This window comes from Chiloscyllium plagiosum, unplaced genomic scaffold (assembly GCF_037043375.1).
Source record: "Chiloscyllium plagiosum isolate Xiang-an unplaced genomic scaffold, Cpla_swu_hap1 HiC_scaffold_31, whole genome shotgun sequence".
NCBI lineage: Eukaryota > Metazoa > Chordata > Chondrichthyes > Orectolobiformes > Hemiscylliidae > Chiloscyllium > Chiloscyllium plagiosum.
In genome coordinates this window covers 39719226-39863404 of record NW_028270169.1, presented here as the reverse complement: position 1 = coordinate 39863404, position 144179 = coordinate 39719226, and the positions used below count along the sequence as shown (strand labels likewise).

General features: G+C 41.1%; 2 protein-coding genes across 7 annotated transcripts; one reads left to right on the top strand and one right to left on the bottom strand.

The window, feature by feature from the left end:
• Positions 1-25345: 25345 nt before the first annotated feature.
• Positions 25346-125863, bottom strand: LOC148141898 (phosphatidylinositol-3,5-bisphosphate 3-phosphatase MTMR4-like). Of its 5 annotated transcripts, XR_015752373.1 has the most exons (18): positions 125787-125863; positions 122044-122210; positions 121662-121758; positions 114017-114130; positions 110025-110206; positions 107512-107640; positions 105694-105805; positions 100946-101141; positions 99097-99282; positions 97875-98045; positions 97353-97504; positions 91964-93392; positions 88575-88685; positions 77994-78082; positions 75315-75560; positions 67553-67647; positions 63863-63919; positions 25346-25623 (listed from the first exon to the last, which is right to left on the bottom strand). XR_015752373.1 is itself a non-coding variant. In XM_087977457.1 (15 exons), the coding sequence occupies exons 1-15, from the start codon at positions 125828-125830 to the stop codon at positions 75383-75385; spliced, it is 3357 nt and encodes a 1118-aa protein (XP_087833583.1). In that variant the 5' UTR covers positions 125831-125863; the 3' UTR covers positions 75032-75382. The 5 variants fall into 5 exon arrangements, 1 of the variants encoding a protein (XP_087833583.1); XR_015752375.1 differs by lacking the exon at positions 67553-67647 and having other exon boundaries at positions 25348-25623; XR_015752372.1 differs by lacking the exon at positions 25346-25623 and having other exon boundaries at positions 62432-63919.
• LOC148141899 (fibrinogen-like protein 1-like protein) lies at positions 31889-37320 on the top strand. Of its 2 annotated transcripts, none has more exons than XM_087977459.1 (3): positions 31889-31919; positions 35178-35306; positions 36183-37318. In XM_087977459.1, exons 1-3 carry the CDS (start codon positions 31904-31906, stop codon positions 36818-36820), a joined length of 783 nt encoding a protein of 260 aa, XP_087833585.1. In that variant the 5' UTR covers positions 31889-31903; the 3' UTR covers positions 36821-37318. The 2 variants fall into 2 exon arrangements, with proteins under 2 accessions (XP_087833585.1, XP_087833584.1); XM_087977458.1 differs by lacking the exon at positions 31889-31919 and adding an exon at positions 32206-32287 and having other exon boundaries at positions 36183-37320.
• Positions 125864-144179: the final 18316 nt, after the last annotated feature.

The following is a 144179-nucleotide window of genomic DNA, read 5'->3' as shown; positions in this document are numbered from 1 at the left end:
GAGGCAGCAGCAGCGGGATTGTCCTCCCGGTGTTCGGGGACAGTGCCAGCAGCAGCGGGATTGTCCTCCCGGTGTTCGGGGACTGAGGTAGCAGCAGCAGCGGGATTGTCCTCCCGGTGTTCGGGGACAGAGGCAGCAGCAGCAGCGGGAATGTCCTCCCGGTGTTCGGGGACAGTGCCAGCAGCAGTGGGATTGTCCTCCCGGTGTTCGGGGACAGTGCCAACAGCAGCAGGATTGTCCTCCCGGTGTTCGGGGACAGTGCCAACAGCAGCAGGATTGTCCTCCCGGTGTTCGGGGACAGTGCCAACAGCAGCAGGATTGTCCTCCCGGTGTTCGGGGACAGTGCCAACAGCAGCAGGATTGTCCTCCCGGTGTTCGGGGACAGTGCCAGCAGCAGCAGGATTGTCCTCCCGGTGTTCGGGGACAGTGCCAGCAGCAGCAGGATTGTCCTCCCGGTGTTCGGGGACAGTGCCAACAGCAGCGGGATTGTCCTCCTGGTGTTCGGGGACTGTGCCAGCAGCAGCGGGATTGTCCTCCCGGTGTTCGGGGACTGTGCCAGCAGCAGCGGGATTGTCCTGCCAGTGTTCGGGGACAGTGGCAGCAGCAGCGGGATTGTCCTCCCGGTGTTCGGGGACAGAGGCAGCAGCAGCGGGATTGTCCACCCGGTGTTCGGGGACAGTGCCAGCAGCAGCAGCGGGATTGTCCTCCCGGTGTTCGTGGACAGTGCCAGCAGCAGCAGCGGGATTGTCCTCCCGGTGTTCGGGGACAGTGCCAACAGCAGCGGGATTGTCCTCCTGGTGTTCGGGGACTGTGCCAGCAGCAGCGGGATTGTCCTCCCGGTGTTCGGGGACAGAGGCAGCAGCAGCAGTGGGATTGTCCTCCCGGTGTTCGGGGACAGTGCCAGCAGCAGCAGAATTGTCCTCCCGGTGTTCGGGGACAGTGCCAGCAGCAGCAGAATTGTCCTCCTGGTGTTCGGGGACAGAGGCAGCAGCAGCAGTGGGATTGTCCTCCTGGTATTCGGGGACAGTGCCAGCAGCAGCGGGATAGTCCTCCCGGTGTTCGGGGACAGAGGCAGCAGCAGTGGGATTGTCCTCCCGGTGTTCGGGGACAGAGGCAGCAGCAGCGGGATTGTCCTCCCGGTGTTCGGGGACAGTGCCAGCAGCAGCGGGATTGTCCTCCCGGTGTTCGGGGACTGAGGTAGCAGCAGCAGCGGGATTGTCCTCCCGGTGTTCGGGGACAGAGGCAGCAGCAGCAGCGGGAATGTCCTCCCGGTGTTCGGGGACAGTGCCAACAGCAGCAGGATTGTCCTCCCGGTGTTCGGGGACAGTGCCAACAGCAGCAGGATTGTCCTCCCGGTGTTCGGGGACAGTGCCAACAGCAGCAGGATTGTCCTCCCGGTGTTCGGGGACAGTGCCAACAGCAGCAGGATTGTCCTCCCGGTGTTCGGGGACAGTGCCAGCAGCAGCAGGATTGTCCTCCCGGTGTTCGGGGACAGAGGCAGCAGCAGCAGTGGGATTGTCCCCCCGGTGTTCGGGGACAGTGCTAGCAGCAGCGGGATTGTCCTCCTGGTGTTCGGGGACAGAGGCAGCAGCAGCGGGATTGTCCTCCCGGTGTTCGGGGACAGTGCCAGCAGCAGCAGGATTGTCCTCCTGGTGTTCGGGGACAGTGCCAGCAGCAGTGGGATTGTCCTCCTATTGTTCGGGGACTGTGCCAGCAGCAGCGGGATTGTCTTCCCGGTGTTCGGGGACTGTGCCAGCAGCAGCGGGATTGTCCTGCCAGTGTTCGGGGACAGTGGCAGCAGCAGCGGGATTGTCCTCCCGGTGTTCGGGGACAGTGCCAGCAGCAGTGGGATTGTTCTCCCCGTGTTCGGGGACAGAGGCAGCAGCAGCGGGATTGTCCTCCCGGTGTTCGGGAACAGAGGCAGCAGCAGCGGGATTGTCCTCCCGGTGTTCGGGGACAGTGCCAGCAGCAGTGGGATTGTCCTCCCGGTGTTCGGGGACAGTGCCAACAGCAGTGGGATTGTCCTCTCCGTGTTCGGGGACAGAGGCAGCAGCAGTGGGATTGTCCTCCCGGTGTTCGGGAACAGAGGCAGCAGCAGCAGTGGGATTGTCCTCCCGGTGTTCGGGGACAGAGGCAGCAGCAGCAGTGGGATTGTCCTCCCGGTGTTCGGGGACAGTGCCAGCAGCAGTGGGATTGTCCTCCCGGTGTTCGGGGACAGTGCCAACAGCAGTGGGATTGTCCTCCCGGTGTTCGGGAACAGAGGCAGCAGCAGCAGTGATTGTCCTCCCGGTGTTCGGGACAGTGCCAGCAGCAGCGGGATTGTCCTCTCCGTGTTCGGGGACAGAGGCAGCAGCAGCGGGATTGTCCTCCCGGTGTTCGGGGACAGAGGCAGCAGCAGTGGGATTGTCCTCCCAGTGTTCGGGGACAGAGGCAGCAGCAGTGGGATTGTCCTCCCGGTGTTCGGGGACAGAGGCAGCAGCAGTGGGATTGTCCTCCCGGTGTTCGGGGACAGAGGCAGCAGCAGCAGCGGGATTGTCCTCCCGGTGTTCGGGGACAGTGCTAGCAGCAGCGGGATTGTCCTCCCGGTGTTCAGGGACAGTGCTAGCAGCAGCGGGATTGTCCTCCCGGTGTTCGGGGACAGTGCCAGCAGCAGCAGTGGATTGTCCTCCCGGTGTTCGGGGACAGAGGCAGCAGCAGCAGTGGGATTGTCCCCCCGGTGTTCGGGGACAGTGCTAGCAGCAGCGGGATTGTCCTCCCGGTGTTCGGGGACAGTGCCAGCAGCAGCAGTGGGATTGTCCTCCTGGTGTTTGGGGACAGAGGCAGCAGCAGCGGGATAGTCCTCCCGTTGTTCGGAAACAAAGGCAGCAGCAGTGGGATTGTCCTCCTGGTGTTCGGGGACAGAGGCAGCAGCAGCGGGATTGTCCTCCTGGTGTTCGGGGACAATGCCAGCAGCAATGGGATTGTCCTCCCGGTGTTCGGGTACAATGCCAGCAGCAGCGGGATTGTCCTACTGGTGTTCGGGGATAGAGGCAGCAGCAGCAGCGGGATTGTCCTCTCGTTGTTCGGGCATAGAGCAGAAACTATCCTCCTGCAAATAGGGACGGCAGCACCGGCGGCAGTGGACTCTTCAAGATCTCAGCACTGGTTAAGCAACATTTGCAGCCAGTACGGGACATGTGGCCTGGCAGCGGTTTAGCCTGGCACCAGAGCCAGAGATGCTTGGCTGTGATATGAGTGTGCGTCCAGCAGCAACACAAAGTGAGCCCAACAGCAAAAAGATGCTGCGTAAAGTGGGGCAACTCCTATGTTGGTGTGGTTGGCTTAAGCGGTGGCAAGGCAGTGGAGGTCTCCCTTGATGCTATGTGCTAGCATTGATGGGGTCAGAAAGACTGGTATTCTGAACTTGTTATTTATTTTTAAAATTTATTCCTTTGACTTTGGATGCTAGACTATTTATTCCTTTCCTAAGAATTTGTTTCCTAAGGATTTGATCATGAGTATCTGTTTCTAGGTAACTTTATGCCTAAGATAATGCTGTAATGCAGTGACTGTAAATTTTTGGCTTTACTCATTTGAATACATGTGACAATAAAGATAATTCAATACTCGATGGATTTTAGAAGGATGTGGGGAATCTCTTTGAAACTTATAGAATACTGTGTGGTTGGACAGCGTGGAATGGATAAAGTGTTTCTATTGGTAGGGGAGGCTAGGATTTGAGGGCACAGCCTCAGAATGGAGTGACATTTAGAATTGAGATGAGGAGGAATTTCTCCAGGCAAAGGGTGGTTAATCTGTCAAACTCATTGCCACAGCAAGCTGTGGAGGACAAATCATTGAGTGTCTTTAAGACAAATATATATCGGTTCTTGATTTGTAAGGGGATCATTGGTGTCAGGGAGAAGGTAGGAGAAAGGTATGATCAAGTGGTAGAGCAGATTAGATGGGCTGAATGGCCTGATTCTGCTCCTTCTTATGATTTTATGTACTGCATATCCAAAAGGAGTGTAGGCAAAGCACACGTTCCTCCAGAGGCTGTGGATTGGCCATAAGAGCAATTCAAAAGGGCTAAATCTAGTAGATTCATTCGAGCATCTCTATGACAAAGGCAAAACAAAAATTCATCCCATTCCTGTGTGACTACTCATGATAATAGATCTTAATCATTATTCTGGAGGTCCAAATTTCCTGTCCAAAGCTTCCTGTATTTGCAGATGATAGACAGTAATCTTCAACTGTTTATACCCAGAATTCTGTTTATATCCTGAAAATGTTAAGACATAACCTGATGAATTTCAGGTCATGATCCATTCAAACAGAGACATTGGAGGTGGACATTCAAATGTTAGCAAGTTCGTCCTGAATGATTTGTGGCATTGTCATAAAAATACAAAGTGATGGACCTGATTAAAAAAAACTCAGTGGCACATTCCTTTGAAAGGCAGAATGGAAAGATATGATTTATTGTTTGGTCTTGTGGCTTTTCAGTGGCTCCAGTAAGGAATGTTTAAAATAACATGTTTCATTCAATACTTATCACTTCTACTAATATGAGGAAGAAAACTCAAAAGAATTTCAAAGAAGGAAATATTTAATGTTACCAGCATTGAATTGGAATCTAGTGGAACTTCATTTTACTTTTTGGGTGGGGTTAAAATGGTAATAATCTTCGAGAGAAAGTGAGAGCTGCAGATGCTGGAGATCAGAGCTGAAAATGTGTTGCTGGAAAAGCGCAGCAGGTCAGACAGCATCCAAGGAACAGGAGAATCGACGTTTCTCCTGTTCCTTGGATGCTGCCTGACCTGCTGCGCTTTTCCAGCAACACATTTTCAGCTTAAAATGGTAATAGTTGATTGGCAGTCTATTTCACAACTCTCCATTCATTATCATCGATAATGGTGAGCACAGTGGTTAGCACTGCTGCCTCACAGCGCCAGAGACCCGGGTTCAATTCCTGCCTCAGGCAATTGTCTGTGTGCAGTTTGCACATTCTCCCCGTGTCTGCATGGGTTTCCTCCGGGTGCTCTGGTTTCCTCCCACAATCCAAAGGTGTGCAGGTTAGGTGAATTGGCCATGCTAAATTGCCCGTAGTGTTAGGTGAAGGGGTAAATGTAGAGGAATGGGTCTGGATGGGTTGCTCTTCGGAGGGTCGGTGTGGACTTGTTGGGCCAAAGGGCCTGTTTCTACATTGTAAGTAATCTAATCTAATCTGATTCTACAATACTGCACAAAGTCAAATGTCTCCAGTTCCATATCCAGGTGACAGCTGATCCATGCAATGTATGAATGGCACAAAACAATGGTCTTTACCAGTCACCCTGCCCAATAGGGAAAACAACAAAGAATAATAACAGAAAGTTCCAATGCAAATAATATTTTAGTCACTTTAGCACTGGGAAAACTACTAAATGAACAAGATTACTAAGTTTACATGTTTGGAGAATTTGTGCTCTGTTGCATTATGGTTTGGAAGATGGGAAATTTAGGCTTACAAAGCAAGAAAATGTTACTGAATTAAAGGGCAGCTACTTGCATAATAATTAGCAGAGTATGATAGGAAGGGACAGAGTGTGCAAATATAGAAAAACACCAGTAAATAGGGTCTAAAGGGAAATAATGGTAAAAGGGCAAAATTAATATCCGTTTACTTGAATGTGCATAGTGTGTGGAACAAAATAGATTAATTCACCACACAGAGAAAGGTTAACGGGTATAATCTTATCGCCATCTCACAAACATGGTTACAAGGAGATCAAGGCTGGTAAGTAAATATTCAGAAATGTGACTTTTTGAAAGGACAGGCAGGAAGGAAACAGTAGTGGGACAGCATGACAGGGCAGAATAGGAATGCTAGCAAGAACTGGTGTTAAAGTGGAAGTTGTAGAATTCATATGGGTGAAAGTTAAGAAACAAAAAGTAGAAGAATATTCTGGTAAGAGTGGTCTATAGGTCTCCTAAGAGCAGCTCTATGGCAGGACAGACAATAAATCAGGATATAATGAGGGCATGTTAAAAAAAGTCAGTATATTAATCATGGGTGACTTTCATCTTCATGTAGTTTGGAATAGTCAGATTGTCAGAGAATTCATAGTGTGTATTCAGGACAGTTTCCTAGAACAATATGTTGTGAATCCAACCAGGGATCTGTTGATGTATAATGGATCTATGTTGGATCTATTGATGTATAATGAGGCACGTTCAATAAATGAGGACAAGGTAAAAGATCCCATTGAAAATGGTGACCATAACATGGTAGAATTTAGCATTCAGTTTGAGAGTGATAAACCTGGGGCAGAAACAACTGTGCAAAGATTAATTATGAAGAAATTTACATAGTTGATTGCTGTGGACTGTGGAAGGGGTTTAGCAGCAAAGACAGTTGAGGAACAATGGCAGCCTTTTAAGAAAAGATTGATGGCTCACAGTGAGTTCATATTCCAATAAGGAAGAAGAATTCTACAAAAGGAATTAGCAAACCATGGTCAACCGAGGCAGTTAAAGTTACCACCCGATTGAAAGAAAAAAGATGTAATGTAAACCAGAAAATTGGGAGAGTTCTGAAAACAAACAAAAGACAACCAAAACAAAAGAGGAAGAAAATAAACTTCAAGTGTAAACTTCTAAGGAATATCAAGACAGTTAGTAGGAGCTTCTAGAAGTATATAACAAGGAAAAGAGAAGCCAAGGTGAACATAGATCCCTTCAAGAACGAAGCGGAGGAAAAAGAATGTGGAACAAGAAAGTGACAGAGAGATTGAATATACACTTTGCTTCAGTCCTCACAGTAGAAGACGCAAATAGCATCCCAAAATTATTAAAAATTCAAAGAACAAAAGGAGGGGAGAAAATGAGTTCATTAACTGTCACTGGAGAAAACAAGCTAAGGAAACCAATGTGGCTAAAGACTGATAAAACCTCTGTATCTGATATTGTGCATTCTAGGATATTAAAGGAAGTAGCTACAGTTAGTGGGTGCATTGGTAGTAATCTTTCAGGAACTCTTTGATTCTGGAAAAGCCCCAGAGGTTTGGGGTTGGGGGGTGTGGGGGGGAGGGGAGGTAAATCTGCCAATGTAAGAGTTTTGTTTAAGAAAGGAAGGAGACAGCAAGTTACTATAGGCCAGTTGGCTTCATGTTTGTTGTTGGGAAAAATTAGAGTCTATTATAAAGGCCGAGCATTTAGAAATACACAACATGATCAAGTAGTCAACATGCCTTCATGAGTGGAGTCATGCTTGACAAATTTACTGGAATTCTTTGAAGAGGTAGCAAGCAGGAAAGAAGTGGATATATTTAGATGTTCAAAAGGTATTTGAGAAGGTATTGCACATCAGGCAATTTAAGAAGTTCCCATGGTATTGGTGGTAGCCTGTCAGCATGGATAGAGGATTGGCTAATGAATAGAAGAAAGAGAGTTGGGATAAGGTGGGAGGGGTATCATTTTAGGAATGACAATGATATGTCACATGGATCAGTGCTGGGGTAACAATTATTTACAACATATACGAATTAGTTGAATGGAGAAAGTGACTATACCATAGCCAAAACTATCTGAGAAGGCAATTGGTTCGGATAACACAAAGAGCTGACGGAGAGCTGTAGACTGTTTAAGTGAGTGGGCAAAAACTTGTCAGGTTGAATATAATGTGAGTAAGTATGAAGTTATGCACTTTCGCAGGAATAGATGAGCTAAGTATTATTTATATAAAGAAAGACAGTAAAAAGCTATGGAACAGAGGGATTTGGGAGTTCTCGTTCATGCATCACAAAAAACTCACTTCCAAGTTCAGTGAGTAATAGAAAAGGCAAATGAATTGTTGGCCTTTATGTTAAAGGGAATGGAATATAAAAGAAGGATGGTTTTGCTGAAACATATTCAAGGCATGAGTCAGATCATGACTGGAATGCTGTGAAACATTCTGGTCCCATATCTAAGGAAAGATATTCCGGCATTGGAGGCAGTTCTGAGAATGTTGACTTGGCTGATACCAGGTATGGAGGGATTATTTTATGAGGAGAGCTTGAGTAGGTTGGGCCTGTGCTCGCTGGAATATACAAGGATGAGAGGTGACCTTACTGAAACCTACAAGACTCTTTGGGGAACTGACCGGATAGGTAGGAAAAGGTTGGTTCCCCTTATGGGAGAATCTAGTACCAGACAGCGTAATCTTAGCATAAGGGATTAAGATAGAGCTGAGGAGGAATTTCTTCTCTGCAAGAACAATGAATCTGTGGAATTCTTTATTCCAGAAGACTGTTGACTGTTGAATCATTAAGTATATTCAAGGCTGAGATAGATTTTAATCTGTAAGAGAATCAAAGGTTATGGGGAAATTGCAGCAAAGTGGACTTGAGGATTGTCAGATTAGCCATGATCACGATGAATAGTGGAGCATGTAAGATGGACTGAATGCCCTGTTTTTGCAACTATGTTTGATGGTCTGATAGATAAGCAATGCTTGATAACTGGAAATTCTCAGGATATCTTAAGAGGCTGATAATCTCTCACATGGTTGTGATTTAAGCAATCTGACAGTAAAAACTGTACAACAGCAGACATGGATATCTCCCTGGACTTCAAGAAGGCCTTTGGCAAGGTGTTGCACAGGAGGCTATTGACTATGATAAGGGCTCATGGTGTTAGAGGCAACATGTTAGCATGGATACAAGCTTAGCTGTCTGGCAGAAAGCAGAGAGTGGGGATAAAAGAGTCCTTCTCAGGATGGCAGCCTGTTACAAGTGATGTTGGGACCACAACTTTTCACTTTATACATTAACAAACTAGATAAAGGAACTGAGGGCATTCTGGCTAAGTTTGCAGATGATACAAATAGTTGGAGAGACAGGGAGCATTGGGAGGCAGGGAGGCTGCAGAAGGATTTGGACTGGTTAGAAGAGTGGGCAAGGAAGTGGCAGATGGAGTACAACGTGGGAAGGTGTGAGGGCATGCACTTTGGTAGGAAGAATAGAGGCATGGACTGTTTTCTAAATGGGGAGAAAATTCAGAAGTCTGAAGTGCAGAGAGACTTGAGAGTTCTAGTGCAGAATTCTCTCATGGTTAACTGGCAGGTTGAGTCAGTACTGAGGAAGGCCATTGCAATGATGGCATTTATTTCAAGACGACTTGAATATAAAAGCACAGATGTACTTCTGAGGCTCTATAAGGCTCTAGTCAGACCACATTTGGAGTATTGTTTGCAATTTTGGGCCCCATATCTCAGGAAGGATGTACTTGCCCTGGAGCGTATTCAGAGGAGATTCACAAGAATGGACCCAGGAAGGAAAAGCTTAACATATGAGGAAATATTTAAGGCCTTTGAGTGTATACTCGATGGAGTTTAGAAGGATAAGGAGGGATCTAATTGAAACATACATAATTCTGAATGGCCTGGACAGAGTAGATGTTGGGAAAATGTTTCCATTTGTAGGAGAGACTAGGATCCAAGGCACAGCCTTAGAGTAAAGGGAAGACAAAGTTAAAAATCACACAACACCAGGTTATAATCCAATAGGTTTATTTGGAAGCACTAGCCTTTGAAGCGCTGCTTCTTCTTCAGGTGATTATGGAGTATAAGATTGTAAAACAGAATTTATAGCAAAATAAATAATGTAATGAAATTGAAATTATATATTGAAAAAGACCTGGATTGTTTGTTAAGTCTCTCATCTTTTAGAAGGGACATGTTGGTTTCAGTTCTTTCATATGTAAATCACAACACATTTAAAACTTACATTCTCAAGTGAACTTTAACAATTGGTGTCATGTCGGCCCAGATAAGGTATTGAAGGTGCGAGCTGCCCTGTGTGAGGCTGTTTGTGCCACAATGGTCAGACTGATTCTCATCTAAAAAATGGATTTACACAATCTTACATGGATTCATGCAGTTTTGGAGCAAAGTAAAATGTAATTCTGCAAGTACAAATTCACCGCACAAACTTACATGTGTATGCGTGCATGTGGGTATGTGTGTGGGGCATTGGGGGTTATGAGTGTATGTGTATGAGTGAGAGTGTGAAGGGGTAAAAGTCTGTGAGAGGGTTCATGTCTGAATGTACGTGTGAGCGTATGAGAGAGGGTCTGCGTGAATGTATGGGTCTGTAGGAGTGTGTGTAGGAGTGTGTGTGTGTATAGTGCAAGTACAATCAGGTCACCTGTAGTGTGACATGAACCCAAGGTTCTTGTTGAACGCCTGGGAATTTCTGTCTTAACCAGCTGTGGAGATGTGGTAGTGATGTGTTCACCAAACTGTGCTTCTAAGTCTAAATTAGATAAGAAACCCATGTAGGTGGAAGAGTCTAAGCCGGTGGAGGTGAAAGCCTTGCTGGTGCATCCTCTGACAGCTGATTGACCTCTTCCTCAGAGGTGGAGGTGGGGCTGAAAATTTCTGGCATTGCCCACTTTGAAAAGGCACGCCTTTAAATTGCGCTGTAGCCCTCCAATACTCCCCCTCCGGCATCATGCTTGCAACCATTAGACATCATGGGTAGCGTGGGTGCATCCAATAATCTTTGAAATGAATTTTCCGTGCTGACTGTGTAGTTCGTAAGTGCAGCAGGTTAATTGTTTATCAAAATGTCCGTGCTACACAACTCTTGTGTATATTTATCGTGCTCTCCATTTCTGGACTGTTAACTGGTCTCTAATCTATTCTTCACCATTTGTAATGCCTTACTGTCCAAAATAGTATCTAAGTTTGTTTTTGAAACAAGATGGTTGAGAGCAACTTCCCCTCATTGATATGCAGAAATGTCACCTAACAACCAGATGTGTTTGATATAGACAAAATAAGCAATCAGCTATGGCGATGGACTTGATTAAAAATCATATCCTGCTACATTCCTGAACTCACCATTGTGTATAGAACAATTTATATTTACCTTCTGGCTGTTCACCTTTTTTTAAATTACATTACTTTTAGATTACATTACAGTGTGGAAACAGGCCCTTCGGCCCAACAAGTCCACACCGACCCGCCGAAGCGCAACCCACACATACCCCTAACCTAACACTACGGGCAATTTAGTATGGCCAATTCACCTAACCTGCACATCTTTGGACTGTGGGAGGAAACCGGAGCACCTGGAGGAAACCCAAGCAGACACGAGGAGAATGTGCAAACTCCACACAGTCAGTCGCCTGAGGCGGGAATTGAACCCCAGACTCTGGCGCTGTGAGGCAGCAGTGCTAACCACTGGGCCACCGTGCCGCCCACACGTGCTTATCCAGTAAGAATTGTCAACTAACCTGTCAGGTTCCAAAAACACTATCAATTTCAGTACTTATCGTCATGTAAGGAAGAAAAATTTACAGAATTACCTCGAAGAAACATTTTAACTTTGTGGACAATTTGAAATTTGTGTGCTAGTTTATGATAGTGAATTAACTGAAATCTCTCCCAATTTGAATTTCTATTTTCATGCTCTGCCAATGCAATACAGTCATTGCCCATTCCGCATTAAAAGTTAAAATGTGTTTCGGTCACGATGCCTGATTAGTACAGAACTTGAAGTCTTCACCAGTCACCACCATATTCTGTGTGGAATATAGTGAAGAATAATAACAGAATGCTTCACAGCAATTAATCTTCTGATAAATTTTATATTTGAAAATTGCTGTGAAAATAAACAAGAATGTTAAATGTGTGTGTTCAGAGAATTTTGTGTTCAGCTGAAGGAAGCTAAGAAATGAAAACTTCTTTCTACTTTACACACCCACTGTCAGCCACAAACACAAACATTCAAGTCACCCTCAGATGGCTGTGATTGCAACCAAACCCTCAATGTGCAGTACCAAATTCAATTTCCCAATCCAAATGACACCATAGAAACGTTATCCTTTCCCCGCCAGCCAAATTGAAAGTTGTCCGTGAACTTTTATCATTGCTTTTATAGATTTATACTGTATGTCCAGAGGAATTGTGTTGAGAAATTTGAAATACTTCTTAACAGGGGCTTTTGCAGCTGAATTGCAGAAATGTAAGTGAACGTTCCTTAAGTACAACAGATTGGAAAACCCACCTTTATCATACCACACTGCATGTGAAGAGAAAGTATTGGAATTAGCCAGAGAGCGTGACTACTGATATAGGGTCAAGGAGTCCTCAATGATAAACCAATTGAATAAGCCTTACTGTGCTGTGCTGCACTGCTCTCCCATTAACACCACTGCAAATGTATTCTTAATGTCCACAGCTTTTATTCCTCTTAGACAATTGATTTCCTCTCATACGGAGGCAGTAGTTGCACTCAGCGAGCCTTTTCAAAGTGGGCAATGCCAGAGATTTTCAGTCCTACCTCCACCTCTGAGGAAGAGGTCAATCAGCTCTCAGAGGATGCACCAGCAAGGCCTTTACATACACTCTCCACCGGCTTCGACTCTTCCACCTACATTGGTTCCTTATTTAGTTTAGACTTAGAAGCACAGTTTGGTGAACACATCACTACCATATCTTCACAGAGAGAAACTCCCCAGACGTTTGGCACTTCGAAGACTGCCAGAGATCTGGTGCCTGCTCAGCCCTAGGCAGAAGACACACCCAAGCACAGGAAGGCACAGCAACACCAGGCACTTTTGTGAGAGGCACTCAGTAAACTGGGCCAAAGAACATTGGACAGGAAGAAGATTGCCTTACAGAATCAGTTCCAGCACACTCGGTGTCTTCTAGATTTATGCATGGACCTATACTTCATTTCACCAGCCATAATTGCTCAGCATCAATGACAATGTATGTGGGAGACAAAGGACCTCAAGCCTACTCCAGTTGCCTCTTCCTCAAGAGGCACCAACAGGGAGGAGGAGGAACATCAGACAGTGTCTCCAGAAGCTTCCTCTCAAGATACTTTAAAGGAATGTTCAGCCCTTTGCCTTCTCCACTGCCTGTGATCCTTAAGATTTCAGAAATTCAAATGAAGGAGAGCGAGTGTGTGTCTGAGCTGGAGACTCTCAGCCAACTGGGGATAACCCCTAAGTTTTCCAGCCAACAGGAAAAATCACAAAGGAGATTCCATCCACCTTTGCTGCTGAAGTCAGGACTACACTTAGATGTAGAGGGAGTTGAGACATGATTGTAAATAAACTTTCACTTTTGTAACTATTGGCACTGATTAAATGTCCACCCTAATGTAATTTTTACTGTCAGACCTGTTTGAGATGCTCTCATCTTCAAATGATAAGTGAAAGATGGGCAGTCTCTTTATAGATCCTCAGGATGAAAGAAGTTGAAATGACCAAGCATTGCTTCTCTGTGACAAGCTATTGACTCCTTAACTGCAGATAGCCTCAGACATTAAGAACTATAACAGGCTAAATCTGTATCCTCTGAGTTTCGAAGAGGCAGAATTGACTTAATTCAAACATATAAGATACTGAGTGGATGTGTGGAAAGGATGATTCCTCTTGTTCAAGGGTCTAGAACTAGAGGTCATAGGATAAAAATGAAGCTGAATTTACATCAGTGATGATGCCATTTTTTGGAATGGTGGAGCAGGATTGAAAGGCCAAATCTTGTTCCTTGTTCATAATGTTAAGGACAGCAGCTAAGGTGTTGCATGTTAACATGGACACCATTGAGACTAGTCACAATGTTCAGGGATTTTGCAAGATTTCCCACATCATTGCACACTTACACTTTTTTGACAAGTGAAACTAGAAAGCGATGTTTTCACAAATCATTGTAGGGGATGGTTCACTTTATCTGTCAGATTTTCAAGGATACACACTACTGGACAGTTCATATGTCCACTCTCTCTCACAGCATATCGGTCTGTTGAGATAAGCTCTAAATCTGTCAAGTTCAACTCTACTCCAGAGGATGCTGAAACATTTCAGAGCAACTTAGCAGTCCATGTGCACTCTGAAACATGGAGTTACTCGTACGGTCATAAATCATATAGTACCCTTCGGTCCAACCAGTCCATGCCGACCATAATCCCAAACTAAACTATTCCCACTTACCTGCACTTGGTCCATTTCCCTCTAAACACTTTTTTATTCATGCATTTATTCAAATATTTTTTAACCATTGTAACTGTACCCACATCTACCACTTGCTCTGGAAGTTCATTCCACACATAAACCACTCCCTATGTAAAATAGTTGCCCGTCCTTTTAAAATATTTCTCTTTCACCTGAAAAGAAGTATCAAAAGGAGATTCTTCAGGATTCCTAAGAAGCTGTTGGCTATCATGAGACACAGCACAGCACCCAGATATGGTATGCTGGCTGAAGCCTCAACAGATACCTAATCTTAGCACCATACAATGTCAGTTTGTTAGGTGAAAGTGAGGACTGCAGATGCTGGAGGTTAGAGTCAAGATTGGAGTGGTGCTGGAATTGTCTCACTGTTGCTTTTATCCCCATGGTCAGTTTGACATGTAATCTGTCTATATTTGATATCCTTGAATGATTTCACAATCAACCATTCAATCAGGTGGATAATGAAACATTGAGTCAGCCACACACAAAAGGTCCAGGACATACTGCAATTGATAAGAAAGACAAAGGGGAGCAGTCCTGGGAGAAGAGGGCTAAGGTCAGTCACGGGGTAGTACCAATGCCAGCCAAGAGGCTCATCAAATTCTGTCCAGGAGGTGACCATGATCAGTCAGGGAATGCAAATATAACAAGATCCACTTGTCCTCTGCACCAACTAGGGGCTGTTCTCAAGATTACCAACAGAATGTTAAACAATTAACCATTCCCTCAGCAAGCCAATATGATGAAGCCCATCTCCAGACCTCAGCTGGCCATATTTCCCAGGGTTCCATAGACTGCCTCCAGAACAGTAGTGACTAAACGACCAGCGCTGACCATGGTCTAGCAGATAGTCCTGACTAGCCTTGCCCAGCCCTAGCATGGATGGTTCCACACTACCATGAACCAACTATCTGTAATCTCTGAAATAATTGTACTTGATCTGAAGGACTGATGATGATCCAAGCTGTAGACTGCAAAGAGATGGATACCTGGACTCTGATGGGACCAAACAACAGACTGACTGCCAAATCCTGTAGTGGAATCAAACAAGCCCCTTGCCCAGCTGTGGTGATACTCCTGATTGCAAAGTCCTTCACTTCACTAGTACTGCTTTCCTTGACTCTCACACATGGACATTTGCTTGTTGTATATGCAGTGTGTTTGAGGTATGAACTGCCAGCACATGCAGATGTGCCATCAAATTGGCACAGCACTGCACAGTGACATGTCCATTGCCATCACTCTGTTCCCCACTGTAGCAAACTGCTTGCCTCTAACTTTGTATTAAAAATCGATGTAAGCTACTGAGACTGGCAGCCTCTGAATCAGTGCTGAAATCAGTGAGTGTGCAGTAAAAAAGTAATGTGAAGTGACTAGAGGCTGGCAGTCTGTAAGTCAGCACAAAGTAAGTAAGACTAAGAAAGCAAGCTATGAACCATAAAATGCATCCCGTGCTGAGCTCATTCCCGATGAAGGGCTTATCCCTGAAACTTGATTCTCCTGCTCCTCGGATGCTGCCTGATCTGCTCTGCTTTTCCAGCACCACACTCTCGACTCTGATCTCCCGCATCTGCAGTCCTCACTTTCTCCCAGTCTTGCAGAACATACAAGTTACCAATGTCCTGAGCTCCATCGTAATGTGTTGAAGAGTTGAGGTGTGAGAGTAGGTATGGTGACATGATGAGGCTGGTGGTTTGCCAAAAGTTTGAGGAGGATGATATCCCTGCAAAATGCAGACATTGGGATGAAGAAGCATGATGGTTAGGCTAAGCATTCAATAGCCTAAACCTACCAGGTACCCACCATGAATCATACGGTGGGAATTTGCACTGTTTAATTTCTTGGTGAAGGAGACAATAATTGGAAGTGGTGTTGAAATAAGATGAGTTGGGGTACTGATGAAGTGCAAATGCTTGGAAATAATGTTGTTGTTACTCAATAGCAAGACTCTTAAGTCACTGTAGGCTTGAGGGAATACCTCAAAAATATTTTTCAACATTGAGATTCTGATTTGTATTTCATCCTGTCCATAGTTTCCAACTTCCTCACTGCTGCTCACATCTCACTGACTGGAAAATTCCACACTCAGAGTTTTTTTAGAATTTCAATATCTCTGAACTAATGCCTGTCATCATTGAAATAATGCAACCTTTTTGGTATGTTCTTGAGATGCAGTAGCTCTAAGATAACATAAACATTTAATTGCTTACAGTCTCAGGATCTTTATATAAATATTCCATTCGAGAGAGATTTGGCTGGACTATTTTCGATAAAGGCTTATCAGCTTGTAAACCAATGAGGGTAAAGTAAGGAATTCCCAACATTTCACATTCCTTGCTTAACATGTTTAGTTAGTTCAACACTATTTTAATTGTGTTAATCATCACAGCTGCCATACGGACATTTTTCTTTTCCCTGTACTGAATAAGTTTACTTTTCTAGTAGTGAATCACCCGTTCATTTGACACCTCTGGCATCTTTTAGAATTTCAGTTGACAGCGATATCGAGCTCACAGTTGGCACCATGAAATACATGGCTCGATAATAATGACAAAATTCCATCACAGATTTGGAGGAAGTGCTGAGGAAATAAATGAGACTGTAGAATTTGAGAGCTTGGATAATTTTGTGCTCATTTCTGTAACACCAACATTGAGGAATAAAGCACTTTTCTAATTTTCATACCCAGTGTCAGCCACAAACATTTTTTAACAAAAACATGGGTCTGATTTGGACTAAAGCTTTTCCAAGCAGCACCAATACTATGCATCTTTGTCCCAATGTCAGAAAAGCACATCCAGGGCACCCGCAATGTAAGGTAGAGTCACCATAGTCTGACCAGATTGTAGGGCTGCTCTCTCATGAGAGAGAGAGATGACTGGTGGTGATTTAACTTGAGGGTCACCATGTCTCATGCAGAGGGAGAGTTTGAGGGAGAGACCTTGATAGTAATCTCAGCTGGTGCAGGAATTGAACCCACACAGTTGGGATCAGTCTGTATTACAAATCAGCCAGCTAAGCTATAACCAACCTGCAAAAATCAAAAATCCTACAGGCCACAGGGCTGCTCTCTCATTGTATTGAAATGACCAGTGGTGGTTTAACCTGAGGGTCACCATATCTTAGACAATGGGAGAGGTTGAGAATGAGGGTTCCTTATGGTATGTTCAGCCAGTGTGGGAGTTGAACCCACACTGCTGTCATCATGCTGCATTGCAAACCAGCCATCCAGCCAACTGAACTTCAGCACCTTGTACTAAGAAGTATCAGTGCTCAGTTTTTAGTTCAGTCATTCTGAGCATCTCATTGCCGGCTGACCACTTACAAAGAGTGTTTCTGTAGAAAGACATTGACACCATTTTCATCATTCTCTCCATTATGCTGTGAGATTCAAACCATTTAAAAATGATATTCTGAGCAAGTCTTAGAGGCTCACATTAAACCATTACTAAAGTCCCAAAGGTAATAAAGTCCAACAGTGGCATTCCAAACATTCAACTATCCTCCAAGTATTTCTGATTCAGGTGATCACCACAATGGTCATATACTGTAGAGAAGTTGTCTTCAGTCTGCTACACCAAAAAGTTCTTACTTACTGGTCTAGTCAGATTTGGTAGATGGCTGTTATTCCTTATGTACAGATCCTCATTGTTTATAGACAATGGTCACCATATGCTCAACAGTGTGAGGAGATTTGGCCAATGTCTGCACAATGCAACTGTTGTGAAAAAAACAGAAATTATTAAAAATGTTCAGCAGGTCTGGCAGCATCTGTGGAGAAAAGCCAGAGTTTATGTTTCAGATCCATTGACCCTTCCTCAGAACTGCTGGTAGCTGGAAAAATGTTGGTTTATATGCAGAAGATAGAATGGAGGAAGAGGGTAAGGAGTAAACAATAGGGAGGGATAGAGTCCAAACAGAGAGAAGAACAGTTGGATAGACAAAGGATTGGTTAACGATCTGGCTAGGAGGGTGAATAGGTATTAATGGGGACAGTTAGTGGCTAACAATGGGTTGTGTGTAGTAGCTGACTGTGTCTTAATAAGTCCTGATGTGTGGGGATTTAGGGGAAGGACATGGCTCAAGCCCTAAAATTATTGAACTCGATATTGAGTCCAGAGGGATACAGGGTCCCCCACGCAGAAAATAAAGTGCTGTTCTTCCAGCTTGGGTTGGGCTTCCCTACAGGACTGCAGCAAGCCTGAGACTGAAATGTTGGCCAGGGACCTGAGTATTGTGCTGAGATGGCAGGCAACTGGAAGCTCAGGATCTTTTCTGCAGACAGAATGTATGTGTTCTGCAAAGTGATTACCCAGTCTACGTTTCGATTTATAAGTGTAGAGAAGACCACATTGTGAGCAGCAAATGTGTTAGACTTGAGTTTGTGAAGTGCACGTAAAGCACTGCTTTGGCCATTGGCTACTGAGGAGGGAGAAAGAGAATGGACAGGCACCTTTTGCGGTTGCAGGGAAAGGTGCCATGAGGCTGTGGGTGGGGGTTGTTCAGAGTGATTGAAAAGTGGATGTCCCGGAGGGATGTCCAGAAGGCTGGCAAGGGAGGGGAGTATGTGCCTGGTGGTAGCATCTCACTGAAGGTGGTGGAAATGGCAACTGATGATCCTCTGGATGTAGATGCCGGAGGGATAGTAGCTAATGTCAAGGGGAACCTTTCGCTGTTGTGGGAGGGAAGAGGTGAGGGCCGAAGCACGGGTGATAGGTCGAACCCGGCTGAGGGCACCAACAACAATGGTGCTAGGGAATCATCGGTTGAGGAAGAAGGTGAACATTTCAAGGCTCTTGTGTACATTTATCATGCTAATTATTTCTGAACTATTAACTGGTCTCTAATCATTTCTTCACAATTTGTTATACCTTACTGTCCAAATGGTTTTCATGTTTGCATTGAGAGCAAATTCCCCTCATTAAAATGCAGAAATGTCTCATATCTACAAGGTGTGTTTGATATAGACAAAAATCTTAGCATGTTACATTCCTTAATTCAACATTGTGTTTGGAATAATTTATATTTACTTTCTGGGTGTTCACCTTATTATCCAGTAAGAATGTATCAACTAATCTGTCAGGTTCCAAGAAAACTCTATTGGTTGAATTAATTATAATTTCATAAGGAAGAAAAATGTACAGAATTACCCAGAAGGTAATTTGTATATTTAGCATTTTAACTTTGTGGACAATTTTAACTTGACAGTAGGCTTGTCAGTAAATCAATGAGGATAAAGTAACGATCTCCCAACATGCCACATTCTTTAACTGAAAATTGTGAATATAAGGAAGGATTTATTTTTAGCGAGTTGCATTTTCAGAATATTTCCTGTAAAGGGTGGCTTCAAATTGCCAAACATGATGAGTTAATTCAACATTACTTCATTAATTGTCTTAATTTTAACCATATGGGGAAGAAAGTCACAGACATGATATCACAGCTGACTGTATGAAGTACATGGCTGGAGAATAATGACAAAATTTCATCACAGGCAATCTTTTATTCATTCTTACATTTGGAGAAGTGTTGAGGAATTAAACTTGTGCACTTGGATAATTTTGTGCTCAATTCTGTAAAACCAACATTGAGGAATAAAGCACTTTTCTATTTTCCATACCCAGTGTCAGAAACAAGCACTTCTAAGCAAAAACATGGATTAGCTTTGAACTAAACCTTTTCCAAGCAGCACCAATACAATGCTTCTTCATCCCAATGTCAGAAAAGCAGAGTCAGAGCACTCGCAATGTAAGGTACAGTCACCATAGTCTGACCAGATTGTAGGGCTGCTCTCTCATGAGAGAGAGATGACTGATGGTGATTTAACTTGAGGATCATCATGTCTCATGCAGAGGGAGAGTCCTCCATATTAACCTCAGCTGGTGCAGGAATTGAACCCACACATTTGGAATCAGTCTGTATCACAAATCAGCCAGCTAAGCTATAACCAACCTGCCCAGATAAAATCAAAAAATCCCACCAGGCCACAGGGCTGCTCTCTCATCATATTGAAATGACCAGTGGTGGTTTAACCGGAGGGTCATCATATCTCAGGCAATGGCAAAGATTGAGAAGGAGGGTTCTTCGTGGTATGTTCAGCCAGTGTTGGAATTGAACCCACACTGCTGGCATCATGGTGCATTGCAAACCAGCCATCCACCAACTGAACTTAAGCACCTTGTACTAAGAGGTATCAGTGCTCAGTTTTTAGTTCAGTCATTCTGAGCATCTCATTGCCTGCTGACCACTTACAAAGAGTGCTCCTGCAGAAAGCCATTGACACCATTTTCATCATTCTCTCCATTATGCTGTGGAGATTCAAACCATTTAAAAATGATATTCTGAGCAAAACGTCTTAGAGGCTCACATTAAACCATTATAAAAGTTCCAAAGGTAATAAAGTCAAACAGTGGCATTCCAAATCCTCCAAGTATTTCATATTCAGGTGATCACCCCAATGGTCGTATTCTTTAGAGAAGTTTTCTTCAGTCTGCTACACCAACAAAGTTCTTACTTACTGGTCTAGTCACAGATGGTAGATAGCTGTTGTTCCTTATGTACAGAGCCTCATTGTTTATAGACAATGGTCTCCATACGCTCAACAGCGTGAGGAGGTTTGGCCAATGTCTGCTCCAATTCAGCTGCTGCCAGAGCAATCTGGCAGAGCTAGCCTGGAGATGCCACTGTGGGTATTAGTTTGGAGGGGCAGAAGTGCAGAAATGTTCTGTTATGTCACTCTCACCCACAGAGCTGAAAGTTTTTCCACTTGAGTAATCTGTGGAAGGCAATATTGTAGAAGATGATTGTTCCCACCAAAGAGTCTTTTCTATTCAATCAGACATTCTGTTCATTGTATATCCCAGAGACTGCTCAAATGCTTGAGCTTCCACCAAACCTGCAAAGGATGCTCACATGAATGCCTGATGTGAGGTGCCATTGGCATGTTCCTGATGGTTCTCACATCCTCCATGGGAGATTATAGAGTGGCCCTCCCATGTTAAGAGACACCATGAGTGGCTCCTTATAGGATTAAGGTTAGGCAGGGATCTGTGTAACATGAGCTATGGTAGGATTTGTAGGAGAATCAGATGAGAAGTTAAGGGAGACCTATCTCGATGTCAGGAACATTTCACTCCATCTTTTATACAATAATGTGGCATGTTTCTCAATTGAGAGCGATTATTGCTTGTTATTAATTAATATGCCTTATTAGCAGTCTAACTTGCCTCTATAATATTCTTTTAGCACTCACTTAATTCGTGCCTACCTGTATGCTCACAACATCTGTGCCTTGCCTTGTGGTGCCAATTAGCACAGGTATAGCACCAGGCAATTTGCCTTGTTGGCAGGAGTCCTCAATCAAGGGGGCATATATCTTGCTGTGTGGCAATATGCAATGTCAATCTTACAACCGCACCATGTGCCAGCAGCTTATACAGCGAACACACCACACAGTAGCCATGTCTCAAATAGGGTAATAGTCTCATCGAAGTCCAAGGTAGTGCCCATCAATCGGGGATCTTGGCATAGTAATTAAGGGCAGTGCCCTATACCAGTCCTGGAAATGGACCATGGTCAGGGGGATCTCAATCACGGGGTCTGTAGCTTTGCAGTCCAGGCAGTGGCTCATAACCACTTCTGTATCTCCACAATGGAGCAGGGCTTAAGTTGGCACAGAGGTTCCCAGGCAGTAGATGCCTGGTCTATTCTTATCAGGGCTGTGTGGTTAGGTTGCTGAAACAGATGGGCCATGGTCAGTCATTCAGTTCCAACCACAGAAGCAAAAGAAAATGGGGGTGCCAGGGATATGGTAAAGATGCCACAGCCACCGGAAGGAGACTTGGAGAGTTATTGCTGGGGATTGTGGCTGCAATCTGGGGTGTGGGATGATAACAATAATGAAGTGGGAACTACTGAATTTGCAAGGGTGGGGGATATGGTGTGGGTGGAAAGGGGAAGGGTCATGTAGGAGGGAAGCCCATCCACAGTAAGGACTACCCTGGCTTCAATAAGGAAGGGGGTCAGTGAATGACCATACCTGGCATGGTTACACCATATGGAAAAGATGGGCAGGTGCAGGCTGATCTAGACGGGTTGGTGGGGGGGGGGGGGGGGGGGGGGTGCTCTGGGCCATGGGAGTTGTGAAAACTAGGTGTTTACAAATAGAGCTATTAGGAAGAGGATCTCGACGTTTGCAGACTCACCAACAGGTACAGGTGGATGCTGGAAGTCACTGAGTGAGGAGAGCTCACTGTGGACTTCCATTGGGCTGGAAATCGAAAGTGTGCGATAGGGAAGAAACTGGCTGCGATCAAACTCCGTCCGGGAGGGGCAAGTGTCTCAAACTGTCAGGGAGGAGTCTGCAAGACAAACCAATGTCAGGCCATTTAAAGGAAAAGGTTACTCTTATAGTCGTGCTCTTAGAGGACACAGACCTGTGGGGTATCTAATCCCTGGGATTTGAATGGATTGGCTTCCTGTGTGCTCCCTGCCTCACACATTGCTGACCACATCATTCACACCAACATCAATACAGAAGCCAAGGGAAGGAAGAATGATATTGAAGGATAAGGGGTAGTATGCCCACTTCCTCTTGCTTCCAGATGCTGTAGCTGTCCCTCAACAGTCACTTCAATCAATGATCCATCCTGTAAGGCCATAAGTTATGCCTCATGCTGGACAGTTAGGTTCAGGACTACACAGATAACCAAGCAACCAAATGCAAGGTCAGAGCAGTACCATTTATAAAATCTGTGTCAAATAATACACAGTGCACCATCATCTGTACCATCAAAGTGCCTCAACACGTTTTCTGCTTCCTTTCTCCTCCACTACATCCTCGGGTAGTTTGTTATTTCACAGCCTGGGTGGAGGGACTCTTCTCAGCAGTGGCCCTGGAGGTCTGTTCAGTCGATCCTGGGGACAGCTTGTGTCTGGACAGGCCAGACATGCCAAGGGTTTTCTTGTCAGAGATAAGCTGACCCTCCTTGGGTCAGGGTCAGAAGGGGGCAGGCAGAGTGAAGGTGGAGGGGCCAGTTACCTTTGGAGTGTCCTGAATGGAGACTTCTGAGGAGGGCTATGTGTGGTTCCTCCTCTGGATGTGAAGAAGGGCAGAGTGCTTGCCAGATACTCTGCCCCCTGCCAGCATACCTTCAGTCCTTTCGATTTATGTGTTCCTCTCCAGCTGTCCCTGGGTGTGGGCCTGGCTCTGCATGGCAGCTGCAAACCTGTCCATGGATGCAGCCAGACAGCATATGATTCACTGCACTGCTGCAGCGCCTGGACAATGAGGCCCTGTCTGTCATTCCTTGTGCGTGAGGACAAGGCCTCTGATTGCTGAGGGCCCTCTCCTGCCTGGGGCTGAACAGGTAACTGGTCTCTAGCAGACCTCTGAATGCCAGTCATCTGATGCATTTCTTCCTTGGGCAACTATGGGGAGCTGTTTCTGTGAGGAGCTCGCCAGATTGTGCTCACACTCTATAAAGCTAACATTCCCATGAGATCTCAGTATCTGAGCTGGTGGGGTGCATGAGGCAGCCTTATCAATGTTTCCTCTAAAACCTCTTTAGTCCTGAAAGGTCAAGGAGTTGGTTGGCTGGTGGAGCTGGCTGTTTTCTGTGGAGATAGTGGAAATGCTGGTGTGATGTCACAAGTAAGTGAGTAAGCTGTTCAGAGGCCGTGCAGCCTGTAGGGGATTTTGGAGGAGCAGTGTTGAGATTGACCACAGGAAGATGTTGCAGGGAACAGTGAGAGTGGTAGCCTTGGTGAGAATTGGGTGCAGTGGCAGAGACTGGGTGAGTCTGCTGTACTGGAGAGAAAAATGTAGCTCCTCCCCTAGCACAGCAGAAAAGGTCACTGACATTCCTAAGACACTGCTAGCCATTCCTCTGCACTGTGGGGATGGCAGTGACCCAGGTGGCAACTTCAGACCAGGCTGCCATTCTCTAGTGTCGTGGCCTACTCTATTCATCCTCTGAGAAAAAGGTACTATCTCCCCCTTCTCAGACATTGTTGTAAATGTCCTTGACCAAGCAGGGCAGCTTCAAAATCTCAGTGCTTGCCGAGTTACATCGCTGCATTTTAAAGGTGGCACAGGGATGCTGGTCTTTAAGCTGATCTCTGCAAGTTGTTCCAGGTACAGCATGTGGTAAGATGGGGATAGAATTGGACATGAGAGACACCATGGGTGAGGTAGGTAGACAATGAGGCATATTTGGTAAGGAACAGTGACCTAATCAGACCTAATCTGATTAGGTCTCCCAGTGGAAATGCATCCAAAGAACTCAATGTACCCCAACTTAGCCATGAAGAGCAATATTCAGGCCAAATTGTTAACATTCACAATCGTAGTGGTCAGATCTCTGAATTGTTTTCTACACATTGTATAACTGCATGGGCGGCATGGTGGCTCAGTGGTTAGCACTGCTGCCTCACAGCACCAAAGACCCAGGTTCGATTCCAGCCTCGGGTGACTATCTGTGTGAAGTTTGCACATTTTCCCTGTGTTTGTGTAGGTTTCCTCTGGGTGCTCCAGTTTCCTCTCACAGTCCAAAGATGTGTAAGTCAGGTGAATTGGCTCTGCTAAATTGCCCATAGTGTTAGGTGCATTAGTCAGAGGGAAATGGATCTGGGTGGGTTACTCTTCGGAGGGTCGAAGGTTGGGCTGAAGGGCTTGTTTCCACACTGTGGGGAATCTAATATAGAAGCATCACTGGCTGTTGTTGTTGCCAACCAGTGCTGGATATTCTCCTACAGCTACCAAGATGGAAGCAGAATAGCAGGGCTCCTTGGGGCTCCTGTGCCTGGGATTCGTCTACTCCTATCTGCTTTTTTTTGTTCTTTTGCTCTTTTTCTGTTTCTTTTATTTGAAGTCTTTTGTGGCAGGGTCATTGGCATCGGCACAGCAACGAGAGCAGGCTGTGCACGGAATGGCTGCAGCCTCTTGGCGGTCTGAGGCAGCAATGGAAGTGGCAGCAAGGTCACGACTACTTCAGCGATCAGGGTCAGCAGTGGTGGCGGCAAAGCTCCTCCCAGTGATCGCAGTACATGGCAGCAGCAGTAGAATACGACTCCTGCCAGTGATCGATATGAAACTTACAGGCTGGTCGAACATTCCATACACCCTTTTTGTGATGGAACTTGAAGATGTGGGCTGTTTTCTTTCATTTAAGTTCTGTTTTATTTTTCCTGTTTTTTTAATGTTGGTTTTGTGACCAAGATGGTGCTGGAGAATGGTGACTTTGTACGCTTTTCACTGTACTCTTCAGGACTGAACTGTACAAAGAAACCAATTGACACCTTTTAAAAAGCCCACATCGCTGAAGGAAATGATTCACTGGGTTTTTCAATTTTTATTAAACATAGATCAACAGATGGCATAGAGTCGCTAATCATTCATATTCTGGCTCTATGTCTTGCTGAAATAACAGACCGTAATTAAACAGCTCAATTAATGCTTATGTCATGCTTCACAGTTTGGTTTGCCTCTTGGTTTCTGGAAAAGTTGAAGCCAGTTTCCGGGTGACTTGTGTTTTTAATTTTAATCCAAGCCATTTCAATTCCAGGATGGATGATTTTGTGACAGTTTATATTTCTGCAGTGCAACAATGGTTTTGAGGAAGGGTCTAGCACCAGTTTCCTGTACTGCGCCTAAGAAAATATAAAAAGGAATAATATTAAAAATATTTGTTTTGAAAGTAATTACTTGAGCTCATTCAAAACATCCATATAGAATTTCCACTTGCAAGGCATGGTATGAATGTGGCAATTTGGTAGTAACATTGGCCCTAACTTAGCTCACAGCCTGCATGGAACCCAACAGCCCACACCCCAGGAGCCAATGACCCCCAGGACCATGATATCCACATCTCAATCTGCACCCAATCCTCCTTTCCACTGGACACAATCTCCCTTCCCCAACTCCGCATCTGACCCCACTGCCTTGCTGCCAGTCCTGATTCCAACACCAGCCCATGGTGAACACCTTCTCAAATAGTAGTAACAAAACAGAAAGCAATGAGGTTGAACACATTGAAATGTTCAAATAGAAATCTCATTAGAAAGAAGAGCAGAACTGTCAAGGCTGGAATACTTGGAAGAGAACTGGCTTAAGTAAAAGCAAAATGCTACAGTGCTGCAGATCTGAAATGAAAACAGAAAATGCTGGAGAAACTCAGCAGATTTGGCACCATCTAAGGAGAAAGACAGACAGAGTTAATGTTTTGAGTTCAAAAAGACCCTTGAAAATTATATCAGACTTGAAATATTAACTTTGTTTCTCCCTCCACAGATACTGTAAGACTGACTGAATTTCCTGAGCACTTTCTATTGTTATTTCTGATCTCTAGCATCAGCAGTACATTGTTTTTATTCTAAAAATTTCTGCTGGGAGACAAGCTATCTCGATAGTCAATGTTTTTTCTGTCTTTTGTGGGGAATCAGAAGATAATTACTCACTGCAGTATTCTTAACTTATGACCTGCTCCTGTGGCCACTGTATTTATATGGCTACCCCAGTCTGTGTCTTGAGCAACATTAAGTTCTAAGAGCAATATCTCACTCTGCTTGGACCAGCATAGCAATTATTCTTTTCCTGAAGATGTGGAGGTTCCTACTAGTGAACCAACTTCAGCAATTGATCAAAATGATCATAGTTGATTGGGTGTGTAAATATTCTCTGGATTGTGAGCTCAGCAACACGAGGGAAGATTGGCTACAAAGTCACATGAAAGCTACATCTTGGCTTCAGAACCAAAATGACTACATACAAGGTGTTGGGACAGAGGTGTAGTGGTTAAAGTTCTTAAGGATCTTCTGACAACAGGTCACTGTCACCATGGAGTATTCCTTACAGCACTGGCTAGAGAAAAGGATGCTGAATATTTTGGCATTGTAACTGAGTTGGACATCGGCGTTGTACAGCACTGTCTTCTAGTTGCTTACCTCACAGTCTACGTTTTGAGAGTTTTGTATGTAGTGGTAGCTGTTGAGATCACTGAAATTCTTGACTGGGTGGTTGAACTATAGTCAGATAATAATTCACCATATTTTCTCTATTTAGGAGAAGGGGTCTGAAACCAAGGCTCAGTCAGAACACTGGAACTAGACCTTTCTGAAGAGGATTCATAGAGTCATACAGCACAGTCCAACCAGTCCATGCCAAATTAAACTGGTCCCACACACCTGCTCTGCTCCTGGCCCATATCCTTCCAAACCTTTTCCTAATCATGTACTTATCCAAATGTCTTTTAAACATTGTAACTATACCCACATCCACCACTTCCCCTGGAAGTTCATTCCACACATGGGCTACCTTCTGTGTGGGGGAAAATAAAATGCTCTTTGTGTTCTTTTTAAATCTTTCTCCTCTGACCTTAAAAATATGCCTCCTAGTCTTGAACACCACCACCTTAGAGAAAAGACACCTGCCATTACCACTATCCTTGCCCAATCATGATTCTATAAACCTCTATAAGGTCACCCTCGAGTCATGTTGGACATAATGCTGTTTCTCTCAACGTAGGTTCTGCCTGACTTGCTGAGTTTCTCCAGCAATTTCTAATTATCTTTCAGGGGTGAAATTGGGACAGGAAATATGCTACGTTTTTCTTATTACTGTAATGCATAGACCAATAGATTTGTACATTATTTCCCTGAAATGACACGAGAAAAAAAATTCAAACCAGTATGCAAACCTCTTTGCCTGAAGGCAAATTAATTATATCGTAACTTCTTCCTTGACAGATCAGAAAACCACAAAATAATTATCTTTCCAGTAAGTGGAATGTGCTTTTACCAAATAATTTATGGCAAACAATCTATATCAGTGCCATGTCGATCATGTGATGAAAATATATCCATTATTCATGGTTGATCGAATTGAGAGATGTTCCTGAAAGGTGTCCCACCCTATTATTAACTTTATGATTTATGATGGTGACATGAACACAAATGTAATTTCTCTATTGCCAATATAAACAATCTCCCAGATTTCAATACGAAAGGTTTTCTAGCAGCACTAAGCAGACTTTTGTCAATTCCCAGGTATAGAAACATAGAAATTAGGAATGGGAGTAGATCATTTGGCGCTTTGATACTGCTCTGCCACTCAGTATGATCATGGGCATTCAGCACCATCACAGACATTGTTGCCATCTCCAATCACTTGGCTTTCTCATTGACTTCTTTGATGAATGCCACATGAGTTGTCTGGGCAAGGGCCCACCACTGCCTGGCCCTGGTTAACTGACAGTGAACTGGATGTGAATGTAGGAGGTATGGTTAGTAAGTTTGCAGATGACACCAAAATTGGAGATGTAATCAACAGTGAAGAAGGTTTAATTTAGAAAAATGTGAGATGCTGCATTTTGGAAAGGCAAATCAGGGCAGGACTTACACACATAATGGTAACGTCCTCCGGAGTGTTGCTGAACAAAGAGACTTTGGGGTACAGGTTCATTGTTCCTTGAAAGTGGACAGAATAGTGATGAAGACATTTAGTATGCTTCCCTTTATTGGTCAGAGCATTGAGTATAGAGGTTGGAAGGGAATGTTGAGGCTGTACGGGACATTGGTTAGACCACCCTTGGAATACTGTGTTCAATTCTGGTCTCCCTGCTATAGGAAGGACGTTATGAAACTTGAAAGGGTTCAGAAAAGATTTACAAGGATGTTGCCAGGTTTGGAAGGCTTGAACTATAGGGAGAGGCTGAATAGGCTGGGGTTGTTTTCCCTGGAGCATTGGGAGCTGAGTGGGGACCTTATAAGTTTATAAAATCATGAGGGACATGGATAGGGTAAATAGTCAAGGTCTTTTCCCCAAGTTTGGGGAGCCCAAAACTAGAGGAGATAGATTTAAGCTGAGAGGGAAAAGATTTAAAAGGGAACTAAGGGGCAGCGTTTCCACACAAAGGTGCTAGGTGTATGGAATGAGCTGCCAAAGGAAGTGATGGAGGCTGGTACAATTACAATATTTAAAAGGCATCTGGATGGGTATATAAATAGGGAGGAATTAGAGGGGTATGGGCTAAATGCTGGCAAATGGCACTAGATTAATTTAGGATATCCAATTTGCATGGACGAGTTGGACTGAAGGGTCGGCTTCCATGCTGTACAGCTCTGTGACTGTATGACATTGTCTGCATAGCACCATTTCTACACAAATATTTCCCTCAGTGTAAGTTATGCTCTTTTAGCATTGAGCAGCAAAACTAGCATTTTCCACATTATCTTCAAGGAGTATAGATCCCAATATTGCCATTTAGTAATATAGTAATCAGTAGATGGATTAAGAGTTAATTTTGAGCTATTGAGATTACAGTTATTTACTTTTCACAGCATTTTCGTATAGAGTAAGACAAAGAAGACAAACCACAGTCTTTGCTTTTATCCTCCATGCTTCTATTCTCAACCCAAGGATCCCATTAGCTTTTTTATCAACTGTTTCAACTTGCCTGGTCACCAAGAATTATGTACTTGGTCCCTCTGTTCTTAGACTCCCCTCCAAGTTGTACCATCTATGTCTGTATTGTGTCTCGACATTTCTTCTTTTTTGTGTAACATTTTACATTTCTCTGCATTGAAATTCATTTGCCAGGTGTTTGCCCATTTAGCCAACTTGCCAGTGTCCCTCTGAAGTCACTCAGCATCATCCTCATAATTCACTATTCTCTGTAACTTGGTATAATCTTCAAATTTAGAGATTTTGCCCTCAATATTCATCTGCAAATAATTCTTGTAAGTCAGAAAAAGTAAGGCCCCATCACCGATTCCTGGGAACATTTTCAACCTGTCTCTAACCCATCAATACTGCTCTATGCTTCCTATCTTTCACCCAATTTCTAACCCATGTTGCCAAGGACCCACCAATCCCAAACATTTCTAATTTGCAAACCAACCCCTGCTTTGTGACATCATATCAAATGCTTTCTGAACGTCCAAATAAACAATATCCACAGTACTATCCTCATCCACTGCCTGTGTTACCTCATTAAAGACCTCAATTACATTTTTCAGACATGATCTGTCCTTGACAAAGCCCTGTAAACTGTCCAGTATTAACTTTTTTTTCTCTAAGCGCATATTTGCCTTATCCCATATTATGATCTCCATCAGTTCTCCCACTATTGATGTCAAGCTGACAGGTCTGTCGTTTCCTGGGTTATCCTTTGTCCCTTTCTTAAACAATGGTGCCACATTTACAATCTTGCAGTCCTCTATGAATAAAACTGTGTTCAGAGAGGCTTAGAACATTTCTGTCAAGGCTCTGCAATTTGCTTCCTAAACTCTGTCAGCAATCTAGTTGCATCTAGATGTAACTACATCACTAACTGAAATGCTGTTAGCCTTTTTAGCACTTTTTCTTTATCACTATACCACTCAGTTGCTCAATACTCACATTTTCAACTGGGCCATTGTCACCATTTTCTAATTTGTAAAGGCAGAAACAAAATACTTATTTAGTACCTCTACCATACCCTTTGCTTCAGTGAACAGTTTACCTGCTTGTTCCTGATGTGCCCCACTCCATCCTTCACTAATTTTTTTACTATTAATACATGTGAAGAACATTTTACTATTTGTTTTAGTGCTGCCTGCCATCCTTTCCTCATGCTTCCCTTTAGCCTTCCTTATTCCAGTCTTAGCCTCTCTCCTGCATTTAAGATACTCTTCCTGATTTATATTGCAATTATTATTCCGATTTGCATCAAATGTTTCCTTTTTTTTTCATTATTTTCTCATCAACATACTTAGTCATATACCTTTGGATACCCTGCATTTATTTCTCATGAATATGTACGTGGGTTGTACCTTATTCATCTCTCTTTTGAAAGTCTTCCATTTTTCAAACACTATTTCATCCATCAAATTGTGTTTATAATCAACCAGCTCCAGTTCAACTTTTAGAACCCTAAGATTTGCCCTTTTCCAGCTTGGGATCTTAATCCTTGGCTGATCTTTAACCTTTCCAGTTTCATATTGAACCTTATTACATGGTTTATTTCCAAATGCTCCCCCACTCTATCACGTTCTCCGCTTGGCCTGCCTCATTTCCTAGGAACAGATTCAGTATAGCTTCCTCCCTGATGGGACTGGAAATGTACTGTTCCCGATAGTTCTTATGCACAAAATGCTGGAATTCTTTCCCTTCTGTATCCCACTCTCCACCTTTCTCCCAATCTACCCTAGGTAAATTAAAATTTCCAACTTTCACAACCCTGCTTGTCCTACGGGTTTCCATAATCTGCCAACAAAATGCTCGTTTCTACTTCTTCCCTATTATTTGGAGGTCTATAATAAAAACTCAACAAGGTCACTACCTCCTACCTGTTCCTCAGCTTCAACCATATTCAATTCAGAAACTGCATCTTAGTCAAGGACAATGATATTACCTTTGACCAATTCCTCCCCTTTTACTCACCCTGTTTCTACTATAACCATTATAATCCAGGATATTAAGTATCCAGCCCTGTTCTGGCTTTAGCTATGTTTCTATGTCATATCTCCCAAGAACAATTCCTGCTTCCAGTTCTCTAATTTTGCTCACTATACTCTGCACATTTACACATATGCAATTCAACCCTGCCATCATCTCTTTAACCCTTGCCTATTGGAAGGTGACCATTTCTTTGTTCATTGTCATATTCTGGCTTCCATCAATTCGTTTTACTCATTCCTAATCATCTCTCTTTTGCCCTCATTGGTAGCAATCATCATTGCAGAGCTTAAGCAGTGAAGAGGAATTCTAAAAATAAAATGTTTAGTCAGTTGTCTTGGCACCAATATCAAATTACCAAGAATCTCAAGCATGAGCACTGACCAGGGCTGCTGAAACTCCTGTGTAGGCGTGTCTATGTAAATACATTGATTTCAGTCAGTATAAAATGTAGAGGTTGCAACGCTGAGTTTACTCTGCGCAGTTTGAGCCAGGATGGCGACCAAAGCAGGTGAGTCCAAATTTCAATGCTTTCTGCAAAACAAAAACATGCTCAAAACAGAATTTATTTTGTTTCCAGCTTTCTCTTCTCCCAAAATTCTGGTTTTTGTAGGGTTCATCTCTGCAAATTGAGTGCTCCTCAGTACTTAACTCAAAGGGTCATTTCTTCCATGTCAGTTGATGAATTAATTGGTACCTCAGTCTATTTGATTGTACGTGTCATCAGTCGATAATCATCCCAACATCGCTGAATGTAACCATTTTGAAGAACAACAACAAGCAGGAGACGTAGCTGGCAAGTGGAGCTGTAAATGGATCTAAATGTTATTAAGATTATTAATGTCACAATCAGTTGCCCCTGCACATGTGATCCAACTGGTAAGTTCAAATGTCATCAAGGATGGAAATGGAAAGGACTTAGGTTTCCACACTAACTGACCTGTTGGACCCTTTCCTCCAGGCTCGGATAAGATGACCAGTTGAGTTAGATGATAAGCTTGAAAGGCACCTGTGAGTGATACATTTTCACGAGAGCAGAAAGGGAAGGAAGCAGTGTAAACGTAAAGGACACCGTATTGGTATTTCAAATCTCACAAAGTGTAAAAAGATGTGAACTGGGAAATTGCTATCACTGTATCACAGAATGAAACTGCCTATGACCAAAGAAAGTTCTTCTAATCATCTGTGTTTAGAATGTAAAGATTGTTTAAGTTAAAAACATTGGCTAAACAATGTGAAATTTAACATATAATTCTATGAACCTATTATTTAAACTGCAATTCTCTCAGGTTGCCTTATGTCTACCTTCATTGCTTTGCTCATTGCTCCTTTCTTATTCCATTCTTTCTGCCTGCCTTGCTTTCTCTCTTTCAGATATACAGTATTTCCTTCACTTTCACATTTAGGGCTTTTCGCACCCAGGCACAAGTTTGAATCTGTGAGAGGAGTTATGTTTCGGAAACCTGGAAGACCAGGTTTCTGAAAAGCCATGAAAGCTTGGCTCCGGGTCCTGTTTTAATTTGTTTCTTCAGATTTTGTCACAGCAGCCTGATTGGCTGCTGAATTCCTCCTTCCAGTCAAACGGGTAAGTGTATCAGTAGTATGTAGGTAGAGATTGAAGGGAATGGAGATAGAACAAGATCGAAGGTGGTTGTGGGGGAAGGAAATGTTGGGGAAGACATCATTGGATGTACACGGGGATCATAGGCAGAAGAGATCACAGAGAGATGGAAGGTCTTGGAGGAGATCACAATTGGGCAGATTGTGGGGTGGGGGTTGGGTTGGAGTTTACAGGGCAGCCTAGGATCGCAACAAAAATAGGGGTAGCTGATAGGGTCTCTTCAAACTACTGTACCAATAAATATGAACATAATCTCAAATTCACTCTCCTATGTGCACCCCTTAGCTTTAGACTCCTTTCTAATTTACGATTCTGTCCGACTAGGATATATACTGAATATATTCAATAATTCATCCCTCAGAGCTGTCCAGATAGAAACTTCTAGGATTCACAATATCCTGAGAAGAAATTGCTCAACATTTCTGCTTTAAAGGAACAATGAGCAACTTTGAAATTAGGCCGTCCAGTTCTAGATTTGACCAACAGAGGATATATCTTTTCAGCATCAATTCTATCAAGCTTCCTCAGAATCTGAAATGCAAATGAGTTCTTTCATAAAAAAAAATAAAAAATACTTTCATAAGTACTCTAGGTGCTGTCTTACAATCATGACCATCATATTCCACTTCTATATTTCACCCCATTTGGAATGAAGGGCAACATTAATTTAGTTTCCTAATTATTTACTGAACCTGCATAAATAACTTATGTTACAAATACATAGTCATCCAGATCACTTAGCACTGCAGCATTCTGTGATAATTGTCTATTTAAATAAAATTTTCATCTCCCATTCTTCCCACTTGTCATTTTTCCTATATTCTGCTCCACTTACCAAATTGTTGGCGCTTGCTTCACATAACCATATCACTTTGGAAACTCTTTGAGCTGAATGTTCTGATACCAACTCAGCTGTTGCATTTAATGAACTTATGCATATGTGGCAAATACTTAAAGTGTCAAAAACTTGAGCCTGTTGTATAATATTTACTCATCTACCAATAAGCAAGGACAGAAAACAACAGGACCCTAATGATCTAACAATTGATGGATGCAGATTTTTTTAACTGGAAATCCAGGTTACACCAGACACGACTAAGTATGGTATTCACTACGTGAATATTCTTTTGAAAGGATTTTAAGTTGGCAAATCAGTCTGATTGATGGGCTAGTATGAACATAGCAGTTAAGATTAGAATTAGGACATTCAACCCAAAAGCCTTCTCTGCCATTTGATAAGATCATTGCTGATCTGAATATAGCCTCAAATTAGCTGTCTACTCGAGAACACTTTTACTCACTTGTCAACCCTGAATATATCTCACTCAGTCTTAAGATGAATGTTCTAATACAGAAACCCTACAGAGCAAGCCACAGTTGGGGGAATGTAGCCTATAGCTGCTCAAGAGACCTTTAGGGGAGTCAATCTCCAATCTAAGTGAGTCTGACATCCAAACCTGCAGACACGTTTTGGAAGCCCTATTGGGGTGAGTGGAGTTTGTTCTAGATACAAAAATATTGCAGGCCAATGTGGAGCACTCCTCCTGGGCCATAAGCCAGTGCTGGAAAGGCATTCCCCCAGAGCTGTCTTTCCCTCCTATGAACTGTTGGGATCCTGAGAAACATGGGTAGTTAAGTGTGTTAGTAAAGTTAAATATAATGCTCATGCCCTTATTATAATAATTAAATATTCACCTGCTTTCAGAAGCAAGTTAGTTGGCTGCACCTTTACTATCTTCCATTAAAGTTGAAAAGGGGCAGATGAGAAGGGTCATGTTTGCAATTTCAAAAATATTTATCTCACTAGACTCATACCTACAGGAGGTGAAAGTTCACCTCATACTCTCCCTAGTACATACTGTCTGGCTTTCTCTCTGACCCTTGAGGAGTGTCTTACCCTCTTGGCCTGTTACACTTTCATATTCTTTGTGACTCCTGTAATGTTTGTCTCACTCCCATGCTCTATCTTGACTTTCTCACTCTAACCTTTGCCCTATTGGCATCCTTTCCTGTTTCTTGCGTTATGCCTCTCATAAAAGTTTGCATTGTCACCCCCTTGACTCTCACCTGATTCTTACACTTTGTGTCTTAATTTTGATTTTGCAACTGTCTCATAATTTTTAATGCTGTTTGTTTTATAAACCTTAGGTTCTGTCTTGACTGCAGTCATTTTTTTAGCACTGAGTGCTGCAAACTGTGAAGAAGAAATCGGGAACATGCATATGTTAGATTTACATGAAAGAACCACAAGAAGTTTTGGAAAAAAACCCTTATCAGGTTAGTATAGGGGATTCTGCTTTGTCTTTGTGGTCAATATTTTTTCTTAGGGACCCTGTCATAAGCTCTGTTAAAAGCTTTTTTACGCAATAGACTTAAGCTCTCTCTCCCTGGCACCAATCAAAGCTGATATCAGTGTGTTTGACACATTAATGTCACATCTGACTTTGATATGAAATTGTAATCCTATATTCCTAGATTGTCTCAGTAACATCGCCTGATTTGATCTCTGTCTCCACTGCTCTGCTGCTGAAACCCTTATTCGTGTCTTTATTACCCTAGATTTGATGGTTGTAATGCACTCCTTACTGCTGTATCCACCATAAACTGGAGGTTATCCAAAACTCTACTTGCCCTGTCTTAACATGCACCAAGTTTTGATTTTAAAATTTGCATCAATGTTCCCCTTGATTTGGACTCTTGGGCAGCCTTTGTTTTAACAGTGCCAAGATCTGGAATTCCCCTCCCTACAGCTGCCTGCCTCATCTTCCTCCTTTGAGACACACCTCCTCCACATTTGGTTTTTATCTTCTGTCCTGCTTTGTCTTTTTTTCTCCTTCCTACATTCTGCCTGTCATCTCCAGCTTCACACTTGTATGCATTCCCCTACTCTCTTTCTTACCTCTCTCCTTGAGTCACTTTCTTCGTGACTCCCAGCAACTTACTTCACCCATTCCTTCTGTCCCTTTCCTTTATCCCATCCACATTTTGTCCTTTTCTCTCTTGATAGCTTCCTTCTTTTATCTCCATCTCTCATCCTCTTTCCTCATCTCTTCCTGCTTTCATCCACTTTCCTTTGCCGTGACCTTCTATATGCTAGTTTTCTTCAAATCTCATCTCATGATTAAATCAATAAAACAATCTTCCATATTGCAGGTTATCCCACGGATTGCAGCAAAGTCAGGGGTAAAAGTGGAGTTTACATTATCCAACCCACCGGTTCCATTCCAATTGTTGTCTATTGCAACATGAGGACAGACGGTGGTGGATGGACTGTGATTCAAAAGAATAACTTTCCTTCTAAAATTACCTGGACAGAATACTGGACAGCTTACAAGTATGGTTTTGGCAACGTCCTTCAGGATCACTGGTTAGGAAATGAATATATATATGACATCACAAGTCAGGGAACCTACAAAGTAAAATTCCTGCTGTTAAGCAAGCACAACAAGAGCAGTTTTGCTGAATACGATCTATTCTCTATAGGGAATGAAACAAGTGGTTACAGGCTGCATCTAGGTGGATACATGGGAAATGCAGGCAATTCAATGGTGTCAACTTCGAGCAGTGTTGTACATGATAACATGAAGTTTTCAACATTTGACCGAGACCAGGATAGGTCACGTTTAAACTGTGCACAAATTAATAGAGGAGCCTTCTGGTATAATAACTGTCGCTGGGTTAACTTGAATACACGTAATATGTATTGGAATGGTTTCTGCAATGGGTGCCGGTCTTCTGAGATTCTCATCAAACCTAATGATGTGTGTAGCCGGACATATTTACACAAGTAGATTAAAGCTTACACACTCCTGGTGATCCTTCAGCTTGGGATAGGTGTTTCTTGTGGATTGGGATTGATCTATATTCGCTTTTGGGGAGCTGAGTTTCTGTGTGAAATGCCAAATTTACAGTAAAGTGAAGCTAAACTTGTGAAATGGTACCTGGCTGTAACTATATTACTTAAAAGTCTAGAAATCCTCACAAACAAATACGCCTAAGGTCACCCTCAAGTTTCAACCAATCTCGATCCATATTTTGAGATGCAGAGATGCCGGTGTTGCGCTGGGGTAGACAACCACGACACCTGGTTTTAGTCCAAGAGCTCTTCACCTGAAGAAGGAGCACCACAAGAAGAAAGCTTGAGATTTCAAATAAGCTTGTTGGACTAAAACCTGGTGTTGTATATCTTCTGACATATTCTGAGAAGTTACAGATTCTTTTACAGCATTTATAACAGTTGTCAAAAGTTTTAACACATTCAAAATGCACTGTTACTTTGTGACTGTTTATTTTTGTCACCATAAAGGAAAGGGATAAGAATCTGGATTGAAATATACAATAATATGCAAAAATGTAAAGAGCTACATACCTATTTACAAAACTGTATTTCATTCTGTTTAAAAATGATTAAAATGATTCTAATTATAAAATCTACTTAAATTTTTGCTGATAGTTTGAATGCAATTTTCTATGGGACTGGAATACAAACAAGGATTAACTGCTGTTAAAACCGAGTCATTAAAACAGTGTGTTCTTTATTGATGACATTAAATTGATAATCTCTCTCAAAGAATACATAGAATAGCTGATGTCAGGAATGGAAACACATCACATTCACAGATGTGGGACTTTTGAGATTCCCATCATGTGCAATGTCCCAGATGGACACCACTCAATTCTATTCAGTTACACAGATTTATTTATACAACCCAAATTACAGCACACCAAAATCTGTTGAACAATGTGAAAATAATAGAAAAGGAGCTAGAGGTATAAGAAATGTCTCATGATTTGCAATAAGCTGCTCTTTAATGGAGGTCACGGGAGGCTCTCAATGGAAAGAGAATACTTTCTTTCATTCTCACTTCCTGGGGATGAGCGTGCAAAGCAAGCATCAGTGTCTACACATTGCAGCCTTTTCCAATACCATAGGATGTCACTGACTGTAGGCACCAGCAAATATATTATTTTTATTTCAAAAATATACTACATTCATAAAAAGATCTCCTGTATATACACATCGTCACAAAAGCAGATTGGGTCTATACTACTGCATATCATGTAAATAAACAAAGCATTGGACTTTGACTCTATCCAATAAACTAAAGACCTCTCTTGCACATATAATAATAATATTAATATTTACATATATTTTGAAGATCTGGACCCCCGGGGTGGGAGTGGGGGGGTTCTCTCTGGTCCGTGATCAGTCAATAAGCACTCACAATCAATCAGTCTGGTTCTTTAAGACTTCACACTTTATTTCTCATACAGCCAGGCACAGATCGTCCAGAAACACAGAGATTAAACACTTTCGTGTTCCTCAGAGGAGCTGCGCACATGGCTTAAAACAAAGACATTTTTATACTTTTCTTAAAGATGCCATTTTGTCATATTATTTGCATTGAGTAGCCATTTTGTTGCCACTTAAGTTAGTAAGAGCATGTGTTAAGTGGTTGTTCCTGACAACTAGTTACCTCAGCCTGTATTCAGGTTTCAGATCTTCATCCCCCCTCTTTGGTCATCCCATAACTACACCATAGGATGGGAGAGCATAGATTAGATCAGTCCAATCAAATGGATGTTAGAGATTGCCATACCTTCTCCTCCTCCTCTGAGGAAGAAGCAGAGATTTGCAACCGCATCTCATCTTCATTTGGACGGAGAAGAAGCATTTTCTGGGGGGAGCCGATGTTGTCAAAAGAAGTCATTAGCTTGGCAATAATACATTTAACAATAGCAATTTCAGCAAACAGACAAATTAAAATAATTGCATATACATGGCCAGATTTATCAACCAGTTGTACCATGAGCCAAAACCCCAATCTCCCCATCCAGTACCTTCTGTCATTTGGTTGACAAAGATGCAGATATCATCTACATGCTTGGTAATATTCTCAATGAGATCAGTAACCCCCATCATACACTTGCTTTTAATTATGGCTAACACCCCACCCTCTTTGGCGAGTAGGTTTTGTTGGGAGAATAGACGTAATTCTGAAAGCATATCCTTCAGGCCTGTTTTAGTGACTTCCCTGAACATATGGGTAGTCCATGGCTACAAAGTATGGTTGGCCTGAGCGCTTAGGGTGAATGCTGTTCAGTAAAAAGAGGTGGGTCTTTCGGTAAGAGATGTGGTTATTGTCCCAGACTGGTTCCTTCCTTCGACAACTGGGAGGATGGAGGTGCCATTGGGGGTCTCATCGTGAAGGTGGGTGCCATTACCCATACAACAAAGAGCCTGAATACCAGCAATTACAGAGACACACTCCTCCAGTAGGCACGAGGACTCAGAGGGTAGCAGTAGCGGTTGGTACATTTGATCAAAACATGTCGAATAGTCTTATTCACATTCACGTAAATGCACCCCCATCCCTTACCGTTGTCACAATTTGGATAGGCTACCCCGGACTTATTAGAGGAAGTCCACAAGCAACCAACTGGTGGGGATAAGTAATAGTCAAGAGAAACATTATGTCCGGTAAACACCTTAGAAACATTCCATACTCCTTCGTTGGGATTTGGAAAGGGGGCAAAAAGTCCTTTGCTGATGTGAGGGCGTAACAGACCACTTCCTCTCGGCCAAATATTTTGTTGTGACTTTGAAGAAACGGATTGTTAGTGAAAGCTAACACTTCCCCCTTTTCTCTTTTGCGGCGTGCAGATTTAGACCTCTTTAGGTAGGGGCAAGGCTTGCCAGGGCTGGCCATAGCACAACTGAAATCAAACTGGCATCGAACACCTTGACAGGGTAAAGACCATTAAGACTTGTACTGTAAACGAACTGTCCGATCTTCTTGATGAGTTGACCATTGCAAGTCATTCTTGATATCGTTCCGTGCATCGAAAGTATCAGTCTCTTGGCACACGAGGACATCTTTTCGGCATAAATGGTACACAGTCTCTGGCTGATCAGGATCACACAGATAAACAGGAAGAGGCCCTTCTTGAGCACTAATGCCAATGACGAAGAGTCTAGTTAACAGGGTAAGTTTAATCTTCATCATCTCCCCGCCTTGCAAGGGGCTCATTCGATGACCTTGCAATGATGGAGGTGCCCAGTGACCTTATCAGCAGTAGGGGTGGTGTGAAGAACCTGGAAGGGCTGCTCCCATTGAGGTTGGAGGCCGCGGCGTGTCCATTGTAATAGAGTATAAACCATTTCCTCCTTGCCCAAGTATATACAAAAATGCACATAACTAAAATAGGCCGCAGCAAAGAAGGAACACAAACTTGTCCAGCAGGGGTCACCCACATTTTAGTTTGAGTATCGAGGGAGAAGCCTATTTGAAGCCATAGTTTGTGCTCTTCAGCAGGGGCCTTCCCCTGTAATTTCTGTACCTATCCCAATATTCTCTCTATCCGGGTTTTGCTGGGGACCCAATGGAACCAGAAGTTTGGGGTGTGAGGCTGCCAGCTTGGCAGCTGCATCTACCTGCCCATTACTTTGGAAACTGAATCAGTTGCCTCAGTATGAGCCGAACATCTTGATAACTGCCAGATTGATTGAACAAAACAGCATTACTCTAACGCTGCCCCCATGGGGCTTAAAGATCCTCTATGTTCCCACAAGGCTCCTTAATCGTGGGTCACACCAAAAGCACAATGAAGAGTCAGTGTGTATTAGCAGATTTTCCTTTTGTTAGGACACAAGCATGTCAATTCCCCACGTTCGCTCCAAGGTAACAGTAAAGACACATCACTTCCCAGTGGCCACATTTCCACAGTTAAAGCAAGGTCCAGCCATTTGTCCCTGGGGGATTTTGCGGTCTTGTTCCCAGTCTCTAAGATGTAATACTGGGGCTTGCCTGTCCCCATTCCCAGGGTCCCCTCGGGAAAAGGTTGCTCAGCAGTGGTCGCAGGGCAGGCATCTGAGGTAGGTTCCGCCCCAGTGGGTATCCTGGTCCCAATCAATCCTGTCAGGGCTGGCACACGGCATTTGGGATCGCGAGGGCGCTGCATATAATTGGTTTTACATGTAACTTGCATCGTGGTTCAGTCTGGTTGTGACCATCCCAATAGAAAACCACCGCTCACCTCATTTGCGACTGGAAAGTCCTGGACTAGTTCATACTGTTCGTCTGGATCATGTTAGTGACACCAGGAGGAAAATGTTGCAAAAGCATAGGGTTAAACAATGGTAATTGAGCTTCCTGATTATTTTTCAATTGTATACCACTTCCGTCAGAAAGATAGCCACATATTTTAGTCTTGTAACACAAGCCATTCGTATACAGGCTATTCCCAGAATTTTGCTGCATTTACATCCGTATCACCCTTGGACATATTGAGCACAATGGCTCAATATGAAGCTCAGAGTGAAGGAATGACAGTTTAAAACTAAGATGAGGAGGAATTTCTTCAGCCAGAGAGTGATTAATTTGTAGAACTCATTGCTGCAGCAAGCTAAAGCATCAAGCTATCAAGTTTATTTACGATAGATATGTGGTGGCACAGTGGTTAGTACTGCTGCCTCACAGCACCAGGGTCCTAGGTTCGATTCCAGCCTCCAGGGACCATCTGTGTGGAGTTTGCACATTCTCCCCGTGTCTGTGTGGGTTTCCTCCAGGTGCTCTGGTTTTCTCCCACAGTCCAAAGATGTGCAGGTCAGGTGAATTGGCTATGCTAAATTGCCCATAGTGTTAGGTGCATTAGTCAGAGGGAAATGGGTCTGGGTGGGTTACTCTTCAGAGGGTCGGTGTGGACATGTTGGGCCGAAGGGCCTGTTTCCACACTGTAGGGAATCTAATCAAGTTGGGTCAGTTTGTTCTTGCGGTCAGGGGCATGCTTCATTAACATTACTCTAATTGCTGGGATTGGCCCTGGTTTAGGATGGCGCAGGCCACTCATCCATAATATCGGCTATGAAGACTGGACGCTTCATTTTCAAAAGAAGGAGAGGTTTGTAATGGGATGGGGGAGGGGGGTGGTGGTGTGCGGGGGACAATCAGGAGATTGTCCAGGAATAAATTCCCCTTCCTCAAATAGGGTCGGTATGCCAGACAAAGGCTCAGGATTCTGAGTAGAATCTAAATTCTTTATTTTACAGCGTTGTTGCTTTAACCCTGTTTGTATATTGCTCAGCCTTAGTGACCTTACACTGTTTCTCATGTCCATCTTTTTTTCATTACCCATTCACAGTCAGCTCTGAACACCTCCCAGCTTTTGGGAGTTCCATCTGCTATACATACCTCTATCCCCCAATGACAGGCAGAGTTCCTTCAACTGGCCAGTAACGTACCTTTCCATTCTCTAGTTAGCAATGAATTAATGCAGCCATGCTTCAAATTAACCATGAGGCATCGAGACAGATCACTGACAACGTGTAAAGGAATAAAACCACGCGATCCTGCCAATTCATTCTGATTTTGTGATTCAGGGCTAATACAATTGATTATTAATAAATAATAAATAAAATAATCATGATCTGTAATTCAGAGGTAGAAACTGAACAAGTGACTAAGACATTTGAAAAGTCATCAATATAAACTGGAAATTCATTTGTTCATTATTCAATATTTAAATGTATACAGTTTCCAATTCTGAAATCCATTATAATTACCTGGTTTTAGTCCCTTAATTTAAATCCCAGATTAGGTTCCTTAAGCGTTCCTGACCAGTCATTGCTCATTTACTATGCCATAGGCCATGAAATGACTGCAGCTGCCTTAAGAGGTCTTGTCTAGTCACATGGTAACAAAAAGACTTCTAAAGCATGAATAATGGCCGAATCCAAAGACAGTGATATTAACCATAGGATGTTAATTTTGTTACATGATTTATCACAACCTAATGTTGAACTGAAACTTCAATTGCCATTGAGGGAGGGGAATTGATATAAAATAAAGCTACGAATGGCACACCATAATCACTAATGAGACATAGCAGTCTTAAATTAAGTGGAAACAAATGAGTCTAAAACAAAAATTAAATCTGCTAGTATCCTTTTCTGAAAACAATGCTGTTAGTTTGGGATATTTTGGATCTATCTTTATTACTTCCAGTTTTACAAAATTTAACTAAATTAAACAAGGTTCATGCAATTCTTCCACTCAATGAGCAAATGTTAAAGTCTGAAGTGATTTTCCTCAATGTTAGGCTTAGATTATAACTAAAATTGAGCAGAGACCTGCTGTCATCCTGGAACAGAATGATTCTGCACCCGAGGCCCAGATTTAGTGCTACTGCTTTACTTCCTTGAGTCAATTCTTTCATTAGTACAACATGTAGGGGTGAGGGGGATGATAATGACCTTTGGCAGTATCATGAAATAATGGGGAATTTGAGAGCAAGTTTATACTGATGTCAGATGATGCAGAATCAAAGGAGAAGACTTTATTTAAAAAGATTATAATGCTGTCTTCCTCCGTATTAAACTGATTTGAAATTAAATAAGATTGGCTTTCATGTAAGCATAAAAGTGATTAGTTAGAAATTGACAATAGGGCAGACATGGCCTGTAAGAAGAACAGAGGTTAATATTTCATTTCATAATCACTGATGGATCCTTAACCTTCAAAGAAATCATGTTGAATTTCCAAAATGCAAATCAAATTCAAAACAGTCCCAGATCTCGAGCTCCAGGGAACAAAACACAAACATTCAATCACCAATAAGCAAATGTGCCTTCAAACCGAATCTGAATATGAGAGGAAAACCAAATGGATAAAATACTCATGTCTGGCTGGCCGATTCCTCTAAACTCAATATTGGAGGACTCAAGGCTTTTACACCGCTGCCCACAAACCGTCCGTGCCGAGTCTGAGTCATGGTGCCAAATGAAGATCTGGATCACCGGGGAGGGGTCTCTCTGTTCCGTGATCAGTCAATAAGTACTCACAATTGGTCTGCTTCTTTAAGACTTCACACTTTATTTTTCATACGGCCGGGCATATTGTCCAGAGACACAGAGATTAAACACTTTTGTGTTCCTCAGAGGAGCTGCGCACATGGCTTAAAACATAGACTGTTTTATACTTTTCTTAAAGAAAGGTACAGACCATAATCATACAGTACATTCAGACAATTACCAATCAACTTACAAAATAATCTTAACTGACACCTACTCATCCAAAGATATTTCCTGGAACCAACTTTGTTTTCCAACACTTGGGTCACCCTTATCTCACTAACACAGTCTTTGCATCTGCACTTGAGGGTCAGTTAGGATGACCAGTAATGTCTTATCTCGTCTAGTTATCGCTATGCAGTAAAGGAAGCATTGTCTGCTAATCTCTGTTGAGGCAGACTGTGGTTAGTCAATGATACCGCTGTAACAGAGGTTAAAGCCATTTTATGCAGCTTTTAGCAGACTTGGCAATTTGCAGCCTAGATGCCATTTTGTCATATTATTTGCATTGAGAAGCCATTTTGTTGCCACTTAAGTTAGTAAGAGCATGTGTTAAGTGATTGTTCCTGACAACAACTAGTTACCTCAGCCTGTATTCAGGTTCCAGGTCCTCAATTTGAGGCACTAGGTGAGTCCAACAACTGAACAGACTCCCATTTACTTTCAGCAGGAAGACCTCAGATAGTGGTCTTTCCCCACTGTGCTTTGGCAGCAGCTGCCCCAATTGCATCCCTCAACATGTAGAGCTGGACCTTGGACTATGGCAGTCTGCAACACCCAGTCAGGGTGAACTCCATGTTCAGGCACCAAGCAAACGTCTCAAGTTACAAACTGATAGGGATTCTACGTGTCATCACAGGAATAGGATGCTGCCTGACCTGCTGTGCTTTTCCAGCAGCACACTCTCAACATAGGATCATGACTGGCATACTGACAGTGGTCACAATTTCTACATGCTGTAACAGTTCTCTAGGCCAATGTTTGTTGAATCACCATAAAAACTCAGTGTGACTACAAGTGTTAACTGTTGATGGTAACGCGTGTGATTGTTATTCAGAACTCTCAAATAAATATTATAATGAACCTTCCCTCACTTGTTTCTCGAACATTTTACATCACAAGCAGAAGAACTGGAAATTCTGCATTAGAGCTCTCTTCTTCTTTTCCAAAGTTGTGTCACCCCATGAAACCCAGCAGACTATGGGGTGCTGTTGACAATCAAGATTAGAGTTGTGCTGGAAAAGCATGCATTGAAAGCCACCAAACAAAAACAAAATTACTGCTATATCTACAATCTTTTTTTTCTATTTCTGTATGAGTTTTTGTGAATTGATTCTAATGTTGTTGCTACTCAATTTGCTAATCCATCTTTTGCTGATCTACATTATGGCCTGAATTGTCATGTCTCTAGATTGTCATCAACTGAACATGAATTCCAAACTGCACGTCATGATCCCATGAAATTCCTGCTGTGTTGACTTCCTTAGTATTGCTCAGCATGTCTGAACATCTAACAAACAATTCCCCTGCTCCCCAGGAACATCTGCAGAAGTATCCAAATCCGAGTTGAAGTTGGAGACTTTTGATAGTTCCAAATTACTTATATAGATAGTTACTCAGGAAAGGTTAGACAGAAAAATTGTAACATTTAATGACAGAAGTGACTCCCAGTCACTGATACTGACACAAATCCCAACTCATTCTTGGATCTCTCCAGTACCCCCGTATCCCTTTCCCCTACCATACTAACCTCTGACCAGGCAGACCTATCCATACCTCCTTCTCACCCACCCAGCCCACGCATTCTGTTGACTTGCCACCATATCCACTTACTTCATCCAACCACCTACCCTTCCCTTTCATTCATGCTCTAATGTTCACATTGCAGATTTAAACTTGCCATACACTAGCTATTGCCATAGAAAGAGGACACGTCCAGTCTTCTTCCTGACATTACAATGCTGTGGCAGAACCTTTGGAGAGATGTTTTGCTCTACATTGATGAAACAGCCAGATTTCTAAGATCTAGGAAGAAGTGAAGAGCAGCGTCAGAGTTGGACAAAATATTCGAGCAGAAGGATAGTCCAAATAATGACAGGTGATTTGCAGAAGATCTGTGCCTAGTCTAACTTCAGTTGTAGGTAAATTGTTGGAGGTGATTATAAAAATTGATTAGGAATAGTCAGCATGGTTTTCCTTGACTTAAGGAAAATCAAATCGCACAAAAGTTTTTGAGTTTTTTGAGAAAGTTACCAAAAAGATTGATGTTGGCAGAGCAGTAGACGTTATTTATTTGGATTTTAGTAAAGCCTTCAACGAGGTTCTGAATGGAAGACTAATTAGTAAAGTTAGATCACTTGGGATTCAGGGTGCGCTTGCCAACTGGATACCTAATTGGCTTAATGGCAGGAGACAGAGATTAATGTTGAAGGTTGATTTTCAAACTGGAGGCCTTTGACCAGCGGTGTTGCACAGGGATCAGTTCTGGGTCCTCTTTTGTTTATCATATATATAAATGGTTTGGATGAGAATATAGAAGGTATGGTTAGTAAGTTTGCAGATGAAAATTGGTGACATAGTAGACAGTGAAGAAGGTTTTCTAAGATTACAAAGGGATCTTGATCAAATGGGTCAATGGGCTGAAAAATGACATATGGAATTCAATCTGGATAAATGCATTTTGGTACAACAAACAGGGCTGGGGCTTATACAATTAATGGTAGGGCCTTGGGTAGTTTTGTAGAACATAGGGACTTAGGGGTGCATAAAGGCAGAGTGGTTAAAAGGTGTTTGGCACACTTGCCTTCATTGCCCAGTCACAGACTCTTAGAGATATACAGCACAGAAGCAGAGCCTTCGGTCCAACTTGTCCATGCTGACCAGACATCCTAGATAAATCTAGCCCCATTTGTCAGCATTTGGCCCATATCCCTCCAAACTCTTCCTATTCATATATCCATCCAGATGCCTTGTAAATGTTATAATCATACCAGCCTCCACCACTTCCTCTGACAGCTCATTCTATACACGCACCGTCCTCTTAGGTCCATTTTGAATCCTTCTCCTCTCACCTTAAACCTAGGCCTTCTAGTTTTGGACTCCCCATCCCAGGTAAAACACTTTGTCTATTTACCCTATCCATGCCCGTCATGATTATATAAACCTCTTTAAGGTCACCTCTCAACCTCCAATGCTCCAGGAGAAATCGGGCCGGGTGCTGGCAGTTGGGACTAGATTGGGTTGGGATATCTGGTCGGCATGGACGTTGGACCAAAGGGTCAGTTTCCGTGCTGTACATCTGTGACTCTAATAGGAGTTGGGAAGTCATGGTGAGGTTGTACAGGACGTTGGTGAGGCCTCTTCTGGAGTATTGTGTCCAGTTCTGGTCACCCAGTTATAGGAAGAATATTATCGAGCTGGAGAGGGTTCAGAAGAAATTTACCAGGATGTTGCTGGGTGTGGAATGTTTGAGTTATGAAGAAAGACTGGATAAGCTAGGACATTTTCTACTGGAATATAGGCGGTTGAGAGGTGACCTTACAGAAGTTTATAAAATAATGAGGTACAGATAGGGATAATGGTAGTTATCTTTTCCCTAGGATGAGGGATTTCAAGACCAGTGGTACATTTTTAAGGTGAGAGGAGAGATTTACTAAAGACATAAGAGGTAATTATTTTTACACACAGAGTGATTCATATGTGGAATGAACTTCCTGAGGAAGACAAAGATATATGAATAGGAAAGACTTGGAAGGATATGGACCAGGAGCAGGCTGGTGCAACTAGTTTAATTTGGGATTAAATGTGGCATGGATTGGTTGGACTGAGGTGTCTGTTTCCGTGCTGTATGACGATATGACTCTACATTTTCTGTAAATAATCTTGCCCTCGTAACTTTAGGCTGCACAAATTCACTGTTTGGATAATTTTTTAATCCTAGCTTTCAATGACAGCAGTGAGAAGGCTGTCCTGCATATTTCGAATACTATATTTTCCTGCGATAGGTTTTGGTTTGGGGGTTATGGCTGATCTGATTATAAACATGAATCCTCATGTTAGCACTGCCCGTGTCTGAACAGCACAAAATGGCCGACAGCACTTGGGAAAATACTTGCTTAATGTGGTCTTCACAAGTAGAACACTAGTAGCTCTGTAGAATCAAAGTTATTGGATTGAGTTAGAATGCTACTTATACGTAAGACATAGGTAAGAACATTTCACACTAATTAGTTGTTTCTCTTGAATTATTTAATCAATCTGTTACAATATTAAAAGTAGGTTTTAGTTAAGATTTTTCAGATAATTACAGATACCGATTCTGAAATAGTTATAGATTACATATATACAAAAAAAATCACTAAAAGCATTAAGGGAACAGATTCAAACCAGTTTCAGATCGTAAAAGCAGCCCCCACATCATTACAGGGAGAAATGAATCAGAGGTCCAGAAATTAGCAGACATTGGAATGTAGACTGAATGAACATATTAAAACACAACTTGTGAGCTAAAGAATTCTAGTATTAGGTGTAGCTACATAAATTTGTTGGAACTGATATTATAACAGTTAGTAAAAATCAATATTCTTTTGTTTTTCCTGCAATAAAGAATTTAAAAGGTCCTTAAGCGACGGGCAAGTATTCAATTAATTGCCTGTTAACACGGTGCAGCTGGCAAATGTCACTTGAATACAGTATCCACTACGAAAAGCCTGAAGATAAGAGTCTGGGAAACATCAGGAAGGACTTTGTGGGGTGGGACGGGGGGTGCGGTTGGAGCACAAGGCTGCCCATCTCTGTCGGTCAGTGATGTGATTAGCTTAACTGGAAATACATGGAAATTGCTGAGGGAAGCTTGAGCTCTCTAGGATGCTGTAACAGAGAGTCCTTTACAAAGGGATAACTCGGAGCCGCTGCACAACAGTAAACAAGGGGTGGGGGCGCTCTAAACTTGAAGTTGTTACTTAAGACATTGCAAAACGTTTTGTATGCCTTATTGGTCTGGAGAAATGAAGCTGTAAATCGTAATAAAGTTTACCTGATACCATTCCATGATTCAAACTCTCATTGGAAACTATGAGATCTAACATCTCATTTCACTCAGTCCCCAATAAGCTTTGAAATCTTTGCTAAATGTGAATCTATCTAAGTCTGCCTTAAAATATTCAAAGACTCAGCGTCCACCACCTTTTCGGGAATAGAGTTTCAAAGACTCACAACCCACTGAGAAAAAGTATTTCTCCTTATCCATATTTTAAAGAGATGGCACTTGTCTTTAAACACCAAGCACTAGTTCTAAACTCTCATAAGACAAAACAGCAGGCCACGCCCAACCTGGCAAGACCCTCACAGTCTTAAATGTTTCAATCTAGCAACCTTACTCTTCTGAATCAGTGGGTACAAGCCTGGACTGTTGAATCTTTCCTCATAAGATGAACTGCCCATTGTAGGTATTAGGTAAAAACAATGACTGCAGATGCTGGAAACCAGATCAGTGGTGCTGGAAGAGTACAGCAATTCAGGCAGCATCCGATGAGCAGCAAAATCGACGTTTCGGGCAAAAGCCCTTCATCAGGAATAAAGGCAGAGAGCCTGAAATGTGGAGAGATAAGCTAGAGGAGGGTGGGGGTGGGGAGAAAGTTTCATAGAGTACAATAGGTGAGTGGGGGAGGAGATGAAGGTGATAGGTCAGGGAAGAGAGGGTGGAGTGGATAGGTGGAAAAGGAGCTAGGCAGGTCGGACAAGTCCGGACAGGTCAAGGGGACAGTGCGGGCTGGAAGTTTGAAACTAGGATGAGGTGGGGGAAGGGGAAATGAGGAAGCTGAAGTCCACATTGATGCCCTGGGGTTGAAGTGTTCCGAGGCAGAAGATGAGGCGTTCTTCCTCCAGGCGTCTGGTGGTGAGGGAGCGGCGGTGAAGGAGGCCCAGGACCTCCATGTCCTCGGCAGAGTGGGAGGGGGAGTTGAAATGTTGGGCCACAGGGCGGTTTGGTTGATTGGTGCGGGTGTCTCGGAGATGTTCCCTAAAGCGCTCTGCTAGGAGGCACCCAGTCTCCCCAATGGAGAGGAGACCGCATCGGGAGCAACGGATACAATAAATGATATTAGTGGATGTGCAGGTAAAACTTTGATGGATGTGGAAGGCTCCTTTAGGGCCTTGGATAGAGGTGAGGGAGGAGGTGTGGTATTAGACTGGTAAACCTTCTCTGAACTGCTTCCAATGCATTTATCACCTTTCCTAAATACAGTAACCAATACTGTACTCAGCAGTCCAGATGTGAGTTTCACTGGTGCCCTTTGTAACTGAAACATAAGCGCCTTGCCTTTATTGGTCAGGGCATTGAGTACAAGAGTCAGGAAGTTATGTTGCAGCTTTATAAAACTTTGGTTAGACTGCACTTAAGACTACTGCATTTAATTCTGGTTGCGATATTACAGGAAGGATGTGGAGAGGTGCAGCAGAGGTTTACCAGGATGCTGCCTGGATTAGAGCGTATGAGCTATAAGGAGAGGCTGGACAAATTAGGACTGTTTTCTCTGGAGCGGTGAAGGCTTGGGGTTTGGGTTGGGGGTTGGGGGGGGGGGGGGGAGTTGTTGGTGTAGAGAGACTTGATAGAAGTTTCTAAATTAATGAGAGGCATAGATAGGGTTGACAGTCTGAATATTTTCCCCAGAGTTGAAATGTCTAATACTGGGGCAGTTAAGATGAGAAGGGGCAAGTTCTAAGGAGGTGTGAGAGACAAGTCTTTTATACAGAGAGTGGTAGATGTCTGGAACACGCTGGTCGGGGTAGTGATGGAGGCAGGTATGATTGGGGCAGTTAAGGGCTTTTAGATAAGCACATGAACATGGATATGGGCTGTGGGCAGGCAGAAGGGATTAGTTTAATTTGGCTTCATGTTCAGTACAACATTGTGGGTTGAAGGCACTGTTCCTGTGCCATACTGTTCTATGTTCTATTTTTATATTCAACTTCTTAAAATTCATTCGACATGCGAATGTCACTAGTTAGGCCAATATTTATTGCTCTGGAGAAGGTGATAGTGAGGTGCCTTCCTAAACCACGACTGTCCGTGGAGTGTGAGTATACCCAAATGCTGTTAGGAAAGGATTTCCAAGATGTTGACTTAGCTACAATGAAGGAATAGTGATGTAGTTCCAAGTCAAAGCTGTGTGTGGTTTAGAGTTGATCCGATGCATCAGCTACCCTCGTCCTTCTAGATGGTAGAGGTTATAGGTTTGGAAGGTGCTTCTGGAGATGCCTTGACCAAGTCCCACAGTATCACACACAACTGCATAGCGAATCAGCGTGAAGGGAATTAATATTAAAGGCTGTGGATGGAGTGCTAATCAAGTAGGTTGCTTTGTTAAGGATGATTCGGAGATCCCGGTGTTGGACTGGGGTGTACAAAGTTAAAAATCACACACCACCAGGTTATAGTCCAACAGGTTTAATTGGAAGCACACTAGCTTTCGGAGCGACGCTCCTTCATCGGGTGATTGTGATGAAGGAGCGTCGCTCCGAAAGCTAGTGTGCTTCCAATTAAACCTGTTGGACTATAACCTGGTGATGTGTAATTTTTAACTTTGTTAAGGATGGTATCGACTTCTTGACTATGATTCAGGCAAATGAAAAATATTCTATAAATCAAAGATCGTCGGAAATCTGAAACAAAACCAAAAATTGATGGAGAAACTTTGCAGGTCTGTGAAGAAAAAGCAGAGTTGACATTTTGAATCCAGTGACTCTTCTTCAAAACTGACAGTAGCTCAGAAAAGGTTGTACATACACTAAAGATGGGAGGGAAGTTGGAGCAGATAGATGGAAATGAAGCCCAAAGAGAGAGAAAAACAGAATTCCAGTTAGGCAGACAAAGGGATGGATAATGGTAGGTGAGGAAAAAGAAAAGCTGATAATGGGTATCATAAGTAAGTGAAAATGGGCTGACTATGCTGAGAGAAACCTAGTACAGCGTGGAATGGATAAAATACAGCGAAGAGTGTTCACATTCTCAAATTATTGAACTTGACTTTGAATTCTGAAGACTGCAGGGACCCAAGCGATAAAGGAGACAAAGGTAATGAACAGGGGAATGTCTATGAATGCTGTCTACATGGATTGCCACAAGGCATTTCCTAAAGTCCCACATAAGAGACTATTAACTATGGGAGAAGCCCATGAAACTGAGGGGAAATTACTGACATGGCAGAGACATTGCTTGAGTGCCAGGCAACAGAAAGTAGTGATAATGGGTAGGTACTCAAATTGGCAGGATGTGACCAATGATGTCCCACAAGGATCTATTAACGTTATTAATTAATGACTTGGATAATGTCACATATTAGAATGTCAAATATCCAAATTTGCTGATGACACAAAATTAGGGAGCATTGTAAACAGTGTCGTTGATAGCATAAAGCTGCAAAGAGATGTTGATAGAATAAATGAATGGGCACAGTTGTGGCAGGTGGAGTTCAATGCAAGCAAGCATAAGTTATCCATTTTGGACTAAAAAGGATTGATCAGGGTACTTCCTGGATGGTATGAAATTAGATACAATGAATGTCCGAAGAGGCTTAGGGGCTCAGGTATGAAAATCTTTAATATGTCCCAGACAAATGCAGAAAATAAAGAAGAAAGCTAACAGAATTCTGGCTTGTATAGAAAGGACTGGAATATAAGAAAGTAGGAGTTATGCTGCAATTATACAAAACCCTGGTTCGATGTCATTTGGAGTGATGTGAGTAGATCTGGGCACCACACTTTAGGAGGGAGTACAACATAGGTTGACAAGAATGATGCCTGGACTTAAGTAATAAGGAGAGATTGTACAAATTAGGCCTGTGTTCTCGAGAACTTAGAAGGTTAAAGGACGATCTGATCAAAGTCTTCAAGATGCTAACAGGAAGAGTCAGGGTAGGTAAAGATAAATTATTTCCATGGGTTGGGGATTCTAGAAGTAGGTGCCATACTCAGAGAATGTGGCCAGGAGAGATGCTAGGAAGCACTTCTACAGACAAAGTGTGGTAGATATTTGGAGAACTCTTCCACAAATGACAGTGGATGCTGGTCAGTTCTTAATTTTAAATCTGCGATAGATACATTTTTTGTGAAGTGGATATATTAAGAATTATGAGCCAAAGGCAGGTATATCGAGTTCAGCCACAGATCAGCTATAATCTCATTGACTGGTGGAACAGGCTCGAGGGGCTGAATGGCGTACTCCTGTTCTCAAGGTTGCTGCAGGGGCCTAAAACCCTTTGCACAAAACTCCTGCTTAAACGTTTTTCCATTGTCATGAACATTAAGATTCATAAACATTTTGAACTGAGTTACCTAAATAACTTTTTTTTTTACAATATTTACTGAAACATTTTTTCTATTTCTCACCTCTTCCCAAACCTTTAACTTAATTCCTTTTTATTGATTAGTGGGTCAGGACAGTCTATGACAAGGCGTAGAAACACACAGTCAAATTCGTAAGTTTATATTTTCTCTGCCACCTTTCATTAGATCAGATATTTAAGGGATCTGAAGTCTTTTCCATTTGCCTGGAATGGGGAATATATCCCAAGGGTAATGGTGCTTCATGGTACCATGCTAGTGGTGCCAGATTTTGTTCTCGTTGAGTAGGTAGTTCCTGCAGTAAGAATGGGAGATGGAAAGACTAGAGCAATGACATATGGATAGGTCCTTCAGTTGTAAATAACAGATACATTTCTGAGAAACAATCTGAATTGCTCTATCATTGTCACTTGGGCCTAGTAATGTAGAATGTTGAGTTTTTAAGTGGCTTCCTACCCCCACCAACAATTGTAATGGGGACAACACTGAGGAGACCGAGCAGATTAGTAAGAATAGATGGGCTTTTCTTTTGCAAACTTTTCACTGTCTGAACCCTTGTTCTGCCTCTCCATGAATGAGGGCATCTAAATCAACCTGTGATTTGTTGAAACCCCAGTGTCTTTGCAAATGCTTTAAAGATTTTCTTAGCAAACTTTGGTCTGTTGTTGGAAACAATAACCATTTGGAATGTAGGGATCTCACAACTGGTGTAATAGCCAACAATGCTAGATTTTTAACTTCAAACCATCTGGAGTAGCAATCGAGTACAATAAGGCAAGAATAGTCTTCAAACATTAAAGAGTCCATTTCTAAATGGGCTCAAGGTCTAACGGAATTCTTTAGGATTGAGAAGTTACCTTCTTTCATTTCTGTACATGGCACCTGTGATACAACTAGCAACAAGGTCCTCCAACTACTTGAGATCCCAGGCCACCAAACAGCTCCACAAGCTATTTTGTCTGCACTTGGTTATGCCTAAGTCATTGCTGAATCCTTTGAAGAATATTATTTTCAAATGAACAAGGAATTAACATACCAGAAAACAGCAAATCCTCAATGCTAGAGAAGCATTATCTGTATTCAAAGTAAATCTACAAAGGCACAAGGAGTGCCAACATGACGGCAGATTGGGCCTCCCATGCCAGAGCTCATCCACTCTGTCCATCTTTTTTCTCTTTTCTTGTATGTGTTTTTTAAACTTTTACCTTTTAAAACTTCCTTAGAGGGGAATGGAGGGGGCAACTCCTGGACACAGGCCATGACGGGAGGCGAGTCTCAGACTGGAGGTTATAACGGGGAGGTGAGTCCTGGAAGCAAGTCCCTGACTAGAGGCCATCGCAGGGAGGCGAGGCCCTAATTAGAGATAGCATGGTCTAGAGGAGAGGGGTGCTGGCATGGACTGTAATCTGAAAGGACTATAAATTGAGTACTGTTATTTCCTTTTTATTCTTATGCTGGACCTTTATTTATTATTCCTTCAATTTTATACCAAATACATAATTATCTGTACCGAGGTGTCTTGTACCTAAGATGGCGCCATAAGCGGTGACATTGCAAACCTCACTGCACACATTTGAGTACGTGACAATAAAGCTCAGTCAACTCAATTTATCATACAGGCTGCTAACTGAGCTCCAGACAATCCTTGGGTGCAGTATTTGCAAACACTGATGCCTGCAGGATCTTTCTTTTGTTGTTTTCCCTGATGACGTTGAGTTTATTTCAGGAGGCTGGTCAAGTCTATGCATCAGAGTGTACTTCAACTCCACAATCATTGCCATCAAATGCCAATAAATATCAACCTCAGCTGTGGAAAAAGCATTAGCTGATGTCTGATATTTGCCATGGACATTGAGTCTCATGTGAGGCAAAATGGTTGTGTACAAGAGGTGAATTTTTGCTTATGCCTTTACATTTAATAAAGAGACTAAATATTGATGATTGGTCTCAATGTTGACACTGAGGTCCAAAAAGCAACCAGAACATTTCTCACAGGGCCATGTAATCACTAAAGTTTCTTCCTTGATGATGGCGATTTGAGTTCCAACATCCAACAGCAATCTTGAAGCAAGATATACATAAGGCTGAGGGATTTGCAACAATAATCATAGGATATGATGAGTTGTAATGGGCTATGACGTCAGTGGAGTGGTAGTGAGCATATCCTTAACATTCTTAAAAGCTATCTATTGATGTGCATTTCAATTTCATGCTAGTGACTGGAGAGATTTCTCAAGTGTTCTGTAAAAAGGAGAGGTGTGGTAAAACTGATTTTTGGACAGCTTGCTCTCGAGTTAGATCTTTTTTTGATTGAGGAAGTTCAGACATCACCTGTTCAGACCAATGTTTCCATCGTTTCATGACACAAAGATAAGTAGAGGGACAGGTAGTGCTGAGGAAGCAGGGAGGCTGCAGAGGGACTTGGACAGGCTAGAAGAGTGGGTAGAAAAGTGGCAGATGGAATACAATGTGGCAAAGTATAAGATTCTGCACTTTGGTAGAAAGAATAGAGGTGTAAACTATTTTCTTAATGGGGAAACTCTGCAGAAATCTGAAACACAAATGAACTTCGGAGACCTAGTTCAGGATTCTCTTATGGTTAACACCCAGGTTCAGTTGACTGTTAGGAAGGCAAATACAATGTTAACATTCATGTCAAAAAGGCTGGAATGTAAGAGCAGGGATGTACTGCTGAATCTGTACAAGGCTCTGGTCAGACCACATTTGGAATACTGAAGCAGCTTTGGGCTCTGTACCTAAGGGCGGATGTGCTGGCCTCAGAGTGGATCCTGAGGACGTTTACACGAACAATCCCAGAAATGAAGGGCTTGTCACATAAGGACTGGTTGACGACTCTGGGACAGTACTCAAAGGAGTTTAGAAGGACAAGGAGGGGATCTGATTGAAACTTACAGAATATTGAGAGGCCTGGACAGAGAGGAATGACAGTTTAAAACTAAGATGAGGAGGAATTTCTTCAGCCAGAGGGTGGTTAATTTGTGGAACTCATTGCTGCAGCAAGCTAAAGCATCAAGCTATCAAGTTTATTTATGATAGATATGCAGTGGCACAGTGGTTAGCACTGCTGCTTCACAGCACCAGGGTCCCAGGTTCGATTCCAGCCTCCAGGGACTACTTGTGTGGAGTTTGCAAATTCTCCCCGTGTCTGTGTGGGTTTCCTCCCACAGTCCAAAGATGTGCAGGTCAGGTGAATTAGCTATGCTAAATTGCCCATAGTGTTAGGTGCATTAGTCAGAGGGAAATGGGTCTGGGTGGGTTACTCTTCGGAGGGTTGGTGTGGACATGTTGTAATTTGTTTCTCATAAACCTGTTACCTATATAATATATGATCTGACCATAAAAGTCTTCTTATAAAATAAAGAAGAATGCTATCACGGTTGCTTTTGATTTGGTGTCCAATCTTGAAACTGTTCAAAATCTTAGGAACCGTACTTTATAAATTTGCTGACCTATAAAATACAGTTGATGCTTTATTTTGATCAGGCAGAAAGTTCAATACAGGTGAGGTTTCTCGCATTGTTGATAGACACTTAATGTTATTAATTTGAATCATCATTGTTGTGATTTTCTTGTGAAGGGAGAACTACTAATTAGTTAAAACTAATGTAGATCCCTTACAGTTTCTGATGTGTCTCATGTGGATCAAAGAAGAGGCAGAAGAAATGAACACACGGATGGGTTCTGTCTTCACAAAAAGAGCACAAATAACCTTACGTTAGGGACTAAGGGGTCTCACGAGAGAATGGATAAGAAGGAAATCAGCATTCGGAGGGAATGGTGTGGGGAAATTACTGGAGTGACATATCTGATAGCCTATATTCCAGAGTACTAAAGGAAACTGCCCTGGAAATATTGGATGCATTAGTGCTCATCTTTCAATATCTGAAACCCTAGAGCAGTTCTTCCCGATTGGAGTGTGGCCAAGGTCATCCCACCATCTCAAATTGGAGGCAGAGACAAAAAGAGAATGTGGAAAATGTTGCTTTTGCTGTTCAGTTTGAAATAGAAATAGTTTACACACTGGGGGAGAAATAGTGCTATGAAGATATTATTAAATCGCAGGCCAGGCAGTGGTGAACCCTTATCCAGACAACTCATGTGACATTCTTCAAATAAGTTAAATCGAGAAAGCCAAGTGATTGGAGATGGCAATAATGTCTGTGATGGTGCTGAATGGCCATGATTATACGGAATAGCAGGGGAGTCTCAAAGGGCCAAATGATCTACTCCTGTTCCTATGTTCTATGTTTCTGTACCTGGGAATTAACAAAAATGAATGCCTCCCCTTTTGTGTCAAAATCTGGGAGATTTTTAATTAATCTCATCTCATTGAACGATAACAGTTCTAGTAAGGCTTCCTGTCTGGTCAGCTGCAGAACATCTGTCCAAAGACACTGCTAAAAATATGCTTTGAACTCCTCATCTGAGCTACCCTTGCCCATCTGTTTCAGTTTACTATATTATCATCCTTAACTAACAGTTCCACATCGCCACCTTTTTCTAGTTTTTTGGTTTGACAAATATTTTTGCACCTTCCAATATTCAGGTTCCATCCAAGTCACCCTGCAGCCGAGTTTCTAATATAGCTCCATATCATACTAACTTATTTCTTTTTGTGCACAGATCTGTTTCACACCATGCTTCCAGTTACTAAGTCTTATTTGTTGGTTTACTCTTAGATTTGTACACTCAATATCCTTCCTTTTAGTATTTCACACTTTAATAGCTTTCTCTTTTGCGTTGTCTCTGCCTTTTGATTTACAAAATCTTTCCAAATTTGATCTCTTGACCCTATTATACAGTCTAAAATCCTCTAGATTTCTCGATTTATACAATTCACAAGACAACGCTGCATTATTTACTCTTAAGAGGTATATTGGACGGGAAATACTAACTCTTGTTTCTCTCTTCATAGGTCCTGCCAGATTGGCTGAAATTGTGCAGGAATTTTTTTTTTTTGATTTTCCTTCATGTTATTTCTCTCACCATATATTGCACACCTAGCACTGCAGCAAATGTCCTTCAGACAGAGACAGCTATAAGGTTAGGGTGGCAATACACATACTACAGTACCAGGACGAATAGTGAATTTCCCAATCAAGAGTGCGTTATGTACATTGCTGTCCTCAGTATTTCTTTCAAGATATGTTCAACATGCTAATCAGAGGTGGTTAATTTACCTGATGCCATGAGGCTTAATGAGATCCACATAGATTGCTGAAGACTCTCAAATCCACACTGGTGGTAACTATGGTTGTGCTGTCCTGCCTGTGGGACAGAACATATCCAGGGATTATATTTGAGGATTCTGGGACACTGGTTGAAAGGCATGATGTCACAAATCTTTACTACGTCAGGCTGCTGTTCGTTTGCAGTGTGGGAGAGCCCTCCCAATTTTGACACAAGTTCACAGATGGTAGATGACGACAATGCAGGAGGAATAATTGAATTGGGTGTGCCTTTGCTGGATCTCTTTTTATTTTTCAGACTTCTTTTGAGCAGTAGTTTAATACAATGGCTTGGCTAATGCAGAGGGCACAAGGCTAAGGGTTTGATCACTGAAAAGTCAGACTGGAAAAATAAGCACACAAAACACGGGCCCTTGATTCAATAGTCCAGACCTCTGGCCCATACATAGAAACAGACCCTTTGATCCAACCAGTCCATGCTGACCATAATTCCAAACTAAACTGGTCCCTCGTGTCTGTTTCCCTCGAAACATTTATTATTCATTTGCAAAACCCCAGGTGTCCCTGCCACCCAGAAGTGAGAGGAGTTATAACCGAGGACACCAGGGTTGGAGAACGTACAGAACTGCGGTTTTCCTTGGTCGAATTATTGTGCTTTTTTTGGCTGATACTGTTTGAGGTAATGGCGATGGATCTGATAGTAACATTGACTGCCCCTACCATTCGTTTCTGTCAAGAATACCTTGACAATTTCCCTTTGTGGAGGTAATTTAAAGAAAACCCATCATCTGCCTCAGGCTGTGTACCTCAGGAGTTACCTCATGATAAGTTCATTGGAGACTAGGGTCAATAGAATCAACAATAGGCAGTCAGTTAGTCCTTTCATTGGACTATCCATAGAATCCGCAGAGTGTGTAAATGGGCCCTTCGGTCCAACAAGTTCACACCAACATCTGAAGAGTAACCCACCCAGGCTCACTCCCCCACCCCACTATCCTACATTTACGCCCGACTAATGCACCTAACCTACATATCTCTGAACACTACGGGCAAATTAGCATATAGCCAATTCACCTAAGCTGCACATCTTTGGGCTGTGGGAGGAAGCTGGATCACCCGGAGGAAACCCACGCAGACATGGGGAGAATGTGCAAACTCCATACAGACAGATTTGAACCCGGGTCCCTGGCACTGTGAGGTAGCAGTGCCAACCACTGAGCCATCCAGTAGAACTGTCACTAGAGTTAGTAAAATATTAACAGCAAGTAGTTTAGTAAGTAACACCAAAGGCAACAGCAATCCAAGCAGTGTGGAGGTACAGTACATTAAATAACAATTTTCATTTCCAACACTACTATCAGACTCTAATCCAAAATAGTTCCTTTGCTGTCATTGTCTTTGATAAACTGTACAGAGATTGAAGATTAAAGCAGTAAATATATACATGTATATTTAAGGACTGAGTGGAAGAATAGAAGATATGGAATGATTTGGCTATGTTTCATGAATTTAAAAGGATTTATCAAATGGTTTTATCAAAAAAATGAAGTCAATAATCTTGCATGTGCTGTAGGATACACAGAAAATCAAGTGATTTTGGAGAAAGGCAAGCAACACTTTCAGGGAGATGAGAGATGGAGTTACAGCCTTCAATTATAGGAAAAGCTGGTTTTGAAAGAGTAGTGGTCCTCTGTGCTAATGGTTACCAACAATCCTTTCGAGATTCAGTTTTCTATTTTAACATATCTTTGTAGTCAGCAAGTCACCTAAGAATCCGCAGATCTTTCTCCTTTCCTCTGTAAACGCTCCTGGGAACTTGATGAAGTTTCCAAATATCAATATTATATCATGGTATTCAAACAGATGAAAGACTTAACAACCAAATTTTCAATGTATAACTTCAGTTACATCACACTAAATTTTTGCTATAAATTCTGTGTTAAGATTGAGCCCTCCACTATCACCTGATAAAGGAGCGACGCTCCGAAAGCTAGTGTGCTTCTAATTAAACCTGTTGGATGATAACCTGGTGTTGTGTGATTTTTAACTTTATCAATATTGTTGACTACCTTCATAAAATCTTAAAACATTGAGTCAGGGTGAATTCAACATTTCCCATTAGTCTGTGGCTGTCAGTAATTCATTGCCAATGACCGGAATCTCTGTGGTTTAAGAGAAGTCTTCATACTTTACTCTTTGCTTTCACAGCCTTGGTCCACAAGGGAATATTTTTCGCCCCCTTTGCTTTTTATTTGAATGTCACCACTGCAGAGACTGTTGTCTTTTTGTATCATGTGAGCATCAGTGTTTAGGATTAAGATGATGCTGTTATGAAACTTGAAAGGTTCAGAAAAGATTTACAAGGACTTTGCCAGGATTGGAGGATTTGAGCTACAGAGTGAGGCTGAATAGGTTGGACTGTTTTCCCTGGAGTGTCAGAGGCTGAGGGCTAATCTTATACAGGTTTATAAAATCATGAGGGGCATGTTTTCGAAAAATAGACAAAGTATTTTCCCTGGGATGGGGCATAGATTAGATTAGATTACTTTACAGTGTGGAAACAGGCCCTTCGGCCCAACAAGTCCACACCGACCCGCTGAAGCGCAACCCACCCAGACCCATTCCCCTACATTTACCCCTTACCTAACACTACGGGCAATTTAGCATGGCCAATTCACCTGACCTGCACTTTTTTGGACTGTGGGAGGAAACTGGAGCACCCGGAGGAAACCCACGCAGACACGGGGAGAACGTGCAAACTCCAGACAGTCAGTCGCCTGAGGCGGGAATTGAACCCGGGTATCTGGCGCTGTGAGGCAGCAGTGCTAACCACTGTGCCACCGTGCCACCCACGGTTTAGGGTGAGTAGGGAAAGATTTAAAAGGGACCAAAGGGTGGTGCATGTATGGAATGAGCTGCCAGAAGTGGTGGAGGCTGGCACAATTGCAATGTTTAAAAGGCATCTGGATGGGTACATGAATAGGAAGGGTTTGGAGAGATATGGGCCAAGTGCTGGCAAAGGGGACTAGATTAATTTAGGCTATTTGGTTGGCATGGATGAGCTGGACTAATGTGTCTGTTTCCATGCTGTATATCTCTATGAATCGATGTTGCTTTAATTCCAGATTACATCTTAGACGTTATCCAGTATTTACCATTTGTTTTAAAATGCTTAGTGCTTTCACGAACAGATTATTTTCAGTTAATTTAAAAAAATCTGAAGGTGGTTTCTTTTAGTCTGGGTAGCAGTACAAAAGAGAAGTAGTTGAACGTTTGGTAACTGAATCAACATGTTTATACTCCGGGGGAAACTGATGGCATAGTTAGGTATTTCTCCCATCAAAGTCGTAATAAGTTTGAAATTAACTTGAGGTGGCAGTTGGTGCACATGGCTGACATTATCTACAAACAAAACTGCAAGGCTCGTTTGACATCTTCCAAATCCACAAGCACTACCATTTAGAAGGACAAGAGCTGCAACTTCATCTCCAAGCCACTTACCATCCTGTCTTGGAAATATCACCATTCCTTCGATGTTGCTGGGTCAAAATCCTTAAACTCCCTCCCTAATGGCATTGTGGTAATCCCTATACTGCACTGATTGCAGGTATTCAACAAGGCAGAATATCACCTTCTCAGAGCCAATTAAGGCTGCACAATAAATGCTAACCCAGCCAGAATCATTCCAAGTCTCCCCAGTATAAGTAGATCACATTGGGAGCAATGGATAAGGTTGGATGAAGTGCAGGTGAATCTCTGTCTGATCTGGAGGCGATAGGGGAGGTGTTTGGGGCAGGTGTTGCACCTCTTGCAGTTGCAGGTGTAGTGGAGAGTTTAGAGTTGACTAGGGAATCATGGACTGAACATTCCCTGTGGAAAGCAGACAGGGATGGGGGAAGGAAATATCATTTTTGGTGGTGGGGCCTGAATGCAGGTGGCAAAAATGTCGGAGGATAACCCATTGTATTTGAAGCTTGGTGGGGTGGTGAGGGCTAAGGGGACTCTATCTTTATTGTTGTTAGGGTGAGGGCTTTGAGGACAGAAGTGCAGAAAATAGAAAGGTGTTTGAGGACATCCTTAATTACTGAGATGGGGAAACTAAAGGAGGAGGATATCTTGGATGCCCTGGAGTGGAATGTCTCATCCTAGGAGCAGATGTGGCAGAGGTAGAGGAATTGGGAACATGGGATAGCATTTTTGCAGGAGGGTAGATGAGAGGGGCTGTAGTTGAGGTAATTGTGAGAGTTAGAGGGTTTGAAATGGATATCAGTGGTGAGTTGGTTTCCAGAGATGGAAGCAGAAGGAGGCGTCACAAATGGTTCAGGTGAATTTGAGGACAGGGTGGAAGGTGTTGGCAAAGTTGATGAACTGCTCAAGCTCCTCACAGGAGCAAGAGGCAGCACCGATGCAGACACTGATATCGCGGAGGAAGTAGTGAGGGACTGTGCCAGTGCAGTTGTGGAAGAGGGTCTGTTCCACAAATTCTACGTAAAGGCAGACATAGCTTGGGCCCATGCGAGTGCCCATGGCTACCCCCTTGGTTTGTTGGAAATGGGGGGGATCAAAGGAAAAATTGTTGAGGGTGAGGACCAGTTCTGCCAAGCGAATGAGTAGGTCAGTGGAGGGGGATCGGTTGGGCCTACAAGAGAAGAAGTGGAGGGCTTTTAGGTCCTCCGTGTGGGGGATGCAGATGTAAAGGGTCTGTACGTTCATGGTGAAGATGAGGTGCTGGGGACCGGGAAGTGAAAGTCTTGGAAGAGGTGGAGGACATGGGTTGTGACTCAAATGTAGGTGGGGAGTTCCTGGACCAAAGGGGAAAGAACGGAGTCAAGGTAAGTTGCTGATTTAGAACACAGTGGAATACAGTCTCAATTGCCACATTGAAGTTTACCATAGTTGTGAAAATGTGAAGAGGGTTGTTGAATGTGGTATGTAAGCTCTCAATAGGAATAATTCTTTCTCAGCTTTGTAGTTTCACTTTAATCAACCAAGCAATGAAGTGCACGACTGTTTAAAAACAAGTTAACATAACACATCAGAGGTCTGCATTGAGAGGTCTGCACTGCCCTGAGCAATGTTTCTGATGCCTTCTGATACTTTTATTCTATCCTTGAACTTTTAAACCAATGGTCCTTTTCTTTTTAAAAGAATGAATATTTCAAATTTTGTCAAGTGACATCAGCATAGAGTGAAAAAAGGTTCGTTATGGTGTGGGTTGGAGTCATTGTCTGTTCATGCTCTGTCCCATCGTTGGCAAGGTTGGGCATAACATACAACAGTTCCCCAGAAATGCGACCCTGTAGCATGGATGCGTGTTTTCCCACTTCTACATTACCCTTCCTGCATAACTTCAGAGTTTACAATTCAGTCTTGAATTAAGGTTTTAAAAATGATGTCCATGACCATGAGAAACCAAACTGAATTGTTCTTACATTTTTATGTTCAGCTGCTCCTCTTATTTTCAGCATTTTTGATTTCGGATTTTGTAGCTGCAACAACAAAAACAATATGGAATTGGCACCGTAGTAAGTCATGAATGCTTATGAATCAGGATATTATGGAAGACACGAGGCACAGCAAATGCTATGGGTCCTCACAATGTCTTAGCTGCAGTGGTGAAGAGATTTTCTCTCTACCCTCTCCCCACCCCCCCGCCAAAGGTGGTTTCATCCATATTTAAACATTCCAGTACAGCTTTAAAACTGGCATTTACCAGACAATGTGAAATATTGCTCAGATATGGACTGGTCAGAAAATATCTAATCCAGCTAATTACTCCTTCAGTTGTCTACTCTCAATCATGAACAGAGTGATAGAAGGTGTTATTGACAGTGATATAAAGCAGAACTTATGCAGTATAACACCCTGCTCACCAGCACAGCTGGATTCTGCCAAAGCTGCTCCACCCCAGAACACACAAAAGTCTTGGACAAACATGGAGAGAAGAATAGAATTACAAAGGTGAGTGATTGCTCTTGACATCAAGGCAGCACTGGAATGAACACGGCACCAAGTCATAGCAAAACTGAAACCTGTGGGAATCAGGAGGGAAATTCTTCACTCCATTGATTGGAACCATATTGTGCACAAAAGAAAATGACTGTGGTTGAGGCTGAGGATGGTCTATTACCTCAACACCAGGACTTCACTCCAGAAGGTCCTCAGGGTAATGCTCTAACTATCTTTCATCTTTTGTTGCTGCAGCACTGGCCTTCCTTACATTATTTCAGAATAGGAATGATCACTGATGAATGTGCAATGGTCAATACCTAAATTCTAAAACCACCTAGATGAGTAATGCTCCAACAACACTTGAGTAGCTTGAACCAGACTATAACAAATGTCAGCTCTGGCTAAATTGGCAGCACATTCTCGAGTTGCAATATTCAAACCCTATTCCAGCTTTTGAACACAACATCAAGGCTAACACTCCAGTGCAACAAAAACAGAATGCTGTGCATACTGAAGGAGCAGGTTTTCTGACGAGATATTAAGCCAAGGTACCACCTTCTCCTGGCTGTTAGGTGGATTTAAAAGATTCCCTGGCTTTACTCTGTAGAGCAGCGGGGACTTATCTCCAGTGTCCTGACCAGTACTTATCCTTCAATCATAAAAACTGCTTGCCATTATCACACTGCGGGCTGTGGAAGCTTGCTGTACTTGTTGTTTGCCAGTTAACAACACTGACTATGCTTCAATACACATTTCATAAAACCATAAGTCAGGGGTCATGAGGACGGCAATGGTCACAGTCATGGAAGATGCCATTTATGATTAGTGTATGTACTGCTCAGAAAAAGGATACAACCAATCCAGCTAGCTACTGCCTCAGGAGTCTACTCCCAATCATGAACAGAGTGATAGAAGGTGTTGCTAACATTGATATCAAGCAGCACTTATTCAGCAACACCCTTCTCATCAATTCAGCTGAGTTCTGCCGGAGCTGCTCCACCCCAGACCACACCAAAGCCTTGCACAAACATGGAGAGAAGAGCAGAATTATAAAGATGAGGTGAGTGATTGCTCTTGACATCAAAAGGCAGAACTGGAATGACCATTGCACCAAGAAGTCCTAGCAAAACTGAAAATAACAGGAATCAGGAGGGAAATTCATTTATAAATGTCTCTTCAGTACAATGGCAATGAGGAAACCAGATTGGAAAGATTGAAACATGGAGTTCTGGGAAAGAAAGATAATATACACATGAACTTTCGGAAGGAAAGGGTGGCTGAAGATAAGATGACAGTTTGCAAGGCCAAAGTGATTTAATTTTGAAGACATAGCTGATAATGGCAGATTCTAAGTGGTGAACTTGAATAATGTAGATAAGATGAGTAAGAATAATCATAAATAAGAGAACAGGGCAAAAGAATGCATCTCAGGGAAAAGCGATAGTGAGACAGAATATGGAATACAAATTGCAAAGGTCGAGGAAACTAGATAGCCATCAGGAAACAAGTCCCAAACAAAAATTCAGTTGTGAGCACTTAAAATAAACTAGGTCAGAATATCACAAATACAGAACTAATACAGGGATTTTAAAAAGTAGGGAATAGTTCAGGATGTTCGACTGGTCAACACTGCTCTCGTAATATTAAGACTTCCACTGATATATTACTCGAATATACATTTTGAATTGAACAATGCCTTCTCTGAATGATCTGATAATTCCATTTTCCTCAGCATTAAACTCCCACTTCAGAGTTGTTTGGGTAAAGCAATCTTTTTATGTCAGAAAAAAAACAATGAATTCTCCAGAGTGGACTGAAGTGAGAGTGGCAAGTGATAAATGAGAGAGATGTTTGACTTGCAAACGGATAGCGAGCCTTTGAAGTCTTAATTAACTTTAGGCCAGATGCAAACTTTACACACTCACACCTATGTTGAAATGGAAGAATCTATAGGAAATTAACCAGGAGAACTCCAACTCTGTTGCACAATGGAAAACCATTATTCCTTGGAAATTTAGGCAATTAAGGAGTGACTATTTCTGAGGTCACAAGAACTTAAACCCTTGCACTGCTAAAGAAATCTCACAACAACCAAACAGTAATACATATCACTTTCAAACCAGCTTCTTGCATCCCTAATCTGGCAGATTTAATGTTTTACAAACAAACACAAAGTACGTACTCTAAATGCAGCCTGAAATTGTGGTATATTGAATAAACTAAACAACTAATTTAATCACTAACCCACAATACATTATGTTTATTGAAGAACTCTTCTGGCACATTCCATGATTGAGCAGATTTTACAGCAGCATGAGGCTCTACTGCTGAGATTTTAGTGCGACTTTAGGAACACAAAAGATGACCACATGACCAAGATCATTTTACTCTATGTTAAATATTGCATCATGTATCTTTGGTCAAATAGATGTCAGTTAAAAGGTAAAAAAAAAAGTTTTGCATTTATGCATAGTATTTCACAACATATTTCAAAATATTTTGCAGCCAATCAAGTGCTTTTGAAGTGCACCAACTAATTTTTGTACAGCAAGCTTCCATAAACAGTAATACCACAAGAACTACAACACCTGCTTTTGTGATGTCAACTGAGGGAATGTCAATTGGCCAGAGCTTCTCTTTGAAACAGCATCATAAATTCTTCTTCATTCAACTGAAATTACAAATGGGCCCTCTGTTTAATGTCTTAACCTAACAAACAGTGCAGTATACTCTCTTCATCTTTGTCCTCAACTCCTGAAGTGGAATACAAACTCACAACCTTCTGATGTAAAAGAGATTGCTACATGATTAACACTTTAGGTGAATGGGGATTGAGTGCATGTTTTATTTATGAGAGTCAATTTCAGTTTAAGATTATGAGCATTATTAAGTTCCTTTAACAGAGCTTTGGCAGAAAAATAGATTAGAAATTTTGACTCCAATTGTCAGATTAATCTGGCTAAATGTTGTTTATACACTATAACCCAATTAGAAAAGAGAAGCATCTTTGTTGGAACAAATGGGTCTAGACTCGAGTCCTCTTTATTGAAATACTACAAGCACCATGTGCATACAGATCACTCCAAGAAGGATGCCAAGTCTTAGTGGGGGTGGGGTGTTAAAAGGTTTCTTTCTTAAAGAGTGTTTATGAAGAAGAGGGTGAACTATACCTTTTAAGAGAATTAAAAGCTAGCTGTGACAGCACCAAGTGTTCTCAATAAGACACAATGTAACATGTGCTCCAGCTACTGGGGTAGCTGGTTACCTGGAAATGACAAAAACAGATTCAAATTAGGCCAGTTTAAATTATTCCCTGAAAAATACCAATTTGCAATCAAGTTTGAATTGAGTATATTGACAATCTTAAAAGTCAACGACATAATCCGATGCTCTGGGGTATAAGACTGGGGAAAAAATTGAACAGTTGGGAGGAGAACTGCCAAGCCGCAGCATGTGAAAGACTGCCTGAAAAATAGCTCTCTTAAAAGTACCTTTTTCGATCAGTAACCTGTGAAGCAGAATTCCTGAGAAAAAAAACGACGAAACAGGAAGATCCAAATAGAAGAACCAAAAGTGCCTGGTTTTGAGATAAGAGGTGTTGTTTTGTAAATCTTAATTGGAAGTTTTATCGGACTAGTATTATAGAAGGGAAGATAAAAGGTAGGTTAGGGTAAGGACTTGCACATAGTGGTTAGTTAATTATTCTCTGTTATACTTTAAGAAATAAAGTTGTGAAATTTTACTTTAAATAGTTCTTGGCCACTTGGATTTTTACAGATTACTGCATGGGATAAATCTTTTCTGCGTTGCTGGTTTTAAATTAAGCAGAAGAGCTTACTCCATGACGTAACAAGAGGACAAATCACTCATTTTCCTATTTTCTTGTAATTAGCCTTATGACTTGATGAACTTTGATGGCAAGGCTGTTTTTATCCTCACCGAAAACAATGGGCTGGACTTTGGATGCTGCAAACTCGGTTTAAAGAGTGAGTTGATACCTGTAAGTGACAGTACTCAAAATATACAGGGGCAGTCATCAAATCTGCACTCAAGTGACTTCAAATTGCCTGGACAAAAGCTAAACACATTGGAACTGGTCAGAGAATGGCTTTCTCCTGAAATTGATTGGAGATAATGCTGAAGTCCGATCACATGGCGGTTCTCTCCTGTGTGTTCAATAAATAGATTGAACAGGGAAAACAAATGATGATAAATGGCTGGAGGATCAGTGTGCAGGGGACATAATTTGTGTTGTACTCATTTCACTGATTTCTTTTGATTTCACTCCAAGATAGATGAGTTCTGATTTTAAGACTTCACACACTTGTACTAGATTCCAAATTGGAGAAAAAAGTTTGTTTATGTCCACTCTGTTGAGATTTAACTGCAATTACATTGGCATTCCTTGTCTTGATGGCTAAGTGTCACTGAAACATTGGGAGCAGAATCATATTGCCTTTGGCTGGAGCAGTAAGATGATCTTGAGTCAGAAATCTAAATGAAAAGGTGGTTTTTGGTTTTCCTTACCTATGACAAACAAAGTTCCACTTCCGATCATCCTTACAAAGTAGAAAGAGTGAAAGCGATGACGCAAACATTTCATCAGGAGTACTTTCTGCTCAAGGAGAACACATTTTTAAGAAGCTTGTTGATCTATTTTCCTAATGCTACAATTTCCACACATTGTATACAGTATTTCTTGGAGAACTTAAGTTTTGAAAGACAATGGAAAATTGATTTATTTCAAGTTTTGTGAAAATATTTGGAGCAGTTTTTTTTTTAAATTGGAAGCTCACTGCGGACTTAGATTTTTATTTTTAAAAAATTCCCTGTAAATCACATGAGTTTGGTAAGTGCTTGTTTTTCTGCACATCCCTACTGGGACTGTTTTTGAATAGTGACAGGTTTTAAGAGGTTCTTATTTATATGATTCAATAAGAGAGCCTGCTAAAAACAAGCTAAGTTAGAGAGAAGCCTAAGGACAAACAAAGTTGGAGGAAAGCCTGTTAAGTTTGAGGAATGTTTGCTAAAGAAAAGCTGATCTGGGACTAAGTTTACCAAGAACCATCTGTCAATATAATATCTCGCATTTTCAAGAAGTAAACACTCTTGTTGAGTTCAGAATGAACCCTATTTGTTCTTTCAAAAGAAAGATTGCAAGAACACCATGATATATTACCTGAGCAGTGTCTGTGAGACTTCAGATACAACTGTGCATGACGAGTGACTTGACTACACTTGTCTGAACATCAAAGCATCAGGCTATGGTACATCCTACACTTTTATCCTTTTGCCTGAGAATATTTTGTTTTTGCCAATCTCTGCAAAGAAATAGGTTTTCTTTTCCAGAAGAGGCACATTTGTGTTTTAGGGATATTTGAAGGGATAAGCATTTATATTTTTAAATTACTGACCGTGTATGTTCGGATTTATTGCACCTCAGTTGACTAAGTTTTACTTTGATTATATGATACTTTCCCAGCCGAGAACCAGGGGTCACATTCTCAGGGAATTTTGATTCAGATTAATCTAAATTAATTGTCACTTGTACCTGAGGAAACATTTCTTCATTCAAAGGGTAGTGAACCTCTGGAATTCTCTACTTTAGAAGGCTGTGGAGGCCAAGTCACAGAATATATTCAAAAAGGATATTCATATGTTTTCAGATTTTGACGGCATAAGGAGGTATGGGGAGAAAGTGGGAATATGGCATTGAGACAAATGATCCATCAAGATCATGATGTCTGCTCCGCCATTCACTGAATGTCTGCTCCGCCAAGGACTGAATGACCGACTCCTCATAAAACATAGAAACACACAAATTGTGCCTAAACCAATAATTTTGTTTATTAAGAATCCTAGTTGATTAATCTGCAACTGAAAAAAAAGTATCTTTAATATTGTGACCATACGCAATAGTCAGATTAGAGTGACAGTGCACACTTCCACCCGCAGTTATAACAAAAAGGAAATTAGGGAAAGCTGGTCCTTAACAGTCGTACTCCGATCTGCAATTCCAGATGAGGGAGGTGAGGGCCGGCAGTGAGGTGGGCTCTCCAAATGTTATGAAGGATAAATCTGACCTGCTCGACATGCCCCAGATCAACAAATCTGAGTAATTTCACTCTTTAGGTACTTCATACATATTTATATTTTACTGCCTCCTCTCAAACATTCCTCAACTGCTCCTCACAAATGGTTGCTCTCCACAAACTCACCTACTCACCTTGAGAAAGACAGAAAGAACAGGAGCATGTTGAAGTACCAGTCCAATGCCATTCATTCAAAATTTTCCCTTATCCCATCACCTGACCCCTTCCATTACATCACTCACCTCAGACTCTTATTTCCTCATATCAAGATAGCACTTAAATTAGTGAAAGGCAGAGTTTAATGGTTGGTTGGAAGATATTTTAGAAAGTTGGTTTCCAGTACATGCACTTTTTCAGCACAGGTGACAGCTGCCTGTAGATTCACTGGTAAATCGACCTACTGTCTTGAGGATGCAGCTCCCATCCATAATGAAAGCCTGAGGAGGTGGCACATCTGGAATAGTAGATGAGCTTCTGCCTGAAGACATTCTGTTGTGGTCTTGACTACTCCCAGCTGCATCTTGCTATTCTCTATTCCCTGTAGAGTTAAATGCAGTTGAGAAGGCAGGTAGATGGTGCTTCTGTTGATGCTGCAACTGAGTAATGTAGCTGCAGTGGAAAAGGTGGACAGTGGAGGCTGCAAAGGCTGCTTTTGTGCTGTTATGAAGGTTTTCAGCATAGTGCAGCTGAAGCTTGGTGGAAAGTTTGTAAAATTCCTCCCGAGAAATGGCAATCTCCACATATGTAGTATTAGCATTCTTTAACAGTGTTTTACACTACTGCCTCTGAGACTGGCCACAACTAATAGAATGTGGGGAAATAGATGGTGACATCTTGAAAATGCCCATATTATAGAGGAGGTGGTTGGTGCTAGATGTCTTGAAACATAAGGGTGGATAGGTCCCCAGGACCTTATTAGGTGTACCCTAGAACTCTGTGGAAAGCTAGGGAAGTGATTGCTGAGCCCCTTCTGAGATATTTGTATCATTGATAGTCACAGGTGAGGTGCCGGAAGACTGGAGGTTGGCTAACGTGGTGCCACTATTTAAGATAGGTTATAAGGAAAAGCCAGGGAACTATAGACCAGTGAGCCTGACATCGGTGATGGGCAAGTTATTGGAGAGAATCCTTCGGGACAGTATTTGCATGTATTTGGAAAGGAAAGGACAGGACTGATTGGGGTAGTCAACATGGCTTTGTGGATGGGAAATCATGTCTCACTAACTTGACTTTTTTTGAAGTAACGAAGATTGATGAAGGCAGAGTTGTGGATGTGATCTACATGGACTTCAGTAAGGCATTTGATAGGGTTCCTAATGGTATACTGGTTAACAGGTTAGATCACAGAATAAAGGGAGAACTAGCCATTTGGATACAAAACTGGCTCAAAGGCAGAAGACAGAGGGTGATAATGGAAGGTTGCTTTTCAGACTGGAAACCTGTGACCAGTGGTGTGCCACGAGGATCGGTGCTGGGTCCACTGCTTTCGTTGTATATAAATGATTTGGATATAGGAGGTATAGTTAGTAAATTTACAGATGATACCAAAATTGGAGGTGCAGTGGACAGCAAAGAAGGTTACCTCAGATTACAATGAGATCTTGATCAGATGGGCCAAGGAGTGGCAGATGGTGTTTAATTTAGATACATGTGAGGTGCTGCATTTTGGAAAGGCAAATCAGGGCAGGACTTATACACTTAATGGTAAGGTCCTAGGGAGTGTTGCTGAAAAAAAAAGAGACCTTGGAGTGCAGTTTCATAGATCCTTGAAAGTGGAGTCGCAGGTAGATAGGTTAGTGAAGGTGTTTGGTATGGTTTCTTCTATTGGTGAGAGCACTGAGTATAGGAGTTGGGAGGTCATGTTGCAGTTGTACAGGACATTGGTTAGGCCACTTTTGGAATCCTGTGTGCAATTCTGGTCTCCCTCCTAATGGAAGGATGTTGTGAAACTTGAAAGGGTTCTTAAAATATTTATAAGGAAGTTGCCAGTATTGGAGGGTTTGAGCCATAGGGAGAGGCTGAGGCTGTCTTCCCTGGAGTGTCGGAGGGTGAGGGGTGACCTTATAGTGGTTTATAAAATCATGAGGGGCATAGATAAGGATAATAGACAAGATCCTTTCCCGAGGCTGCGTGGGTCCAGAATTAGAGGGCATAGGTTTAGGATGAGGGGGGAAAAGATTTAAAAGGGATCTAAGGGACAACTTTTTGATGCAGAGGGCAGTGCGTGTATGGAATGAGCTGCCAGAGGAAGTAGTGGAGAGTGCTACAATTACATTTAAGAGGCATCTGGATGGGTATATCAATAGGAAGGGTTTAAAGGATCAAACGTCAGCAAACAGGCCTGGATTAATTTAGAATATCTGGTCGGCATGGACGAGTTGGACCGAAAAGTCGGTTTCTGTGCGGTACATGTGTATGACTTTACCTACAACTGTTGAGTACAAACAATTAACCCTTACAACCTGTTAGATACACTGGAGGAAGTCCCTTCTACTGTACTCTCATCTTCTCCAACTTGCTATTTGGAGTTGTAAGGATAGACTGATCCAGTTGGGAAAGGGAAGCTATTCACCAAAATCATTCAACTGCCCATTTAACAAATTTCTGTTACACAGGTTTCCAATTTCACTCCCTAACAGTTCCTGGAAAGAATAAAGGAAGCAGTAGCATGTTGGAAAATCAGACCAACGGCATTTTTTCAATTTTTCCAGCCCATTGGTCATGGCTTGTTCTTAGAAAGTCAACTATGCGGGCAAAGGACAACTCCCTCCATGAATTTCCAGTGTGTCCAAGTGTTAACTAAAACTACGCCCTACCTCCAGGTTGAAAAAGTCTGATCTCTTCAGTGCACGCTCAATAACAAATATATGTTTACGGTGACAAAACACAAGACGTGCTTTGTCAGTTTTGTTTTAGTTTTATTACAAACTTTATATTCTTCAAATCAACTTGTTATTACACAACTCTGAAGCAGGTGGGACTTGAACCTGGGATTCCTGGCTCAGAGGTAGGTACACCACCTCTGCACCACAAAGGCCGCCCATTACAAGTTTTATGACACCTCCAACTGCATTGAGTCAACTCTCAATGCCTAATCAATGAATAGAAAATGAGAGAATTCAATCTGCCACAGACATTTATTATCAGCAGCAAGATTCCTTCCTAGCCAGTTTAATCCGAGCCTGTGAAATTCATCAAATTTGGGAAATGGAAAGAAATAAATGCAGTCTGTTAAACAATTAGCAAGGATTACCATTTAAGGTCTGGAAAAGAAAGTAAAATAAATTGTTCAAGGACTCTCGTCAGTCCGATGAAGACTCCCAAAATACTTCCATTTCAATGTGGGCTAACAAAGGTGTCAATCATAAATCCTCAAACAATGAGTAGTGTTTCAAAAATGTGCTTTTAAAATCATTGTTATGCCTATCAATTTCTGAGAATGTGGAAGTAAACAATTTTGTAGATCTGCAGATTACCAGGCTTGCAAAGTTCCTTACATGAAGTCATCCTGTTGCGATAGTCCATGGTGAACCATGTGCAGACCACCACAACATTCATCTCCAGCATAAGGTTGTCCTCATGCCACTTCAGGCCATAGCCAAAAGTTACACACTTCAGTGTGACAGAAAAGCTTCTCTATCCTGGACCCTGCAAATGCATCACAAGGAAGGAAAGGAAAACGAGAACAGAGGCCCATTAAAGGAAAGCTCGGAGAAGTGATAGATAGGATAAGAAAACAGACTCATCATCTTCTTCAGTCAAACTCCTATAATCGCATATTTTAACTTACTTGAGATGTATAGTTGGATCTGTCCATGTAGAATTTACATATTATAGAAGAGTCATTCATGAAAATGCTGGGCTAAATATTTTCATCCAGACAGTCATCAACCGTAATTAATACCAGGTAAAGGCATTGAAATAGACAGCATAAGTGGACAGAAAACAATTATATGAAGGCTTGGAGAGACAGAGGTATGATGAAAACACAATAGATAGTGTAGCTGGTCTGTGAAATAGAAAGGGACAAGCTTTTAAGGTCTAATGGCTTTTTCCTGTTCGTAATTATTTTTGGTAAGGAAAAGGGGAGAAAGAGAGAAAGAAAATTGCAAGATTTAAACTGAAGGAGGACATCTTGGCTAACGAGAGTGATAATACTGTGGAATCCTCCCACTAACAAACCTGCCCCTCCCTGACATCATACAGATTACACACATACATTCCCATTTTCCATCAAAAGTTTAAAAAGATTAGGTGAAAACAAATTAGAGAATTGTTTTTCAGAAGCATATTTCTGAATCAACATCATACGTATCTCAGGAGAATTCAAGAAATAAAATTTAAGTTGCCTGCGTGAATTAAACAAGCAATTCCTACAGTTCCTCAAACATTCTCTTTACAACCACTAATGTAGGTTGCAAAGTAGTTAGAATTAAGAGGCCCTATAGCTTGCATTGTACAAATAGATTTTACACAATTCTACTGCTATCACATTCTTTACTGAGGCACAGAAACTGCTCATTCTTGTAATGGCTGGTCAAGCAATTGAGAGACAGGTCACCACATAGTCTCCATTTTATATCTCAGAAGCTCTTTACACAGGAATAGAATTTCTTTTCAAATCTAAGTAGCTCATCAGTTAGAGATGAATTTGTTTCTTTTCTATTAACATTTTGGTTATTTTCCTACTCTCTCCCCTCCTACCCTTCCCCTCCCACCCCAAAGTTCATAGTGCACAGGTCAAAAAGCTCGTTGTAGCAGCATTTTCGTATCAGTACTTTAAAATCTTTCAAACACCTCTCCGGCTGGGATTTGCTTTTTTTTGTGGAACCCAGCTAACCTTCAAGTGTCAAGTTTCCAGGATAACAGAAGCTTCACGGCACAAGTTGGGGAAGGCAGAGTGCCACTTTAACTGGATGCGGTAGCAATGGGTTTCTTCAGTTGCTGATTCATTATCTCCCGGGTGCGGCACGCTTGAATCTGATCATAGCAGGAAATACAAACCAAGACAGGATCATATAACTGTTGATCTGGAATGGGTAGTTTCAGGTGGCAGCAGTTGGCACAAAACACATTCCCACAGTTCCTAGAAATAAACATAATACATTAAGAAAATCACTGAGGGAAATGGGACTGTTAGAATTGCATTTCACACTTAAATCCTATTTTCTGCCATCTCTTGAAGATACCTACAGGGAGACGAAAGGCCTATTAATATGACATTTTTTAGCAGCGACTGAGCATAATATTAGTTTTGCCCAATACACATGTACTTTTCATCCCTGGCTAGTAATAGTCAGTAGAAGGAAGCCAGTTTATTTTTCCTTCCCAAACCAAATCTATTAGCTTTACACAAAACTAATACCAGAATCAGGCAAAGAAAAATCCCAGAGTGTAAACCAACAAAATACAATGTTAGATTCATATCCCTCAAAACAGACACAAAGCTTTTCTCCAGTAGAACAATAAAAGCAGCAATGCTATTTCAGCTGGATGGCAGACCCCATTTTTAAATTAATTTAATGTAGTGACATTTAGTGACTGTTAGTTGAGTGTTGAATTATATATTGTGTCATCAATTTTTTGGGACTGAGTAGTGGAAATTGTAGAGAGGGCTAGTGTTGAGACAATACTGAAGGGACCATCAGCACTGGTGGATCACTCAACTGCTGCTTCTCCTGATAAAACCCTTACTTAAGCTGTTTTACCTTGACTTGACTGTTGCAGCTAGCCTTCTACATTCTACCGCTCAAAACTCTACAGACTATATCCTTGCTTGTGCCAAGTCTTGCTCACTCAGCACCCAATTACTTTCAGACCTACACTGATCGCAGTTAAGCAAATAATCAATGTTAAACTTGCATCCTTGCTTTCTTGTTCTTCTATGACTTTACCTGTCCAGATCTCTAATCTCCTCCAGCCCAGTAATCTCTTAAATACCAGCATTCATGTAATTCTGACCTCTTCAAAACACTGGTTTTAGTTTCTCCACCATTGTGCCTTCAGTTGCCTCAGCCTGAAGATTTGGTATTATTTCTGAGTTTCTCTCCTTTCAGATATCCTTTAAAGCCTGTCTACTTGAACAAGCATTTGGCCATTTGCCTAATCCTACCTTGTATGGCTTGGAGTTCAATTTTGCTTCTTAATACTTCTGAGAAGCCACATGGTATATTTATTAGATTACAGACACTAGGGCAAGTATCAGTTGTTGTTGGAGATGTATCTTACTGAGTTTGTTCCATTCCATTTACTGAATACCTTTATCATGAATACAAAGTTTACCTTCTTATGGATGACTAGACTGGTCGTGATACCTTGCCCATTAAAAAAGCCTGGCTATACTTACCTGCCCTAACCAAACTGGTGATGTAAGGTCAACCACTTTACCAGATCATCCTCTGGCCCTTTGAACATTTTGTATTCTTTTAACCTCATTGCCTTAATTTAAAATCCCCACAATCTACAGGCCCAAACTTACTTCAAATTTCTCACTAAGGCAGCTTAATTGCTTTCCACTTTCGGTCTCTACAATGAGTGACTCAATCCTCAGTAAATTAAATCTCCAGGCTATTCCATTTCCCCTTTAGTTTCATTGATCTCCTGAAAGCCCTTAACCGTTTCCTCAATGTAAATTCTCAAATCACAGCCACTCCTCCGCTGTTGACTAATTTTCATCACTTCAAGTTCATCGCTCCCAGACTTCAACATATCTAGTATGGGCATATAATACTGTGCTTACAAGAGCAGCCTGGCATTCTGCAGTGAGTAACTCACCTGCTAACTCCCCAGAGCTTGTCCATTAAATAAATACAGTGCACGAGCAGAAGTGTGACTGAACACTGTACTTGCCTAAAAACGTATGACTCTAATGGCACTTTAGAAGCCTAACAAAATCCAGAACAAGGCAGCCTGCTTAATCAGTACCCTATTGTACAAGGAGGCAATGTTGTAATGGTGATGCAACTGGACTAGTAAGCCAAAGACCCAGACCAGTGCTCTGGGGACACAAGACCGAAGTTCATGATGGCAGACGATGAAATCTGAATTCAATAAGAATCTGGAATTAACCCTTATTAATTGTCATAAATATCCACCTGGTTCACTAATGTCCTTTAGGAAAAGAAATTGGTTGCCCTTACCTGGTCTGGCCTACATGAGGCTCCAGATCCACAGCAATGTGGCTGACTCTTAACATCCTTATGAAATAACCTCACAAGTAACTCAGATGGGTGGGCATAAATGCTGGCCTTGCCAACATCATCCAGATCCCAATAATGAAAATACAAAAATAAACAATGAAGAATAATTCTCACTTAAGCTTTCACTCCCCCCACAACAACACTGTGCATTATGTACAAGCTAAACTACAGCAACTACTCAAACCTACTCTGACAATAAACCCCAAATCGCTAACCTCCAGCACGCAGAAGGTGATATAGTGAATGTAAGTACCAAGCCAAATCACTTTCAGGCTTTTCCAAACATTTCTTAGTATGGACGCCAAATCTTTGTATCTTACCTGCAATGGTGTCTCCTTTTGGCTAACCAGAATTCTGAGTCACAGTTAAAACAGTGCGATGCCATATGGTCAGGGACCCATCGTGTCACCTGCAATAAATAAATCAACTTGAAAAAAAATCTTCTAAGATGTACACAAACATCCAATAACCAATATCCATGTCAACCACTGTTAACATATATTAAACTACAGATTTTGGAAAATTTTCTATATTTTGTTAGACTATAACTGTGCTTAAGAACTGAAGACATGACCTGTTAGCAAGAGAGGTTAGCACTGAAAGAAAAACTGACAATTCCTCATCTTTTTGCAAATGAACTGGATTGGTTTTTTTGGACCAACACATACCCATCTATACTTGATTTTGTTGCCTTTCCTGGAAACTTATGCCACACAATTATTACAGATGTATTTAGATTTTCCTAAGCTTAATCTTGAATTTTTGTAAACAATTTCAGTAAGTAATGATCGTTACTTGGAATTGGAGAGTTCCGAATCTCAGACTGCTCCTCGTCAGGGGAATATTGTGGAGGAAGCACTAGTGGGAAACTGGGAGAGAGTTAGTGCAAGGTATCAGAGGAAAGGGAAGATTAGGTATAGGGAGCAGGCAATGGAGAGTGGAAGGAAAGTGTGGGGTAATTTAAGGAATAGAAACATGAATGCCCTGTGATCAGTCTCATCTGTGCCACCATTCAGGGAGATCATAGCTGATGTACCTCAACTCCATTTTCCCACATGATCCCTTTATTCTCTTAGCAACCAAAAATCTATCACTGTCTTGAAAAATCTCAACAACTATGCATCGACAACTTTCTGGGTGAGAGAATTTTAAAAATTTGCAATCTGCCTCAGTTTCTAACAGATGACCCTTTATTCTGAGATCGCGATCTGTACTCCTCACAGTCTAAACAGGGTAAACTTTGCTTATATTTACCTTGTAAAGTATTGTATAAGCAAATGGCTCTGATACAGTTCCAGTTACTTACAATACGATGATGTTACAGATTATTTTGGGAAGAATTTCGGCATCCAAAGGAATTCCACACTGGCCTTGATAGGGAGCAAATATATTCTGTTCAGCTCCTGAGGGTCTCAGTAATTATGCTGACTTGTAAATGTAGTTGACCCTTTTGCTATTAAAAGGAGACCTAAACTGTACAAAATGCTCCATGTGTGATTTTATGAAGATCCTAGATAACTCAAGTAAGGCCTTTCCTTTATATCAAAATCTTTTATTTTAAAGTCAAACATATCACATGCTTTCCAATCTGTACATTGACTGCACATTGATAATTCATACAAGGAAAACCCCATTGCTCTGAATACTTTATTTATTATTTAAATATTACCATTTTTCTTTTTTCTCCCCCAAAGGCTGATACCTTCACAATTCCCTCTACTAAATAGCGTCTGCCTTGTCTCATTTAATCGATGTTTATTTCTCTGCAGCTGCCTTGCATAGAATTACATAGGATATATGGCATAGTAACCAGCCACTCGGCACAACTAGTCTGGTGTGCCACAAGCTCCTCTCATCATCTCATAAATCTATCAGCACAGCCATCTTTTCAGTTCGCCTTCATATACTTGCCTAATTTCCCTTAAGTGCATCCTCTAAGTCTGTTTCAACATGTGTTTACTCTACTAAAACACAAGTACAGTAGACCATTCAGCCACTTGAGCCTCTTGCACCAAGGAGACCATGGTTTTCACAATGTAAAGACGTCTCTGAAGTGATCTCTCAGCCTTCTTTTTCCAAGAGAGAAGAAAACCATCCTGTTTATACTCAGGCATTTCTGGTATCATCCTCAAATGTTCTTCACACTCTCTCCCCTACCTCTATATCCTTTGTTTTAAGGCAAGTAGAACTGCATACAGTTCTCCAACTGTCATCTCAACAAGATGTGACACAGATTTATCTTTCCTACTTTTTAATTCTGCCTGTGTAGAAATAAAATCTAGCTCTTTGTTTGCTTTTGTTTATAACATTGCTAACACGATGCAATTTTTTTTGTAATTGATATATTTGTACCTCAAGAACCTCCACCTAGACATGAACCAATAGTGGCACCTTGTATTGCCCACCCAAAACGTGCATCATTACATTTCACTACTAATAATTTGCCAATTATATACCCACTCTGGAATTTACTCATGTCTTCCTTAACCAACTGGAGTCCTCCTCAGGATTGTGCAACTCCCACCCAGTTTGATATCACCCATAAATTAGACAGCCGGCCTTGATCTCTACAAGGAGCCCAAGGAGGCTGGTGGCAAGACCAGGAGTAAGCAGACTAAGGCAGCCAGTGAGAATGACAGCAGGCAGCCTGAGGCAACAACAGGAGCAGGAACAGTCTGCAAGGTGACAAGAGCAGACAGCCCAGGGCAGGAGTGAGGTTCAGCCCATGTAAGGAGTGTGAGCCCCAATGGCCAGGCCCTTATGGACTGTGGTGTTGAACTGTTAACTCTGTTACTACTTTTTAGAAAAAAGGACTGTCATGTTCAACTTTTTAAACTTAAGTTTCTTCATTTTCCTGCTGTGTCCCAAGATTCTGTACCTTGGTACCCAAGAATGGTGCCATAAGTAGTGACTTGCAAAGTTATAATTTATTCTGTGTGACAATAAGCTTAAATCAGAAGATACAACACTAGAGATTCACACAAGGACCCTACAGAACTCATAACATGAGCACTTAAGTGGGAACTGCACAAAATCTAAGGACAGACTGGCTTTGGACAGTTCCTTGTACTCACTTGGGTACTTACCCAAAATAAATTATATCCTATTTCAATATCTGGCTAACTACATAACGCCCTTCCACTGACCATCCAACCAATTTCTGACCAGACTCGATTATACCCCAACTCAACTGCCTTGTCTTGATATCCACGAACCACCAGGCCACTCTCCTTAACTGAACACAACCAACCATTAACCAACCTGCTCACTCTCCAACCCACTTATTTGCCTCACCAACCTATCGATTCACTCCCTCACTAATATTAAGACCGGACTTTAAAACAGTTCATCAGTTAGTGTTGTAGGAAGGGAGCAAATGCAAATTTCATAAGACTCCTCCAACACTGCACACTTCCATGAAAGTTGGGCTGAAAGATAGTGGAAGAAATGTGCAGTAGTGTTGAGTAGGGAGAATTTTCCAATGGCAGCAGCAATCTCACCCTCAATACTGCTGCTAGAAAGATCCTGCCAATGTATTTTTAATTCCAAATCACTCAACTAAATTGTGAATAGTAATAGTCCCAAGCTTTGTTGAACATTATTGCCCATCTTCTGCCACTGTTGAATAACTATCCTTCATTCCCACTCTGTTTTTGTCTTGAATCTAGCTAGCAAGCAATCTATTGCACTATTTGTCTCAATCTTTCAATCTTATTTGTTAATTTATTATGGGACACCTCATTGGCAAGCCTTTTGAAAATTCATATTATTACATCTACTATTACCACTGTGTACTCTCTGTTATGTCTTCAAAAAACTCAAGTTGGTCAAATAAGATGGCTATTTTGAAATCCATGTTAACTATTGATGACATTCAATGCTCTCTAAAAGACCATAAGACATAGGACCTGAAATAGATGATCCAGCCCATCATGTCTGCTCCACCAATCAATGAGATCTTGGCTGATCTGAAAATCCTCAGCTCCATTTTCCAGCCTTTTCCCCATAACTTTAATTCCCTTACTAAGAACATACAAGGCTGAGATAGATTTTAGTGACTCAGTTCAGACAGCTCGCTGCAGTGAAGAATTTCACAGATTCGCTAGCCTCTGATAAAATCATTTTTCAGATGTCTTAAATGAAAGATCCCTTAATCAAATTATGACCACTGGTCCTAGATGCTTTGCACAAGGGGAAGCAATTTTTCCAGATGCACTTTGTCAAGCCCCCTAAGAATATTATATGTTTCAATAGGTCTCCATTTCTTCTTCTAAATGCCATTTGGTATAAGCCCAAGACTCATCCTGACCTCATTAGAAATTCCCTCCATAACAGGAATTGATCAACTGAATCTTCTCTAGTTTGCCTTCAAATCCAGTACGTTTGCGGAAGCTATTTTACTAAAAATATTCCATTATTTTTCCTATCACTGGTGCTCAGTTTTGCATTCCCCTTAGTCTATCTTTTTTTTATAGATATTTTTATTAGAAATTTGACATTTTTACAAGTTTACAAAAATAAACAAAACTCTCAGATATAAACATTGATATACAATTAGCTCAAATATACAATAGCCAAAATTTGACAAAAAAAAACAAAAACAACAAAAAAAAACCGAAAAGAAAAAAAAACAAACCTCAACTATCTACTAATCTAACCTACAACTAACCAGGATGTATATTTAAGTCTCTTACATGCTCGGGATGTGTTAGCATCAGATATAATAAAACCCGTATTCGTGCGGGATTCCTCCCCCGAGGGGCCACGGACCAGCGAGGTTTGTAATCTCAATTAAATTAAATAAAAGCCCTTGTTAGGATAGCCGAAATATCTGTATTTATGTAATTCAAAAAGGGCTGCCATATTTTATAAAATAATTCGGTCTTTCGGTGCACCATATTTGTAAGGAAGTCAAGGGGAATACATTCCATAATTAGTCTGTGCCAATTTGAAAGTCCAGGGGGGCCCTCCGCCACCCAGTTCATCAAAATATTTTTCCTTGCACAGAAAGAAAGAATAGAAAATAGTCTCTTCCCGTACGTGTCCAGGGAGGGAAAGTTCGAAAAGCCCAAGAGGAGAGATACGGGGTCCACTTTTATTTCCGTTCCTAAAATTTCTGTCAGGGTACTTGCTACTTTAGTCCAATATCTACGGATCTTATGACAGGTCCATAAGCAATGTACAAGAGTGCCCACCTCTATTTTGCATTTAGGACACATTGGAGATGCTCCTGCCTTAAATTTTGCCAATCGAACCGTTGCTATATGGGCCCTATGAAGTATCTTCAGCTGGATAGCCTGGGTTCTGTTACAAATAGTAATTCTTCTAGCATTTTCCCAGATATCATTCCACGTTTCTGTGGAGATTTCTAGTCCCAGATCCTGATCCCATGTTTTAAGCAGATTATCCATATCTCCCGATACTTCATCATGTAGTAAATGATAAATATTACTGACGGAAGATACCCCCACTGGTCGTAGGACACTACATTCTCTATCGGATTTATAAAGACTATCTAATAACGTAGTCTTCTTCTGTATATAATCTCGAATTTGGAAGTATCGAAAGAGGTCTCCATTGGGTAATCCGAATTTCTGACGCAGCTGTCCGAAAGACATCAGGACCCCATCTTTAAATAAATCCCCGAGACATGAGATACCCCTGGATCTCCAGAGTTTAAAAGTGGCATCTGTTAACCCCGGTTGGAATCCCCATGCCCCCACTATTGGTGCATAGGGGGATGTTTTATGTGAATTACCCTCATTTTGCCGCATTATATTCCAAGCCTTGATTGTATTCAGTATTATAGGGTTTTTACAGTGATCTGTAATGATTTTCCTCTTGTCTGAGAATAAAAGGTTAATAAGTGGGTATTTTACTTGAGAAGCCTTGATGTCCAACCAGATTGATTGTGGATCAGACAAGACCCAATCAGCTATGTAACTTAATAGGGAACTTAATTGATATTTCCTAAAATCTGGGAAGTCCAATCCACCCCTTGCCTGTGGAAGCTGTAGCTTCTTCAGCTTAATGAGGGGCCGCCTATGATTCCAGATAAAGGAACTCAGCCAGCCGTATAATTTACATAAAGCCGTCCTCGGCAGCATCACCGGAAGCATTCTCATAGGATATAGGAGACGGGGCAGGATATTCATTTTGATTAATGCTATTCTACCCAACCAGGAAATTGGCAGGTCTCCCCATCGCTGGAGGTCCTGCCTTATCCTTTCCAATAAATACACAAAATTAGCCTTATACAACTGACCAAATACTGGAGTAATGAAAATGCCTAAATATAAGAAACCCTCCAGGGACCAGCGAAAGGGAAAAAGGGAACCGTCCGCTAAGCGGGGTATCACAGCAAGGCCATCCATTGGCATAGCCTCCGATTTTGAAAAATTAAATTTATAGCCTGAGAATGCACTAAATGTATTAATAACTTGGATTAAGCGAGGTATGGACATCAAAGGGTTACTGAGGAATAGAAGAACATCATCTGCATAAAGGGTAATTTTATGTTTACCTGTACCAATCCTTGGGGCCACTATATTAGGATCAGCTCGTATAGCTTCTGCTAGTGGTTCAATTATTAACGTGAATAACAATGGCGAGAGGGGACATCCCTGACGGCAGCCCCTACCCACACTGAAGCTATCCGAGCCTAATCCATTGGTAACCACAACTGCTTTGGGATCACTATACAATGTTGAGATCCATTTGGTAAACACCTGTCCAACGCCAAACCTCTCCAATGTGTAAAACAAATATGACCATTCGACCCTATCAAATGCCTTTTCCGCGTCTAATGAAACCACTACTCCTGGTATCTTTCCCAGATGACAAGCTTGAATCATATTCAGAGCCCTTCTAACATTATTGGATGATCTACGGCCCTTAATAAACCCAGTCTGATCCTCCTTTATAATATGTGGCAGTATCCTTTCTAGTCTCAGTGCTAACGTTTTAGAGAGGATTTTAAAATCTACATTTAGCAAGGATATTGGTCTGTATGATGTACAATCTTCTGGGTCCTTTCCTTTTTTAAGGATAAGAGAGATATTTGCCTCTTTCAGCGAAGGCGGGAGACAGCCCTGACTATATGCACAGTTATACATGTCCATAAGTGGACCAACCAGTATTTCTGTAAATTCTTTATAGAATTCAGCTTGAAAGCCATCTGGGCCCGGCGCCTTACCATTTTGAAGGTGCCTAATTGCATCAACTATTTCTTGGGGTGTAAGAGGAGCATTTAGGACCGATACTTGTTCCGGAGTTAGGTCTGGAAAAGTCAAATTTTTAAAAAATGACTGCATCCTCTTCGTCCTATCTTCACAATCCTGTGATTTATATAACTCAGAATAGAATTCTCTAAAGGTCACATTAATCTTTTTATGATCATGAGTCAAAATACCCGTACTTTCCTTGATAGACATAATAGTCTGAGGGGCCTTTTTTTTCTTTGCAAGAAATGCTAGGTATCTACCCGGTTTGTCGCCATATTCATATAACCTTTGCTTTGCAAATAATATTTCCCTCTTAGCCGTTTGAGTAAGTGTAGTGTTTAGAGCTGTCCTAAGAGCTGTAATCCTTTGCAGTTTAATAATAGAAGGTCTATCAGTGTATGCTGTTTCAGCCGCTTTTAAGCGGGCTTCAAGCAGACGCTGTTGTTCTCCCTTTAATTTCTTCTGGGTCGCTGAGTAGGAGATGATCAAGCCTCGCGTGTATGCTTTGATGGTCTCCCACATCATTGACGGGTTGCTAGCTGTACCTGAATTAATTTCTAAAAAAGTTTTAAATTCTTGAGAGAAGTACTTTACAAATTTACTATCTTTCATTAAGAAGGGGTCCATACGCCAATGCCGAGGGGATGTCCCACTGTTCCTCGCCTTAGTTTCCATATATACAGCAGCGTGGTCAGAAATTGCTATATTACCTATTTTACAGGATGATATGGAATTTAAAAAAATCGAGGGGGCAAAAAACATATCAATTCTGGTATGACATTTATGTGGATTAGAGTAGAAAGAAAAATCTCTACCCTGTGGATGAAGACATCTCCATACATCTACTAATCCTAATTCTTTGTTCAGATCCATCAATTGTCTAGATCTGGGAGATACTCCTGCAGTACTCTTGGGAATCCTATCTATTTCCGGATCCATAATACAATTAAAGTCTCCCCCTATAATTATATGACGGGCATCAAAAGCCATCAATTTTGAAAAGGTTTCCGTTATAAATTTAAAGGGGTGTGCCGGGGGGCAGTACAAATTTAAAATCCCATATTCCTCTCCATTTATGAGGGCTTTAATCAAGATATATCGTCCAGATTCGTCTTTTATCTGCTTTAGGATTTTGAAAGGGAAATTCTTCCGAACAAGAATAACAACTCCCCTGCTTTTTGAGTTAAAAGATGAAAAAAAGGCCTGATCAATTCCGCCCTGTCGTAATTTCAAGTGTTCTTTATCTGACAGGTGTGTCTCCTGTAGGAGAGCTATATCAACTCTTTCCTTCTTAAGATTTGATAATATTTTCTTCCTTTTAAGTGGCGAATTACTCCCCTTGACATTCCAGGTGCACCACTTAACCGACTGATCAATCATAATCCTCTGGGCCAATCCGAGACCCCTCGGGAGGGGGAACCCTATCCAGAACATCCCGAGCGTGGAACATGTAAAATTTACAAAAATAAAGCCTCTTTAATACACCCACAACAATACAGTAAAAAACTATTTCTAAATAAAAAAAATATAAAACGTATCTAAGTGGAGACTTTCCCCCTTGTTCCCAGGGGGCGTCACTTCCTCTCCAAAAGTCCCTCATATCCTCTCCCAACCAATGCCCCACCCTTGACCCAGGCACTCCTCAATAAAATGAGGAGAATTCAAATATAGTACAAAGCTAGAGTTAACAGTGAGCACCCCACCCCCACCCATACCAACACCTGGGTATATTTGGTAATGTTAATACCATATATAAACATATAACTATAAAATTACCACTTCAACAAATAATAATTAAATATGATAATTCAAAATAACGAAGGGAAAAACAACCCCGCTCCTAAAGACAGAGGAAAGATCGAATAAGGTAACCACCTCCCCCCACCAACATTAACCAAATCCCCCAGCTTATTTATATATATATATATATATATATATATACATACACACACACACATATACATACATCCCTCATGTATACATAAAATAATAACAGAAAACAACTCCAAGGGGGGGGGGAGAAAATCAAATCCCTCTCCCCACCCCCCATGATAATATTACGCAGTAAGGTAAGAAAAAAAAAGGGAGGGGATATAAACCAAAGCTGTGGGGGGGGGGGGGGGGGAAGCGGACCAACATCCATTATGTCCTACAGTTTATCTAAGAGAGTCCAAGAATTCCTTAGCCTTTTCTGGTGATCCAAAGTTATATACGGATCCTTCATGGTTAAAGCGTAACATCGCTGGGTAGCGTAAGGAGTACTGAACATTTAAGTCCCTTAAACGCTTCTTCGCCTCGTCGAATGCCTTCCTCTTTCGAACCAGAGCCGGGGAAAAGTCCTGAAATAGCATGATCTTGGATCCTTTGTAGATCATAACTTGGGGGTCTTTTCCGAGATTTCTAGAGGCTTCTAGGAGTATCTGCCTCTCCCTGTAGCTCTGCAGCCGGAACAGGACCGGGCGTGGGCGCTGGTTCGAGCCGGGCCCGCGTATTGCGACCCGGTAGGCCCATTCCACCCTTACCTGGCCTGATCCAGCTTGCAGATTTAAAAGTTGTGGCAGCCACTGCTCCAGGAATGCTGTAAGCTGGCCTTCCTCTTCCCGTTCGGGAAGGCCCAGCAAACGAATATTTTTTCGGCGACCTCGATTATCGAGGTCGTCAATATGATTTTCCAAGGTTCGGACTCGCTGCTCGAGAGTCCGGACCTGATCCACGGCCGATTGAGCGGTTGTCTCGGAGGTCGCGGCCTTTAGCTCCGCCCCTCCGACTCGGCGTTGAATTTCTTCAATCTCACGGTCGTGCTTCTGCAGCGCGGCCGAGAGCGACTCCCAACGGTTTCTGGATTCGACGATAAAAGCATCGATCTTCGAGTCAAGCTTGGAAAGCATTTCTGCAAGACTTGCTACTGTAGGTAAGTCCCCCGGGGCGGCTGTGGATGCCTCTGCTGCAGCTGGAGAGTGTGGGGGAGGGGTTCCTGCTTGCTGAGAGCTGCGGGCTCCCTTCCCTTTAGTCATTTTAACTTAGGATTAAGTTGTTTAAATATAATATTACACAACTAATTGAGTTACTAAACTATTATAAATGATTTATAAATGATTTGGTGAGCTTGGTAGGGGGTAGGTGACCCACTGTGCCCAAGTCTTGGGAGGAGCACTATAGACTCAGTCTTACTGGGTCGCCGCCATCTTGGATCCCCAGTCTATCTTCTTATACAATTTTGTATAGTCAATAAACTTGGAGCCATTACATTTTGTTGACTCATCCAAATAATTTATAAAACCACAAACAGTTGAAGCTCAACCACTGATTTGTTTGATGTGCTCCTTGTAATAGTTTACTAACCCAAAAAAGAACTCATCTACTTCTACATTTGTTTTCTGTCCACTAACTAATCTTCAATTGTGTTAAGATAACCTCAATCTCATGGTGGTACAAGGAAACGCAAGGCAGGTAAACAAGAGAAACAGAGAATGTGCTTCCTTTACAGCAGGATAGCGGATGACAGAGGGGCTTTTGTTGAAGTCCAAGGCACTGAATAATTCACATCTGCGCAATATAACTCAAAATGAAAAAGAAATGCAAATTCTTCACAAAGGTTTAAAAGAATGGCTTCCTGACTGGAGTTCTCCATTTTGTGGTTCTGTTGTACAAAGAATGACAAACAACCTATGCTCTTACCTCAGTCTCCTTCCTATCCACAGGCTCCCAACTTGCTTCTGAGCGCTGCTCGTCACTGTGAACGGACAGAGATTCCTCAATATCACTGTCATCTGACTCTCTCAAGCAGGTCTGCAAATCAGAGTTGTTGAAACATTTACCATATAACAGCACATATTATCAGTAACAAAAGGTGAACTAAATCCATAACGCCTACACTGTACCAAACCCTACCATTCATACCATATACATTAAACCCCATACTGTTTCTATACACACGCGCACAGAAAATCAGATAACTTTAACAACACAAACTACCAAATCCACATTAGTTATGTTTCATGCTGCAGCAAGTTCCACACTGTGGACACCACAGATTCATTTTGTTTACAAAGTTATGGACACAGATTAAAGGTTTTTGGTAAATTAGAAATTCTGCTACCTGACCCATTTACCTATGTTGGGGATTGTTCAGGAAGTGTACCCAAACCAGAAGAGATTTCTGCTAAAGTGAGGGACATTACCAGAGTAAGAGCAAGAAAAACAAAAGTCTGTGGGAAAATTGCAGAGATGATTTTAAAAGGGCACAAGCACTCTGAAGAGTTCATTGTGCACTTAAGGGCACAAACTAACCTCTAGAGGTCAGCACCTAGAAGTCAGGTCAGAGAGCAGGATCCTGATTGCAATCCCCCTCAAATGAAAAAAAAATCAAATTTTTAGAGTGATATCACAACAACCTTGGAAGAAATGCAAGAAAATCACTGGAGAATCTAACATAATTTTCCTGCAGTGAGAGTGACTTAAGAGTACTTGAACTCCAAGTTGAAATTATAGACTTTGGATCAGAATTTTACCTAATTTTCATGAAGGGATGCTATATTTGGCCAGAGAGAAAGCTATAAGCAGACACATTACGAGAGGAGGCAGAACAATAGAAAGTGTCCTGCTCTTCAGGGGTCCCATATTTACACACACACACACACTTGATTTTAAGTAGCTATTTAGTATAGATAATTGGACGTGATACCCATTGTTATATGGAAAATAGTTTAATCCTACTCTATATATAGTTAGGTTACAATGAGCAAACTGTAGCTTAATGTTTCTGGATTACAACTTTATCTCTCGCACTAAATGTTGAACAGAATACGGAGAAGACTACTTCTAACTGACAGTTAAAGGAATCGACTAACAATGTTCTTATAGGAGAAAGAAAAGGAAAAGAAAGAAAATTGCATTTGCACACTAAAACATGGAGCATTACACCCAAGAAACAGACTGCAAAATCCACTGGCACTGAACTCCATTCCAAGTGTTATAAAATGGAAGTGTAGGCTTCTCAATTGTTCAGTGATAGAAGTCCCAACTTGCTGTCGCGCCAAGCCAAATAGGTTAGAAAGCCCTTAGTCTGTGTTTGGTTACCAGATCACAATTAGCTGTCACTGTATGTCACTTCAGTAACTTAGAACAGGAAGAGAAAAATATTCAGGCCATAGCTCACTGTTAACAGTGACAATGATGCATGGGTGTGACTCAAATTACATCTCTTTATGAGTGTGATTTATTAACTCCTACTGATCTCTTGGGGTTTGGACAGTCAGTCAATCACACCTCTGCTAGCTATCTCAGTGAGCCATTTACTGATCTCATAATCATACTCAGAGCATCTCTAGCAATGACTTTCCCATAACCTTACAATTACATGTCTTTGGCCTTTATTCCCTTTCCACATTCTGTTTCTTAGCAATATCTTTAAATAGTATGCCTTGATGCTGTTTATTTACATTGATGAGATCTGATCCATCGATCTATCATTTTACTTATTTATTCTTAGAGGTATTAAACATCTGTGCAAAATGCTGTCTTGAACAAGTCACTGCTGACTCCAACGTAATCGTGAGAATAGTTAACATCTGTTGCCTGTATTCCAAATTGCAACAGCCCCATTTACTCATAACCTGCTCATAGCCTTAGCCTGGGCATCTGGATTACTAGTCAGGTGACAGTACAGCTCCAACACAGTCTCTACAACATTAATTGCAATACAAGAATAAACATAACTTACTCCACTTATACAGGGCATTTGTGGGGCCACGTCTGGAATGCTGTGTGCAGTTTGATCTCTATAGCCAAGGAAGGGTATACCTTCCCCTGACAGAGTGCAACAATGGTTCGATGGACTAGTACCTGCAATGTAGGATTGTCTTAAGTGGGCCAATGAGTAGAATAAGCTTGCATTCCCTGGAGTTTAAACGAATGACAGATAATTTAATTGAAACATATAAAAATAAGGGGTTTGGCAGATCAAATGGTGAGAAAATCTTTGGCCTGGCTAGGATATCTAGAACATGGGTCAGATTCCTAGAATAAGGGGCTGGCTATTTGGTTATGAAATGACACGTCTCTTTACTCAAAGGGTTCTGAAGCTTCAGCCTAGAGCTGTGCATGCTCAATCACCGAGTTTAATCAATATCTTTGGTATGAGGAGTTTAAGGGATAGGGAAGGTGGATTTGAGATACATATTAGCTTCAATCTGGTTGAGTAGCAGAAATGGTCAAAGTCTACTTCAGCTTATTCATGTTACAGCCTTGATTCAATATGCCTCTGAACTGGCCATGTTTATGGATTCTCTTCATCCTGATATCGGTACCTATCCCTTCAACCACATTATGACCACACTTTGAAATTCCCTTTCTAAACTCTCTTGACTTAATACCTCCCATCCAGTTTCTTAAAAAAACGCTTTGGGATAAACAAGGTTAGACATGACTGAGGTGCTCTCAAAAATAAGTGGGTTTGAAACATGTCCAACCTTACATTGGAAGAATCTGACAAATATGTAATGTAAAGCTATTAACTTGGAAAAGCATTTCAGCAGAAGTCAAAAAATTTAGTTGAGATAAAGAGAAATGGGGTAAAGTTGCTGAACTTTTGAGATAATAATTAATATTGGCATTTAATACCTTAAGTGTCAGACATCAGCCATGGGAACCAGTGTGGGAACCCTTGCCCAAGGTAAAGGGGTCTAAATTTAAGTGCGAGGCCAGAAATTTCAGCATGCAAGTCAAGGTGAGACTTCAGGGACTGCTGTATTATTACAGTTGCTGCCTTTTGGACCTCTATAATGCAAAAGATCCCACAGCACTTTTAAAAAAGGGATCAGAAGAGTTCTCAGCTTTCTTGCCAGTATTCATCCTTCATCTGACATGGTGAATTTCACATCATGGCCATTTATGAAGCTAGCCTGTGTGCTAATTGCTGTTGTACTTCACTACATTACAGTCACCACACTTCATAGGCAGTGAAGTCTTTGGGACTTTGAGGATTTAAAGTTGTTAAATAAAGGCATGCTCTTTTGTCACCCTGAACAAAAATTGTCATAAGTTGTTAAAAGACTCTCTTCACTTACAAAGTCATCCCCGTAGTCAATATCCAGCTCCACTGGGGATGCACAGTACTGCTGACTGTCTAGTCGCATCTGAAGTTCATGAACCTGTCGACGAAGTAATTCTACCTCCTGCTTGTAAGTTGCCTCAATTTGTCGTAACCTTTGTTGAACAGCATCTACAGGAAATGGTAATCCATCATCATCTACATAGCTCGGTGACATCTCCAAAGTTGTGGGAGCAATCTGTCCAACTGGTTGAAGTTGTCTCCATTGAGAGGAGTGTGTGAAAAAACCACAAGTCTTTACATTTGATCCTAATGAATAAAGGCTGGAATGGGTCTGGTGGGATTGTCGGAGACTTTTAAGTGCTCCTAATTGTTCTTCTTTAAGCAGGTAGTGTCCACTCATGGCAGAACCCACTCTCAGGTGCTTATTATTTAGTCTTTTATAATGACAACCATTCAGTTTGACTTTCCGGTGACTTGTCTCTCCGCTATAGGCAGATTTTACCAAACCCTGTACATTTTCCCAGTTGGAAGCTAATAATGAAAAGTCACTGAACTGACTCTGACAAATGTGTTTTCTGGTAGTCCTCACATTCTCTATTGCTGTCCTCCCAAACTTACATTGTTCTGCTACATTTTGAAGTCCATTTGCAAGCAGGACACCATTCTTCCCAAAATTCAAGTCTTTGGGGAAAGAGAAACCATCTGCTTTAGCCCTGTCCTCAGTCACAGTCTCTGTGGAGCTCTGCATAGTTGAAACTTTCTCCTTGATATTAAGCACATCTGCCACAGAGTGGAGGTAGGGTTGTAAAGCAGGATTGCCCTCATATCCTGATAACTGACTAGTGCCCGAGATGGTCTTTGCAGATGGGTTTGATATAAATGGCTCACCATGACCTGGGAGATTTTCATAAACCCTACATTCTTTTGGTTTATCCAGAGTTACTTCATCCTTTGCAGTAACCTTAAGTGTTTTTTCTTCAGTTTCTTTGTTGGCTATTACATTAATGCTAAGATGATGTAAAGGTTCCTGCTGTTGAGTGTCTTTGGGGTGAGTTAATGGTTTGAGGTTTCTGCAGTACTCTGTCCTTTCATTCGGATTTCTGCTTTCGGCCAATTCTTCCTCCTCTTTAGGGAGAGGAAGGTTATGAAATAGATTTTCTTCTCTAGCTTCCTCTGCTGTTTCTACTGGATGTATTAAGCCAAGTACTTCTTGCTCAGGATGTGGTGTTGCAGCCCCACTTTCAGAAACATCAGGTGCATCAGGGCCATCAGGCACAGCACAGCCATCATGTACAGCCAGCATCGGTATGTTTTTAGGCTCTGGAGTGAGACATCCTTCCTGACAATGTTGGTTTATGTTCGGATCACTGGATGTTCTTGTCAATGGAGTCCCACTGTCACAAGCCAAAGGAAGATTGTCCACAGACCGGGCTTTCGGTAATCTAAAAAGAAACAAAGAGTCAATAGAATTTACACAATAAATGCAAAATTCAAACTAACTTTTTAAATTTTTTAGTGGAATGTGAGCATTGTTTATTGTCCATGGAGTGGTTTACAAGGCCATTCCAGAAGACAATTAAGAGTCAACCACGTTGCTGTGGAGTTTTGTCAAATATAGGCTGGACCAAATAAAGGTGATCCTTCCCTGCAGAATATTGGACATTTTTTTTTTAAAGTGACAACCAATGGTAGTTAAGAGGTTTCAGTTAGAGGTTCAGTTCTAAAGTTATTCATTGAAATCCAGGTTCACAAATTGCCATGGTGGGATTTGAACCTACATCCATGAAAATTCACTGGGTCCTCTGGATTACTAATCCAGTGAAATGACCACTGTTCCATTATCTCCAGGATGATGTTGGTATTTGTGCCAATCTCAGATTTGCCAAGTTTCCAATCCTCAACATGCAGCATTTGCAACAGTTCTAAAGCTTCAACGAAGAGAAGAGGAGACTAGATCTCAGTCACTTCAAGATAGGAGTTTCTAAACAAGAGGTTAAATATGGAGCAAACTAGTCAAATGCTGTGATCAGAACAGAAAGTGAAGCAAGAGGGGATAACAGAAACTGAATTAATTCCCACACTATTAGGGGGAGAGATTTGGGCAGTAAAAGAATGGACAGTCAAAAAATCGTTAAAGTCTATAAGTGACAACAATGTCTGATGCAGGCAGATCCACTGTGTCTGCAGTGGCAATCCAGTCTAATAATGAAGAAATTTCAATATAATATAGGTATATATTTTAATCTGGGCTTTCCAAAATCTTATGTTTGCTCTAAAGATGTCTACTCCATGTCAGATATAGCAAGTTTCTAATGATTTCAAAAGATGGACACAAAATACAGAAAACAAATGCTTGAAATTAAACATCTTGTATGAAATACCTCAAGGTCTTGTTTTTCAATTTCAGCAGAAAAAATTTCTAAAAGTTGTTGATTAGAAATGTTAATTTTCAGGAATAATTTTATTGTTTCAAAGATCTATGTTTTTGCTTCACCTGCACAGAAAAACTTAAATCAGCAGCATTGACCATATACAAGGTGCCTGATTATTGTAATACCTGCTCTTGATTAGAGCACATTCATCTCATTCCACTAATCGGCTCTGTCATTCAAATTCTTATTTCAATCAGGGACAAGTCAACTGCTGACAACGGATTTAGAAACTTCACTGATAAATAAATCTTGCATTTTATAGTAACTTCCACAACCATCTAAGCAACTTTGAGGGAATTAAATATTTTTCAAGTCCAGCCCCTGCTGTAACTTAGGAAATGTCAATTTACACTTAGGAGTGCGACAATTTCTTTTGTTTACATTGATTGAAGGACAAATATTGGTCAGAGCACAGGAAGCAGCACTGTCTGAAGACCTTGTTCTCCCATTTCACACAAAAGATGGGAGGGAAAGGAAGAACACCAGCAGTTTAAAACATGCTTACGATCCAAAGGAACGTGACATGGAGGGAAGAAACCGACTCCCACTATTCACATCATGTCAAAGAAGAATCTGCAGCTTCTAACTTCTTCCTCCACAGCCACCCAATGATTTTTTTTAGTGAATTTAGCTCTTTCCAAATACTTGCTCTCATTACAATTACTTTACGGATTGTTTCACAATAAAATCCCATATCTCATCATAGGATTTCAAGAACAGATGCCTACTGACACTGGACTTGCATGGAGGTTTGCAAGTTATCGATTACTAACAGTGTACGGAGGGTTTTAAAAATCAGCAAAACATAACTAAGAACTTGGGAGGGAAAATATCGTATACAAGAGTAAACCAGTAAGAAATATAAATTTATTGAAAGGCTTCTATAACTATATAAAAATGAAGAGGAGCAAAATGGATTCCTCAGAGGCAGAGAAAGAAATTATAGTGGAGAATAAAAAAAAATGCCAGACACACATTTACCATCTGTCTTCACAATACAAACATAAAAACGCACAGTAAATGGCAGAGGACTAATGATCTAATGAGTGAGAAACAAAGTAGCTTTTACTGGGAAATAAATAAAGTACTGGAAAAATTAATGCAACTAAAAGTTGACAAAGCATCTGGGCTTGATGGCATACATTAATGGTTCCAAAAGAAGTGCCTACACAGCTCGTGAATGCATTGCTGATCTTCCACAATTCTCTAAATTCTGGCATGATTTTGTGGACTTGGAGATATCAGACATATTCAAGAAAAGGAGACAGAGAAAATAAGGAGCTATGGTTATTTAGTTTGACCTAAGTGGTAGGGATAAATGATAAAATCTATTACTGAGATCATGATAGTACAGCACTTCTGAGAACTTTAAATGGTTAGACACACAATATATTAGCATCACTGTTTTAAGAAAGGGCAATAAGTTTCTGAAGGTGTAAGAAGCAAAGTAGATCAGTGGAAATGGTGAATGTCATATGAAGGATTTTCAAAAAACATTCCATAAGGCATGTATGGGGTTACTTATATGGTCACCTCACCAGGGAAGCACACTGGAAATAAAATTTCACCTTTTCTGGAGTTATCACAAAAGCAAAAGATTTTTTAAAAATATGCAGAATTCCCCAATGTGCCTGACTTTCAGCACCAGGTTGACACAGCATGGACCTGGTTTCTCTCCTCAACAAGAATTAGTATTTCTTACAAATAGACACTAGCTACAAGTAAACAATTATTAACAAAAACAGAAATTACTGGAAAAACTCAGCAGGTCTGGCAGCATCTACAGAATGAAACCAGAGTTAACTTTTCAGGTCCAGTGACCCTTCTGAAGGACTCTTGCAGTTTAATTCAGGGCTGTCAAAGTTATTCTTCAGAAACAGTCTTTCATGATTAGGAGGTAGAGTTCAGCTTTGTAAGCTATAGTTACATTTGGTCTCTTAAAAGATTTACCTACAACATCAATTGATGCTTCATCCTCTCCCTCTTCCCTACTGGCAGTGAATGCAAATTTTGGTCAATGCTCAACTGTTACTGCTCTCAATTGCCAGGAGAAGCTGAATGCTTCACCGAAACTTGTCTCTTTTCCAAATTAACTGCAATAGTTTTGCAGCAACTCCATCTGTTGAGTATGGAGCAGCTATGGGGGGGTTGACTCTCAAGAGGAACATCATTAGATGGTGAAATGCTGGATAAGAAAGGTGAGACATTAAGGTTATATAGATGACTTGGAGAAGCTGAGGTTATTTTTCTTACAACAAAGATGGCCAAGGGATTTGATAGATGGGTTTAAAGTGCTTGGATAGAGTAAATAAAGAAACTGCTTCCAATAAGTGCAAGGATTGATAACTAGAGAGAACAAATTGAAAGTGATTGGGAAAGAAACCAGCAGCCAATGACAAACATTTTGCACAACTGGTTAGAATATATATCAGGAGAAAGTGAGGATTGCAGATGCTGGAGATCAGGAGCTTAAAAATGTGTTGCTGGAAAAGCACAGCAGGTCAGGCAGCATCCAAGAAGAAGGAGAATCGACGTTAAGCCCTTCACGTCGATTCTCCTTCTCCTTGGATGCTGCCTGACCTGCTGCGCTTTTCCAGCAACACATTTTTAAGCTAGAATATATATCATACCATTTAATGGAGTCTTATATACAGATTCAAAAGTAGCCTTCAAAATGGAATTGGATAAAGACTTGATGGAAAACCAAATGTACAAAAATGGGGATAAAGTAGATGAGTAGAACCAAGTAAATTATTCTTTGAAAGTTTTTAATATGACTTGCTGAGACAGAATGGGGATCTTAAATGCACCACTCCACGAATCCGTTAAAAGTTCACTGGATTACGATCGGTTTCTCAACGCATCCAAATCTTATTAAAAGCTGTTGCATTAATCTGAGTTGTGAAGGCACAATAAATATTAACTGCACTTCAATACAACTGACCAGAATAGTAAACACAGTCTACACACCGGTCCAATGACTTTCCATTTCGTTCCTCTGCTGCTCCACTTCGGGAAAGGCAGAGATCAGCACTGCCAGCTGGTACACATGGGGATGAAATAGGCAGATACACAGCTGTCCACACATGAAGTGCCCGAACGTGACACACTGGGTGTAAAACCTGTCAAAGGAAGTTACAGCTTTTAATCAAAAAAAAATTTTTTAGCACAATTTCTCATCTGTCATTGCATAACAGCAATAAAGATTACCATTGACATAAAAGAATCACCCAGCGTGATTCTAAGTCATGTATACTATCCCTGGCCTACTCTGTGTGAGATAACTCAGAACAAACTTACTTTTAGGATCATAAAAACAAAGAGTTGGAAATACTCAGTGGGTCAAGCAGTATCAGTTCTGATGACAGGGCATCACAACCTAAAATGTAAACTCTGTTTCTCTCCACAGATGCTACCTGACTGACTTAGGCTTGTATTTCAACAGTCCAGTTTAGGGTGGCCTTGACTAGGATTGATTTGAATGGTGCTCACCGTTTCGCCACTGGGGATGTATAGGTAGTTCTGGAAGTTTTTATTCCCAGTTCGCAACAGTGACCAGATTGAGCATGTGCGCTTATAGATGTTGCGTGCCTCTCGCTCTCTGCTATTGTTACAAAGGAATGTTCCATAGAGACATGAATATGTATGTTGCACCAGCTTTACCTATGGAGAAATAAATAGGACAGTGGGCTCAGGTACAAAATTCCAACAATATATTTCAATATTAATAATAAACACTTGACCATATATTATCAACTGAGAAATAAATCTGAAGAATTCATGATCAAACAGCAGGTGAACAAGATTCAAAATGTAAAAGGAACTATCATACCCAAGTTTGGGTTTTGAAACTGTGATGAATGCAGCAAATCTGAAGGAGGAGTCAAAAGGTATCTATTGTTGTGACAGCTCAATAAATAACTAGGTGAAACAAGGATTATGCTGGATTGTGTATTTGGAGCACAGAAAGAAGTTTTAAAGAACAAACTATCACAGTAATATTGAGTGAGACCAAACAAAATCCAGAAAAAAAATTAAGACTATTAGAGAGACAGTGACTGCACATTAAACAATTTTTTCTTTGCATCTCACCCACGAAAAAGTTGCTGCATGAGTCTGTCAGATATGGAAATGATTTCTTTGTCTTGGAATTGAGTTTTACAGAGAGCCAAGTATTCTTCTGAGAGATGATCTATAGTTATTAGCATTTTATAAGGGTATATGCTGCCAAGTTGAATTCATTCCTTACCCCTAATAAATGCCTGATGACTTACACTGGATCTCAGTCACTTAGCCAAGCAATACATCAATTTTGAAGTTTAATTTTGGCTTTAACCTCTCAATTTAATCTCTTCCAGGTCCACAATCCTTCACATCTAATTATAGCCTCTTGACCATCTCCAGTTCAACTGCCCCACCGGTGAACATGCCTTCAGTGATTTAGACTCTCAGCTCAATAATTCCCTCTGTAAATATCAGCAGCTGGCTAACCCTCTTCCTTCCCTTCAGGTATGCTTAAAGCACATTTCTCCATTTAAGCTTTTGGCCATCTGTCCTAATATTGCTTTATGTAGATTATATATAAATAAATGCTTTTGTGAAAACTTTAGAGATTTTATTAGGTTACAGGTATTAAAGAATTGCGAGCTGGTTTGGAAGTAAAAACTGAGTTGTTTATTGATTAAACACAATTCTTGTTGCATAGAATACTTACAAGGAATGCATCACTAAACTCAAAGAGACAAGGGAACTGCTTCAAAAGCTGATGAACACAGTCCAGCCACTGCAAAAACACTGGGCACTGCTCACTCAAGTCGTCCAGATTTTCAGAGTGGCCACATCGATCACCAAATTTATGACCAAAATCCAGCCACTCTGTTTCCACCAGAACCTGGAATCCCTGTAAATTAAGAAACAGTATTACTGATTTCAAAATCTAATGACAGGATGCAATAAAATGACAAAATGTACAATATTGACTTAAAACTTGAATACCACCCATTAGGAAATTAAAGAAAAAAAATAATAATTTTGGAGTCACTTCTGATGTTGGGACTTCACTTAAATAGCCATGTCTGTTTCAGATGTTAGCGGATCCACTGACTTTCAATGTTTCAGATTAACAGTGGTTTCCCATTCTATTATCTTCCCTTAGATTCAATGATGGAGTCATGTTTTCACGATCACATTCCCATTAAAAAAAAATGTATAAATGCTTTTCTGAAGTCAGAGAGATCATGTTGTTGCTAGTTATTTACAGCATCTTTGTTATGGCGATAACAAATCCTCTGCCTTTATACCACTTTTGTGCTAGATGACAATCACAAATCTAACTCAGTTACTCTGAATGAATGGCATTATTTCAAAATGAATATCTGGACAATAATAACAACAGCTTTATTGTAATAAATGTCATTCCAGTTGCAACACTGCCTATAATTACGATAGATAAGTCACATATCCACATCCAAATCCAACCCATCAATGGGCTGAAAATCTTTGGCTTTATGGATGTGATGTTCCTTTTGTGGGAGGGATTTGGGCAACCTCAACCAAACTGAGGATGTGCAGGCCCAAAACGCTAACAGCACTACCTGACAATGCGAAGGGTCATAGGTTTGCTGGAGTGAATGCAAAATATTGCATTGGTGGTATGTTAAGGTGTGCAGTGCAGACGGAGTATCTTTGAGGAACCTGAAGCTCACAAAAAAAATGTGTAAAAAGCAAGATGTGGATTTTGTACCGTTGAGTCCTAATTCTATGGGTAGCTTTGATCATGTTTGCTTTTTTAAGTTTATTAACATGTTATATCGATAAAGGTGGCAGTTACATTTATGAAACTTATGCAAATAGCAAACTTAGTTACCTGGTGACCCAGCCATTAGTGCTGACTTAAATTTAATAAGGATTAACAAAAAGGAGTCTTCTATAAAAAGACTAAGCATCACTAAAATGCTATTTCATCCAGTTAGAGAACTTCAGGACAAGATTTCTGAAGAACAGCACAAACTTTACATTACTTGATGATTATGTCCTTTGATGAGAAGATTGTTGCGGTTTAAATTACTTTACTAGCTTCAATTTCTTTGCCCTTTTCCTACCTGCCTGGGTCAGCTTTGGATGCCTGTTTCATGTTAAGCTATTCCCAGTTTTAGTCCTGTTTATGAATTTTTTGTGCTGCCCTAGCTCAGAATTCTGAACAAATTATGCAGCAAAAGCAAAATATTGAAGTCCAGTTTCTCAGTTGAAGCTTACTCTCAAACTATTAAAGAGGACAGAAGCATTGTTCATTTCATTATTGAGTGCATTGCTCTTCTTTACATATTGTCTAATTGTTTTTCTTTCAGTCAAGTCAGAGTTCCTGAAATTATCCTAAACACAACATCTTTCACTTTCAAGAGCTTGGTCAGAAGGAATGAAGATGAGCTCTTCAATGGGCTTCAAGCATTCAGCAGAATTGGATTATATCGAGTCAGTTTGGAGCATTCTAAATCATAGCACGAAACATGTAGTAAACTGCACCATAAAGAGATCAACGTCACTAATAGAAGGCTTGAACATACCTCAATCGTCCTATAATAAGGGTCTAGCAAAATCTTGGCCAGCGCTACTATCTGTGGAGTGCGATCCCATCCATCAGAGCAGTGCACAAGGACTGGCCTGCCTTCCCTGTCCACCACGTTTGCAACCAGTATAGCTGCCTTCAACATCACAGATAAGTGTTGCAGCCACTTGGTGCTCTCCAGAGCTGAAAGCCAACTGTCAACAAAAGACAAAGGAATACATCAATCATAGGGGAAAAAATAAAATCAGCTGTGGTCAATGAATTATTACAGTTAAGCAAAGGTATGTGCAGTAATGTGAAAGGAACAAGACTCAGAAATGTCACTAAAACAAGCACATGAAGAAAGAGGGGACAGTTGATGCCATTAAGAAACCCAACTGATGGTAACCCAACTTTCCAGTTTTCTTTTTCTAAAAGTAAGAGTCAGAGAGAAATCATATCACGCCTATGCAGCAAATTAAACACTGATCAAAGCAGTTTGAGTGTGTCCAAATTGTAAGGAACACAGTGAGACAAAATAAAATCTATCTGCTCCAAATCCACTGCAACATTCTGACTTGCTTGATCATATAGACTCACAGGATAATTTCTGCTGTGCAGATACAAATGACAAGAAAACTTCCAATTGGTACAGAGATGGATGCAGGCAATCTTTTGGAGGCGATGCCATGGTTAACAAAAAAAATACCTTGGAATGTCCTCTATTCAATTTGGGGGCACCAAAGGTACTAAAATCAGAGTGAAAGGGCTGTTGCATGCTACACTTTGCTACAAAGAAAAAGAGATTACAGACACCCTGTATATCATTCCAAGATATTATGCTTTGTTTTTAAGTAGAGTTGCATACATTGATTTCGATTTAGATTTTTTTAGATTCCCTACAGTGTGGAAACAGGCCCTTTAGCCCAAGCCCACATCGACCCTCCGAAGAGCAACCCACCCCCTTTCATTTACCTAACACTACAGGCAATTTAACATGGTCAATTCACCTTACCTACATATCTTTGGATTGTGGGAGGAAACTGGAGCACCTGGAGGAAACCCAGGCAGACACGGGGAGAATGTGCAAACTCCACACAGACAGTTACCCAAGGCAGGAATTGAACCCGGGTCCCTGGCACTGTGAGGCAGCAGTGCTAACCACTGAGCACCGTGCCACCCCAAAATATTCTTCAGTTAGAAGACACTGGAAGCATTGAAGTTGATTCAATCCGGATAAAGAGTGGAGCTGGAAAAAGCACAGCAGGTCAAGCAGCATCAGAGGAGGCAATGTTTCAGGTCAGAAGCTTTCATCAGGACTGGGGGAGGGGAAGGAGACAATGAAATAAATAGAGGAATGGGGCTGGGGAAAGATGGGTGGGATGGCGATAGGTGGATGCAGGTAGTGGTCAGTGGGAAGAATGGAGCAGATAAGTGGGAAGGAAGATGGACAGGTAGGGTCAGGTTAAGGGGGAAGGGTGAGGAGATTTGGAAGCTGGTGAATTCTATATTAAGGCCATATGGTTCTAAGCGCTCAAGGTGGAAGATGTTCTATCTCCAGTTAGCGTGTTGCCTTATGTTGACAGTGGAGAACAGACATGTCATTGGGGGAGTTGAAATGGATGGCAACTGAAAGGTGGGGTTAATTGGAGCGTCTGGGCCATAAATGTTCCCTGAACTGCTCTGTGAAATTGCACTCAGTCTCTTCAATGTAGAGGAGACCTCATCGGGAGCAATGGATGCAATAAATCAGGTTAGACAAAATGCACGTGAATCTTTGCCGGACTTGGAATAATTCTTTGGGGCCTTGGACAGAGGTGAGTGGGGAGATGTGGGTCAGGTTTTGCACCACTTATGGCCGCATGTTGATCCTGGGCCCCCTGAGCCGTCAACACAAGGCCATACGCAAACTGGAGGAAGAACACCTCATCTTCTGCCTTGGAGTTTATTACCATACAGCTTAACATGGCATTCACCAGCTTCCAAATTTGCCCACCTCCTACCTCAATGCAGGCCCAGCCCTCCCTCTCCACCCCGCTTCCTTAACCTGACCCTACCTGTCCATCTTCCTTACCACCTATCCATTCCACCCTTCCTAATGATCAATCACAACCACCTTCTATCTGCATCCACCAATCGCCATCCATCCACCTTTGCCCCACACGTGCCCCCTCTCCTTTTATTTTGCAGTTCCCTTCTCCTCCCCAAGTCCTGATGAAAGGTTCTGACCTGAAACATCAACTCCCCTCCTCCTCTGTTGCTGCTTGACCTGCTGTGCCTTATCCAGCTCCACGTTTTGTATAGGTCCGTTAGCTCAGATGATTACAGCGTGGTGCTAATACGCCAAGGTCGTGAGTTCAATCCCGACACTGACCAGGTGTATCACTGGTGTTCGCAAGTGGCAGGTTCGCACTTGCAGGGCCTGTGCTTGTCATTGCTTTTCTTGGGGCAGCATGGTGGCTCAGTGGTTCGCACTGCTGCCTCATAGCGCCTGGGACCCAGGTTCAATTCCCACCTCAGGCAACTGCATGTGGACTTTCCACATTCTCCCCGTGTCTGCGTGGGTTTCCTCCAGGTGCTCCAGTTTCTTCACACAATCCAAAGATGTGCATGTCAGGTGAAATGGCCATGCTAAATCGCCCATAGTGTTAGATGCATTAGTTAGGGGTAAATATAGGAGAGGGGAATGGGTCTGGTGTGGAGACTTGTTGCGCTGAAGCGCCCAGTTCCACTTTGTCAGAAATCTAATCTAATCTTTATCCACTCTGATCTCCAGCACGTGCAGTTCTAACTATCTCCATGTTGATTCAATTTGCCAAGTATCACTCACCACTGCTGACTCTCCAGCGTTAGGACGACAAAGGCAGTTTTTCCAATAATAACTTTCAAAGGAGAAGCTACAGAAGTCAAGGGTACAAAAGTACCAAAGATGGTGACCAGCCGCCAGAAGACATTGCAGACACTGGCTTGCTCTTTCAGGATATATTTCGGGGACCAACATCATTCATTTTATGGGATTTGAAATCATGGATTCAGCTGACAGTTCCAGAAACCTCAGCTGTCTCTTGTAAAAGGAGAATCAATCCTTATATGGAGGAGGTAACAAAAACAAAAAGAGATAAGGCTGTTTTCCCTACTTCAGAGAGTCTACCAAGGAGAGGCATGAACAGCAACTGCAGTCACAGTCAGAAGAAACTTCTCCTTGTCTAGACAGTCGAACCACTACAGGCATGCAGAAGCAAAACTGTTCACTAGTTCAGTCACCAATGGAAGTAAGTGAAATTGATGAGTTGCATTACGTATATACACAAAACATCAACATGTGACATACTCCCTTGAGATGTTTTACCCAGGGATCTACGTTTACAGCTTTAAAATAACATGGAATGCCTTTGACAGAGCTTAGATTAGAGCATCTAAGATCTTGAACATCTCACAATTCAACAACAATTGTTGAAGTCTAAATAAATAAAAAGATAGTTGACCGAAAAGTCCATTTCTTGGCAGCAACACAATGCAATCAAACCTTAGAGACTACAAAATCAAAACTTGAAGCATGTTTCCAGGAATTAATTGCGGAGATGGCCAATATTCTCTTGCAAATGGTACAACATATTGAAGGAGGCAACTGTCTCGGGTTTTTGGAGATGGCCAAAACCCAAAAATCACTGTGCACTATTAGCTGATGAAAATTTTCACTTGCAATTGAGTGACGATCTTATACTTAAAAAAGACACTCCTCAGAAGGAAAGGAATTCAGGTTTGCAGAAGACTATCAGTGTGACACAGTGTTCGGGATGAAGTTCATCTGCAGTATAAAGATGACCTTCTGAAAAAAATCTGGGAGTAAATTAAATTGGGCATTATGCCTGCAGATCACAGTGCTTTTCAGAAAACCTGTGTAGACCCTGATCCACAAGTATCTTTCCTCAATGACAATGATGCACTTTTATTTGAGGGAGTTACTGAAACACTCTAAGCTGCAGTGCAACGGTCATTCCTGTGCTCACCCTCCCAGACAATAAGTCTGACCGTGCATCCCATATGCCCTACTGAAAGCTGAGAATTCTGCTGGAGATTAATGCCGCCAATCAGAGACTTATGGAGGGTGGATGGGGGTAGCTGGGCAAGTGGAATAAAGAGTCAACTGCAACTAGTTAAATGCTAGCTGTTAAATGGGATACAATAAAGGAACTTCGGCAAGATATAAAGGGAATTGTATCATTACTCTCAGGATTGCTACTGAGCAGGTACAAATGGAACTATGTCATCATGACACCAGATCTCACAGAAATGATGGCCAATTCTATTAGGGTGCAGCAGCATGTCCCCTTTTACTGTGCTTTGTAAATAGTTATGTTTAATAAAGTTTGTTAAAGTTCACTCGAGAGTAGTTATCACATTCCTACTAACGCAAAACGAATATATCCATTTACAACTGCCTACACACAAATTTCTTCCTTCAGATCTTCTTTCCATTAACCCTTCCTCATTACTTAAAAACACACCTTTTAATAAGATTTTTCATCTGTTTTGTTTACCATTCATTTTTCTTTCTCCCTGTGGGAGATTTTTAACTCTACAAAAAATATGCTAAGAAATTAACCATTTATATGTACATACACACAATTCAGTCAGCACATGCTTTGTAAAACTGCATACATATTAGTCAAAGATTGTATGTTCTGAAGAGAACAAGTAATGAGATAGGTGTATATGTAACTTAGTCCCCGAAACTGCTTACACTGGTAGAAATATGGCACTCACTTTCCAGGATCTGGCATCTGACTGCAGACAGCTCGGAGTGAATGGAAGCTGTTCCTGATTGAGTGAATGTTTGCCATTCCCATAAACATCACTTCACAGTTTGGATAATATTCTGCAGTAAATACAAGAGTCAGAAAATCAGGGTGGAGTAGGTAGCAACACTGGTGGTACTGTCTAGGATGCAGGGAACATTTACACATTGCCTGTGATGGACATAACAGTGCAGACCTTATCAAGGTCTACAGAAAAAAGCCTAGCCAAATCTCAATCCTCCAATTAATAGGTTACATGGATCACGAAACCGCAGTTCACAAAGATAAGTAGAGGTAAAGGAATTATTCAGCTTAACAAGTTTACTCTCTCGTGAAAGCCTATTATTCTGATCAGCGCAGCACGTAATGGCTGTTCAAGTGATTGGTTTACTCCAGAGGTGCTCATCAATATGTGAACAAGCTGAACCTGATACAAAGCGTGGATAACTAGCCTGCCATATTAAACACAGTCTCCCCAGAACGCTGGTATACAATGCTAGCGTAACATAATATAAGGCAAGGAAAATAATCATCAATTCCTGTCATAATTTTACAAGTAAGACCCATATGACTGATTTTAATTCATCCAACCAGAATGATCCTAAAGACCCTTTATTGAAGTATTCAATTGGTTATTAAATGATCATAGTTAATTGGCTTCCAATACTGAATTGGAGAGACAATTCTGTGTTCTGATCGGTCTGCGAGAGAAACCAGCGATTCGATTTTTGCCTTCTTTTCAAAGTCAAAACTCATTACTCAACTCCTATCATTTCAAGTAAGTTTAGTGTTGCAACATTATCTATGGATTTCAAGGCACTAAATATAATGATTGCGCCAAACAAGACAACATCAAACATCTTAAAATGTCTTTTCACATTTCATTCATGCCCAATTCCCCAGGCCAAATCTAAAATCAAAAATCCAATATAGCCAAAGGAATAATGTATGCTAACATCTATCCTCTGAAAGATGCAGTCCCTCTGATTTATGGCACTCTGAAGTAAAAATCATACATTCAAGTTTATACCCTGCCTTCTAAGAAATGCTTCAAAACTAAAACCAATAAAAATATTAAAAATTTATATTAATGCAATTCACTTAATATGTGCTAACAAACAACTCAGAATATAGATTTCTTTCTTTTGGATCCTATGCTTCAAACAGCAATCCCAGGAGCTGGTGCTAGCTAAAAGATATGAGGTGTTCTAAATTTCTGAACAGCTTCTGTATTGTTTCTTAAGTAACATGTTTTCTGCTGCTATACATCAACAAAACATGCTTTCTGAGCTGCCCTCTAAGATGATCAGCTTGGCTTCAGAAGGAGAACACTGAGTGCACATAAATACTTGCTGGGTATGTTTAATTTTTAAAACCACATCCAATGATACTTTCAGTAATGAAGCTAACTTTTAAGTGGTTTAAAATTAATCAATCTTCATATACATGGCACTTTCAGGAAGATGACTCTTAATGTTATCTATTGATAGCTGCAGTTTAAGGATTTAGAAGTTTGATCTACTAACCTCAGACAGATGAACAAATTGACTGGAACAGTTCCTATAAATTGAGACATGCACACTAAGCTTCCCCTAGGTTTCCGCTTCTGAGGAATTACATCCTGATCATGCTCACGCTAGTCTTTATCCTTACAGTCTATGTAGGCAAACAAAAACTCTCCTACCATATTCTACTTAAAGCTTGATCAGTATAAATTGATGGAGCAAAGGATTTGAGGTATATCTCAGGATCAGGAGCACAAGCTGTGTTAACACATAATGCATACCTTCACACTCACAACCTCCACCCTTCGCTCGGTTGGCTACAGCGGCAGTGTATGATCTTGCATCCAAAATAAGCAATTTCTGTGGGGCCCCTCCAACCTCCGCCATAGAACCTGAGGATATGGATGAATCTAGAAGAGATTGTTACATTTTAATTTCTAACTTCATTCCAGTGATCAATTTGATCCTTAGTGGGCAGTAACATCAGCTATCATTTCCAACTATAACCGATAACACACAAATAATTCCACCATTAGAAATTAAACAGAATTCACAAGGAGAATTATGGCAAGCCAGTAGGCTCAAAAGCAGCATTGTGTTCTATTTGCAAGAAACACTGCAGAAATTTGTCAAAGATCCTTAGACAGCACCTTACAAATTCATGACCAATTCCATGTAGAAGGACAAGGGCAGTAGCTACATGGGGACATCACCAGCTACAAAGTTCCTCTCCAAGCCCCTCAACTTCCTGACTTGGAGATACATCACTGTTCCTTCATGTCATGAGGTCAAAATCCTGAAACTTCCTCCCAAATGGCATTGTGGGTCTACCTATCGCACATAAACTGCAGCAGTTCAAGGTGGCATCTTGTCACCATCTTCTCAAGGACAACTAAGGACAACCAGCAACATACACAGCCCACAAGTTAATTTTTAAAAAGACATACTTGCTGCTGTGACTCTCTACTTCAAATTCTGACAAAATGGTCAGTTAAAAAATCTGTTGAAGATTACAGTCTTCTTCCCTCCATCTACAGTGGTGCATCAGAAGGACCCCACACCTGAAGTGACTGAGTTCAGACTGACATGCTGGTCTTCCAAGGTCAAAGACCAAAGGCAGTTTTCGTGACAGGTAACTGATTGGCAGCAATCTTTAGTACTGAAAATGTGTTGCTGGAAAAGCGCAGCAGGTCAGGCAGCATCCAAGGAACAGAAGAATCACTTTTCGGGCATAAGCCCTTCTTCAGGATTCCTGAAGAAGGGCTTAAGCCCGAAACGTCGATTCTCCTGTTCCTTGGATGCTGCCTGACCTGCTGCGCTTTTCCAGCAACACATTTTCAGCTCTGATCTCCAGCATCTGCAGTCCTCACTTTCTCCTGCAATCTTTAGTAGTAAATATTTGGAAATCAGCAGATTCTGAGATCTCTGAGCAGGGGAGATCTAGTTTGATCTCATGAAGTAGCCTAAGAACTTTTCAAGAGCAAGCTGGGATCCCAAGGGACAAAGTTCAAGAAGTGTAATTCTAAAATTGCAATTTCTGGCAATTTTAAATATGGATTGTAAACCTGACAGAACTGGTTCCTGATCCCATTTGTTGCTTTTTCGGAAATCCACTGAAACTCACGGAACATAGGAAATTGGAACAGAAGAAGTAATCCCAGTCTATCAAATTTGCTCTGCCATTCAACGAGATATTGGCTGATCTTTCACCTTAACATAATTTCTCACACTATTCTCATATCCTTTCACATCTTTAATATTTGGAAATTTGTCAAATTCTGCCTTCAATCTGCTTAATCACTGAGGGTCTACAGCCCTTTGGGATAGGTAATTCCAAGGACTCACCCTCTTGAGTGAATGGCCAATTGATCACTTGTTCTGAGAACATAAACTCTAGTTCCAAAATGCCCCGCAGCCAGAGCAAACAGCTTGGCTGCATCTAACCTGTCAATCCTTGTAACATAAGTTCCATGCACTGGTGCTCCTAATCTTTTCTTTTTTCAAAGGATCAAGCTGCCTCTATTTCTTTTCTCAATCCTTGTTGGCAACAGACTATCCACCAGACACAGATGGCAGCTGGAAGTTGGGAAGAGTCCTGGGAGTATAGCTTTACAATAATACATCAACTTTTCGGATCTGACAAAAGTTAGTGGCGGCTGATTGCTTCAGCTATCCCTCCTTTCCTGCAACAAAATATCTGTTATCCTCAATGATGTAGGTGGGATATATTCCACATTGTGGAAGATCATGGTTATGAAGCAGTATTCCATCAGTAAACAGCACCACGTTTTGTTTCATTAAATCTGAAATACATCTATATTACTTCCTTTCTTTACATTTATTTAAATTCCACTTAGGACTTCCTATTCCTCTGCAGATGGAAAAGGAGAGTACTTTGTAGGTCTCACCCCAGTACAATTGCTTAAATTTTGATGTCATCATCTTATGGGACCAACATTTTGAATAATTGTGGACTTATAAGCTAGTGCTGCGTGCTCAATTATTCATTTTGCACCTGTAGCCTTAAGTATGTGAAGAAAATCCTACTTTCTAGCTATGTAATGCCATCTACAGGGGAGGATATGTATCAACATTGTTGCAAAGAATAAAATTCACTGGGCTGTCTCTACAGAGCACTTAGGTTAATTGACATTAAATGACCACTTTGAAGAGGTGCAGGAAGGTAGCTATGAATTAGCATATGGTAAGGAGAGGAGATACAAAGCAATCTGGGACATAAATTGCTCAAGTTTCTCAATTAGGCATAAGGTAGGTTTCTAGTCTGCAATCTCACCAAAGTCAGTGTCGGACAAACAATTTCCCTCATTTCTGCTCTTTCCACTCAGTTTTCCTCGGTCTAAAATGCAGGCTTTAGCAATGGATGTCACCAAATATTCATCATCAGCGTTCCTCCAGCCCCACCAACTGATTTCAGGCTGACTGCAACGTGATATCACAGCACCATTCCGCAGGTGCCTGAAGAAAAAAAAATTAAGTTTTAGTATGTGGAGACATTGCAAACAGGTGCACCAGAAAGATGTGAAATATTTCAGATAATTTTCCATTCAAAACATTCAGCACAAGTCTCACACACATGCAATTGCGCAGAGCATAGAACAGTACAGGCCCTTCGGCCCTCAACAGCACTCCTTGGGCAGCTCAACAAGAATGCACGACATGATAATGCATTTCGATAACTGGCAATAGCAGCATTGCACCTGTAACTGAATGTAAACCAAAACTTAACTGTTAAATCCAGAATTTTAGAAACTGTGAATGGACTATGGCTATCAGTATTTCTACTTCCATGTCCTAGTATGGAAACTCACCAACAAATCTGCATACATTGAATAATTGTGCACATGTAATTTTCTGTTTTTATTCAAGTGAATTCAAAATCATGGGCTGAAAACAGAAAATGTAGCCAAGAGTACTTGTATTTCAAACTTATCCATCAAGTATTTGAAGATATCCTCCACAGCCTTTTGTTCCTTCGCTCCCTTTTTAAAAGTTCTCTCTCACACGGAAACACTTGTTGCGGTGTTGTTGCACAGATGCTAGCTAGCTTCTGTACTGTGCTTAAGTGGTCATGACATACAAATGTAAGAGTTAGGAGCAGATGTAGGGCAATTTGGCAGTGAGTCTATTCAGACATTCAGAAAGTTCGTGGGCGACCTGATCTCATCTATCCTCGACAAGCTTTGATTCCTTGCCTACTGAAAATCTACCTAGCCTTGTCTTAGGATTATTCAATGAACTGCCTTCTGAGGCCAAGAATTCCAAAGCTGGACAACCCTCAGGAAAAACAAATTCTCATCTCTGCCCTAAAAGAGCGACCCCTAACTTTAAAACAGTGTTTCCAAGTTCTTTCTGTGCTAAATCCAGAATTTTGGAAACTGTGAATGGACTATGACTATCAGTATTTTGACATCTGTGTCGTAGTATTGGAGCTTCACCAATAAATCTGTGTATATTGAATAACTGTGCACATGTCATTTTCTGTTACGATGTGGGGATATCTGCTATGGGCTGGAGAAGAGCTTGCAGCAGAAACAGCAGGATACAGTGGTTTGGCCATTCTTAATGAATAAACATATATTTGGTAACAAGCAAATTCATGAAATGGGAAATTATTTAAGGAATATTAGTTTCAACAATAAGCTGCAACACAAACAACCAAAGCAACTGTTCGGTCTCTGGCTTGTGTCACTGAAATTAAACAATGTCAGTTTATTCTTCTTTAACAGTCTTTTAGAACGAGCATACCCTTCAACCACCAAAAACTATTTCTCTTTACATTGTTTACATATTACACACTTAACCACATTGATAACACTTTTTTAATTTCCATATAATTTTCAATAAGGTCACTAGTCAGGGCTCAGCAGCACAAATATGCATTATTTTTGTTCATTCTCACTCAGAAAGACTAAGGTCATGCGTGGTGTAGAAGTGTGGCGATTAGGATGTAGAGTTGGGATGCTTGAATCTGTTAAGCTCAATACTAAATTAAGCAATGCTTTTACTCCATGGATAAAGATGGATTAGGGTTAGGGTTTGAGATGCATTGAACAGGCTGTGTGCACTGGGTTATTGTACATGTTCAGTATTTTCTATGCTTTCTGGGTCCTGCTCTTAGAATATATTTAAAAACAATAGGTTTTATCATCTTTTCTCAAACATAAGAGAGATAAAACTGAACACTAAGCATCATAGCACGTTATTGAAGTTCATTTCCAATACTGATGTGTTTAAACAAACTTTGGGCATTTTACAAGCAGCTAAAAAGGATTCTACAAGGTCTACGTCAGGTTGTTGCAAAAGGTGTTTTTAACTATGTGCCTTTCTCATGATTTATTTCACAACTTGTTAGCCATTAGATTAAAATGTGAACATTTTTATTTACAAGTTATTAATTTAGTTTATGGACCTTGGTATTTGAACCATTATAGAAAGGTTGTAATTCAGCAAGAGCGGTAAAATAGACTCCTTTCCAGGAATTTATCTTGGCAGGCAGAAACAAACATAGGACTGAATCTTACACTTGTTTGAACAAGTGTCAAATTGCAGGGTTTCTTTGAGAATTTGTCATAGTGAGGCCTACTGACTTCTCTCATCCTATTTTGCAAAAGTCACTTCCTTAATTTCTAACCATGACGCTATGACATCTTTCACGGTCTATTCCCACCTCAACTTCCTGTGAGGAGTTCCAAGAACAACTTGCCTTTCAGAAGATATAAGACCATAAGACATAGGAGTGGAAGTAAGGACATTCGGCCCATCGAGTCCACTCCGCCATTCAATCATGGCTGATGGGCATTTCAACTCCACTTACCCGCATTCTCCCCGTAGCCTTTAATTCCTTGTGACATCAAGAATTTATAAGACCATACCAGGATTTACCATATCAGGATTTACCACACCTCTTGCGCCCACCATCATCTTTCAAAGCTTGTTGCACACTCAGACAAACACTGTTGGTCTAGAGTGGTCTTACATTGTTTCTGACATTTGTCTAGGACATTGCATAAAGGGGGAAATTATGGTCCTGCTTTGTGAGCAGGGTCATGGAGGTCCTAGATGGGGTGGTGCCAAATTGGAACTTGCTCTTCCCCAGAACTAGCAGTAGAAGCATCAGCACAAAACTGAGTCAGCCTGATCCAAATATCAGAGTTAAAACAGTCTCAGCTATCTAAAGGAATGAAGAGCACTGCAAAAATATCAATGTCCTTCTTCACTCCTCCTGTGCAGATGCCACCATCTTCTGTCCAATAGCTCATTCTATTTCTGCTACTGAACCCAGCTACATCAAGGCATATTTTCACTATTGCCTGTAGCATGACCCCCACTCGCTCTCATCAACCCAACCATTTGCTCTGCATGCTTTTTGCACTGCCTACTCACTCATTCAGAACAGTTCTACACTTGTACTTCTACACTTTCATAGCCCTTAATACCTGTTGTGTTTCATTCCAGGAGGAAACAGACCACAATGAGGCATGTGTTGCAGGTGCCAGTGCTACACTGGGGTGGACAAAGTTAAAAAACATATACCACCAGGTTAAAATCCAACAGGTCTATTTGGAAGCACTAGCTTTCGAGGTGCTGCCTCTTTCAGCTGTCATTCTTTATAAGCATCATCTCTTGACTCTGCCTGCCCCAACAGGTCTGGGCTAATATTACAGGCTGTTCTTGACTTACTTGAGAAACTGACTCAAAATTAAATCAACTGTTCATATTTTGATTTAACAAGTAAGGCAAATAAATTTAAAAACTATGATAATAGGACAGAATAATACTGTAAACTTTGCAGTATTTGAGGTATATAATATCTGCCAGTTTATCAAGAGTGCCACTTCATAAAGTGCTGGTTAAATCGTAGTTTGTTGTAATAGTATTCATAACTCAGACATTTGTACATTGGGGACTGCATGCAGTCTTTTCTTAAAAAAAGATACTGAGGGAGAAATGTTATCACAATACTTGGAGAGCTCATTACTCTTCATATAGATAGATTAAACAGTTGGCTTAAATGTATTCTAGAACCATCAACTTCTAAACAAACTCTTAAATTTTATTAGTGACTTGTAAGGTCCATAAGGAAGGCAGTTGTCAGTTTTGTTATTTAATTATCTTTTGGAGACTGTCAACAAATGGAACTCATTAACAACATGATGTAGGAAACTGATAAATCCAACTAATTCGGTCATTTTGGAATATAAATGCATTCAAACGGAGTTCTTTACAGCTAAGAAAGAAGTCATAATTAACATTTAAGAAGTTCACCTGTAAACGACTACAGGAATCCTTTTCCAAGATCTGAAGGTCCCTACACTTTCCAATTCTTTATCCGTGATCCACACTGGAACTAACAGTTTTTGGGGATAACTAGCACACAACCTGCAAATTGAATACAACAAGGAATTAGGTGGGTTTGTTTCAACACGGCCTTATGCTTGAAATATAGACAATAAATGATCAATCTGAAGACACAAAACAAATTTATAATTGAGTTCCAACACTTGTTAAACCACACTGCAGTTTGGTCCACAACATTGCAAATGAAACAGTGAGCACTGTGTCTATGCATTACATCCACCATAATTCCAGAGTAAATGTTTACGTAATGTTCCCCACATTATATTTTTAGCATTCCATATGTACACTACACCGTACGAACTTTGGGACTTCAGTTCCCCTGCATAAATGTCATCTTTATAGATATTAGTTCTAATCTTCCATGTTTTCATGAGACCACACAAACATTACTTACAGTATACATATACACTAGAATTCCAGCGTGAAATGGTTCCAGGTAACACTGCACAAACTTATCAGTCCCCACAATCCAGACCTGGGTCCAACGTGTAAAGAGTGTGCAATAGAAGCAGTGGCTCCCAGTATACCTATCATATCGACTGAGGTTTTAGAGGTTGGGTATATGAATAGGATGAGCTAAAGGGATATGGGCCAAATGCTGGCAAATGGGACTAGATGAATTTAGGATATCTAGTTGACATGAATGAGTTGGACTGAAGCATTTGATTCCATGCTGTAGAGCTCTATGACTCTAACATAAGCTACTTAACTGGACTTATTAAGTCTACAATATTTTCAGAGAAAGGTCATGTCATTCAGTTTGCACTGTAAATGGTGTTGAACACAGACAGAGAGAATGTGCCACAGGGAGAAACAGCCACTGCCCCCCTCTTTTTCTAATTTTGAAAGCTGAAGTCCCACTGAATCCCACAAAGAAGAGATCAGATCTAAGCTCCGCAGTTCTGATACGTCCGGTTGCAAATGCTGGGGAGCCACTAAACAACCAACAGGTGGTGGAGGCTTCACAAGAATCCTCATTGATAAAGGAGCCCAGCACATCAATGCAAAATATGGCTGACACATTTCATCCATCCTAAGCCAGAAGTGCTGAGTGGCTGACCTGTTCTACCATCCTCCTAAGGACTGCAATATCACAAGTGCCAGTCTTCAACCTATCTAACTCAGTCCACATTGAGAAACAGCTGAAGCCACTGGATACTGCAAAGGCCAAGTTTGACAATATATGGAGGTCTTGCACTCCAGAATTAGCCATACCCCTAGCCAAGAGTACAGCAACTAAATTGGCATCTACTCAACAATGTGAAAAAAGTGAAAACCTGCCTAGATATGTCCTATGCACAAAAAGAGGGACAAATTTATCCAGTCAAAACAGTCCTATCAACTGTCTCTTGATGAACACTGCTTGCAAATGAGTAATCCACTCACTGAGGTCCAATTTGGTTTCTACCAGAGCCACAGGGCTCCTGACCTCAATATATGCTTGGTCCAAACATGGACAAAAGAGCTGAACTCCAGATGTGAGGTAAGGGCAATTGCCCTTGACATTACAGCAACATTTGGCCTAGTGAGATTTCAAGGAACCTTAACAAAACTACAGCAATAGGCATCAGGAAAACTCTCCACTGGTTGGAATCATACCGACACAAAGATGATGGTTATTATGAGGTCAGTCATCTTAGCAGTGGAACATCTTTGCAAGAGTTCCTTAGGGTAACATCCAAGATGCAATCATCTTCAGCTGCTACATTAATGATCTTCCTTCTGTCAAAAGGTCAGTGCGATCCTTCACTGATAATTGTACAACATTAGCACCATTCATGACTTCTCAGATACTGAAGCAATCCATGTCCGTATGCAACAAGACCCTGGGCAATTAGCCCTGCCGTCTGGACAAGTGGCAAGTAATATTTCTGGATAGAGCAGAGCAGAATACATGCAGTAAAGGCATTTCTATTTAAGGGCTGATGTAAAGTTAGCAATGATGAAACTAGCTCTTGGGAAATGAAAATTACCGATGTGTTGGTCTGGCCCTTCATTGTCATGTTTCACCCTGAGATTTTCTGCTTTGCTCTCTATTTAATTACAGGAATACAATATTCCAATACATCACCATCTACTGCCGCACAACCTTTCTAATTTCTCAATTCAGAGAACTTGCATCACAAAAGAAAAAGAAATTTTGGAAAGCATTTTGGAAAGGCAAATCAGGGCAGGACTTACACACTTAATAGTAAGGTCCTGGGAGTGTTGCTGAACAAAGAGACCTTTGAGTGCAGGTTCATAGTTCCTTGAAAGTGGAGTCGTGGGTAGATAGGAGAGTAAAGATATTTCCTTTATTCGTCAGAGCATTAAGTACAAGAGTTGGGAGGTCAGGGGAGCCAGTCGACTTGGTATATTTGGACTTTAGGAAAGCGTTTGACACAGTCCTGCATAAGAGATTATTGTGCAAGATTAAAGCATATGAGATTTGGGGGGTTTGTGTATTGAGATGGATAGAAAACTTGATGGCAGAGAGGATACAAAGAGTAGGAATTAATGGGTCTTTTTCAAATGGGTCGGCAGTAACTAGTGGGGTGCCACAGGCATCAGTGCAGAGATGCCAACTATTTACAATATATATTAATGAGTTGGGTGAGGGAACAAAATGTAACATCTCAAAGTTTGCATCGGATTACCCAGTTGGATGGGAGGCTGAACTATGATAACGATGCAGGGATCCTTCAGCACGATTTGAACAGGTTAGGTAATTGGGCAAATCAATGGAAGTTGCAGTATAATCTGGATAACTGAGGTTACTCACTTTGGAAGCAAAAACAAGACAGATTACTACCTGAATGGCTGCAACTTGGGAGAGGGGAGAGTGCAGCGAGACTCAGGTGTCCTTGTGCACCAGTCGCTGAAGGTCAGCATGCAGGTGCAGCCAGTGGTAAAGAAGGCAAATGGTATGTGGATCTTCATTGTGAGAGGTTCGAGTGCAGGAGCAGGGATGCATTGTTGCAGTTCGACAGGGCCTTGGTGACGCCACATCTAGAATATTGCGTGCAGTCTTGATCTCCTTTTCTGAGGAAGGATGCTCATGCTCCCAAGAGAGGACAACAAAGGTTTACCAGGCTGATTCCAGGGATGGCCAATTGACATAGGAAGACTAGGTTAGGATTGTTTTCATTCGAGTTCAGATAGATGAGGGCAGTGATCTCAGAGACTTATAAAATTCTAACAGGAGCAGCCAGTGTAGATGCAGGGTGGATGTTCCCAATGACATGTGCCCAGAACCAGGGGTCATAGTCTGAGGATTCAGGGTGGACCATTTAGGATGGAGATGAGGAGACATTTCTTCACCCGAACAGCGGTGAGCCTGTGGAATTCATTACCACAGGAATTAGTTGATGCCAAACATTGAATGAATTCCAGAGTGGCTAGATAGCACTCGGAGTAAATGGGATCAAAACGTTATGAGTGGAAGGCAGAATTAGGCTATTCAGTTGAGCGATCAGCTATGTCTGGGATGAATGGTGGAGCAGGCTCGAAAGGCCGAATGGCTATCTCCTACTCCTATCTTCTATGCTTCCACCTTCTTGAATAAACAGATTATATTTGCTGTTTGCTCAGCAGTCTCTTTTAATTGAATCTTTCCAGAACAAAGTTGGGAAAATTAACAGCGTACCTGCTACCTTATTGGTCAACTCTTATAAGACACAATGAAGTCTCAAGCCTTGTAACATTTACCAGCTAGTTTCCCTCGTGTTATAAATTCATGCAAGTTCATCTCTTTCTTCAACCTCGTTATTTACAGGAATGGGAAATGTTTTTATATTCTCTATTGTTAAAATAGAAGCAAAGTATTGATTCATTGCATCTGCTATTTATCTTCCTTCTATTAACTCCTTATTCTTAACTTAAGGACTAACACTTAATTTACTTACTCTTTTTCCTTTTACGTACATATTAAAACTCTGAATTTTCTTAAAAAACATTTCTAGCTAGCTTTCTCTCATGCTCCAATTTATTTGCCCTGATCCACTTCCTAGTTACTCCCTGCTGTTGCTTATTATAGACTATAAGGTGCAACAATGCTATCAAATTAACACAAGTGTGGGCAATTTGTGTTGATTTCAGCAGCACCTAGCCACATCTGTATGATGCCTGACAAGATGGGCATGGTACCATCTAATCTTTCTAGTCTTCCAATTACAACAAATTAGGAGTAAGAAATAGATTTTACTGCATGTTTTCAAGCAGTGATCGTCAGAAAAGAACAGGACCACTGTTCATAGACACCACACAACTCAAATGCCAAAGCGTTGTAAAAATACAATTATAGACAAGATCAGGACAATCAGAAATATTGTAGTCAGAACAAGGGCACACAATACAGATACTATACAAAGGGTAGTTCACTGTTTAAAAAAAGCTGCAAAGCCAGAGATTTCAGGGCAGGGAAAAGAGAAAATCATTGCACAGATATTGAATTGCTATAGGAAAACAGGACAGATCAGACCACTTTCCAAGATTACTGTGATAAAGTATCAGGGTATGGCATATGAATATTATTCATCCAGGGAAATGAGAAGTCACTGTATGCATTTGACAGCGCTATAATATTTAGTCACAAATTAAGTTACAATCAATACAAAATTAGGTAAGTTAGATTAACATTTCTTTGACATGACTACTTCTGAAGGTGCTACAGTATCCACTTTCACATCTGTAGAGTATTTATGAAATAGGCATACTTTTACAGCCATACAGAAGGCACACATAATTCTACTTTTACAGATGTAGATCAGCCATGCACCCCAAAATCCACTGTACCCCTTCACAGGAACACTGATCCTTGCTTCAGCTACTGTGTTCATTTCATCTTTCCTGATGTATTTTTGCCTTCTTTAATGCTACTTAATGTAAAACTTTATAAATTGGATCTATCCTTGAATATATTTCCATTTGTCCAGATTAAAGCATTGGCAATTGTTGCTGTGTGTGAAATGGCAATCAGAAGGAATTACTGCAAAGCTATCTAAATGTTGTCACTTGATCCAAGTTTTGGGATTTACTGGCCAATGAGTAACATTGTTGCTAATCTTATGAGGCCTTCTGTCTTTTTCAGCTTCGAAACACAAGTTCAGTGACCTATGGCAACTGCATTGGCTTGGCTGGTATTTCAGGAATATGTACATGTAATACCACCAGTGCACAAGGGCACATTGAAATGTGCATGCTGTTGCAGAATCTTCTCTTGTGAGAGTGTGCTATGCTCTGACTTTGTAAAGCAGAGAACTTCTTTAAAGACTTGTTTGTCAAATTAAGAAACACATGCAGAGCATTCTTTACAATTCTCTCATGACTGTATTTAGGGAAATCCCAATTGTAAAAAGCAGATAACACGAATGTGTTCACCAAATGAATATTTAGTAACGTGGTAAAGTGGTCTTGCTGTCCTTCAGAGAGATTTTGTGAATGCCATGCGTTCAAAGACCAATTTCAAACATGCACTTAAAAATCATGCATCCAAAAGTATGAAAATTATATAGTGCCAACCTAATTTGGATAAGGTACAAGCAAATGTAGGTCTTATGCATTACTTTAAGAATGGATAGACTTGCAGGATTTCAATGGAGGAAAGATAAACCCTGTATAGGTAACACGTACAAGATGCATAGAGGAAAAGTTCAGCAGGGATGAGGTGATAAAGATGGAAGCTAGGTAAATTATAAATAAGATTTATTCAGGTGGTGGTGGTGGACAAGAAAAGGTTGGTATTTTAAAGTAAGCCTTCAAGAACCCGTAAGAATCTTTTTAAGAACAAAGACAGTAAGTGAGAAAAAAGGAATATACACTAGACAAGAGATGCACAAGAAGTGTTCAGACTTGAGTTTTCAAGGAATTGAATCATGGTTTAAAGGTTGGGAGTCAAATTGAATGCATTATTGGAGAATTTTATAACTGTTTATTGGGGAATTTTGGAATTACTTTACATTATGGCCTATGATCAAATTAACTTAATTTCACATGAAGACGGTCAAAAATAGTCACTATAATGTGGCTTTAAACAAAACAATGTGTATACCAGTCATCTCAAAATTGGCTCATCTTACATAAATTAGTTTAATCAAGGCAGCGTTTGTTGACACCTTCAACTCTCTCTCTCCCCCCACCCTCTTTACAGGTCTCTCATGCTTGCCTCGGCCCCAAACCTTCTTCCTGGGTCTCGAATCTCCACTTCCCTCTTCCCATCCTTTCCTAGGTCCTGATCTCTCCCTTTCTCCCATACCCAGAACTGTTTGTAGATGCCTGTGCAATTTAAAGTAGTGCATATCGTGATGATGTCAGCGAATGCGGCCTTTAATTAACAGAGATCAACCACCAGCTTTCACTAATACACCCAAGATGCAAAAATAGCTAAGAGTTTAAGCACAGCAGCAGTCTCAGCTCCCCTTGCAATGTAAATGCCATTGTTCTCACACCTAATGAGAATGGCTCCTCAATCTAACATTCAGTTTTGATTCACAACTCAGCATAAATATTGACCTGAATACAGGGATAAGTGCCATGTGGGAGAAGTGGCACTGGATTCTCTACATCAACCTGAGAACCCAGCCAGGGTATTGGTTTAATTTCTCATTAAAAAGACAAGAATAGTATTCCTTTAAGCCTGCTCTCCCAGTCAGTGAGATCATTTAGACAATGCAATGGTTCCTCAGGACCAGGCTGAAATATTAACCTTGACTTCTGTGCTAGACATTCTGGAGTTGGCTTTGAACTCAACATTTTTACATATAAAATGCGACTAAAGCAAGGCAAGTTAAAAAAAAAGGTCAGGACAGAGATTTACGTTAGATAGTCAAGGTTAAGGTAACAGAGAACAAGTTGCTATTCTAAACAGAATTAGAATACCTAGCAGGAATAGGTTAAAATCATTTTGGGGTCAGGTAAAAGGGTGAGAATTGAAGGAAATGGAAAAGCAAACAATTAAGTGAGAACGGTTTGGAGACCATGCATGCTGTCAGAGTGACAAGCTCATGAATATGGTAGTGTATAAGGCTAATCATGAAAAACGGGTCAGAGTCACTCAGCCAGGGTTCAGTGAAGCTCCAAATGACCTTCAATACAAAGGTCATGAATGAAATGCATCTTATTATTGTGCTTGTGCAGAGATTTTTCAGGATGATGTGGAAGGCGAGGTAGATAGCTCATTGGGTGTGTTAATAAGGGGAAGCACACCAGGGACCTCAGCATGCAACAAAAAGGGAATTGATGTAATGCACCTGTATTTGCTCTGTTATCTCTGCTGACCCAGCCTATATCCTGGCCTCTGGGGCTGTTTTTTGTTTCCTCAAAATCTTCATTTTGTTATAAGCCATCTTTTACAATGGAGCAGTGGTAGTGTTCCTACCTCTGGACCAGAAAACCCATGTTCAAGTACCATGTGCTTCAGAGGTGCCATAACATCCCTGAGCAGGTAAATTTAAAAAAATCCTGGCCTCAACTGTTCAGGTCTGTCACATGTTAATCAGAGTGTATCAGCCATGTCATGTAGCAGCCCAAGTATTCAACTTCATTTCTCGATCTTTACCTATTAGAATTAACTCACTTGTAATTGCTGTTCACCTCACTGACTCTCCAGACATTTTGTAGATCAAAACGCATTCTTTCTACTTCCATTTCGAAGCGGTGACAAACATGATCGCCTAAAGAAATACAAGAACTAACAGTCAGGTTTAATTATAAAACAAAACAGCTACCTAATATTAAAGCTTTATTTCAACATTTTCTTTTTGTTCCTGATTTTCTTAATTATCTAGGACAGTAGTAGGTGTGAAATCACACAACCCACCCAATTTGATAAAGGTGCTACCAGAGACAGAAGAATGATTCTCAGATGGCAAATCAAGAATTGCCAAACTCAAAAACTGTTCACCAATCTATGGAACAGACTTACACAGTCAAGTGATTACTATTAGCTCTCCACTCACCAGGACGACAGAGATGCACATGCTGATCTTCCTCATCAGCACAGATTCCCAGACACCAAGCATGATATGCAAAGGCAAACAAATCCTCCAGTCTTGTTGGTTGGGCAATCACTTTATTTAATCTCTTTAGCCATTCTTGACATTGCTTAAATGTAGAAAAATGACACCTGTGGAACAGAAAGACTTCAGCAAATACAGCACAGCCAAAGACAAAATTCACAAATGCATACAAATAGCCAAGTGCGTAAATATTGTTATTCAAACCTCTATGTTAGACACTCAAATATTCAGGATTAACTTTGAAAAACAAACCAAAACATAACTTTAATGAGACATTAACATTCAGTCTTAAATTAATTGAATACAAAATATAAGCACCACTTTTAGAACTTATTGTCTATAAATGTAAGGGTGTTATGCTGAAAGTCAGCTTGCAACCCATCAACCCATTTTCCACCCATTTAGTAGTACTAAATATTGGTTTTATCGGGTACATTCTACTGCACACCAGTATACCTTATAGAATTGTACAAGATGAAACACATCATAATGAATAGTGCAAAAGTATGATAAGTTCTTGAGTCTCAAAGGCAAGATTGCTATGACCCTTAAGAACAGTACGTGTCCCTCTGCATGAGCTATAAACTCAGCCTTACATGACTGTAACAACCTGGGTCTGCTGGCTGGTATGGGTTGATGGCTACTGTGGCACAAGAGCCTAAAAGGAATCAATCCATATCGTTAATTCGCACAAGACAGGTGAGCAGAAAAGGTACCATGCAAACAAAGGAACCATTCTGATGACAGCCAGCCAAGCGAGCTCATCTGATCTAAAGTCCATCACTACAGTTGAATAAATTATCAGTCAAGGATGGAGGTTTTAGAAGGTGATCAAAAGCTAGGTAAATGAATGGGAATGAATGTAAGGAAAGGAAAAAGGAAAGGAAAAAGGAAAGGAAAAAGGAAAGGAAAGGAAAAAGGAAAGGAAAAAGGAAAGGAAAAAGGAAAGGAAAAAGGAAAGGAAAAAGGAAAGGAAAAAGGAAAGGAAAAAGGAAAAGGTACAGATGTTAAGAAAACAATGCCAGAGCATACAGTCTTCTTAGGTCAAGCTACAACCACCAATGTGGTGGAAGAACAAAGGATAAACAAAATGCTAGGATTGCAGGAATACAACTCAGAAGACAGTTGCAGAAAGAGGAATCAGAAAAATGCCAGCAAAACAAGGAGGATGTGCAATGGAATTTGGTATGAGACCGGTATCGGTACAGGCAGTTTGAATGAATGGTGAATAGATAGAAAGCTGGACAGAGGAGTGTCAGAATAAGAGGTAGAACTTTGAAGACAGAAAGGAGGTGGAATTTCTTCTCTCAGAGAGCAGTGAATCTGTGAAATTCTCCACTCTAGAGTGCTAAGGAAACTCAATCATTGAGCATGATCCAGTCAGAAAGTGATCAATTTCTGGTCATAAATTACATTTAGTGATTTGGGGGAAGTGCAAAAAGGTGGCACTGAGGTAAATGATCAATCATGGTCTAATTGAATGGAAGAGCAGGTGCAATGGACTGAATGGTCTACTTATGTTCCTATAAGAGGAGTGTAATATTACAATATTGAGGTATGGTAAGCATAGAAATGGATAATGCTACGAAAAAGAGGAGATGGTGTCAAAAGCACATCTCTGAGTCAAATAGGATTGTGCCTCCTTAATTCAAAGTCAATTAAGTTACCTAACACTAATTTTTATGCACAAAATTTCAACTTTACTGTGTTGCTTATGTTTTTATTTAAAATTGTTGGATCAGTTCTTTTTAACAGCATAAAAACTGAACGCAGTTTACTGCAAGGTTAAAGATGCGCGTTAAATATATTTCCCAAGTTGTTCAACCATGCTCCAAGGAAACCCTTGGAATCAAAGCTTTCCACTTCCTACACAATGTCAATAAGCAAAGTCAAAAGACAAAAGACGACGTTCTGGATTCAAGGACTACAATAGTATGTAAAGACCTGAATGGTTTCAAAATCATCCATCACCCAGGCATTAAAGCAGCCTCTGGAATGTCACAACAAGGCAACAGAGCTTTCACAGACCACACAAATATTACAATATTTTGTCCACGGAGCTAATGCATTTGTTGCTATATAAATATATTTGAGGAAAGGAAGACAGCAAACTTCTCACTGCTGAGTGAAACTGACAATGGAGAGCTAAGACTGAAGGATGCAAGACTGACTTTGGTCCCCGTTTTACTATCTCATTCTTTTTATATTTTAAAATATCGGGGATCCAAAGCACAACTTATCAAGAAAGTTCAGCACCACTTGTAAAAGGGTTGAGAATGAGACACTACACAGATTTAAAGTAATTAGTACAAGAAACAAATAACAAAAGTGGTTCAGGTGTGGAATACACTGCCTGAGTGTATTGTGAAGGCAAATTGATTCAAGGTATTCAGGATTATGGAGACATGACAGGAGAATGGCATTAGGTGAGATGATGTTTTGGAGAGCTGGTACAGAACTAACAGGCCAAATGGTCTCCTGCACTGGCACGATCAGGATTCTGAAATCCAAGAATAGCATCACCTGATTAACAGAAACCCAAATAATTGTGATATAGTGAATATGATTGTGTTTATTTAAATAATGAGAGTTTCAAAGATTTATTGCCTGCATCTGTGCTCTCTCTCTCTCTTGCTGGTTACTGCCAGGCAGGAAAACTTCAGGCCTCCTGTTCAGTGCTCAGGATGTAAAATGTATCTGAATTCAAATTAAACTCCAGTTACTGTCATCGTTTTGGGAATTAAGCCAAGAGCACAACAGAAAGCAAGGAATAGTGAAAATCTAATTCAGGAAAAATGCTGGGTTTTTTTTTACACAATGTTCATACACTATTATTTGCCTCAAAGTTACTTAAAAAGCATGAAATGCCGGGCTGAACTGGTAAGGCATGTTAAATGTTGTTGATTAATCGGTGCACACTTTAATTTAAAGATAAGCATATGATAAATAGAATCTCCAGAACAATTCAATCGAGAAAGAGATTTAAAGCGACAGAGTCATGAATGCCTGATCTTCTACTTCATAAAGTAAAAGATATCTCTTCCCAGTAAAGAAAAAAAAAATTCTTACAGCACTGAAAGAAACCAGGCTGGGGCACACTATTTCTTTTGCTTAATCAATATGCATCTCATTGTCGGTTACCTATAATAATATCAAATAGGAAAGCTCTAAAAATGTAGGCATTTACCCAACATAACAAAGCTTTCTGCTTTGAAGAACTGTTTTTGGATAAGCAATCTACATGAAATCCAAATCAACGAATGAGAGCTTTTAGGCATGAGCTGAGCACAGTCCTTACCCAAGCGTATTCTCCTGGTATGTCTACATACATCAAAACATTCAAGTATACATGAATTACACACCTCTTCTCCGCAATCCCATTTCTATCTGCTGTACCATGTTTACACCACAACAGCATCCCAGCCAAGTGATATATCTGACTGAAAACCATTAGTATACACCAGTACTGGTTTCATTGAGCATGCTCAGGACTGTATTGCTGGGGGCTTGAATTTGTATAGGCATGGTTACAGAGAGGATACATTATGTATCTTTGTGTCAAGAATTCTACCAGTAAAGTGCCTTGTAAAGGTCTAATGCGCTGGAGACGATAGTTGATGATCACTTTCAATGCTCTGGCACTGTTGTTTGTATTCCATATCAATTAATGCGGTACAACATACCTGACAACCTTGGAATCTTTGCATACAATGTGAATTTGAAACATGTCACGACTCTCAACAGCTTCAAAAAGCCGTATCGGTACCTGTAGCAAGACACATGTACATCATTTATCAGATAAACCAATAACCAACCCTTCTGAGAAATATTATTTTTAATTGCAGTCTTAAACAGTAATAATGTATACTACAGTAACCATTATTGCATTTACACAGCTTTCACTCAAACAGGCTGGACTAATTTGCATAGCCTGGCAATATATTAAGTTGACTGGATCTCATGACAGTGAAAAGTGAACACTCCATGCAGTGCTGACAATGATATTACCTCATTTATGACAGCAATGATTGAATGAAAATAAGCTACAATTCAGATCCTGTTTGTCAGTATTATTGGAATGTTTCTAAATTCAACATGTTTAAGTGTGAAAAACAGAAATCGCTTGAGAGACTCAGCAAGTCTGACAGCATCCATGGAGATAAAGCTCTCTCTCCATAGGTGCTGCCAGCCTTGCTGAGTTTCTCCAGCAATTTCTAATTTTGTTTCAGCGTTTCAGCATCTGCAGTTCTTAGTTTTACTTTATATTTTAAGAATCCACATTTTGAGATTTGCAAATTCCCGATTCCTTTTCCCATCACCATAAATGGACATTCAATCGACAATTACAACCACCAAACTGCTTGCTGAGCAGAGTTCTTCAATTTATTGCAGAGTTGCTGGAGGTGTGGTAACTCCCTTAGCCTTTAATTAACATTCTGTTGCTTTAACAAAGATGAAACAGCTTTGTGTTGGAACAGGGAAGGGAACTGTCACAAGTTAAATATATTAAGTTACAAATTCTGCAAAATAATTCAGGCAGACTGCAATAATAAGAACACAAGTGTCAGCTCTGGCAGACGCCACATTAGCCATTTCAGTCAGATCGAGATTCACTCAGCAAACTTGTTACATCTGAAACATAAAAACTTGAGTTCATATTGGAACCTTTTCCAAATCTGAGCTGTGCCCAGGGAACAGACTCGGCATTACAAGACTTTCTGCACAAGGCCCAGCCAACTTAACACTGCAACAGCATGTAATAAAATCAGAACATGCACAAACATGTCTGACAAAAGTCTTCTTCAAAATTCTAATCTATGCATTTGAAATGTTGAAGGTATTTCCAACATTTTTATTTTTACTGTAATGTCTGGAGGAATTGATTTATTTCCCTCACAATATATTTAACAATGGCACTTCGAGGGCTGACAAAACTGTGTCAACTTTTGTGACTGACACTTAAGCACGAAATTGACCCATGTTCCAAATATCAGTATTTTAAGAAACAGCACTGAAGCCAAGCACCAATGAGTGAATGAATGTGCTGCAGCACAGGGATTCATGCAGGTTAGGTTAATTCAAGCTGCTCTACATTTTTCGATTTTCTATGAATGTTTAGCAATAAAACATGATTGTCACTCTGGCATCCCAATGATCCACATTACCAAAAGCTTTGATCAATAGCTCTAGGCACACACAGGGATTAAATCATTCCATATGGCTACATATTCTGAAAACTACATATGATTATCAGCAGACTGCTTGATTGGTGCTAATCTGACAGTACACAAGAACATAAGGGAGTGAAGATGTGAAAGGAAACTACTAGAGGCACCGAGTTCTTGTTGGTATATTTACTGAGACAGTATCCACATGACATGTCTTTCTTATGTCCACATGAAGGTAAGGATAAAGATGAGCACACCTGAAGCTTCTTTAAGTTGTGTTGGTTACACTTTATTCCTGTCTACGTACTTGGCGACACAGGATTGCAGTGGAACTTTAAAGCCTACATCTTTGACCAGGACTGTTCACATAAACTGTGTTGGATAAACTGTTGTATGCGTAACCAGAAGGGAAGTACACACACACACAGTACTTACTGAGATGTCACTGTCCACACCCTGCAGAAACGTCTAAAGCAGAACAAAAGGAAAGAGAAGGGGAAAATGAAATCAAAATAATAGATGAAAGAAAGGCAGGAACCTTATACATGGAATACACTTGTTGTGTACTAATGTTAAGATACAGCTGGCAACACACAATCTAAGAAGAACTAGAGCAAACTAAACCAGAGCATATCAACCAGTATCCACTCATGATCTTACGTGTGCCAGAGTGCTTTACAACTTATTAAATATTTTAAAAACGTGGTCACTGTTTTGATGCAGGAAACATATAGCCAATGTGCACATAGCAAACTCAAAATCAGAATTTAACAAAAGATCGGTTCTGCATTAAGTCTTAACTGAGGGATAAATATTGACTAGGATACAAGAACCCTTCTGTTTTTCTTTCCAGTGAAATGCCATCTTCTACTTCAGACAGTTAAACATCTTGCCCAAAAGGTAACACCTCAGATTATGCATCATTTACTTTACCTTTATAATTCTTCATTACCTCCACTCTAGCCCTCTCTGAAAATCATCTCACTTAAGAGACCATTTTCATGCTGTCTCAACAATTCCCACTAAACAACTCTCAACCCAATTTCCCTTCTAAAATTTCCCTTCATAATAAAATGAAGAACTGTGGATGCTGAAGATCTGACACAAAAACAGAAATTGCTGGAAAAATTCAGAAGTCTGGCAGCATCTGTCGAGAGAAAGTAAAGTTAACGTCATGAGTCCAGTGACCTTTCTTCAGAACTGTGGCAATACCACAGATCAACTTATTAGACATGTTACTAAACTGTAATTTAGTCAAAAGGAAATTATAAGTTTAGTTCAATTTCATATTTGAATTAGACCATTTCAATTATTCATTCATGAAATGCCTTTCCTCAACCCTGCTTCCTCTCTATCCCTTCACCTTTCAGGAAGTGGTTGCATTTATAAATGCTCAATAAGGGAGGACTGATCCTTTTTTAAGTAAAAAAAAGTGAATGAACAGAGGGCATAACTGGAAATAAAACTAACAGCTCAATTTGATAGCAAGTGCTAGCATTTCTTTTGGTTCATTTAAAATTTTAGCACCCATCAACATACTTTCTGACCAAGTTATGGCAGATTCATGAGAGTGTCCAAAAAAAAATAACACTTACATTGATTAAAGAATCTTGGTATTTAATGTGAAGTCAGTAATTAGAGATAACGATTACAGCGTCATCTGCAAGGCCCAAGTATTCCACACCTTCTCCTTGGAGGACTGGAAAAGGCACCTGTAAAGAATACCATGAGGAAAGTGAAACTTCACAAGTCATTCACAGTACAACGTACACAAACATAAAACTAGACCAGTGCAGGAGTATAACCGATTTGCTTACATAAACTAACGAACTCGACCTGCTATAACATTCCACAGGACTACTTCTCTGCCCAAATTTGTTTCTCCCTGCGTGCCCCAACTGTTTCCAATGGAAGCTTAAATATTCAGTAATCACATATTGGCAATTAATGCAAACAATAATTGTATGGCAGCACAGTAGTTAGCACTGCTGCCTCACAGCGCGAGGGACCCAGGTTTGTTTCCAGCCTCGGGCGACTGGCTGTGTGCAGTTTGCACATTCTCCACGTCTGCATGGGTTTCCTCCGGGTGCTCTGGTTTCCTCCCACAGTCCAAAGATGAGGTCAGGTGGATTGGCCATGCTAAATTGTCCATGGGTCTGGGTGGGTTACTCTTCCGAAGGTAGGTGTGGACTTGGTCGGTTTCCATACTGTAGGGAATCTAATCTAATCTAATCCAATCCCACATTTAGATAAGTAAATGAATAAGAAATGTTTGGAGGGATACGGGCCAAGCTCAGGCAGGTGGGATTAGTCTAGTTTGGGATTACGACCGGCCTGGACTGGTTGGACTGAATGTTTTGTTTCTGTGCTGTACAACTCTATAACTATGTAGTGGTAGTGGTTTGCTGGTGGTGCAGGGACAGAATTAACGCCATACTGTCACAAATGTAGCCAAATCAGGACTTTGCCTCCTGATAAATCGAATGCTCTGAAAGCACTAACTTCAATTATTTGGATGATCAGTACTTTGATTCATAAAGTTTCCATTACAGCTAAATTTAACATAGAAGATCACCTGTTGATTTTTCACTCACTCATTCAATTAGAACAAAATATCTTAATTACATTATTCTATATCGAGTCATACAGCATGAAACCAGACACTTTGGTCCAACCAGTCCATGCTGAACATAATCCCAAACTAAACTAGTCCAACCTCCATATCATTCCAAACTATTCCTATTCACATATCTATCAGACTGTCTTTTAAATATTGTAATTGCACCCGCATCCACTTCTTCAGAATGTTCATTCCACACATCAACCACCATGTCTAAAAAATCTTCCCTTCATGCCTTTTTAAAATCTCTCTCCTCTCACTTGTGTCCCCGGTCTTGAAATCCCCCATTCTAGGAAAAAGACAACTCTATCTATTCCTCTCATTATCTTAAAAACTTTTTTCAGGTCATTTATAAAACGCTCCAGTGAAATAAATCCCAGCCTATCCAGTCTTTCTTTATAACTCAAGCCTTCCATATCTAGCAATATCCTAGTAAATCTCTTCTGATACCCTTACTGGACACAGTATTCCAGAACAGGCCTCACCAATATCCTGTACAACCGCAGCATGACTTCCCAACTCCGAATATTAAAGGATTTTCACACAGAGGGTGGTATCGGTATGGAATGAGCTGCCAGAGGAAGTGGTGGAGGTTGCTACAATTGCAACATTTAAGAGGCATTTGGATGGGTGTTTGATTAGGAAGGGTTTGGAGGGATATGGGCCGGGTGCTGGCAGGTGGGACTAGATTGGGTTGGGATATCTGGTTGGCATGGACGAGTTGGACCAAGGCGTCTGTTTCCATGCTGTACATCTCTATGACTCTATGACTGAGCAATAAAGGCAAACATGCCAAATGTCTTTGAACTATATGTGACACAAACTTCAAAACATTATGTATTGGCACACTTGGTTCCACTGTTCTAAAACACTACCGGAGGCCCTGTCATTCAGTGTAAAATCCCTATCCTTGTTTGTTGTACCAAAATGCAATACTTCGCATTTGTCCAGATTGAACTCTATCTGCCATTTTTCAACCCACTGACCGATTTGATCAAAATCCCTTTGTAATCTTAGAAAACCTTCTTCATTGTCTATGGTGCCAGCAATTTTGGTGTTGTCTGCAAACTTACTAACATGCCTTCTATATTGTCATCCAAATTGTTCATATAAATGACAAACGAGGACCCAGAATTGATCCCTGTGGAACACCACTGATCACTGGCCTCTAATTCAAAAAACAACTTCTACTCCTTTATAACTTCCAACTTTACTCTATGTCTTCTGTTCCCTAATCTTCCTTGACTCGTTATCTGACGAGCAGTGCTCCAAAAGGTTTTACTTTCAAATAAACCTGTTGGACTACAGCCTGGCATTGAGAGATTTTTAATTTTGTCCACCAAAGTCCAACATATGCACCACCACATCATGCATCAATAGGGTCAAGGAGTTCTTTCTGTATTGCAGCAATCTTGTACAGTAACAACCAAGTAAGTTGTTGGAAATGTTGCTGATATTCATCATCATCATAATTGGGATAAACATGATCAAGTTCACAGTGAGGACCTTTATCATTTTTGCAGTACAATCTGCATGGAAAAATGGACCTTCAGAATTTTTGAAAAATCTTTTATCTAAGATACATTTCAAATGAGTTTTCCACAGATCTTTACCAGCACCTGTGCCACAGTTCAATAACTTAATGCCAACAGTGAGAGAACCGTTCAGAGTTTCCTTCACGAGCTGTGTCAGATTTTAAAAGAATATGCAATAGTTTAACCACAATTTAATGGATTGTAGATGTTACGATCAAGTCAATCTTTCCACATCCACAGGATATTTTTAAAGGGCTTTCCAGCCAATTCAATTCTTTTGAAGTGTGAACACTGTTGTTGTATTAGCAAATGTGGCAACTAAAGTCTGGAAAACATGGTTCCACAAGAATAAGGTATCAATAGGTCTTCTCAATTGATCCCATTGAATAAAGCCAATCAGAATCTTAATGACCAGATATATTTATAACATCAGCTCTGGAGCCCTCTTGTGGCATAATGATAATACTGCTACCTCTGAGCAAGCAAAGTATCATTTTGGTAGGTTCAGGTTCCATTTGCTCCAGAAGTGTATAATAACATCTCTAAAACATTGATTAGAAAATGTACAGGGGCCCCTTGTGACACAGTGGTAGTGCACATACTAGTGGTACACAAGGCCCAGGTTCAGGTCCTACCCACTCCAGAGGTCAAAACGTCATACAGATGTACAGCACGGAAACACACCCTTCGATCCAACTTGCCAATGTCAAGCAGATATCCTAAATTAATCTAGTCACATTTGCCAGCACTTGGCCCATATCCCTCTAAACTCTTTTTATTCACGTACCCATCCAGATGCCTTTTAAATGTTGCAATTGTACCAGCCTCCACCCACTTCCTCTGGCAGCTCATTCTATACACGCACCACCTTTTGCGTGAAAACTTTGCCCCTTAGGTCCCTTTTAAATTGTTTCTCTCTCACCCCAAACCTCTGTCCTCTCGTTCTGGACTCTCCCAACCCAGGGGAAAGACCTTATCTATTTACCCTATCCATGCTCCTCATGATTTTCTAAATCTCTCTAAGGTCACCTCTCAGCCTCCGACACTCCAGGGAAAAGAGCCACAGCTTACTCAGCTTCGTCCAACCCTGGCAAGGTCCTTGTAAATCTTTTCTGAACCCTATCCTTCTGATAGGAGGGAGGCACACAATATTCCAGAAGTGGCCTAACCAATGCTCTGTATAACCACCACATGATCTCTCAACTAGGTGAAGAGGGGCTTTTGCCCGAAACGTCGATTTTCCTGCTCCCCGGATGCTTCTGACCTGCTGTGCTTTTCCAGCACCACTCTATTCTATGATCTCCCAACACCTACACTCAATGCTCTGACCAACAGAGGAAAGCATACGAAATGCCTTCTACACTATCATATTTACCTGCAATTCCACTTTCAAGGAACTACAAACCTGCACTCCAAATGTTCAGCAACACTTCAGTACTTTTCCATTTAGTATACAAGTTCTTTCTTGATTTGCCTTTCCAAATGCAGTACCGTACACTTATCTAAATTAAACTCCAACTGTCACTCCTCTGCCCATTGGCTCATCTAATTAAGATTCTGTTGTTCTGAGGTAACCTTCTTCGCTGTCCACTACACCTCCAATTTTGGTGTCATCTGCAAACTTACTAACTATACCTCCTATGTTCACATCCAAATCATTTATATAAATGATGAAAAGCAGTGAACCCAGCACCAATCCTTGTTGCACACCACTAGTCACAGGCCTTCAGTATGACAAGCAACCTTCCACCACCAACTTGTCTTCTACTTTTGAGCCAGTTCAGTATCTAAATGGCTGGTGCTCCCTGTATTCCACGTGATCTAACCTTGCTAACCAGTCTACCGTAAGGAACCTTGTTGTACGTCTTACTGAAGTCCATATAGATCACATCCACTGCTCTTCCCTCATCAATCCTCTTTGTTACTTCTTCAAAAAACTCAAACAAGTTAGTGAAACATGATTTCCCATGCATAGCGCCATGGTAACTATCCTCAATCGGTCCTTACCTTTCCAAAGACATAGAAATCCTGTCCCTCAGGATTCCCTCCACCACCGATTTTAGGCTCACCAGTCTATAGTTCCCTGGCTTTTTGTTATGACCTTTCTTAAATAGTAGCACCACATTAACTAACTTGCAGTCTTCTGATACCTCACCTGTGACTATCGATGATCCAAATATGTCAGCAAGGAGCCCAACAATCACTTCCCTAGTTTCCCACAGATATCTCGGATACACCGGAGTGTGATAACATCTCTGAATAGGTTGATTAGAAAACATCTATAACACCACCTCTTCTGGTGTAGTGGTAGTGTCCCCATCTCTGAGGTAGAAGGCTGAGGTTCAAGTCCCATCTGCTCCATGAGTGTGTAATACCTGAACAGACTGTCTTTTGTAGATCTCTGTGGGAGCTTTTGTGGCACTTCTGTGCCCCTAGCTCTGAGCCAGGAGGCCCAGGCTCAAGTCCCACCTACTTCAGAGGCGGGTCATAAAATCCCTGAACAGATTGATTAAAAACACCACCAGTTCTGTGTATTTAACAGAGACTTGTTTTATTTCTGTGGCTTATCATCAATCATATCCATCTAATTTAAATCAACATACATCACGTCTGTAGAAGTTGCTCTCATACAGCATGGACCCTATGAACTCAAATTACCCCTTCCAGTGCTGTAAATTACCAATTGTTCAACACTGTTGTTTCTTGCTCTGACAGATTTTGACTAAAATATTCCTTCCTAAAATAGCAAGACAATACTGCTTTATGCACGTTTATGGCAGAGCTACCAGTACAACAAACTGATAAACATACTAATCACTTTGAGAGCTCTCTGGAGCAAATCTTATTCTAACATTTCTTATAACCCTATGATCTGCATGTTCTTGTTTGCAATGATCTTCCTGGACTGATCGCAAAACAAAGCTTTTCACTGTACTTAGGTACATGTGATTACAATAAATCAAATCAAATCACTTTACATGGCAAACTCTCAGTAACGTGTACTATTTATTACAAGAAAATGGATTCTAGCTACTGGTAAACAATTATGAACTGTCAACAAACTTACTAGTTAAAACACTAATTTCTTTATAAAACTTCCCCCATGCAGGCACATGCACACACAGGGAAAAAAAAAGTGTCATGATTGGGAGAAAGATTGGGAAGACAGTCCAATGGTCCCTGTTCAAAAGGTCTGCTCAGTGATCCTTTTGCCTTTTTAGAACTGGCTGCTCCTTGATCTTCCCACTCCAGATACTTTAACTTGCTTAAAAGGTACAAGGGAGTTCGCTCACACCTACATCTCTGAACTATTAGTTAAAAGTCAAAGATTACAGCAACTGAAGAGAAGAAATAAATGGACTTTCTTCAGGGTCAAGCTATTCTTGGTATAGATAAAGGATGGCACTTAGCTTTCTTGAGGTCTGATGGCTTCTAGGAGAAAGTGAGGACTGCAGATGCTAAAGATCAGAGCTGAAAATGTGTTGCTGGAAAAGCGCAGCAGGTCAGGCAGCATCCAAGGAACAGGAGAATCCTTGGATGCTGCCTGACCTGCTGCGCTTTTCCAGCAACACATTTTCAGGTCTGATGGCTTCTGCCCATGAACTGATCAGTTACCTGGGAGTTATTCACACAGTTGTTGACAGGAAGAAGGCCTTTGTTATTGATAACAGGTTGCCATTAAACCAGGCCAATTAGCTACCTGCTACTAGCTAAATGTCTATTCCTATCCCTTGGCTCCAGCTCATGTGCAATTAGACTTGCTCACTGCTTGAGCAAACTGCAGCTCAACAGCACTTAGGTTGTTGTCAAACAATTTGTTTTGGGAAGTTTAAGCATCTTTTACACAATCCTTGGTTTAAAAAAAACAGTCCTTTTCTCATTTCGGTCCACAATCAGAACCATAAAAATTAAAACTTAGTCCTTTACAGTCAAAAAAAAAACTTAAAAAGTGAAAACTAGTCCTCAGTGATTTTATGACAAATACACTCAATTTTGATTCCTAAAACATCAACAGAAAATATCTTTGAATTGGAGGCTGTTTGCCCAGTGTTGTATCAGCTGTTTAGTAAGGACAGACATACTTACATTTAGATAAGTTTCCAAGATCTCAAAAAAACTCCAAAGCAGTTTACAGTCAATGAGTTATTTTTAAAATGTTATCACTGCTATAACATAGCAGTGTTCAGCCTTCATTCAAGCCTTGCCTGCTAGGACTCTCTCTTCATTTGTGTTCTCCCTTGTTGCCAAAGATGCCAAAAAACCTAATAAACAGATGTACGTTGATATCTCCCCCAATGCTGAGGCAATGTCAAGAAAGCTGCTTTCTCTCAATAATAATGTGGCAGAAACATCTATACTTTTAATTTCAAGTTGTTGAAAGTGCAATGCAATTTTGTTTTCTGCTGTAGCTGGCCAAAAGTGGTAAAATTTTATTAATATAGTCAAAAACTTAATTGATTAGAATAGGATTGAGAGGAATGCCACATTATCCTGCAATTCAATAGTATGTCCATCAAAGTGCTCTGAAGATCTGATCACCCTAAGGTTAAGACAGTTTCATTCATACCATTCCTTTAGTAGTTGGTTGAGAACTTAAAGTTCCACAAAGGGGAACTTAACAACATGATCTATTTCTTTTTAAAAAAGAAATACTTCTTTTACAATTGGCAAGATCCCAGATCCAACTTACTAAAATTTAATTTAACCTAATTATTAGCACAAATTAATTGGAGTTTACATTTTAAATTGTAAATTACAGGGTGGGGGATCCAAAACTAGAGGACATAGTTTTAAGAGAAAATATAAAAGGGACCTAAGGTGCAATTTTTCATGCAGAGGGTGGTGCATGGATGGAATAAGCTGGCAGAGGAAGTGGTGGAGGCTGGTACAATTACAACATTTGAAAAGCATCTGGATGGGTACACCAATAGGAAGGGTTGAGGGAGATATGGGCCAAATGCTGGCAAATTGGATTAGATTAGGTTATGATATCTGGTCGGCATAGATGAGTTGGACTGAAGAGACTATTTCTGTGCTGAACATCTCTACGACTGTAACTGGAGAAGGGCAGATACTCTGACCTCTGCAGTGAAACTTGAATGTGGGACATTAAAGCAAAGAACATGGAAAGCTGTATTTTAATTCCACCTCTCCCAGTGAGACTCTCAGCTGTTGCTCTCTATTACACAAGACAGTTTTGGATTTCAGAGTGATTATGCAAAATGCACTATGGCTGTTGCACATGCATAGCCAGTGATGTCACCCAACTGCTATAGGAAGCATCTGCACACACAATGATGACAACACAGGTTTGTGTGCAGTGACATCAGCAGGCATGCTCCTATCAGAAAGGCAGGGTAGTGAAGTGGAAGTTGGTTCTTCAGGGGGGCAGGGCAAAGAATGGGGGTGGGTCTGCCTGGCCTCTCCAGCCACTGCCTCATCATCTGCCATGTACAAAGTAGGGCTCCTCTCCTGATTATTTACACTTCAGTCACTTCCGTGCTGTCAGTTCATTTCCGAAATTAAGGCTACTGTTTGCGCTACCTGGTGGGAACATTCACAATAAACACGACCTTCACAACAAGAAAAAACTCCACACTTACAAGTGCTTGCTTTCTGGGAAGAAGCTAATTGACAGTTATTGTGAAAATTAACAATTCACACATCAAGAGGGCATCTTCACATTCATTTAATAGATTAAACATTGTGCTAAACTCAAGTGCATTTAACATGTAAATGCAGAATGCTGCAAATTGGTCAGCAATGTGGCAATTCATAATTCAGAGACATTCACTTTCCCACCAATTTGTATTTAACAATAGTATGTTCCTCAACCACCAGAACACTTGAACAAAATCCAGACCTCATGCATCATCCTGCTGACATGACTGAAAAATCCTAGTTGAGGATTTAAAAAATTGAATTAGTGTTGTGACGCTAATCAACACCTTTAACCTATCACATAGATGATCCAGCTTTATTGCAAGGAGAGAGCAAACATAGCCGAGTCCTGCAATGTACATAAAGCACCCACCTGGTTGGTGGGGGGAGGGAATCAATATTTAGGGCTGATTGGGTTCCAATCCAGGATAAAGTTTAATTGACACACAATCCACCTTAAATACCTTAAACAGTGACATGTAGTGCCTACCATCTACAAGATGCACTATAATAACTCACCAAGACTCCTGCTACAGGATGTTCCAATTCAATAACCTCGATCACCCAGAAGAACATTGGCTGCAGAAGCATAGGAGCCTGCAAGTTCTCTTCTGTATTTGGAATTTTCACCATTCCTTCACTGTCCCTGGATCAAAGTCTTGATACCTGCTTCCTAATAGCTCTACCGACAGGCCCACCATATGGTGCAGCAGTCCAGGAAGGGAACTTTCCTTCAAGAACAATTAAGAATAAATAATAAAATATACTGACTGGACTTACATCCCATGAACAATGACATAAAAGCAACCACTGTTCTTGATTAGTAGTCTACATCATGCTCTGAGACTAGAGTTTAAATTCCACCATGGCAGTCTAGAATTAAAAGTATACTAATGACCACGAAACCAGTATTGGTTTTTGTTTAAGAAAACCCAATTGCTTCACTGATGACTTTTATAAAAAGCAGTTTGCCATCCTTACCCAGTCTAGCTTACAGGTCGTTCCGCTATAATGCCACAATTGTGTTCCTCTACAACCTTGCTCTCCAGAAAAATTGCGCGATCGAAACCGCTACAGAAAATCGCACTGTTAAAGATCACGAATAGAAAATAGTTATACCTGTTCAGTAGAAAGTTCACATTATCAAAATAATGCTCACAATTCGTGAATTGCATTACAGTCAATTTGTGCTGATGAAATGCACATTATAGAAGAATGACCTGTACATGTTGACTGCAACCCACACCGATATGGTTATTTGTCAACTCCCCTCCGCAATGACCAAAGGAAGCCATTCAGTTGTATCAAAGGCGAATGGCTTTAATAAAAAGAATGAAACAAAACAGATGACTATGCGCTTGCCGAAGAACCAAGGAACTGACAGCAAAACCAGCCTTGTGAACTCCCCAAAGTCTTCCTTCCAAATCTGGGAGACTACCCAAGCAACCACTTGATAGTTATACTCTCACAATCATGCTTTACACAAAGTTCCACACAACACTAACACCATCCTGCCAGCGAGACAGAGCAGAGAGTGTGGTGGCAGCACAGTGGTACCAGGTCAAAAGGGAGTTGTCCTGGCAGCCCTTGATGTCCAATGGTATCACGTCAACGATTGGCAAGGAAATCTCCTGCTGATTACGATGTATCTCCACCTTCCCTCCCGCCTCAACCTCTCCATGACAATATCTGTAGGAGTGACCTCCTCACAGGCCTCATGGAGACAAAGAGTAGTCCATGGTGAGTTTGATGGTGGGATGAAACTTGTTGATGTCACTGTGTAGTCTTATCAGTGACTCCTCGCCATGGGTCCAGAGGAAGAAAATGTCATCAATGTACCTGGTGTACAATGTTGGTTGGAGATCCTGCATAGAGAAGAAGTTTTGTTCCAACCTGTGCATAAAAATGTTGGCATATTGGGTTGCAAATTTGGTCCCCATGGCTGATCCGTGTGTCTGGATGAAGAACTGGTTGTCAAAGGTGAAGACGTTGTGATCGAGGATAAAGCAGATGAGTTGTAGGATGGTGTTTGGAGATTGGCTGTTGTTGGTGTTGAGTACTGAGGCTGTTGCCGCGATGCCATCATTGTGGGGGATGCTGGTGTAGAGTGCGGAAACGTCCATTGTGACGGAGAATGTTCCCGGTTTGACTGGTCCATGGGTGCTGAGTTTCTGTAAGAAATCCGTAGTGTCACGACAAGCTGGAGATCCCCTGTACAATAGGTTTCATGATGCCTTCTACATAGCCAGAGAGATTCTCACACAGGGTCCCATTGCCTGACACAATGGGACGTCCCGTTGTGTTGGCTTTGTGTACCTTTGGAAGGCAGTAGAAGTCGCCTACACGAGAAATACGTGGGATGAGGACGCGTAGGGATCTCTGAAGGACTGGATCCAAAGTTCTGATCAATGTGTTTAATTCACGGGTGTGTTCTTTGGTCGGATCAGCTGGTAGTTGCCTGTAGAGTTCCTGGTTGTTCAGTTGTCGGTACACTTCCTTGCAGTAATCTGTTCTATTCTGAATGACAATGGCTCCTCCTTTATCTGGTGGTTTGATGACAATGTTGTGATTGGTTTTGAGAGCCTGGATGGCATTGCATTGTGAACGGATGATGTTTTGCTCTACCTTGTGGGTACGGCTGATGAATCTGGCATTTATATATTTCCTGACAGTTTGGGCATACATGTCAAGCCCAGGGCAGCGGCCCTCCGTTGCCGTCCAAGTTGACACCTTATTTGGTCGCTCCTCTACAGATCCATGTGATGACTGTTCTAGTTCATCAGTGGGCTCATTGGGATCACTGCTGGCACCTTGAAAGAATTCCCGGAGTCTCATTCGTACTTCACCTGGAAGTACTCAGGGATGACCTCACAAGAACGGGGTACAATGCCCAACTCATCGACTGCCAGTTCCGACGTGCCCCAGCAAGGAACCGTAATGACCTCCTCAGGAGACAGACACGTGCTGCAACTGACAGGGTACCCTTCGTTGTTCAGTATTTCCCAGGAGCTGAAAAATTACGCCATGTTCTTCGTGACCTGCAACACATTATCAATGAGGATGAGCACCTCACCAAGACCTTCCCCACATCTCCACTACTTGCCTTTAAACAACCGCTAAACCTCAAACAGATTGTTGTTCGTAGCAAGCTGCCCGGCTCTCAGGACAACTCCATACAACCATGTCACGGTAGGCGCTGCAACACGTGTCAGAGTGTGGACATAGATACCACCATTACGCGTGGGGATACCTCCCACAGGCAGGTACTCATGTGACTCAGCCAACATTATCTATCTTATACGTTGCAGGCAAGGATGCCCGGAGGCATGGTACATTGGGGAAACCGAGCAAAGGCTACAACAACAGATGAATGGGCACCGCACAACAATCAATAGACAGGAGGGTTCCCTCCCAGTTGGGGAACACTTCAGCGGTCCAGGACATTCGACCTCGAACCTTCGGGTGACCATCCTCCAAGGTGGACTTCGGGACAGGCAGCAGCGAAAAGTGGCCGAGCAGAGGCTGATAGCTAAGTTCGGTACCCATAGGGAGGGCCTCAACTGGGACCTTGAGTTCATGTCACATTACAGGTAACCACCATTGCACTATATACACACACAGATACTCCTACATACACACATACTCTCACACACACACAGGCACTCCTATACACACATACACACAGACGCGCACACAGACAACCAGACACACCCTTATAGACATACACACTCCCATACTCACACATGCACTCCCTCACAGACTTAAGACACTCTACACTCACTACACACACACATATACACTTTCTCACACTCACTACCCCCAACACAGACACATACAGCCAAACTAAGACCCACATGCACACATATATTTTGTGGGGTGAATTTGTAGTTGTAGGGTGACAGTGTACTTTGCTCAAAAACTGCATGCATTCATGTAGAGCTCTGAGCTCAAAAACTGAATGAATTCATGTAAAACTCCATTTTCTCACTTTTTAGATTAGAATCAATCTAAACATCATGGCGTAGACAGAGAACACCAGGGGGCCAACACCTTCAACATATTGTCTAGCTATCACCATTGTTAACAGCTAACCCGAGAATGCAACTTTTTAAAAAAAAGGTTTTGTGATTTACACATGAAAGAAGTAAACTATTCACGGTATTTTAACAGATGAAAGGCTTAACAGACTATCAATTTTTCAATGCATAATTTCAGTTACATCACACTGTAAATTTTTGCTATAAATTCTGTGTTAGGATTGAGCCCTCCACTACCACTTGATGAAGGAGTGACGCTCCGAAAGCTAGTGTGTTTCCAATTAAACCTGTTGGACGATAATCTGGTGTTGTGTGATTTTTATTTTTTTTATTTCAAAAATATACTTTATTCATAAAATTATTTGGATCTCTTTACAATTGGTCATGCCATTCTTGTGCAAACATAACATTGCTTTACATACGGACATCGAAATTTATTTTTCCTATATACAAGTCTGTACATTTACTATCCAGTTCTTCTGCTGAGGCGTCAGCGGAGCCCAAATGACTGGGTGGGCCCCCTGTTCTTCTTAGGCAGGCAGATGTTACACGGTGGTTTTCCCCCCCGCACCTTGGCAGCAGCTGCCCCAAGTTTCAGCGCATCCCTCAACACGTAGTCCTGGACCTTGGAATGTGCCAGTCTGCAACACTCAGTCGGGGTCAACTCCTTCAGCTGGAAGATCAATAGGTTCTGGACTGCCCAGAGAGCGTCCTTCAACTTGGTGCATAGGCCTATTCAGAAGTAGATGTGTGACAGTCTTGCCTCCCCGGCAGCCGCTTCGAGGTCAGTGTGGGAGAGAGTCTGGGCATGCATAAAGGATCTCACAGGCAGAGCCCTTCTCACCACCAGCCAAGCCATGTCTTGGTGCTTGTTGGAAAGTTCTGGCGATGAGGCATTCTGCCAAATGGCTTTGACAGTCTGCTCAGGGAACCGCTCCATAGGATCCGCCCTCTCCTTTTCCCGAAGGGTCTCAAGGACACTACATGCTGACCACTTCCTGAGTGATTTTTAACTTTAAAGACTTATAGTGTGACTCTTGTCTGAGCGTGTGACTGAGAAATCCATAAGATCTGTTTTTGTGTCACTGGGATAGTGGTTAGGATTCAAGACCAAGTATTTTGGGAGTTATCAGAAATGTGCAAATTTACTTAATCACCAAATCGTCCAATTTCAACGAGCTGTCCAAATCAATTCAAAGTATGTGCATGCCCAGTTTAAACTGTTAACAAGAAAATAACTACTTATTGTAATTAAGTTGTTTTTTAACCAATGCCAAAAGTAGATCAGATGAGTTGCTAACCATAGCTATATAACTTACAACTTCACCCCTTTTAAAAATTCTTATTCGCACACACAGATACAAAAAGAAAGACAAGACATGAATAATATGAGTGGACAAAAAAATTAGGGAAACACAGTTACAATAGGAACAGTTTAGATCACAGACATTAATGAGTTATTTCCCTTTGGTTTCTTCCAATTCTTTGCTGATTACACAGGTTGTGGTACACTGATTCACAGTCTTTCATTTTTCTTGTCGAGAATTTAAACTTTCAACGTATCCGAAGATGGTTTTACTTTTCCTCTTTCAACTTTGGATTTGCAGAGAGCAGCTCACAAAGAACACGTGAATGACAGTAGCTAGCAACAGGATATTTTCTTATACTTTGCCACACTGAAGCAAGAGAAGGAGGGATGGATGGTTTCTCTCTGCAGTTAAATATTTCTGCTGTGCTCTCCAAACACAATGTTGTAGTCACATGATCAGGAACCAATCAAGATGCTATTACTATGCTGAGCTCTCCTAAGCCTGCAACACTTGGTGCCAATTGGAAAACCAATCAGAAGACTGTCTTTAGGCAGAAGTGCCTGAAACACAAATTGTGCCAATTTGCTTGGATTTCCCTCTCACTGCTGCAATAAGGCAACATGTACATACAACTCATAGGTGCTCCTGTAAATTGTCTTTTTTTTAAAATTGAAACATCTTGCACAGTTTATTTATTTTAAACCATTATGTTTTCTCACGTTTAGTTCCCAATCCAAAAAAAAAGGCCTCTCTGTGTTTCCACTCTTAAGAAAAGTAAAACATCATTTCAAAAATGAATCTCATCACAAGGAAAATGAAACTAGACAACAAGATGCAAAAGTAATATCTATTCATTCTCACTCATCCCTGTAACAAATCTTAGGTGATCGTTTATCATCTTTCTCTTAAATTCTTAAATTATTCCATCATTTTTACATTTTGAGAAGAAGTATCTACAGTCTATTATCTTTAGTGAATAATCCTTACATTGAATAGTTGAATCAATAAACCCCATCAGAACAGTCTTGCACTATGGGTTTAAATTTTTCAATGACTGTTAGTAGGCCATGATCAGTATGTATTCATGTTTCTTTGCAACCATGATGAACATTGACTTCAAGATGTTGAAGAGCCAATAACAATTACAAAGTATCCTTTTGTTTTGTGTGCAATACTTCTTCTAATATTGGTTTAGTTTCTTAGAAAAGTACCTCACTGCCTCCTCTATTTCCATGATGTGGAGGTGCAGGTATTGGACTGGGGTGAGTTAAAAATCACACAACACCAGGTTATAGTACAAAAGTTCTAAATTGGAAGTTTCGGAGGGATGCTCCTTCATCAGATAGCTGTGGAGTAGGATCATAAGACACAGAAGATCTCAGTGTCATGCAACTGAAACAATATATTTAACAAACTAGATTGTTATTAAGTCTTTCATCTTTTAGAATGGGTTGCAGGTTTCAGTTCATTAATATGTAAATCCCAGAACTTCTTTCCAGTCACATTCTCGAAATAACTGAAGGATTTATTTCGAAAAAAGGTGACATCTCAGCTCAAACAATGTATTAAAGGTGTGAGGTTAGAGTCTGTCTGTATTCCAACCTTGAGTCAGACCAGTTCTATTTCCAAAGTAGGAACTTATAAAATGTCACATGGACTGACTGCCTGCATTGACTCCGTCACATTCACGCACACACAAGCACACAGTCTCTCACATGCAATAAAACTCACATGCACACAGCCAC

Excerpts from the sequence above, each read along its gene's own strand:
- LOC148141898 (XM_087977457.1), bottom strand. The coding sequence starts at position 125,830 with ATGTTTCAAATTCACATTGTATGCAAAGATTCCAAGGTTGTCAG. Across the intron at positions 121,759-122,043 it reads TGTGCATCTCTGTCGTCCTG|GCGATCATGTTTGTCACCGC; the intron begins GTGAGTGGAGAG and ends GTATTTCTTTAG. Across the intron at positions 110,207-114,016 it reads ATTCCTGTAGTCGTTTACAG|GCACCTGCGGAATGGTGCTG; the intron begins GTGAACTTCTTA and ends TTTTTTCTTCAG.
- LOC148141899 (XM_087977458.1), top strand. The coding sequence starts at position 32,221 with ATGGATCTAAATGTTATTAAGATTATTAATGTCACAATCAGTTGCCCC. Across the intron at positions 32,288-35,177 it reads CTGCACATGTGATCCAACTG|GTTCTGTCTTGACTGCAGTC; the intron begins GTAAGTTCAAAT and ends TATAAACCTTAG. Across the intron at positions 35,307-36,182 it reads TGGAAAAAAACCCTTATCAG|GTTATCCCACGGATTGCAGC; the intron begins GTTAGTATAGGG and ends TCCATATTGCAG.